Consider the following 121896-nt stretch of genomic DNA (forward strand, 5'->3'; position numbering starts at 1 on the left):
CAAATTATTGTGCACAACTTAAAATAGGAAGACAATAAAACATGTATATATATTTAATTACAAAATCAGGGTGGATAAAGGTATCAGTTTACCTTGAACACGATAGAAGCAAGTCCCTCTTTGGTATTCTGGTGTCTGAGGGATACCGAGATTCTACTGGGAATACACATTGCATGGCCGTATACGCCGCCCTCACGAGAGTCTTTCCTCTACTTCTGTTGTGTCTTCATTTCCTCGCAAGGTAAGCGCGTATTTCTAAAGGTAAACCAATACATTTATTCACCATGAACACGGGTTCGTAATCAGAAACCTGGTAAAAAGTTACCACCGACGCACTGGCAATTCGTCCCTAGGAAAAAAAACAGGGATTAGGACAACAGGGCTAAAGTTGTTCTCGGAAGGACACCGCAGACTTGACATTTTCTGGAACTCCGCAAAGCACAACGAAAGACACCCCACCATGAATTAAAGCCGGCTAGTTTCGTTTGATCAAAAGTTTGATATCTGATATTGAATTTTAGTTTTTCGAAGGGGCATCGGAAGAATGGTGACAAGAAGCTGTTGGGTGAACGAACCAGTCATTGACTTCACCCCGTGGGCCATGAATAAGATTGAATGGTGTAGACAAAAATCGAGACGAGACCATTTCAAAACATTGTTGTCTCGTCAGGCTGTTTCTATAGTGTGCGCATGTACGGCGGAAGACTGGAGATTGGAGGAAGGGTAAGGTTTACTACATTTTTTTAATACTGCTTCCATAGAACCGCTGGGAATACCTGATAACGTCTGACTAATCTCATATTAATCAATGTGCAGAAACTACGATACAGTCATTTAAAACTGTCGACTTAGACAAAATCGCAACGAAACAGAGGTCAGTGTTCGCTTCTCAGTAGGCCTACGCGCAGGCGGGCCGAAGACGATTTCCTCAGGACGGAGAAGTGAGAAGACAGTTTGTTGGCGCTATTCAACAAGCATAGCCGAGGGGCAAAAAAACAAACCATTGTTTTGCATGATATGGTGAAACATGCTATAGGAATTGATGGAAAGTATGCGCCGTTTCTAGCCAACGGCCAAAATATTGACCCAGGTTCTGCATGGTCCGGGACCAAGATTACACGTCAGCCAAAGGAATGCGGAATATATCGATTGTCTTATTTTGATTATGGAAGTATGTTATGTATCAGGAATAGCATATTCTCATACTTGGGAGGTAAAAACACCGTCCTCTGCTTGGAAGCAACTATAAGAGTTCTCGGCAATTCAATAATGAATCACTTTGCCGCTTAAATCCGTCGCACTTTGCCGCTTAAATCCGTCGACACATTCCGCTCTGTTCGTGAAACTATTTCGCAAATCGTAAAAAGCGAGATTGTGAAATACCTCCCACAACCCGCGGCCAATCTGGAAAGCATCTCATGTGTACTGATCTGTGATTACTTTATCACCATAACGACGACGACAAGGAAGAAACGCGTGAGAAGAAGATTGGACCGCAGATGACCTTTAAAGGCCATCAGTTTGTTCGCTTCGAGGAATTATTTCCTCCTACAACAGCGACGTTTATCATTTAAACGAGTAAACCCGGGAGGGGGGCCGCGCTGCTTTGTCTTCACAATAAGTGTCCCAAGAACTTCTGTCCCTGCAGGATTGTTCGATCAGAAATGACATTTAACTATCAACGGTTATTAAGACTCTCCCACGCATTTCTAAGCAGTTCAAACATGACTGTCACGGATACGACATTGCTGAATATACGCAATCAGTCCTTGACATTTCGATATCGCTTGCCGGATAACTTTCCTTATATCAATTTCAATCAGGAAATGGACAAGGACCATGCCACGACTGATTAACTATCGAGAATAAACCAATATGAAAAATTTCATTTTCTTCGCGGACTTTTTCGTGTCGTGGGGCTGCGAGGTTGTTGGACATATCCCTGCACGAATGTGGTGATTGGCAATATCGACAAATTTAGTCGACTGCTATATGTAAATCTGTGACGAAAGGGGCGAAGCCAATACCACTTCGTCCGGAGTGTAGCTTTGCCTAAGGGTGGTAGACACTGATAAAAATTCATATATAAGATTACGACCGAATATTGGTGAAGAAAATGAAACCTTCCCAGCAATTTCTCACTGATTCATTATTACCACCCTCGCAAAAACGGCAACAGGGATACCAGGAATAGCCTACCTTTAACACACAACAGCGGTGAAAGCGTTCTCTAAACCCACAAGATGTATCATCAACAGATAGGTGATTGGGAAGCAGCATCCCTAAATCAGGTTAACCTTTCGGCTAACATCGATAATTGAGATCGGAGCATCTTGATATACAGGAATTGTCGCCCACGTAATACGCTCAACACTGATACGGTTTACCACAAGGGAGGGAGATGTGACCTCTGATATTTCGCAAGGTCACGGAACTCAAACGGTCATTGTTTTTAATCTGAAATAATTCGCAAGATGAAAATCGCGACGTTAATTTCCGCCGCCGGCAACAAATCAGTCTCGATATCGGAGTTTAGTTGACTTGCGGTGGATTCCCGTATTCTTTAAGGTGGTTTCCATGGAAACGATTAGCTAGCTTTCACGCTTGATGAATTTTTGAGAAATCTACCGGTAACCCATGCACGAGGGCAAAAATTATCATGCAATACCGCCTTTTACGCCGAAAACCATTGCGACACTTGATGATAAAATTCACTTTATAGTTTGATATACCTCATGCTCTCTCCACAACTTTTTTGAGAGAGATGAAATTGCGAGAAGAGAAAATAACACCTGTAGGACAAAATTACGGTGCAATGATTTTCAGATGCATATGGTTTACAATCAGATATCTTTTACCACTTGTGTTAGTGCTGATTGGCGTTGGCGGAGTGCAGAACCAATGCATGTACATGTCTGATGACAGCGAATGTTTTGTACGAACATTCTATTTAGTCATAATGCGAGTTGCGACACTTTCGTGATTACATTCAACCACTGAATCACTGGGTCCATGGTAGACTCCCGAGGCACTCATTAGCCATTCTAATCCTAGTCTTCCTCAGTTAGGGACACGGCTGTTCCATCGTGTCCGGAGTGTAGGTACTCTGCTGCCCTGGGCAGATCAATCATACAGTAATTAGGTGCTTGCTTCATTTTGCGGAGTCATTAATTAATTATTAATAATTAATCACAACAATAGTTATAAATAAATAAAGGGGAGAATGCGTGCTATGGAGAACAGAATATGAAATTACATATTCTGCTCGGCTAAGCAATATCATATTGCGATCATACTTCGTGGTTCGTGTAGGTCTGCAAGATATCGACCGCGTCGATCAGTCCATGCAAGAACTATCAGGGTTGGTGAACTGACAGAATTTTCGGAATCGGTGTAACGGGAATCAGTGTCCATCCAGGAAAAGGTCCAAAATCTATAATCGAGGTTATAATGCTATCAACAATGTATTTAAGGAAATGTAATTTACTTTCAGCTTCTGATCAGTTGAGATATGGCACTATGGGGGGGGGGGGGGGGGCAAAGAAAATGGATTTTACTTAATGCCAGATGTCAACCGCTTTGAGATGTAGCTCAGTTTCTGGACAGACTTATAACATTGAACTTAGATACCTTAGCGAAAGCCATTCATAGTTCGCTAAGCACGAATAACCAATGGACTTTATTGCATCAATCACAGCACCCCATGCGTCCCTATTGACAGGTTCCCGCCGATTTTATTCCGATCATCTGATCAACGCATGCAGCAAACCGTCAATTCAAGCAGACGATCACAACATTGTGACGTCATTCCGCCAATGAATCAATAATATACGGTATGTAATTGTTTTGAAATGTCACGGGCATTGTTCATCCAGTGGGAATACACGGTTTGAGCGTTCTCATCAGCATCTCATCACAGCTGGATTGGCTAGGATCAGGGCAGACGATAGCGTCCGCTCATACAATGGACGTCATCAGGAAAACGTAAACAGCCATCACTACACTCCGGACGCAGTGTAGTTGATCACCTTGTCCCTTCCCCTAACATGAGAAAGTATGAATTGGATGAGGGAATGTACTTCCTGGGGAGTCTTATCAGCACCATATTGGAGAAGGACAAAAAGGCGTTATTTATGCAAGAACTGAACATAATTCAAAAGTGTACATTTTTACTTTCGATCATTTTATACTGATATATTACCTCATTCAACCACCTTTAAAAGGGGGGGGGCTTTATTGCATATCTAGGTGGAATTGACATGATAGCGCATCAAAGTGCAGTTGTACTTTGACGATGCGTTTTGTACGTCATAAAGCAGTGGTGGATAGTGGGCTACTTTAACAGATCGATTGGCCAATGTGTGACAATACACTATTCAAACCACAATATCATACTGAACAAATAGAGACCTAATGGTTTCTAGAGAGGCCGATTAAGCTTTGCGTTAATGCACCTTTAAGTGGTATATCATGGTTTGTAATGCCCTAAGCTTCAAAGAATGCGATTGGATCCCCGGGGTTGGATCATGACGTCAAACTTGTACGGATCATTTTAATCTTGGGAAAGGCACATTTGGAGGGACTGTGGCCAGCATAGTCCATCTTTCAAGACTGCCCAAACCGACTATAGGAAACAGATTGCTTTTTTTCAAAGTTGCGCTGAACCAGAGTACAATATTCTCCATGATGGACCCGATATTCTAGACTTTGCATTGTCACGGACCCACAGACATGTATATACACACCGAGAAAACTCGCCGCGGTTTCTTGCTAATGATATACGTGTACAAGACGTTATCTCGTTCGACATCAATTCTAATGAGATGGCCTGATCAATGAGATGAGTTCCCTTGCCTGACAGACGGGAAGTCATTGGCGATATGGAGGGAGCCTCCATTATGGCGGGGAACGACAGGAGTTTCGGACATGATCTCCAGGTCAGCCTTGTCTGACAAATACACGTTGGCCTAAAATACACCAAAAGTTATCATTTGTACATATATGAAACGTTTTCTTCAATGTATATACCCGCAATAACAACTTTGCAGCAACGTTGCGGCAGCAAAAGCAATAATTTCGGAACCTGCCGTGTCCCGCTCAGCTCCGACACGCGGCTGCAGATATCGTCGTGACGCGTTAGCGGCTTGCGGTTCTCGGTGGTTGGAAATTATGTGTTGTGATCTTCTTTCTGTGCACTGTAACAATGCATAAATAGGACATGATGGCGATGGCGGCCCTGGACTGCCTATTAGAGGGTTAATGTCCGCCAATATCTGCAATAGCCTACACACCGTACGAGGTATCGTACTGGCCTCGCCCCTCCCTCGAAATTGAAGATAATTATGATGTCGAAGTCGGGTTGCATATCTCGAACCTATAGCGTACTAGGGCAGACACTGTTGTGGAATTAGTCTTCCCGCATCTCAACCTTTATGAGAAATTATCACGCCAGCCTGGTCGTCAAGGAGAGCTTTAGTGCATTCTGGAGGCAGATAATAGACGCATCGACATAATGTCGTGATATTCTTGACGAATTAATGGAAATGTATTCCCGATCATTCTTTGGCAAAGCTGCACTAAGATATTTGACTTGCTAATATCCGCGAACACGTCACATCCTGACGACAGTCACGCATGGTGCACTAACTTACGCACATGAGAAAAAATAGTTGTATGAACATGACCACTATATTAAACGTAAAGGTCTATCAAGTACATGTATGTATGGCCGGGTTTTTTCCGTGGGCATAAAATATGCAACCCACAAAACGTCAGAAGGTTTACTGAGTTTCTGAATACGGTTTTTCATGTCTATAAGAATCATTTCGAACTCCTTTTCTTTTGAAAAATCAATTTTTTAAAGTGTCATTCAAGGTTCAGACGCTTTGTATTTTATTTTAAGAGTGCATGGAACCATCAGTGGCATCATCACACGATCCGGACGTAAAAATGTCAACAGTTGATTTTGAGTTACGCCATCAGTTCTATGAATAAGTTTGTTAGCGCCAAGGGACCAAAAGGGCACTGCGCGACCCTTCTATAGCCTGGTATATCGTTACGTAATTACCTCACGCGATAGCTGTGCGAAAAACAAAGTTATTGATCTCATAGTTGTATTATTATCGAGGTAATAATTGGAACTTAGTCTAGCTGATCAACAGTGAGGCCCAAATGTGTTCAGCAGTACTCCTTTTGTTAAGGGAGACAGCCTAGATTAATGTTCTCCACGTGACCAATACTAATAGATGGTTGTAACAGTGAATCCCAGTCAAATGTCAAGTCTGCATATACAAAAAAAATGTGTGACCGACGATTACATGAGTTATATTGAATGAAATTATTTTCAGAAATTGAACCAAACCAATTTCATTAAAGTGTAACATCAACCGTTACGTCACTTATAACGACTTTAAAAACCTCAATATTTAATTCAATCAAATTGATAATTCAAAAGTGGTAACATCTGTGTTTGAAGAGTGTAGATGCAAAACGGTCCATACAAATCCTACTCATGGAGGGTTTTGCATCCGAAGCCCTTCACTTGGAACTGTTACAACATAAAAACTGTCAAATAACTGCTGACGCATACATACATTCAACTGGTGTCTGACGCCGCCAACAGTCAAACCCTTAATTGATATTCCCGATGCATTTGGGACCCATTACTCGACACAGATCCAGACAAAATGAGTAATAACATAGAGTAGTTAATGCAGTTGGTCGCTTTTTATCTCTCCTACCTTCATCGTTCTGGGAAATCCACTGAATCAGAGACGAGTCAGGGAATCAGGTCCGCTGGAATCTTGCCATGATGAGGTATCGATGTCGATATCCGATATTTGGCAATCGACTTGGTGACGTGACCCACAGTCTATAGTTGATGCGTCATGAGACAAGGAGCTGCGTCCTTTCGGTGACGACAGAAACCAGTCAGCCCAACTCCTCCCCAGCGAAGGGTGTATTTCGTAGTCCCCCTGAGCAACACACTGAAATCCCTCGATATCATGAACGTATGGACGAATTTAACAGAACTATATATATACACATTTACTAACACGGTAAAGCAGTTTGTGTCCTTGCGAATTTTCGTAACTTTACCGATGACACTCGGGAATAAAATAATTATAGCACAGCACGCAGTATAAAGTTACAAGCAGAATCTCATTTCAATAGATCACAGGTTCTCAGTGATTCACGTTGGCCCCCAACCGTTGCAGAATCTTCAAATCAGCAAGACAACAGAGCCTAGGCAGTGTTACATAATACTCACTACTGGTTCGCAGCGTTGATCCGGGAAGCAAGAAAAAACCACATGGCGCTAGCGTCAGCGTCAGCGGCGTCATGACGGCGTCCATGTTACGGAGGTGACACGTTTGTCAACTGTGAGAGAATTCATCATAGATGTCCAGAATCTCGACTACATCTTTGGAAGACGGACGCTCCTCGGCATCTGTTGCCCAGCACTGGGTATACAAGTCCCGGAAACAGACCTCGAAAGGGTCCTCCTCTTCACTGGAAGAACGCGGCAAGGCAATGGGCAAACCTGATGGTCGGAGGTTGTAGGCGACGACGCCAAAGATAACAACATGTTGGTTTTCAGTCCCGTAAGGATGCTCCCGGCTTGCCATCTGCCACAGCGTTATCCCGTAAGAGTAAACGTCCGCTTTACTTGTCGGAATCTCTCCTTTTAGAAGCTCCGGCGCCCTGTATGCAAAAGTACCCGTCAAAAGAGATCTATGGTTGTAATTCACTAAACCAGTATTTCGGTCAATTTTCAAACAGCAGCCAAAATCTCCTAACTTGCATTGGTCGTGGCTCGTAATCATGACGTTTGCCGGTTTTACATCAAGATGCACTAAATAGTTCTCGTGAGCGAACTTTAAACCTTTAGCTATTTGCAGGGCATATCTCAATCGTCTCTCTGCGTCCAGACCCTCAGTCGCTTCATTGAGGATCTGCTGCAGATTCAGTTCCCCGGCGTACTCCATGATAATCACAGTCTGTCCATCTAAATCATATGCGGCTAGAGTCTGCACAATATGGTCATGTTTCAGATGCAAGGCGTTGAGTTCAGCCCTATAGCTTTCCTTCCTGGCACGTTTGTTCTTAGAATTGAGGTGCATCTTTTTCACAGCAACGTCCCAGGTGCCCATGCGTCCTTGAAACACAGTCCCGAAGCCCCCATACCCTATAATCCGGTCTAGTTGTATCTCCTCCACGTTGATCCCACGGGTTGCGATGGACGGGACTGCCAGCAGTCCTGCAGCCACCTCTCCGCTGCCCCTGTCCCTGTCCCCAGAATCAGCCGTACTGGGGCTGCCAACGTAACTCTTATTCAGCATCTTCAGCTGCAGCAGTTTCTGAATATAAATGTGCAGCTTCAGTAGATTCTTCCTCGATTTCTTCTGCAGATTTCTGTAAATTTTCGCCACTGATCTCTTCCATTTCCATCTGCTTTGAGCTTTATTCGAAGGTGTGTCCTCCGCCAAAAAATCATCCAACTGACGAAGAATTTGATCGAGTATATTTAACAGAACCATTGTTATCCCTCCTTTGTTGTCCAAAGGGCGGTTATCCAATGCGTAAGCCAGTTTTCGGTCCGTGTCGTTTGTTTTTACGTCAAATGAAACTGAACCGGATTGTCACATCGTTTTCGTCGAGTCTAATACAGCTTGTGTTTGGTTGTACTTTATTGATCTGGGCTGTTGGGGGTGGATAGAGTCCATTGAATGCGCGGGGGAGAGAGCCGCTGCTTTAACCTAGCATATTCTACACAATCCTTCACTTACAATCCAATCGATTGATAGGGAAATTGACAAGGTTGTTCAAATTGCTTGATTCAACACGACTCTACATATTATAGGTGTTGTCATGGTCAGGGTGTCTCAGAAATATGCTTTCTCCATCAGACATTCGTATCCCTACCTCCGTCAGAAATGGACCTATCCTGTGGCCTTTGGTAACAGTCGGTGAAGAATTGATCAATATTCCATAAGATATGGCTGTGTTAAAAACAAGCTAAATTAATGACAGTGAGGAGAAATATTAGTAAATTCCACATGACGTTGACTCTAAAATGGTTAGAGCTGTAGTCCCTAAAAGCACGTGGGATTTGTCTCAACCAAGCTTTGGGATTATTTCTCAAAATAACCCCAACCGCCCTATGGGAGGATTGCTTACAGCGTTGTGACGTCATTGTGATATCTCCCTAAATTGATATCGTCATCGATGTCTCACCAAGACGTGTCCGCGGATGTATCATTTGCGTGGATTATTTTAAGTCGAAGACAAGATCGTGGTAATGTTTACATGATTGTAATTGAGAAGGCGATTGAAGAGACAGTCCTAGGCCCCGTGTACTGACTCCGTCCAGTTGGGCCAAAGGACACATTGTCTGTAACTGGATTCATGCTTGGTCAGTTTTGGTTATGAGTGTCTTTGTTGTCCCTGAATTGTCTTTCACTGGATCCATGCTTGGTCAGTTTTGGTTGTGACAGTGTCTTTGTTGTCCCTGAATTGTCTTTCACTGGATTCATGCCTGGTCAGTTTTGGTGGTGACAGTGTCTTTGTTGTCCCTGAATTGTCTTTCACTGGATTCATGCTTGGTCAGTATTGGTTGTGACAGTGACTTTGTTGTCCCTGAATTGTCTTTCACTGGATTAATGCCTGGTCAGTATTGGTTGTGACAGTGTATTTGTTGTCCCTGAATTGTCTTTCACTGGATTAATGCCTGGTCAGTATTGGTTGTGACAGTGTATTTGTTGTCCCTGAATTGTCTGTACCTGGATTCATGCCTGGTCAGTATTGGTTATAACTTTCTTAGATGTCCCTAAATTGTCCATGCTTTTGTGATGTACCGTAGCTAAAGCACTTTTCACAGAGAAATAACTTACAGATAACTTGATCCAAGGACCGAGGCACGAGACAAAATCAAAATCAAACAAAATCTAGGTCTATAAAATAGTTTTATTATACATGTATCTACAAGTAGGTTCACAGTTTGTACACACATGCATTTAAAATGAGTTACTAGTATTACAACCGCTGGTTTCATACCAGATTTAGATTCAAATTTTTTCATAAGAGAGAGGGCCAATTGACGTAAAATCTCTTTTCCTTTATAAAATGAACCCAAAGTGGAGAAGCACACGGCAAACGGTACCCCAATATCGGAACTTCTTACATAAAAGCAAAGATTCATATCACAATTAGCACTTCACCACCGTCAGCAGGACACTTTCTCTATTAAGGACACTATTTTGGTCCACAACCCATCTTTTTTATTCAATTTTGATATCAGAACACCTCACTAATACAGACAATATTATTTCCTTGAAGGGTGTCCTTCATGCAGAGGTGTTTCTTTATAAATTAAAGGACTACTATACTTCAAGTCTAAGAAGTACTTTTAACAAAGTATATGTATAAATTTATGACATCGACAAAACAATATATTCAAGAGAGGATCATTTATCATTCTGGTTTGTACAGGGTGTTCATGAAAAGATGTCAACTCACAAGAGCTGTCAATCATGGATTCTTATGGTCAACACAAGTAATCCTTCTGCCTTTAGTTTGATCAGGGCTGAAAGGGGATCTAAATCATTAAGATGTTAACACCCCTTACTAGCATTTCCTTGCACTTGACTTATGAAATAGCCCCTGTTCTCAATGAAACTCACTCAAAATACAGTACTAACAAATCAATTTCTTCATAACTGCTCCACATTTAAAAAAAACAAACCCTCAAGGATATACTCATTAACATCCTTGATCCCCTAGGTGAAGTTTCTTTAAAATTTACCTCGTAAGAGTTAGGTAATAAGGTTGACCTTCGCCTCTTATTGGAGGAACAGGGCACATGGGAAATCATTTTCAAAGCCTGAAAAAATATACCTCTGTACTTTGGTAGTATATTTGAATGGTGGGAAAACATATTTTAACCCGAGAGGAAAAGTGGAAAAAAGAGACAGCTTTTTTGAACACCCTGTATACCATTAGGGCCGTTTAGACGACAGGCGAAAAGACCGCATTCGGATCGAATCTGGATGAATCCGGATTAAAACCACCCAAGGCGATGGTACCTTTTTAGTCCGGATGCAACCACATTGATCCGGATCTTTTTGCGTTTACACGACGAAAAATTAATCCGGATTCGGGACGCATCCGGATTTTTTCGCGTCGTCTAAACGGCCCTAGTGTGCACATAAAGCTCTGATAAAATGTCATGAAGTCTTAACAAACATAAATAATCTTAAACAGAGACCAGCTCTTGCTTTGATCTTATTTACATAAGATTTGATGATAGAAAGAAAGAAACACCCAATGATATACCAGTTAACTGGAGTATCACATCATACAATGGCCCCAAAAAGGGTGGATTTTCGACAGCCCTGACTATTACCCTATTTTCAACAACTGGTCACAGAGTAAAAGTTGACATCATTTTACCCATCAGATCATGTGAAACTCAATTATAAGTAGTTTCTCCTACATGCTACATATGAAGCCAATCTGGTATTCATGATTAGTTTTACACAACCAAGCCAAACAAGTTCAATATGAAATCAATATGTGAAATCAGTGATTTCACAGTAATTGGCAAACCTTTAAAAGAATATTTACAACGGAGATACAGTTACACAGCAGCTTCGTGGATTACTACAGTCCAAATCACAATTAACATCCCTTCTGCTTTGCGCCAGTTCCACGTGATATATAAGGGATGTTAACAGTGATTTGGACTGTATCACTCGTATCAAGAATTGATAAAGAGTAGTCTTTTCGAATTCTTGCTCTTAATGGATGGAATCAATTTTTTGGATTAAAACACTTCTCAAACTTTGAAATGGACAGTGTGTATAGCTTTAAAATTATTCTAAAATCTTGTACACTCTATCAACAAACACAGTATTCTGATACTGTGTCAACATGTTTAAGCCAGTTGAGAAGCCTATGGACAAAAGCTTGATTTTACCTGTAATTGGTCAAAGATGCCATCACCTCGACTGGCTTAATCCTGTTAACACAGTAGAATACTAGACACCAGAATGGATGGATCTAACTTCAATGCAAAATGAATTCCCCCTGCTGGACGATGCTAACAGCATCATAAAATACTACATGTATTTGGTTAAAATGGCAGGATTGCTTATACTGTCATGACTATCTTGAGATGGACGCACTTTTACTGATTAATAGAAGGTGTAAATTTCTGGACATAAAAATTCACCGATTTTTACTGCAACCATATATGTCTATACGTTTACTGTATACTAAAAGCCTTGAAGCTCATTGCATACAATTTGCAGCAATTAGACGATACCTCCTTTCATCTTTAATGAGCATTTCTGAATTGATGATTCTGCAATGTATGCAGTTTGTGAATTGTGAGTAAAGCAACCGCCTGATTCAGGCCTAAAGTCAATACAATGCCCTGAGCACACACTACATATCGTGAACAGTCCTTCTTTCTGCATCTTGAAAGGGAAGGGTTCTATTCGTAAAGCCGATGCTCTCATTTGCTTGGCCTAAGCCAAGCCTCCTCATCATCACCGAGGGTAGTCCCAGAAGGCGGTCTGAAAAGTAACACAGGAAATCATTAACACAAAGTAACTTTACAAGACAGTGAGCAAACAGATAGTGAGCAAGAATCTTCCAACTCTTTCGAGTTTTCTGAGTCAAGACTGGCCAGGGTCAGGATAGTACCAAAGACACTCACCAGACGGTGCTCGCTAACTGTTTATACTGATATCAAGACATAGCCAATCAAGCGTACTTCAAAAACCACATGAAGCCATACAAATCAGACAAAAATATTATACCTGTTCAATAGCGTTTATTCCGTCTGGACAGGAGGAGGGGTTAAGGGGAAGAGAGGAGGAGTTAAAGCAAGAGAAAATGGAACAATTCTTGGAGCGACAGGACAATTCGCTGCCATCCCCCCAAAAAGGTCCTAAACCTCATTTTGATTGATGAAATAAGTGATATTTTTCATCAGAGCAAAAACCTTGCAGTGAATTTTTAACTTGATCCAGAATTAAAATTATGTCCACTTTAGTGGTGTAGACACCACCAGCAAGGGATTATTCTTTTAGCGTTTGACTGATGAAACTTTCATTTTGTTCGTTTTAAGGAGTGTGGCAGTGCGACGTCTGCTTCTGTTCCTGGCGTACCTGTTGTGTTGTTGTTTCGAGATAAACCTATCAATGATGTCATCAGGATCTTGGAGTGAAACGTCGTCGGCTGAAACATCGGAGAAAACAAGCGTCAAAATCAAGCTCACGAAATGACATCAAGAAAAGTGACGCAACCTGTTTTAGTTAGTATACTGCCCAAGGTTCAAGCCAGGCAGACTTTTTGAGGTCCCACTATTTGCAGAGACATACAGCCAAACTTCAAAGAAAACAAAGTTTAACATTGATTACTCTTACATGTGCTTTTCATAATGCAAATTTTAATGACAAGAAGGACCTTAAAACTCTCAAGTCTGTTTGTACTAAAATTCGAAAGAGAACACCAATAAAGTGATATCAAGAAAAATTGCCATGAAGGTGCATCAGGCCAGGACATGGGTGGTTTTCATCACTCAAGAGATTTACTCATGGTTTCCCACTATTGCCATCTATAGCCACAACAACAAACTACAAAAGTCTAACATTCTCTGTTCAGTTTTACATAAATGGCCCTGAGCAAAAGTTCTTGAGCGATGAGTTTTCAAAAGGAGATTTTATGCACTGAAGGTGTTATGATTAAAACTACTTGAAATTGAAGCCTAAACTCATTCAATAAAGTGAAGCATTTAATATTAATGACTTGGTGCATAAATGAAGAAAAAAAATTGATTATAAGCTACAAGTGATAATAATATGGTGTTTTGAATGCAATCTTGGATTACCTTGAATCGGTTTTGCTGGATTGTGAGAAAATGTAGACAAAGTGAACATTTCCATGAAATCGATACTGGTACATTAATTTTGTCTATCCCACCTGAGACCTTGATGAAAGATTTTTTGGTTTCAAACCCAAATATGATCTTAATCTGATCTTTTTTCGCTGAAAAGGAATCGTACTTGGGTATGGGAGGAAATTCCGATCATTAGTTATTCAAGCCTAACTATCTATCTAGACCAGCAGTACTTTAGCTACAACTTGTCGGTAAAGCTTACCAATACAGGAGGCTGTGATCTAGAGGAAAAGAGTAATGAGGGCGGGATCTAGAGGAGAGGAATGAGGATAGGATCTATACACCTTTCCAGAAATGGGGCGCTGAGTGTCCGAAATAGTGATGTCATAAGGGGAAACTAGGCCTTATGGTGGAGGGACAAAGGAGATAGTCATGGTTGACCAACACACTTGAATGCCTTTAATGACGGACAAGGGGGAAAAAGTTAGTTCCAATGCAAGCCACCAATTTCGGGAAGCATGTATAGAGCAGGATATAGGCAAAGTTGATGGCCAAGGTTTTAGTATCAGAGATGGTGAAGGGATTGAGTAGATACCACAAAGCTAGGACGGAAAGGACTGAGCCTGATATTTCTAGAACAGATGAGAGATGACCTTGAAGAAACTTGAATGAATCCAGATGCAGATTATCCCTACTTTATGAAGAACTGGAACTGAACTGCTGATGCATCCCTGTCCCAACTTGTCTGGGAGGTTATCAGTTGGTGGTCTTGCTAATCCGACTGTGAATATTTTGGAATCCCATGTCTACTTGTTCTATAGTTATTCGCCGGGAGAACATTGTTGTTATTTGCTGCTTAATACAAGCTAGTTATACCGCTAGGATCCTACACTTTGCTTCATACTGCCCCATCATCGGTGCGGGAAGTCAGTATGCCGTGTCATTATCTGCAGCTAAGCTAGGCGTTATGTCTGTAGGACTCTAGGTGTCTTGTTAGAGCGCCGGATGCCAATCTTCAGTGTCGTTATTGCACCTGAGCTTGTTACGTTGCAGATCCTAATCGAGGCTGTCGAGCATATGACTTGTCAATCAGCAGGAAGGCATGAAGGGTAGGGTAATGCTACAAGTGACTAAAACATACCACCGTGCCCTAATCGACTATCAGGGGTCTGAACCCTCCGTGGTGTTTTCCCTTTGAGGTAAGGACTGGCCATAGTTGCTGGGTGTGAGCGGTCTTGTGACTTACTATAAGAGTGCCTTGGAGGTACAGGAGGAGGTGGGCTTGGGGTGAAACGCCTTGGGGTCCGTTTCGACCGCGGAGGAGGCAGTCTTGGAGGAGGTGTTGATGCAAATGATTCAGGCGACCTCTCGCGTGGAGGTCTCGGAGGTACTTTAGGTGGCCTAGGTGGTGCGCCATTGACAGTTGCGTGTTTAGTAACAGGGGTTGACACCCTTCCTTTCCTTGGGGTAGGTTGCGTCTTCGCAGGTCGTGGTCTCCGAATCGGTGAAGTTTCTTCAATGGATGATGACCTTGGTCTGGATGTTCCCCTATTGACCATTCCTTCCTGAACTGGTGATGGTGATGGTTTCTTTTTAGGAGACGTTGGGGGACTGCTCTTATTTCCATCACCTGTTTATTAGGAAAATGTAGGAAGTGTGATGGGAAATCTTGTGTAGTATTTGTAGAAACGGAAAATTCGTATCGAATTGTGTCGTTTTGGAATAAGAGGTCTTTGACAGGGTTGACAGTAGGAAAGGTTTTCTAGCGCTGCTGGAGATGTCTACATGGCATGCAACTCGGTCACTATAAAACATGTAAATGTCCTGCTCTAAGATTTCTCAATGGCAATAATTCAGATTTGGGGAAGTTATTTGACATGTGCATTCTTGTCTAAGAAATGCGCATAGCACGATTTATCACACACAGACTTGGGTCATGGATTCGAGGCTTGGCCATTGCCACTCAGTACTTTCAACTGGCCTAAAATAGCCCTGTTTAAACAGAGGTTTAAAGTCGTAATGAATTAAAAACCAAGGTCCCATGAACAGACAACATCCAGTTAAAGTGACACACCCTCTGGCCTCAACATTTGACTGTCACCCCCTAGGTATACATCTTCGCCAAGGATAATCTACCCGACCATGCTGATGGATTAAAGACCTAATGAAATGAAATGGTAGGAAAGCCTCAGGAGTCTCTACTGCAAACAGACAAGTGTAGCTAGCCTAGCTGGTGCATCATGGTTAGATCCCATGCAGTGTTAAATCAAAATCAAAGTTAACTTTTCGTGTAATTAAGCTGACATCTTTACGGCCTAACCAGGGGGAGGGGGGTCACAGGGCTGCTGATGATGTCATTTTCAGATGTCCATATCGAAAAAAATCATAAACCAAAGTCACTACCAGCTTTCCTCTCTCCCTGAAAATTATGTTTAATTCGCTGACCTACTTGTATCCAGTGAAAAAATCTGAAAAAAACATTCCTGTAGAATCCCCTTTCAAACGTGCCACAGCGACACCTAGGATAAAATCACATGACACCTACCAGCTATGGCGTTGAGTCTTTTCAAACGATCGTCATTCTTCTTCCTGATGCGTTCCGGGTCCAGACTTGTTGTGGAGCCGAGCGATGTTGTGTCTGGCTGTGTTCGACTCTGAAAAGACCAATGATCATATCATGCGGTATAAAGATGTAGAGTGGAGTGGGGTATCCTAGTCAATAAAAGAGCTGTATTTCTCATCAACGGTTACATTATGAACCTGTTTTGACAATTCATTCGAGTTCAGGCAAAAAAGATGTGAATAGCAATTGCAACCAACAATTGCAGACCTACCCCGGAAGGCTTTGGCGATTCTCTGTGTCTTCGCCGCTCTCGCGCTGACGGGACTCGACTGCCAACAGATGAGCTACGTTCGTAATCATGGGGGTTGATGGGAAGGCCGTCCATATCTGGAACACAAACGGGATGTCAGTCGCAGAATATCAGCAATCGTCAATAGATTTATCATCATAGCCAAAATTATATTGGTGGACAAACCCTAGTAACTGCCCAGCTTAGAAAGAACAGAAGCATTTCAAAGAGATCCTTCAGACCCTGCTAGTTTTGAACAATCAAGATCATCGTAGTACCAGACCCTTACTTTAAGTAAATTCCCTTGATGTAAAGATTAGTATATGTACAGGAAAATGTGCAGGCATATGCAACTGGCCTTCAAAGTTTCGACCTGGTCTAAATCAGGTCCGTGCCTAAAAAGAGTATGGCCCCATGCCCCTTGATCTGATGAGCCTGAGTGAGATGACCAGGTCCAGTTGATATTTAATTTTGGTGGTACATGGTGCAGTAGATCAGTTAATAATAACACCTCTTCGTATTTTCCACATTGACAACTGATACCTGTGCACAACTTGATTACTCAGACAGCAAAACCAGAGTCTACAGACAATACTAATGGTGCCTTGATGAAGTAAGTGAGAAAAACAACAGAAACAAGGCTAAACAGTTACAAGTCAAAGATTTATACCACAACAGGCTGAGATAACAGTAAACTCTGACCAACTCCACCACTTTCAATAGCACAGTCACTGAAACTGACACCGCAGCACATACATAATGCCTGGTAAGTTTAGCATGCACCTACCAGTCCTCCAAACTACCCCATTTAGCCCTGGCACCAAACAAATAACAGAAGAGGGTTAATAACGAAATTTAAACAATACCACGGATATATTCATGCATTTGGAGATCTGTTAATGTTAGTTCCAGTTGGGTGCAACAATTCAAGTTTGATTCCTTTCTAAGGATTGTTTCATGCTTATCCACATCCATGCCATCATTCAGAAACAACAAACAAAACCATGAAAGAATTCTAGCAATTAACTGCACAATTCCTGCTCCATAATCTGATGGACCCTAGCCTAGGTGTTGTTAGAATAAGGAAGGACGGTATTTGAGAAAAGGAAGTATGGTTATTAAGAAATGGGAGGGAAATTAAACAAGAGTTGGGTGTTAGAATAAAGAATAATTCCACGTGCTATCACAAAGATTGGCAGAGAAAACAGTGAAAATGAAATATGAATATATGTCGATTAATTATTTAGCTTTTAAGATCCAACACATTAAAACTCACATACAAAAAGTTAGATTTTTTTTGGACTAGGAGGCACACAGGTTTTTACTTTGAAGGGGCACACATGTAACTTACAAGCAAAAGGGTGTGACGCCCCTGTATACCCTAAAAGAAGATTATGATCACGATTTTTTCAAATATGATCCACAATGATAGACTTTCATATTCAAGTTAAGCATGTTTAGGTCAGAGAACCTCAGCTATTTAGGGTAAGGGTTGCATCTAGGCTGATCCCAGACCCACAAACGAACAAGTCATTTGCATCGCACGGCGGATTACTTTGTACACAGATAGAATCAATTTAGACTATGCTCTGGAATAAGAGACTTTTGGCCACCAAGATAGACTTCATGCAGATGTTGCCCCTGGAAAATCCCATGGAGAAAGTTGAGCCAACAGTCCCATGTTCATGGACAAGTATGGACACTATTGTTTTGGACAACTAGCACAGCCTTGGCATCAGTGAAGTCCCTCACAGTTTCGTTTTTTTCAAGAGAGATGGAAAACTTGCCGATTCTGGACCCAAGTTTCATTTAAAGTTCCCAGCCCCCGAACCACTAAACAGGAACTCTGAGACTTTATATTGGCAAGATTTTTCTCATCTCAAGCATAATTTTGCGTCAATAACTTGGTTAGACTAATATTGTGTTGTTAAAACATTTCAGAATCAAAACGAACCTATGAAAGCACTGTCTGACTGGAGTTGTGACTTTGAGCCCATGTCACCCATTGGAGGGATCCTGCTAAGATCGTCAACAAATGCATCGTCGAACGGTTCTGTCGAAAGCGAGAAAAATTAGAAATTATTCAATGAAGTTGAAAATATTGCTTTATACTCTAAAATATATATCAAACTAGAATAGATTATGTTTGACTTTTAATGGAGGCAGCAGCTGGAGTGATTTAGATCAGTCATTTAGTAAATTATTGAGCCAGATTTATTCTTTCATCATGCACATGCTGTTCCTAAACAACTGTAAGTGACGAGCACACTCATGCATGCAATGCTAATGCTTAGTGTTCTCTTAATATAAATGGGCAAATGCAAGCTAATATATAAACTTATAGCAGTTAGAGCCATGAATAATCTTATACAGTAAAACAATGCTGGAAATCCACTCTGTATAAGGGAATTCCCCTTTTACATCAAGCTTTGCACAGAGCGGTAGTCAAATCCTAAGGTCTACTGGGGCACTCTGACACTCCGAGTTGGCAGCGCATGATCTTTCTGATGTTGCCCCTGGCACACTCAGTGCCTGTGGTTTCCAACTGACTGTCCAAGCGGCTTTACATGCGACTGCACAAGACTATAATATGACTCTAACTAACATGCGCGCAAGATTAAAAATTGAATCGGCGAAATAACATTCAAACATGGTGCCACAAAAACAACAGTGTAACACTGAAACACGATTCATGCGCAAGGTATAAAGTAAATGACTCTGAAAAAACTCCTGATGCAAAAATAAATGCATCTGATGCAATCTTGGACCAATACCAAATGAAATGTAAGAAATTTGATATCAATTTTCAACTGAATTATAACCACACAACAGCAAATGACACTGGTTGGTTACCTTCTTGTTCCTCTATCTCACACTCTGAAACAGGTATATCTTAGGTCAACCCTTGCTTAGCCATCAGTCAACTGACCCCATTTCAGTTCTATCTTGAAGGAAACACAACTCTCCCTAAATGAGCGATGTTTGTGCTGATACATGGGATGTAGCCATAACAATAGGACAATTGTAATCGGAAAGCAGCCACCATATTTATCATTGCTTTTTTTCTCATCATGGTAAAAGAGAAAGACAGAAAGGATTACAAGTTTGGTTATATTTTCTAAACAGGCGTCAAAAGTCACCAAAGGGAATGGCCTAAGGTAGACGTAAGCCATAGTACAGATAGTACTAGGAGATTTGGCAGAAGGGGGACTGCTGGAAATCACACAGGCAGGAGAAGACCAAACCCAGATCAAACGTCAGGACTTTGTTTGTTTTCTTGAATGAATGACAAGAGTTTAAATTTTCTCACTTCGTCTCATTTTATTCAGCTGGTCTTCCTGCTCCCTGAGTAAGGCTAACTGTTGGGCTTCTAGCGTGAAACCGGACGTCGGCTGATCGGGGAAATCGTTACGGAAGTTCTGGCGTGAGGGTGTTCCTGGAAGAAACTGTTACGTGAAAACAAACACACCGAAAGCACTAGTGCAAGATGCAAACACTACTTGATGCAGTAGACTCTGTGCTCGTAATGTGAAAATTGGATAAAACACTCTCTAGAGTGAATATTTTCTTACACAACAACTTGTGGCACTGAACTTTATGTCAAGCCAACAACAACAAAGCTAGAATATTTACCAACTCGTTCAAAACGAATTAAAGAACAGACACAACCTTTGACTTCAAGCTGAGTGCTATACAATGTACTTCACAGGCAACAAATATTTCAGCATAACCATTACGTTTTGGCACAGTCAACAAGTACATCAGCATAACCATTACGTTTTGGCACAGGCGACAAGTACATCAGCATATAACCGTTACGTTTTGGAAAAACCGTTTTACTTCATTTTTTCTCCACCTGGACTTACTCTTATTCTTGTATTTTTGAAACTCATCCAAAACTTCTGGATGGACCTCATCCCCGGCGAGATGAGGCCGTCGTACCGCCGCTGGCACACGGTTCTTTATCGCCGCATCGAAAATGTCGAAGTCTATTTTACGATTTAGTGCGTTGGGGACGTTAATATCCCTAGGGCTTCTGAAATAAGAAACGAAAAAAGCATGTTAAGTCAGTAGGACCTCTCCATTAAGAAACTCTTGAGACTGAAAAATACTGTCCTTGATAGGGAGGTTTCCTGATTGGAGAGGTGTCCTAATTACAGAGGTCAGATAATTTGGGACCCGAATGAGTCTCCTTACCAGAGAGAGTGTCCTATTAGCTAGCCTGACCATGATTCTAAACTTACATTGGGTGCTGAAGTGTGCTTGGTACTAGAGGTGGTTGAGATGACATGGCGGGTATTGGTTTCGCCAGTCTCGGGTCAAACACATCAACTTGATATTTGTCCTTCACGAGGCTCGATTCTACTCGATTTCGCTCATTTTGCAACTGCTTTCTCATTTTGTCAAGCTCCGTTAAAATGGTAGCGCCTGAAAAGAAGGATAATATGAAAATGAAAGGTAAAACAGACTTTCTTTCCAACAGTTAATACACAAAGACATTGCTTTGAGTCTTTTGTGATGTAAAAAATGATGGATTCCATACTTACTGCCAGCTCTGTCTCTGTCCATCCTTGATGACTGAAAAGGAGAAAATGGAAATGATAAAATGAGGATTTTCAGTCAAGTCTGCGGGAAAAGTGACTGAGGATTTCTGCCCCGATTTCGTGTCATTTAAGTAATTCAAATGAGGTTTCAGAGTTCTAACACACACTTTTTGAAAGAAGATGCACCAGAAAATGAAATATATGAATTCAAAATGAACATGTTTGAATTTTGATAAAATTTAAAACACGATATCTCCAAATATTTAACCAATAAACACAGAAAGTGCCCAAGTGCAAAATAGTTATCTTGTTAGCAGGAATCAGAAATTACTGAAAACCAAACTAAAACATAAGAATTTGTTAAGTTCGTCAGTTATGTGATATCAGAAACTTGATGTGAAAATGAAGTCTGCTCTAAATGGCCCACGATAGTTAACCTGCAGACGACATCATCACTGCTGCCTTGGACAGCAAAAAATAGCACTGGATGGCAAAGTGATGATGTCACGTCAGTTTTAAACAGCACTGTGCTCTATGACGTCATATACTAAACAAATGATGCCATGTGTGTCAGTGGTGTTGTACTGACCACACATTATCATTGTGCATTTCATGATCACGTGTTTGCTGCCATGTGATCTCAATATTGGTGACGAAGAAAAAGTTATAAGTAACACTGTTTTCATGGTAGGCTGTATAATTTGGTCCAAGGACCCAAAACTAGCTTTGTGAGCTGGCATCAGTACTTCGATACCAGTACTTAGTGTCAGGTCCTCAGACCAATTACGAAGTCTACCATGAAAACATAAAAAGAAATCCAAAAAGTTTTCAGCACACGTGATTACAAAGCTTTATATACCAATCTTTCAGTTGATAATATGGACTGGGGGGTCTGGGTGGTTTTCCTGGCGGAAGGAAGTGGTGGCTCGGGACTCTAGAAAGCAAATGGTTTCAATATTTACAGAAGTTATTTAAGATCTGTAGCAAAACAGACTTTGGCATGACCATTCCTCTATCATGCCTAACACCGTAACTTGCACCACCGTCAGTGATGATGTCAAACTTTTGTTAGAATTTCCCGGAGCTACCTCCCTGGTTAGACAAGACCAGGTGGGTTATGTACTAAAGTTGTGGTCCCAAAGATTTTAACCTTCCCCTCCCTACTGATTATAGCTACAAGCAAACCCAATGGTGTTAATGGTATAAGAATGGCATGAGCATTTTGAGAAATATAAAATGACTGACCGATGGACTATATTGCTACAAGACAAGCAGAATAAACTGTTGATGTTGACTGAGACAACAAATGGTGTGGCTAGGGAAAGATTATCCAACTCAATTGGTTCATGCAGCCGTTGAGCACCAAGGTGAATTTCCTCTTTTTCATCGATGTATAACCTATTGTGAACTATCATCTTGGTGTTAAATTCTAGAACAGTGGCCCTTAACAATGATGGTGAATGATTGCATCATATTAAGTGAAAAAGTATTTTCGGTGAGTTTTCGTGATGAATTGAGCAATCTCTCACCTCATTTAAACCTAGTCATATGTTTTGCTTAAAGATTTTTCAATATGATGATTAAGAATTTCTATATATAACATCAAAGGAACAACTCCCAAACTGCCAATGAAAAATCTAAGGTAAAAATTGTATTCAAACTTTAACACCTGTCACCTGTGTGGTCCTCAAGTTTGATTCCCGGTATACTAATGTGATAGATTGGGTGACTCTTTTTGACAATGTTCCTAAAAATCATTGACAGACCCAAAAACTGTCCTAAAATAAACTTTTGAGTCTATCGCACAATAAACTTTCCACCAAAAGTATTGAGGAAGTTGACACCCTCCACTACCTACAACTTACCTGGTCTTTCCTTAGTGATGGGACAGGGGGAGAGTTGGATCTCTGCTGCTGCAAGATAGAAAATACACAATCAGGCAAAGGGAAGGAACAAGATGGTTTTCAATTTTACCTTGAAAAGGCCCATGGAGAACGCACGTCGCTCAACTGGCTTCAACCTTTTGAGACAGTTGAATTTGACAGCATTTTCAAACAGGACATAACCTGACTCAATTCTTCTAATTTCCAGTTCTACGTCTATTCTTGCAAATAAACATAGAAGATTCAATTCAGACACCATAAGGCATTGTAAAGGGAATACACTTTCAAAATGGCCACCAAAATGACCAATGTAGTTGTCTGTGTGTGCAGCATGCTTCATGCAGCTATTGACTATTCAACAATTTGTGTTGGGAAGTGCAATAAACAAGGGAGAAGTCAGTGTCAGCAACAATAACGACATGCATTTATTCAAAGTAAAGGAAATATAACAAAGGAAATAGTTCGAAATATCCTTTGATGATAGAATCTCTGTGAAAGATACAGAGCCATAAAATAAGATTCATGCTGTAAAAGAATAAAGCGATGAGAAAGGTAGGAAAATGGTTCAAAATGAAGGCATGCAGTAAATAAGAAGGAAACTCATCCAAAAATAAAAAGGGGTCGAACAACAAGTGATTTTTATATCTAAATGTGAAACCTTTGGTTTGACTGGTGACTGTGGTGGTTTTTCGACTGGTTTGATAGGCTTCTCTTGTTCAGGTTGTACTTTCGTTGATTGACTGACAGGTGTCGGCTCCTTGTTCAAAGTCGGTATTGGTGGCGAAGAGGAATTCTGTTTGCGTCATGGGAAGAACGATTAATGAACACATGTCTCTCATCAAAAACACATTACTTCTAACTCGATTATGGATCTTGTGATGTCAATGGCGGAACAGCATGAAAAGCAGTGAGTGTAGCACCAGGTTAAGTACGGCCATGCATGCTAAATTACTACTGCCAGACAGATGTAACAGGAATAAAATATTTTGATAAAATTATTCTGACGTCATAGTCTAGGTACCATAAAATGGTGTCAAAATGAGTTCGGGTTTCAAATGGAGCCCAATACACCACTCTGAGTCTTAATCTCTGTTATTTATATTCTGCTGTGTGATCTTTCCATAGCCAAAAACCATGCCAGTACCCACCTCCATACGAGCCAGCCTATCCTCCTCCTGGTTCCTCCGCAACTCCTCCATCCTCTTCTCTTCCTCCTCCTTCCTCTGCCGTTCCAAATCCAACCTCTTGTTTTCAGCGGCATTCTTTATCTCTTCATTCGCTCGTCTAGCCTAAGGGAGGAGAAAAATCGCAATTGAGATGACCATTTTTTCTTAGTGGCAGACTAAGTCTGACATGGGTCCTCTCTGTCCGACATCCTACAACTGGCCCCCCACAAGGCAGCCAGCTTGGTTGAAACATGACATTTTTCCCAATGTCACTCCACCATCAAGTCCCGACAATCATGCACAGGGGCCGTGTCGAGGTCAACGAGGCCTACTATCTAAGGAATATCACGTACGTGCAGGGGGTCTTATCAATGCAATTTAGAGAAGTGCCTCACACTCAGATTAAATGTCTCAGGCAAAGGATTATGGCAAGTATAATGCGGGCTGCTAAAACTGACCATTTAATAAGATCATCAACATGACAGGAAAGGATCACTTTAATATTAGTATTTCCTACCTCTTCATCCTTCTGCCTCTGCTTCTGTAGCTCTGCCTCATACTCATCCTTCATCCTCTGCTGCTGTGCCTCGATCTTCCTCTGCTCCCTCTCCTCTTCCTCCTTCTCTAACCTCCTCCTCTCCTCCTCACGACGTTTCTGCTCCTCGATCTGTAGCCGCAGTTCCTCCTTGTACTTCTCCGTCACGTCCTTCTCAGCGTTCGTCTAGACAAAAAGACGAAAATGATTCTTAAAATGTTAACACCTTCACAGCCAGTCAACACCTCCATCACCCTCAAGCTCTTTCAAGAGAAAAAATATCTTCGGTGAACTTCATTGTCTTTCACAAAAGGGTATTGAAAAAGGGTCATAACATCATTATATTAGAAGACCTCCTCACCTTGGGAGCACCAAATATACCATGTCCACCTCTTGCATGGGTAGGTTCGCCATCCGGACCTCGAGGGGTCAGATAATTGGGTTCGTTATTACGGACCGATCGTGGTGTCGATGCGATTTGACCCCCGCCGCCTAGTTCCTGAGTAGTGCCGCCAAGCTGCGGGCCTCCTCCTCCTTGATGAGATCTCAAGTCAGCTGCAAATTGAAAACGTTTCCAGTTAGACACATATAAACGGAATTTTCCAAACAGTCTTGACAATTTTTTTCAAGCTACATCATATCATCCATTTTTCATCGGTGTAGAGTGAGGCAAGTTGGGCAAGAGTCAAGCCTGGAGTCGTACACCGACAATTGGGATTGAACCAAGGACCTACTGCCACTAGCAAGAGATCTGTGACCCAACCTACATGACCACTGCCGCTCAAATATGTTTTATCTAACACACCCTCTCAGAACATGCGGGAACAAGACAAGACTTACCAACAATATTTCCCGTCGCGTCTTTGAGAGGAGCCCCGCCACCGCCGCGACCAAAAGGGTTATAATTCCGGATCTCTTCCTCCAACTTCCGCTCATACCTGAAACAGAACAAAAACTCTTGCTGCATTATAATTTTTAACATGTCTATCGTTTAGAAAGCTACGGGCCAATGTCATCACAGTAGCACACATGAACCCCTGGGTCTTCTGCGCTTGTTTCAAGAGCGTTTTGTTTCATGTCCCTAGCTACAGTTCAGAGTCTCACCAAGGTTTTGGGCAAAATGGCGACTCTTGGTGAGGCAACCAATTCCGACAATGAAATATTTGCACTTTAAAGACAATAAACTTGAATCGTGGTTCACCTACTAGCCTACATAAGCTGATTTAAGGGGAGTTACTATTAAGTTTCGCCTATGGTTGACTGGCCGGTGTAAAACCGTTTTAGTGTTTGGTCAGGGAGAGGAAGGGTGTTGGTTCTACAATGTGCAGGCATATGATGCCCACTCAAACTGAATGCTTTTCACGTAGTGGACTGTACGAAGTTGTAACTAGCTGCAGACATCCTGACAACTACTTCAGCTGCATGGCCAGAAAATTGAAAAAAACTTATTGTGACGATTGTGCCATGACAGAAAGTATGATACGTACGCGTCTTTCTCTGCTTTTTCTCGCAACTTTTTCATTTTCTGTTCTTGCATCTAGAAATAACAGAGAATACGTCAAGTTATTTCAATAATTACAAACACTCACAGACATTATGTTAATAATTCATGCCAAAATTTCAACAATATTTGAGATAGTTTTCCATCAGTCTCCTAAAAGCACTTGAAAATGGGTGAAAACGACACAAGTGACATTGCAACACACCAAAACCCCTGAAGGAGTTATCAATAAATTCTAGAACTTTACCTACGAAACGTTTCAAAATGCCATTTGATTCATATTACCAGTCTAGTATCGAAGTACACGTATTCATTTCTCTCTTTTTCCACATTTCATTTCACAACCAAACTTTCCCTACCTGTCTCTCTAACTCCCTCTGATATTCTGCTGCCTTTGTTCGCTTCTCGTTCAGTTGATCTCTATCGTCCACCGTTGGGATCGCCGCCGAGACCATATCTGAGTCGTATTTCCCCTTACGAGGTGTCGTCCTCGTTGTTTCGCCGCTGTAAGTTTCACACAAATATGAGACAGATTGACTTCTTCATCAAGACATCTGGATACCGAAACTTCATTTTAAAGCATCCTACAAGGTTTTTTGTGTTATTTGTTATTTTAAAGGCCCAAATGATTTAGGAAGGTATAGGTATTAGGTCATTTAATTGACTGATTAATCAAATTTATTTTGGATACATTAGCTGTGGCTAATTCATCCTTTAACAAGTAAGAGCTTATGTACATGGTAATCCTATTATTTTTGTCATTTGGTGTGTCTCAAGACAGCAAGGTCTTCTTACCTGTCATCGAATGTGACCCTTGGTACTCTATCACTTGCATAGAGCGGGGGAACCGCAGGGTGACCACCACCTCCACCTCCACCTGAAATAAGTTTAAAATAACACTTTTCATAGACGCAACTTCTTCATCAGCGTTTTGAATTTCAGAGCCGCATGCTTGACTGTCTGCCTAGTTTCAGTAATGAAGTCAGCTATCGCACAGAGTTCTGCCAGAAAGCCCCAGAGTTTCATCGTTACTGTCACACCCTATGGCCAGAATCCCTCTCTGTTCTTCAACAAGAGTCACGTATGAAATAACCATTCAAATCTGGAAGTTACTTCACAAAATCCTCAGTCAGTCCCAAGGGTGTCCTTATTAGAGAGGTTCTACTGTAGTACCTAAACCAACACATACCTAATGGAATGAGAGCTGGAGTGCCTGAAAACTGCAGTGCTGTGTGCAAAGAAAGCAAACAGAAATGAGGTTTAGACAAGCATGCAAGAGGTCAAAGGTCAGAATATGCGATTAGAGAAGACAGGTCACACAATCCTCAAGGAGGAAAAATGCATCTAGTATGTCTAAGATATCAGAGCCATCCAAGCCGAGTATTCATTGTGAAATAGCCTCTCGTTACATTCTAAAGGTTTTGGCTACATCTATCACACATTCTCCACATGAACTAGGTTAGTGAGACAAAAACAAAACCCAATCCAGATAGATAATATGTAACCATAGTAACCAAAGATGAAATCCACTCCTGGTCCCGGTGTTCGAAATCTGACAGTTACCGTAATAGCATTTTTCATCCAACAGGAATGTGTAGTATCCAACAAGACTAAAACAGAACTGAACACCACAAAGAGTACCGTTCACCAAACAAAATTAGAGGAGAAGAAAGCGTGTAGTCAAATAAGAACAAGGTTACAAACAAAGTGATACCAAAATGTATCTGTTTTTGGTGGCGACAGGAAAGATTTGTAAGTAGCTTATTGAAAATGTAGTAAGTTCCAGAAAATGGAGAGAAAAGAATCCTGTATCACGAATAAAAACCAACACCACAGCAACACAAAACATGCAGGATTTGTTAATTACCAGTGGTTCTTGTGGGTTCCAGGGACAGGGGGTCAACCATGCCGTAATAATGATAACTCTCGTCACCTGGCGTGTTGTAGGGTCCCAATGACGGCTGGTTCTGGAGATAGCTGAAACAAGAAGGGATGGTTCGTTCATAGACGGACGTACATCAAGTTTGTATTAAGGGGTCATCTCATAAGAGTTTGATGCCACAGGGAGGAGGCGGTCACCCATTTTCCTTCAAAACTTTTGTCCTTCTTTAAAGGTCTGGCATCATCCAAACAAAATGTAGATGAAAAATATCAATCTTTTTGGCATTTTTTGTTGGTTCACACTCAAGGCATCAAGCAATTTTGAGATGGTCCCTAGCAAACCACACAGGGCAGCAGATTATGACTGCTGTACCAACAAAGAAGCAGATGTATATGCAAATGTAGAATGACTTGATGTTTGAAGATTTTGAACAAAATCAATGCTTGAGAATTGAGACATTCCCGAGAATTGCCGAGGAGGTGATTTGGAGGAGTTGGTCCAAATTTTTTCTCTCCATGTTAATACAGGTTAATCATAAAACAAAGTACATGCAGTTGGTACATTCTGAAAGATGATTCTGAGATGCAATAATGCACATATTTAGCAGGGTCATCCTTTAATGGTTTGAGTGAAACAAAATATATAGCAGGGTCATTCTTTAATGGTTTGAGTGAAACAAGATGTTAGTACATGTGCAACAGTTAAGAGTCAGTAGAACCAGAATATATAAGATTTGCATTCATTTATGTTTTCCGTGAAATGAATATGATGACTTTGTGCCATGAAACCACCTGGAAATAACTTGTTTAGTGTTATTGTGCAACAAACGCATGCCAACACGGTGCAATCAGACGTTACCTATTATCACGATTCTCACGGGGATCGGGCCTTCTTTCACGCTCGGGTCTGTTGAGGAAATGTTCAAATGAAAGCTCACATCCACAAAAACACTGTTAATGCTAATGAAAGTGTGTGACCGACTTCTAAATATGAGTGATACACTAATGCCAAAAACTGGTTCTCTGCCAATTGCTGTCGCAGAGATATGATGTTACTTGTTGTTGGAGACAGGGATGGTCACTTCAGAGATGTCTGCCGACAATGATGCAAAACATGTGACCGGTTATGCTGCGGTGTCGCGCTTTCTTGTTACATTTTCAACTTTTTAGTTTCAACTTTATACATTCACATGGACTTTTCAGATTGCTTATCATATGACAGGAATTGACGAGACTTACGCAGAAGGAATGGGGGCAGTGTTGTAGGATGGCTGTGTTTCACGTCTGATCCCCCTGGGGCTGGAATAGAGAAGACAAGAGTTATTGGACATGTTCATGGAGAAACTGAAGCAAGCCTAGTCGGTAAAATATTCAATTTGATGTTTTCAAAGAAATTTTGTAATCTGTCTTTTTAAACAGTTCCAAATGTGTTTATTTGTTTGATGAGGAACCAGTATAATAATAAATGAGCGGTGCAAAGGCAACAAAAAAAATATAAACATATAAATAAATTTTTTAAAAAATTAAAAAATTAAAATATTCAATTTTTTAATTTTTTAATTTTTTAATTTATATTCATTATTTAAATATTCAATTTGATGTTTTCAAAGTAGTTTTGCAAGTTGTTTTTTAAACAGTTTCTAATGTGTTTATTTGTTTGATGAAGAACCAGCATAATAATAAATGAGCAGTGCAAAGGCAACACCCAACTGATGTCGCCCAAGTTAGCTATACAGCCTGAAAAAAATTGACGATCGAACATTTAAAAAATAACTTTTCTAGTTTTTTTAAGCATATTACTAGCTTCTGCTTAAACTTTTCCCAAAGACTATCACAGTTATGGTTAATAGCACAGGCAAGTTTTATCACAGTGTTAACAAGAAAACCTCACGGCAACCAAGTTAAAGGTAGCCTATAGATGTAGCCATCACGGGAGGGGCAGGTTTTGTGTGAATACTGAAAGAAACACGAGGATGGACATAGTATCTATCTTCTTGCAGGATGTCATTGGGGCTAATATTCAACTGGTTGTCCACTGTCATTTGATTCATTGGCAGCCTAATAGCCAGACAGGGTAATTTTCTGACTATGGAAAAATACTACGCAATCCATCATGTCTATGTCTATAGTAGTGATTCCAAATTAGATACCAACATTTCACTGTGTGACTGGCAAGGGATTTGGTTTGATAAACGTATGAATCGAAAAGTAGAGACGATATTAACAAGCATCAGAAGGATAATTGTAAGAGTAGCAGTAGATGGGGTTCAGGATTAAGATTCAGAAGGACTACCACAGTTTCTATAAGGTTAATGGTAGGAAGTTTTAAAGAAGGATAGGCACACACGACATTTAATACCACTGCACCACAGGTCAGACACGGACTCATGTTTTATACTATTTGTTGGATGCATTCTAACTAACACAAACCTTATGGGGTTCAGGTTACCAAGTGTGGTCGACCGCCCCTGGTTGCGGTGTGGAATATCGACCTCGCCCGTGGCATTTACCCGCAGCTCATTGTAACGTTCCCTGTGCACAACAATCACACGCGATAAGTCAGGGTTGAGATAAAGCAGACGATTCACAACAATGATGATTGTTTTTTTTCGCAGCCCCAAACCCATGACACCACAGAATCCCAATTTCTCACTTATACTTGAGATTTTGGTTGGAGTGACATTTCAAGATTTCAATTCAAACTTCAATACAGAAGAACTGTTACATGATTTATCAAGCATTGAATACACAGGCAAAGTACACCGATGTCTGCTGTCCATCTGAATGACGTCTGCCTAACATTTTGCCAGCTATCTGCCAAAAGTCTGCAAATTTTGCCTGTATATTCCTTGTACACATGCTGTGGTCTTCATAGTAGATTCCATTGCAATTTCCCTGACGATTTCAAACTAAGAGCATAGCTCAATTTACTTTCCCACCAAAAAGCTAACACGTAAGGGACCATCTCAAAATTGTTAGATGTCATGAGAAACGAAATACTCAGATCTGGGGGTAAGGGGTCATTCATTTCCCTGCCAAATCTTTTTCAAAGTTCTGGCAACATCTAAAATTAATTGTTGATGCAGACATCAGTCTGTTTTCATCATTCAGAAAGAGATGAAAAATGTCATCTCTCATGGCATCAAGCGATTTTGAGATGCTCCTCAGGTGTTCCTTAAGAGCAGTGCATGCAAGAAAACTACAGCGTGCAAAGAGAGAACGACAAAAACTTGAAAATAAATCAAAATGGCATCTCTGCAAGTTCTTAGACAGGTCGAGTAGAGATCCAAGTGGCTGGGGAATAGAGAAGCTACTTCTAGTGAAAGAAAATAGTTCACTCGCAAGAAATCCACAGATATATTCTGTCGTTGTATTGCATTGCTCATCAATCACACTAGTATTATTTCAATTTCGAGAAGTTTAGATTGAACTGTCCTCAATTATGTCCAATGCCTTTTTCTTTATTCATATATAAAATATATAAAAACACGATTATCAAAATAAGATTAACCTTTTTTTATTCTGCGCCGACTCCTGCATTTGCTGTTCCAGTTCACGTCGATACTGTTCCTTCCGTCTCGCGATGGACTCTGGGGGTTCATTACCTATAATTGTAAAGAAGCATTATCATGAGAATGTCAGATAATCATAATCAGCATCAGGCCACAAACAAGTGCATAGGCAAAGTCATAGTGAGCCGATTTCGGTCCAAAATGACTATCCGTATTTTCTTGATACACAGCACATGCACGACGGCAACAACATCTACAATGAGACTCTTAAATGTTGCTGCCTCCTACCTGATGATTCCTCTGAGAAAGGGGTAAAAGAATACAAGGATAAAAGATTGTTTTTGAGGTAAGTATCGTAATATGACAAGCACAGGTGGACTTAGGGGCAGTTGTCAACAGATGTGACAGAACAAAAGACTCCGAAGTGTACATGAAGTTGGTATCCCTTACCAAGTTTAGTGGGCAATCTTCATGAAGCTGGCTTGAAAATGCAAATAAATTTGGGTCCTTCCTATTTTACCTTTTGAAACATTCACATTATGATTTCAAAATGCTGTCAAGATATTTTTGATAGACAGCAAGACAATGGCCTGGCCATGCAAGCTTTGTGCTTGCAGAGCAGTGGGAAGAAGTCCATGCAGTTACCTAGAGGAAGTGCTCCTCCACCTCCAACATCTAGCGGTGCAGACGTGACCCTCTGGCGCCTGTCGTTGAAGTTCGTCACCGGCCTAACTGCTAGTTCCACATTCCCTGCCGTAGGTATCCGTTGGCGATTGTCACCTAAGTTACGATCCTGAATCAAGAGAGAACATAATCAGGTCATTGTTGAAATGGAACCAGGATTAGTTGTATATATCAATTAAATTATTCAGAGGGCTTTTAAAGCTTTAGAGAAGAAAAACACTGCACAGTTGCAACTTTAACAAGGAATATTGACAACAAAGTTGTGCTACATGTAAAGAAACATAAGTTTTGTTACACTGGGTTATGAGTTGGGGATCACTCAACATGGTCAAAGGGGCAATCGCCAGCGAGACGCTTACGATGCAACTGCAACATGTACCAAGTGAATATGATGTGAAGAATGCAATGGTATAGTGCTCGGGTTTAGAACCAGGAGGTTGGAGTTCGATTTACAATTAATTAACTAAAGACACTTTGCCCTTTTGGCAGAGAACTTGACCGTGGTCTTGTGCACATGCAGCCAAAGGTATTGAAGTCAGATGACGAATTCTTTGTGCGAGTGCAAAATAGGACTGAAATTCATTGAGAAGAGCTGTTGTTGGGTCACAGGTCGGTTATAGTAGGAAAATTTCACACAAGTTATCAAAAAATTTTATTAGTTTTATTTTACCCTCTGTTGAGGTGGCTGTCGAGATTTCTGTAAATAAAATCGAGGATTTGAATTTCTCATAGTTTTTGGACTTGGTCAGAAAAGCTAAAATTAGGACGAATCAAATGGACAAGGACAACACGATGGATGGACAATACATCAAATTGAGAAATAGAAAACTGCTGTGCCATGGATGAAGCTAAATTTGATAATAAATGCCATCGTTGCCAATCCTACCTGGCCAATACGATCAAGACGAGGATCGAGACCAAAATCCTCGACACCGTAACTTTGTTTTAGTCTCGTTAGCTGCTCGTTAAGTTGAAATAAAATGATTTGTTTACGAAAACTTGTCGGAAACTCTTGGGAGAAAACTTAGTGATTCATCATTTGCAGTCTTAAGTTTCAGTGATCAAATAAGTTATCTATGCTTGGGCATGCATTGTTTTGAAACAATATGAAAAGTTAGTAATTCATCATTTTCAGTTTGCAAAGTTTCAGTGATTAGACAAGTCTATGCTGGATCATGCTGTGTTTTGAAATAATATGTGCAATAAACAGTGCTACTATGCTACATGCAAACAACTTCAAAACATGAAGCATTTTGATGCGGGAAGGGAAAACTCCAAATCTGTCAACAACATGCTTGGGTCCTAAACTGAGAATAAAGACCACACCAGAGAACCAAAATCCTAAACTCTGGGTATTATGAGGTTTTCGAGCATCTCCTATAACAGAGCTCAGAGTCTGTTGAGTTGCAGAAGACATAAGTATTCAACAACCACATGTAAACATTTGTCAAATTGAAAAATGAGTTTTACCCATTCTTGAAACTCTTGATCAGGGTCATAGCGACTTTTAGGCGGTCCACGCGTCCCTTCGAGCCAATCCCGGTCGTCTAATATGCCCCGACCCGTTGGCTGCCGTAAATCATTCCTAAACCTCACTTTCCTGTGAGATGAGAACATGTAGGTTAGTACTGTATAGGGATAGGTGGGAGCGAGGTTGAAAGTGCAACATAGCGGCATGGCTTCAAGGCAGAAGTGAACATCGAGCAGACGAGTGCATTCCTCTTTGTGGCACTCTGTCAAACAGTTCAAGAACCTTCTACTGTATATCACATCAGCCCAAGGTTGTCATCTTTTTGCTTCAGGCAAAAAAGTAAGTCCTCTGTTTCTGGAATCATGGTCAACCAGAACAAAAGACTTAGGGCCGAATTTACGAAGGGTGTTTGAGAGTTAGACGCGTGTAAATTCTACATAATCAGTTTCAGGGCCTAATGCGGTTTTCATGAAGAAACCCTGCAAGGCTCTGACTCTGTCTATTCAGACATTAAACGCTGTTTTAAGCTAAACACCCTTTGTAAATTCGGCCCTTATTGTTTGGCCTTACAACCATTGAATTTATTTCCAAGATTGTGAATGCATACCATACCATCAAGGTCAAAAGGTGTTCTCTTTCCAAGTGAAATGTACAAGACAGGTCGTCATCGTCAACAGAGCAACAGGGTTCATTTGTTAGAATGCTGGACAAGCACAAAGCACATGACAGGGAATATCAAGAATCAATAAAGACGAGTCTTTATTACTCTTGGGAACATGTAAGGAAGCCAGAGCCAGAAAGAGGAACCAAGTAGGCCTATAATTTGAACAAAATACCAACAAGGACAATTGGATGGATGAGCACCAACAGGAGCACCACAGGGGAAGATTATCTTGACCACCAACATTTTTACAGTTCATCTACATGTATACTTCCATATTTAAAGGAAGTATAAAACCATGAGAGTTGGTATGGGGAAGATTATACAGGCCATATAGATTCTAAGGAATCTGGAAAACAAGTAATCTGCAGGAAACTGAAGGAATTGACTCCATGTAGCATCTTTTGAAAATCGGAATGTAGGCCACATGCATTCAACATGTTCAATGATTGGGCTGCAACTATTTTACTACAGCAAGCAATGCCAGACAGAGACAGTTCAAAATGCTGATACACATGATGCTGAAACCAATATCTAAGCGGTCATCTACATGTAACAGCGCTAGCCAAGGTCTTATAACCTGTATGATATATGTAACAAAGGGAATGAAGCTCTAGGAGAAAACAGCAGAGCAAATGCCACAAACAGACAAAAACGGGAGAGAAAAATTTGAAACTCGGAAAGAGAACTACCATGAAGCCATGCTTGCTATGTTGTTGAGGCGGAACATTCAGATATACCGGAAAGAAACATTACCCAACGATATAACTCAAGGTCAAAATCGCCCTCCCGTAGTCGCATTCGGTCGCGATCAAGTCTGAATCTACTTTGCCTTCAAAGTTTAAATAGATCAAAGTTTATTATGACTTTGTAGTCTAATATTCGTCATGTCTGGTTTCAGCAGACGGGCTTGCTGAATAGGAGTAACATCCTTGTGATTTTACGTGGGCAAGGAACTCAAACTAACAGGGTTTGATACCAATATATTGACGTAAGGTCATTGTGACAATAACTTAACGTCATCATAGGACGAAGCCGATTTCATCACAGCTCAATTTTAATCAACGATAACATTGATTTTAATCACAATCAAATTTGTTTGTAAATCATGTGAGACTTACTTCTCTTCGACCTCCCTATCGAGCTGGTCTAACCTCTCTTCCTGTGAAACACAAAAAGAACCAGACACATTACTCATTTGTCTAACCCATGAATAGGGCAGGGGGTGGAATGGAGATTTCCGTGGACAGAATAAAAGTGATATCTTATAACATAATTTTCAATGAGATCTTGGGAGTTTTGCATTGAAATGGTTTGGTATCCAGATGCAGGGTACTGTCAGCTTTATTTTGCATATAGCATAATTATCTCTTTTCTTTTAATAGCTTTTAGCAGTCATTGTATACAAACTCTACATGATCTCTAAGAAAGAGGTTCTCTTTGTAACAGAGGATCAAAATAAGTTTTCTATCTCATTCTTTGGGCAAAAAACTTTGACAGAAATTTTGAAGAAGTAAAAAGATATTATTAAAACATAGCGGTCTATGAGACAAAAGACCTATTCTAGTCTGAATCTTATGTGCAGATGCTATTTAAAAGGTGAACTGGGTATAAGAGGACATGCATCTTGGCACAGGAAAGTGAGGCAGTGTAGCGATGAATCCACACAGGTACGGTTTCGAATAAATCTAAAGGTAAAATACATGCAAGAGGTGATTACTTTTGATGTGCGACCTAACCTAGCCTTACCTCGAAGCTCTTATTCAAGTGTCCGTCGCTGTACGATGATCGCATCGGACGCCCGTAGACGACTTCCGGGTCGTCATGTCGCCTGGAAACAAGACGTCATACTAGGGTAGAGAAAAGCCTGAAGTCAATCTATTCACCCCTCTACGCTGGGTTAGAGAACCGAGAAATTATCATGGTATATGAGTGTGTCTTTTGCCCTTTTAGTCCGATTCCAATCATGGCATGAAAGAAATATAAGGCAAGCCTAAGCACCACTTATCATCAGACGTTATTAGGCTTGAGTACATACCGATAATCGCGTTCCTGTTTCCGCTTTTCGTCAAGAATTTCTTCGTATGTCGGCGTCCCCCAGCCTTTCCTCGGTTTGCCCTGAAATATTAAGCTTCCAAGTGAACATGATGCCGAGAATCACATATAGAGAAAAATGCTCCACTGGTTGTCCTGATGATAGCAAACAAATTGCCAGTACGCATAAACCGATTTTGTCCCTGCACCACAGAGTAATCCCGAGGTAAATTTACTTCAATTTAGTGCATATGATGTCATACTGATACTGTCAAATTGGAAGGCCTGATTAAGATAAACTTCTGAGTGACTTGGGGAACTTATTCTCCAGGGTAATATTTCAGGGTCCAAGACGACAGGGGACAAGGCACTTTAATAGAAACTAACCCGTTTCTTCTCTAAAAACTCATTATACTCCTTATTTCTCGTTTCCTCCGCTCGCCTCTAAAAACAAGGTGATAAAAGAAAACAAAATAAGTGCGACATCAAACAAACAACGTGAGAAGTGTTTCAACATGCATTGAGCAACCCAAAAACATGCAACATTCAAAACCCACGCATTTACCCTTACATAATAATCTCTGTTCATGGGACCCTGTCAAAGTTTGTTTAAAAAATATCACTGTCAACAAGTTTTTTCTATAACACTATCAGTGAGATTGGACATGAACAAAATTTGTCCTTGTGGAGAACAGCGAAACTGGGACAATCAGCAGTAAATATCTATCCAATGAACAGATTGAACCTGCTCGTGTGTTTTCAAATCTGATGACAGTAACCATGCGTCACAATATACATCGTAAAGCAAGCATTTTCACCCCATTTGCGCATACCTTAGCAGAGCTGCGGTCTCTTAGAGGAAGTGACATCTCTTCGTCCTCATTAGGCCTTGGCTATAAAAAGATATGAAATGGCCAGGGCCATTGTGCTCACCTCATGTGGAGGAAAGATGGATAAAGAGCATGGTCTTGTGTCATGTAGTGTTAGGTTTGATGTAGGTCCAAGCAATTACAATTTCCCCAAAATGGCCAATTTACAGTACATTCGACCTCTGTGACCTTGAAAAGTAGGTCAAATCAAAGAAGACCTGGGTGACACATTGAATGGTTGTTAGAATTAGATGTACCTATGATATAAAATTGGTGCCAATCGGGCAAGTCATTACTAGGAATAATGGCATTTTGAAGAATTTAGGATTTGGCCCCCTCCCTGGAGGCCAAACGGCAAATCAGATCGCACCAAACTTCGGTACCTGAGATCACCTGACCAAGGGGTACATGTGTACTTAATTTGTGATCAATAGTCATTGCAGTTAAGAAACGTGCCATTGTTACGGCCTGACGGCGAATTTACGCCATTTGACCTCTGTGACCTTGACAAGAAGGTCAAATTAAAAACCTGTGTGACATATACTGTATGGTGGTTAGATGTACCCATGATATCAAATTGGTGGCAATCGGGCAAGAAGTTAAGGAATAATCACATTTTTAAGGTTTTTGGATTTTGCCCCCTGGTGGTCAAGTGGTGAATCATATTGGACCAAACTTTGGTCCCTGAGATCAGCTGACTAAGGGGTAAATGTGTACCAAATTTGGTATCAATAGTCATTGCAGTTTAGAAACGTGCCATCGTTACATCCTAACGGCCAATTTACACCATTTGACCTCTGTGACCTTGAAAAGGAGGTCAAATCAAAAACCCGGAGGATATATGATGCACCTTTGCTAGAAGTACCTACCATAATTTTTTCAAAATTTCCCGACTACTATTGAGGGAGATATTGCATATTTTCACTTTTAACGTTTGGCCCCCTGGTGGCCAAACCATGAAACGAATCGGACCGAAACTTGGTCTCCCAGGTGTCATTACATAAGGGTACATGTGTACCAAGTTTCAACTCAATAGCTCTAACAGTTACGAAACGTGCCCTGCTAACGGACGACGGACGACGACGACGACGACGACGACGACGACGACGACGACGACGACGACGACGACGACGACGACGACGACGACGACGACGACGGACGACGGACGCCACGGTATGGGATAAGCTCACCTCTGCTAAGAGGTGAGCTAAAAAGCGACTTCTAGAAATTGTTAATACTTCTTTGAAAGCATAATATGAGCCACTAAACAGAAAATGCATTGGCTCTCCTGAAAAGAGCCTGGGAGCTCTTCTAGAGGGGCAGGGTGCTGCACCATTCTACATTCATCTAGACAGAACACTACAGGAGTCAGTGAAGAGCCCCATTATGAATGTTATGATACTTCACCGCTTGACAACAATTCTACCATAATACTCTTGTGGTTTACTATTATGAATAAATAATAAAACACAACTTGAGACAACTCACAATTTATCCACAAGTTAGCCAATGTCATCCAAAAACTACCCAGAAATGTGTCGAATCCATAACTAATATCAGCCTATAACTGTATATATTCCACAGGGGAAACACTGCACTGTTTATAAGCTACCATGCCCATGGCACTACCCAACGCACACATTAAATTTGTCATACATTATTCCCCCAACATGATTAACTGTATCAAATGAAAAGCCGAGAAGAAGTGAGAAAGTAGGCCTACATGTCGTGGAATACATTAAAGGAAATATAAACCTTGAGTACACTTATGTGGTGACTTAGTTTGTAAAGAAAGCAACCGTAGAAAGAATAACAGGTTACTGATTTATCGACGTGCAAATGAGAGTTAGTCAATTGGATAAACTAAATAACTTTGTCATTAACCGAGTAAATTTTTCAAATTCTCGAATGGCCAACATAGTACCCTTGGTGGTGGAGCTCTGTTCTGGGGAACAAAATGAGGTTGTGGTGTAGCCTCTGTCCAGTGCGACCTCATGTCATGGATGGACACCGCACGAATGAGCGCTGTTCTGGAGAGAGGCAAATTTGAGGCAGGACGTCTAAAGGGCTGCTCTCCTCATGCAGGAAAGCAACAGAGCGCGCAGAGAAACAAGCAGGATATTTTATGATACATACAGCAAATTATATGATAATTTACAGCAAATAGATATGGTAATGGTAGCCTTAACAATCTAGATCGAGAGAAAATGCATGGCACAGGGTGAAGCAGCATGCTAGCAACAACAATGAACTGACTGATGTAGGAATGATGAAAGGGGACCAATGCAGTCAGAAGAAAGTTCTTCCCAACAAGGCACTTATAGCAATTTGACATGTTTGAGTCTAACTATCTTTTGTTACATTGGTCCCCATTCACTAGAAAGATGTGAAATATAAACTGAACAGAAAAGGTGAGTTTACAAGGCAACGAGCATGCAGAAATGTCTCAATCAGAGTCGAGACTCACCCTGGACGGACTAGGGGGCCTGCGCGACCGATCATCACGATAACTGTCCTCTAATCGACCTCGAAACCGATCCATAGGTCTCTCAGTGTCATCGTATCGATCCCTCCATTCATCCCTGTGCCTGTCTCTCGGGTCATCATTGTATCTGTCCCTATACCTACCGTCCTGTGGTTCAAAAGATGGAAGTCCACGTAAGTTTCGTTTGTGATGAACATTACTGTGCAGTAACATGACTTTATAAACTGTAAGCTGGACATCTTCACAGTTTGATTCATTGATTTGTATCTTCATTAACATTCCCTTAAAAAGGACTTTATTTTGACATATTGCTAACTGTCTTCCAGACTATTTACCACTCACATGTACAGAGGGTATTCAAGAAATCACTGAATGAAACAGAATTTAACACTTCAAGAAAAATCTTCAGGTTACAGCTTTAATGGTATTTTTCACAGAATGAATGTGAAATTGTGACGGATGTCGTATAAATGTTTTTGAGAAAACTCTGGAAATCAGTAGTCAAAATAACCCATGCTTGTGATAACCATTGATACATGTATGATAAGCCCACCATTCTGGTCAGTTGGCTTATAACATCATTTTCAGAACACACCTTCCCTTGATAATCATGTCGCAATACCAAAATAAGAGATTTGAGCTGTTTTGATATCAATCAAAAAACAAATATTTTCTTACTTCTGATGGTCTTGTCTTCGAAAATATCAGTGGTTAGTATAAAAGTAGTTGGAAAACGTGAAATGAAATGAAATTCAATGTCAAAGTACAAAACCGTAAAAGATTACATAACTCGTGAATTGAACAACCAGAAAATTAAGACAGGTAAATATGTAATAGAAACATCAGCCAATGCTTGAACACATGCCATGCAACTCACCCTACGAGGGGGCGGGGCACCACGGCCATAAAAACGTCCGTCATCGTCCAGACTACCTCGACCTCTAGGCCTAGACCTCTCGTAGGTATCTCTATCATCGTACCTATCCTGATGTCTACTTCCCTAGCAGAAGATAACAGGGGGACCTGAGTTACTTGTTATACGCATTAGAATTTAAGCTGAAGGCTGACAGTTATTTTTTGGAGGGAAAGGAATGAGTTTTCAGGTCTCTCATTCAGTAGTTATTGTATTGAGACTTTTTTGATTATTTCTGTTCAAATCGGCCAGAAAATTGAGTAATGGGTTCAGTCAATGCCCCTTCAAACTCAATGGGATATGCTTGATGATTTGGAGATTTATTTACACGATGTTAGGATTCAGTTATTTATTTCTATTCCAAACCTACCCTCGGTGGTGCCCTCCTGTCATCGAAATCATCCTCGTCCCTACGTCGCCTTGGAGGCTCGTCATAATCGCGCTGCCTGTCATACTCCTCAAGGCGGCGTTCCCTCTCCCTGCGATCTGGCTCCCTGGGTCGTTCAGAGAGAGCTGGTCGGGAATTGTCCGGTTTGGGGTCGGCCTGAATTGAACAAACAGTACTCACTCAATGCAATGTTCAATATCACTGTTAGTGAACCCTAGGGCCAATTTCACCTTCCTTTACACCAGCTGTTTCTTAACCTGTTCAATCTATTTGCAATATGAATTGCCACTTAAATGACCAATTTGGGACCAACAAATGCAGTAGATAGAATGTCCTTGATAGAGACGGGTCTGCTAAAGGTCGTCCCACTGTAATTTGTGATGAGAATCCTGTTCAATAACAACATAAATTAATGGCTAACCTGGCGACTGGTGCCTCCACCTTTACTTTTGTCAAATCGGTGGCGTTCTTTTTCTTTTTGGCGTTCTAAGAACTCATTATATTCACGATTCCTCTCCGCAACCTTTCTTTGCTGAAATTAAAAGGCAGTTAAAATCAAACACTTGTCATAAAAAATTCATCCACAATTAAAATAAATAATTCTGCTCTGGCCTGGTAGTGTATTGAAATCGCCTTAATTTACCTTTTATATCATGTTGGTCATAAACTCTTATAGTTGTCAGGAAGAACGAAAAATGCTCAAATCAGGTTTTTTTAGAGAGGTTAAATGTACAAACCTTGGCAGAATTCCTGTCCACGATACCTGGCATGGCGGCTCCTCCATCATTATTATCCAAACCATTGCGGCCTTTTTCACGTAATCTTTGCTATTAAATAGAGGCACACAGTTAGAAAGCCAAGCTAAGAAAAATTAGGCAGTGAAAGTTGGCACAGAAGAAGAAAAAAAGCACACTACTCCAACAATGACCTGAAGTTCGTCTCTGTCCGTCTTATTCTGTCATCTGGTGGATGGCAAAAAGATTTAAAAAAATAGGGCAGCACAACCCTGTGGACAGGCACTTCATTTTGTTTTGGTATGGAGCGCAATACTGTTAAACTGACGCACTATCAGTTTTTGCCATCCCTGTCAACATGTTGGCATATATATTCACCCTTTATTAGAAGTAGCGGAATAACAAATGTGGAGAACTGGCACAGCAAAAGGAAAACTTTTTACAGGAGAAGAATTTAGTAGGAGTTTGTTATATTAATGTATTTGACCTGTGACCAAAAATTCTGCCGATTGCCTTTTTAAACATTTTCCAGTGGTACTTTTTTCATCCGCAGTTATTTCCGGCACAGATCAAACCAAAATATATCTACACGCAGAGGTTGTGTTATGAAAGCAGGATATATTACACGCATGATTCTTGCACAACCTATTACCTGTTCTTTTCTGTAAACGTTGTTATCCATTTCCGGGGATGGGGCTCTTGGGGGAGGCTGGATCGGATCTCCTCTCTAGGCGAGTATAGTAAGGCAAGGGTAGGCATTATGATGAGGAATATTACAAGCACGTGAATAGTCCATGAGGATGTGAAATGGAAGAAGCAACTACAGCAAGGTTTGAATTTGACATTAAAAAGTCTGCAGATTGATTGATATTAAAAAGTTTGAAGATGTGTAGGCCTACAATGGTTTGGAGATGACGGCCATCAGAGCACACTTCACGAGCCCAAAATGGAAAAGACTGAACACGGATGAAAATCGGGTGACACATTGTTACATCCCACCAAGTACGCAAAGAGAAACCAACCAATTAAAGTTTTCATCCAAGAGGGAACATTCAGCTACGAGACGATAGGACATTTCAATACCCTTCCTCAGCTTCTGGTATTAACTATTACATGTTCCTTCACGTGCAGGGTACTACAAGCAGTGAGAACACTTGATTTCTTATTATGAATTTTTTAACGAGACTTCGTGGGAAATACAGTGGGCTGCCCCAGAGGAATCACCTCTCTTGGCAACGTACAATGTAATGTACATCATGTCGCCATTGCAGGAAGATAAATAATTCATCAACATGATCAAAATCAGAAAAACTGTGTGCCGTCTTGGGCAAGCCACTTGTACTCCTGTTGCACAAAGCAGATGGACACCAGTTTTTAAAAGTAAGGCCATAATACTACATGTATAACCCTTTCAAGGTGCTTTTAATTACTTTTATACGGAACATAGTGTTTCACCAAAAGCTTTAGGAACCAGTAGAGAAAAGAATGAATCAAACCCTTATTGTTTTTGACAATTAACGATGTTAAGTGTAATGATGTTGAACACCAAACATGCAAACAAATAACTGTTAGTGTTACTTTCACCAAGAACATTGGGTGTCAATTGTCATGTGTACGTTTATCTCAATCCATATCAACCCTGTTACATGGTTACTATAATTTGAATAAAACAAATCAACATGGTATTGGTTACACTGCATTACGAAACGAATTTTGAGACTTCACAACATGCACCAATGAATGAACATCCACTCCACACTGCACTCCAAGTAGGCTATCGGGAGCTCGTTGATTTGGCAGTATTTGGTGGGAGCAAATCCCTCTTGAACAACCTTGTTAAGGGTTGACTGTAGGCACTATCAATTTGACTAGAACTCCAAACAATTAGAACTCCTTCAAAATGAAGTTAATGCAAATATAAAGGGTTTGAGTCTGTTCTTTGTTTTCAAGAGAACAGCCTCCCATGTTTAAGATGTGCATTCACTCCACTTTGAAGGACTTCTAAATGCTTTAGGATTTCAAGTTCCAGCCAAAATGTTGGTACAAATCGTAACCCTGAATACATGCAGTTGGTAATATGCTCCAAATCTGCTTAGAATATCAATGCAATTGCAAGGGGAATGGTGTGGAGTCCTTAAAACATGCTAGGATTACAGCAAGCAGTGATCAGGTACCTTGTATTGTTGGCCGCTGCTATGAGCTTTGTCCAAGGAATACTCTTTTGGTGGTTGATAAATGCCAGGCCCAGGGCCATTTTGGTTTCTTACATCCTGAATTAGGGACAAGCAGGGTAAAACTGTGACTATCTTATCGAGGCTCTAACTAACAACTGGGTGAAATCTAAAGGATTTTGGGAACTACAAGCTAGGGAATCCTAGACCTACTCTAGCATAATATCATTAAATTTGTGATAAAGACTTCAGTTTGGTATCAAACCAAACTTCAAAGAAGCGAGAAACAGATTCTGTTTTAGATCAACACCAATGAATTCACAGCATATGCATTCACAAGTTAAAAGTTGATGGTCAGCACCCTATCTGAGATATCAGTAATGTCAGCACCTCATTTTGTAAATTGTCATAAGTTTATGGTCAGGATTTCTAGAATACTTTGGCTAAGTAAAACCAAAGACATTGAATTACAACAAACCAATATCAGTCCCAATGTCAACATACCCTTTGTAAAAGACTATTATATTCTCGATTCCTCTCTTCTCGTAGCTTTTTACGCCGTTCACTCTCAGTGGTCGGCTCCATCTTGGCTACAAGTGGAACTTCGGGCGTCTGCCCCCGAGGAGGGATGTTCTCTTTATAGCCATTACGCCTTGTGTCTTGATTCTAGAATGAAAAGGGCGGGACAAAATATACATATTGAACCTCTCTTGGGTGAAATCTATCCCTGCATTTCACGGAAGTAGTTACTGGCAACTCCAGCTTGATTTCTGTTTGGCAAACCTTTTATTTACTCTAAGCATGACACTGTTCAGACTATTAGACCACTTAGGAAATATACCTGAAAACAACAACTATGAAATACATCTTCATTCTTAGTTACTTGAAAAATATGTCACTACAAATATTGACTTCACTTTTTGCTAGAGTTCATAAAGCACCTCCAGATGAAGACATCATATCACATCATATATGAGGGACAAATTTGGGTGATTAAACAGTGATCCATCTTGATACATCAAGGGTTAACATTCTAGATAAACTCAAACCCCCCAGCCACTAGTCATGCAAACCTCGTCAGCTTTAACATGCAATTGTTAACATGATGAGTCTGGGAGACCTTAACTTTAAAGCGCAGCAAAAACGAGCGATTTTAATTGTAGCCACCTGCAATACATCACAACAAAGATTTCAATGCAATTTGCAAAGCACCACACAGAAAAACTTGTTAGGCAGTTTGATTTTAGCACCTGTAAGATCACAACTACATGTAGTTCCATCAGCGTCACAACAAATAGCTCTGAACTTTTCATGCACTTGGAGTTGCATCTTGCATAAAAACAATAAAACATTATAGCCGCAATGAACAGCAATGAAACAAAGCCTGAAACTTGAAGAGCTTTGAACAGGAAACAAGGTGTCAACTACAACAAGATAAGATGAGCTCAGCCAATGCATGCAGACGAGAACTGAAAATCACCAAACGCTGTTAGCATATTATTGACCCGCTCTGGCAAAAAATAGACACTTGGGGGTTAAAGACAGATATTGAGGTAGTGACTTGGGCCAATTGAGCAGAAAATTACCTATAAAATGATATATGACACATGTTAACAACTTGATTGATTGAGATATGGACTTCATTCAGCCTTCATTCATTTGAACACATCATTCGATAAATTTATGTTTTGAGAAAAATGGTATCCTTAATAAAGAGGCTCCGTTGTAAGTGACAAGTGCCAACTATTGCCAGAGCGGTCACATTTAACACATGCAGAAGGCCGCCCTTCCTCTACCTGCTCCCTCAAGTGGTTCTGCAGATCCTGTTTACGCTCCTCGACAAACTGTTGCCTTATGTACTCATACTCGCCCAATCCGAGCGCAAGACCTTGCTCAGGTTCTTCGTTAAATCGAACTCGGTCCTAGAGGGTGGACAAATCATAAGGATAAGGAGTCAAACCTAAACGGGAGGGGAGGACGTCGTGTGGTTTCCCTTGCTGTATTTACATGTACATGTACATGTACATCATTTCCAGAAGAAAACTGTTCCAAATTTTTCTAATTTTGATTGACACTAACTAACTTTCGGCAAATTCAAAACTGGATATTCAAAATACATATCTGTATAAGAACTACATCTGTGTACATGACAGTTATAAAGTCAAACATAGTTTAAGTCACACATCGTTAATCATAATTAGCAAGCTTTCAACATGCATGCACGAATTGAGGCTGATTTTAAGTGGCAAAGCAATTGGCATCAATATGTAAAGCAGAGAAAACCAGAACTGGAAACCCTTTAAAACAAACATTTTTTGAAAACTTCTGAACAGGAGTGTGAGTTACCAAGCCAGGAGAAGAAACCAAAGTTGCAACACATGGCAAAGTCCTTCTATTCAAATTTAGAAGCTGTAAACATTCCTTCAAATGCTTTCCATCTTAAGCTCTGCCAGTACATTGGAAATAGCCAACAGTACTGAACTTGTCCACAGAATGCTTCATGTATAAGCCATGACAGGAATGTATTTGCAATGATATGAGGCAATTTTGGATTAGTAGAGAACCCATGCCATCAAAACATCTACCTTGTCAACCGAGTCACTTCTATCCCATCTCTTCCTTTCACGTCTTCTGTCAGCCTGATAAAAAATATGTCATGAAGTGCCTTTCACAATAGGGTATTGGCATCCCAATAGGCAGCGCTGATTGTCACTAGGGTATTTGCGTCAAAATGATGTTAAAACTAAGATAGAATTGACAATGTAATAGCCTACAACCCTAAGAGTAATATCTATCAGCATCTTCCCAGACTGTTTTGAACACATCAAGCCGACATGTTTAAAACAGTGCAGCCAAGTTCAAAATTTGAATAGAAAACAATCAAGGGTCAACATTACCCCCACTTTACCAACACATGCAAATTATGTTTATTGTTGGCACTCAAAAGTTCAGTTCAGTTAGGTTCAAGGCACATTTTTAAAACAGTCATGAAGCTTCTGTACAAAACAGACATTCATGTATAGTTCTCAACTTTCTCCTAACGTCAAGTCTGACACAAACAATCCCTTGCCTAAAGAAAACGAAAACCTAGTAAGTAGCAAATTTAATACCATAATAATTACACACCTGCCTTCCATCTAAATTTTGTCTTTCATTGGCTATCTTTGCCTTCTGCTGACGAATAAAGTCTTCAATGTCATCGCCCATTCTCACCTTCAAGTAAAAGAAAAAAATAATGAGTGATCAGCAGTATAATAAACGAAGGATATTCTCCAGATACATTCCTTTTGAAAAGGGTGTGGATTTGTTTCTAAATAAACTATCTTCTTCTTTTTCCGATCCTCCGACTTAGCTTCCCTTTTTATGGACATTTTACAGTGTTTTACCTCTCATCCTACTTCACCATTAAGGGCGTGTGAATAAAACTTACGTAACGTTCACATGTGTAACCGTCACCATAGATAACCTATTGCTGTCATTGTGACTATCTTCAATGACAATGTTATGTACATTTACACTACGGTGACATGGTCCTTCACGATAGCAACAGATAAAACTGCTGCTCAGGGCCAAATTGTGCGGTTGTATACCACCGTTTTCTATTGTATGTGAACTTAAATCACTAATCTTTAGTAACAATAGCTTTGATTAAAAATCAACCAATTCAAAAAGGTGTTAATTACCAGTTAATTGCGGTTAATTTTGACATCAATATAGGAATGTTTATCAATGGCTGACAAATCGAGACCGAGGCTCAAAGAATTAGAAGCGAAAAACTAACGATGTGTAAACTGTTGATGAAATTGCTGATGAAAATGTTGATGTGGGTCCTCTAACTTTGGTGGCTTGACATTTGTTTGTTTTTAAATATATTTTTTAAAAATACGCTTATAATCTATAAGTACTAGGACCCATCAACAAAATCTAAAAGCCGATCAGCGCACCTCGAAAACCTAAAAAAATGGCCTCCACTCTTTGATCAAAATCACCCATTCATATAAAGTATTTTCTATTTTCTATTTTACCACCTCACTAGATGACTCTAAAGTATAATATAGCGCATTTTGATTGAAAAATATTTAAAAAACAAACAAATATCAAGCCACCAAAGTTAGAGGACCCCATCAACATTTTCATCACTCATCAGCAATTTCATCAACAGTTTACACCTTCCCTCTAAAAATAGAATGATCACGTGATCTTCCTGGAAACAAAGGTCTCACTAGCCGGTGCGGAGGCCAGGCCTACCTGCCTCCAAAATGACGCGACGTCATTTCATGCATACCCCAATTTCCAGCGGCTGTAGACTTGGTATAGTAGCACCTTACTCTCACACAACATATACATTTCTGAACAGCTTGTCTCTTGTAAAATACATCTGGCCAAGTTTCAACGTCGTCTAGACTTACAGTCATGCACAGACTGATGATGTAGCACTATGCATGAGACACCCTGTATGTTAACGCAAATTTGAAAAATGGTATTTTCCTCAAATAATCGTCAAAGCTACCCCTTCACAAAAAACATCGGACATTTATATTTGAACAAGTAGCAATAGGGATAGGGTAGGCCTATCTGTATCCTTGGTAATCACTCGAGATTGAAGAACTAGTTTTTTGGCCGACCTGATCATCACTGGCTAGTGAGACCAAAACTAGCATGGACAAGTGTCTTGAATTTGAACAAATCTCATCAAAAATAAACGATCTGCTATCACCATATGGCTTTGAATGTTATCCCTGTCTTGTAGAATGGTACAATGAGATGGTTCAGAATGCGTTTAGACTAGAATATGCTGCAGATACCTTATTATTTGTGATATTAAGTACACCATCAATGTTTGAAAAATCCATCTTGCCTTTTATTGAAGAAACCAAGGTGAAAGGGGTCAGGCATGTCAGGGATCCCGTTGATGATTGTATTCGCCATCATGTACAGCGGGTGAAGCAGGTCAGTGATGGTGATTGTTTGAAGTTTACAAGTTACACAACGGCAGGCATGATTTTATCTGTGGGCCTAAAGCCAACAAACAGTTCAGTCAGTGGACAATTTTGGCAAAGATAAACCAGAACCCAATTGAAACAAATGTGCCCCCCTGTAACACGACGCCAACTTCAGACAATGCTATAAGCCACTGTGACCCTTCGTTCCAGTTGAAACACATGACTGGTCAGCACCCAAACAAAGTATATATCCAAAGGAGTTCCAGTTGAGTTGCTTTTGGTTTTGTAAAAAAGCTATAGATTCATTGTTCTAGGGTTGTGTTTTCTGATGTGATAGAATTTCCTGACTTTCTCTTTTAGTGTCTAGCTGACTATGACATCGAAGAAATGTACGACTTTGAAATGGACAGTAACAGAAAGCCAAAGATATTGGTCCAGACAGCTGCTCATGTGGCCGGAGCAGCATATTATTATCAAAGAAAAGACGTTGCCAACGACCCTTGGGGTAAAACTAAGGTAAGGCTCCTAGTCCTACTGGCTCAGTGACTGTGGAGCCTGAAAACCTTGACATTTTCACGGGTATTTTATATTCCCCTGACTTTTGCCAATGCATACTTAAAAAGCCCACAAATTTCCGCTGTAATCCATAAGCCTTTTGATTTGGCGACAAACGCGATATTTAGTCCACTGCCAATTGAAAATGGGCTTAGTCTCCATGTAATTCTGAGTGTGATTTTGATGCAAAATTTCGACATTTTCCCCTCGGGAAATGTGGTGCTGAGTCTCCATAGTGTTGCAGTGGACACTACCTGTATATACGTGACCTTAGAGTAACTAGTCTGGTTACTCTAAGATATACATGTATATACGTGACCTTAGAGTAACTAGTCTGGTTGCTCTAAGATGTGACCCATAACAGCAAAACCAGGGACATGTTGCTCTAAGTTTGGCCGGCTGAGACGGACTGGTTGCTCATTTCACTGTTGCCTGCTTTTTGTGAAATCTGAGTCATTATCTCCTGGTGTCATTTGGGCTCATCTCCTGTGGACATGCCCCTGGTTTTGCTGTGATGGGTCACAAATGCTATTACACTACCTGAAGGAACAATCCAAATCATGTCAGCCATTCTAAAGTTAATGGATTCACTATCCTAACCCTTGCTCAGTTTTTCTGTTTCTTTTTCAGAATATATATGGTGTTAGTTATCATCCTAAGTTTGGAGGCTGGTTTGCCATGAGAGGAGTCGTTGCCTTCAAAAATTTTAGTTTTCCTGATCTCCCCAAGAGGACTCCACCTGAAGTGCTAAAAACTGATGCAGAAAAGATTGATCTTCTTGAAAAGTTCAATAATAACTGGCAGGACTGGACAGAGGCTGGATTCAGGGATGTTATACCAGTTGAGGCCAAATATTCTGATGAACAAATCCGATATTTTGACACAAAACCGAAGGATCGGTTCAAAATGCTTGGTATTGAACGAGAGAACAGTGCCAATGATGACCTTTTGGTTGGTCATGGTTAGCTTTATTAATTCTCTTCTTTTGTGAATTTCGAACTGCTAATAGTTCGCTATCAATGTAGGGAATGGTTTAAACATTGTAAGGTTAACTGGACATGCTATTTCCATTGATTGTTCAATGATGTTGAATGTAGCACAGTATTTTTATTTGTTTGCAGGTTGCCAATGCATATTTAGATCTCACATTTTACAGTAGGGCTCAATCAGGTCTCAGGCAATGAGGGGTAGTCGGTCCAGCACTAGTATCTTAGTATACAGCGCATTTCAGTATGTACTACATGTTTAGTTGTTGTTCAATACATGTACACAAAATATGTCTAACGTATATATCTCTTCAATAATGTAACAATATATGTCATTTCTGTTCATTTCATTTTAGTCTTTTGATTAAACCACTTTGATTTAACGCATTAGGACGCGCGACAAGCATTCAACCTCCAATTTAGGTCTGCCGGGCTGCTGCTGCAGAGCCACTGAAAGGCTCATCGGAGCTGATATTGCGGATCTATGGCAGGTATTGGGTTGTGTGGGAAACATTGCCTTGTGGACACCCTTTAATGGAGATAATATGGTGTCGCTAGCAGATGCCTGGTTGTGAAAGCAACTAGGCTTTGAAGACGCCCTTCAGTGGTCAAAATAAACTGTCTCGCTGATGTCAGGTTGGGACAGAAACTGGGCCTTGTGTGGATGTTCTTCAGTGGTCATAATAGGCTGTGTCTCTAGCTAGTGCCAGGTTGTGACAGAAGCTGGGCCTAGTGTGGATGCTCCATAATGGTTTGAAAAGCCTCTAGCTGATATCGGGTTTTGACAGAAACTAGACCATGTGTGGACGCTCTTCAGTGGTAAGAATAGGCTGTGACGTGTCTCTAGCTGACGCCAGGTTGAGACGAGACACAAGGCCTTGTGCGGATGCTCTTCAATGGTCAGAATAGGGCTGTCTCTAGCTGACGTCAGGTTGAGACAGAAACTAGGCCTTGTAAAGACAATCTTCAAAGGTCTGAATAGGATGTGTCTCCAGCTGATGACGTCAGGTTGAGACAGAAACAAGACCTTGCATGGACGCTCCTCAGTAGTCAGAATAGGGCTGTCTCTAGCTGGTGCCAGGTTGAGACGGAAGCTGTGCCATGTGTGGACGCTCTTCAGTGGTAAGAATAGGCTGTGACGTGTCTCTAGCTGACGTCAGGTTGAGACAGACACAAGGCCTTGTGTGGACGCTCCTCCATGGTCAGAATAGGGCTGTCTCTAGTAGCTGGTGCCAGGTTGAGACAGAAACTAGGCCTTGTGAAGACAATCTTCAAAGGTCAGAATAGGATGTGTCTCCAGCCGATGTCGTCAGGTTGAGACAGAAACAAGACCTTGCGTGGATGCTCTTCAATGGTCAGAATAGGGCTCTCTCTAGCTGGTGGCATTTTGAGACAGAAACTAGGCCTTGTGAATACAATCTTCAAAGGTCAGAATAGGATGTGTCTCCAGCTGATGTCGTCAGGTTGAGACAGAAACAAGGCCTTGTGTGGATGCTCTTCAATGGTCAGAATAGGGCTCTCTCTAGCTGGTGCCAGGTTGAGACAGAAGCTGTGCCATGTGTGGACGCTCTTCAGTGGTAAGAATAGGCTGTGACGTGTCTCTAGCTGACGTCAGGTTGAGACAGACACAAGGCCTTGTGAAGACAATCTTCAAAGGTCAGAATAGGATGTGTCTCCAGCTGATGTCGTCAGGTTGAGACAGAAACAAGACCTTGCTTGGACGCTCCTCAGTGGTTTGAATGTGGCTATCTCTAGTAGCTGGTGCCATGTTGAGACGGAAGCTGTGCCATGTGTGGACACTTTTCTGTGGTAAGAATAGGCTGTGACGTGTCTCTATAGCTGACGTCAGGTTGAGACAGACACAAGGCCTTGTGTGGATGCTCTCCAATGGTCAGAATAGGGCTGTCTCTAGTAGCTGGTGCCAGGTTGAGACAGAAGCTGTGCCATGTGTGGACACTTTTCTGTGGTAAGAATAGGCTGTGACGTGTCTCTAGCTGACGGCAGGTTGAGACAGACACAAGGCCTTGTGAAGACAATCTTCAAAGGTCAGAATAGTATGTGTCTCCAGCTGATGTCGTCAGGTTGAGACAGAAACAAGACCTTGCTTGGACGCTCCTCAGTGGTTTGAATGTGGCTGTCTCTAGTAGCTGGTGCCAGGTTGAGACAGAAGCTGTGCCATGTGTGGACATCTCTGTGGTAAGAATAGGCTGTGACGTGTCTCTAGCTGAAGTCAGGTTGAGACAGACACAAGGCCTTGTGTGGACGCTCCTCAATGGTCAGAATAGGGCTGTCTCTAGTAGCTGGTGCCAGGTTGGGACAGAAGCTGTGCCATGTGTGGACACTTTTCTCTGGTAAGAATAGGCTGTGACGTGTCTCTAGCTGACGTCAGGTTGAGACAGACACAAGGCCTTGTGTGGACGCTCTTCAATGGTCAGAATAGGGCTCTCTCTAGCTGGTGCCAGGTTGAGACAGAAACTAGGCCTTGTGAAGATAATCTTCAAAGGTCAGAATAGGATGTGTCTCCAGCTGATGTCGTCAGGTTGAGACAGAAACAAGACCATGCGTGGATGCTCTTCAATGGTCAGAATAGGGCTCTCTCTAGCTGGTGCCAGGTTGAGACAGAAACTAGGCCTTGTGAAGATAATCTTCAAAGGTCAGAATAGGATGTGTCTCCAGCTGATGTCGTCAGGTTGAGACAGAAACAAGACCTTGCTTGGACGCTCCTCAGTGGTTTGAATGGGGCTGTCTCTAGTATCTGTTGCCAGGTTGAGACAGAAGCTGTGCCATGTGTGGACGCTCTTCGGTTGTAAGAAGAGGCTGTGACGTGTCTCTATAGCTGACGTCAGGTTGAGACAGAAGCTGTGTCATGCGTGGACACTCTTCGGTGGTAAGAATGGGCAGTGTCTCTAGCTGATGTCAGGTTGAGACAGAAACTGGGCCTTGTGTGGACGCTCTACAGTTTAGTATACAATTTTCGTCCTCACCGTGTTTTTTATCTAGTGAGACAAATGCGACGGACGCCGGAACGATTCGAAGGTTGCCAGCTCGATTACCCTGATCGGATGCTAGAACCGCGGTTGAAGACGGATGATAGAGGTAGTATTTGCTGATTATGGCCATTTTGCACAATCACCGGTCGTGCTTCATTTGAATTAGACATACTAGGTTGTATTGTTTTCATAACTAATTAATCGCACAACGATTGGAGCTTCATTTGAAGAACGGCGGTAGCCTTAGTCATAATGTCGCCGCTCGGTCGTTATGGGATCAGTTAGAAAGACAATTTTGAACAAACCCCACAAAATTTCTCCTCCAATCTGAAAAATGGAATCACGACTTTGCCGCTAAAAACGATTAGATGTGACATGACGATATAATCATGTGATTTTATGGCAATTTTGAATGGATGGGCGTTTGGGTCGTACCATCTACTAAAAAAATCCGTTTAAAGTTTTCATAACATCACTTGACCCAATTATTTTGTAAACGTTTTATAACATCACTCGGGCCAATATTTCAATATCATAATCATACTTGGGTAAAATAAGAAGAACAAACATCCCATTTACGCCCGACGTCTGTGCCCGGACTATCACCAGATCACCGCTGACCGTAAGTTGTGCTGCGTGTACGTTAGAAACCGTGAGTTGTGCTGCGTACGTCAAAAAGTGAGGATTATCCGCAGAAAGCGACTATCCAAAACGGAGTATATATCGAGATGGAGTCCAAATGTCCCTACAAACAAGGCTTTGGTGATGTTGAGGACTGCCCAGGCACGCGACCGGTGATTGTCTCGAACCCGTCGAAATGTTGTTGGCAACGGTCGTACAGATCATTCCCGTGCTTGGTTCTCTTCTCGTTCCTGCTTCTCGTGGCGTCTGTGGGTGTGCTGTTATTCATAGTCACGGGATTGCCGACAAATCCGCGACGGCTGGTCATAGAAGTCGCCAAAGACGGTGCAAATGAGCGCGATACGGCTTCCATTGGCGAAAACGTCGGTGGTTCGGACGTTTTGCACGACGTCATGAGTTTGGTCGAAGGAAACCTAAGGGAAGGCGGGACCGTCTTGGTAAAGAACGAAACTAACAGGACCTTAGCCAGATTACTGCAGCTACTGAAGGCGAGGGTCAGCCGTGGGACGCTGGGTTCTACGAAGCGACGAGGAGGCGACGAGGAGTCGGGGAACAACATTGATAATATCAACGTGGTCTCAATCAATATCATCAACAGCCACAACAATAACAACAACGATAACAATGACGATGATACCGAAGATAGCAACAACAATGTCAAATATGCGAAAAACACGACGCACATGGATGGGAACAATGTCGTTAATGTTGAGAGAAGCTTTGACGGCAACAAAGTTGGGAACGATAATAATAACTTGAATAACAATACTGGTAACAACATCATCATCGGTTGGCCGAAAAGCGACTCGAATTCAACCGCTGCGCCGGAGACGACAACTACGGCGATGACTGGTGCGAATTAGAATAATCGACGCCGGACTGCATGTGACAGGGATCCATTACCTCAAACATTGTAATGGGAAAACTTTTACGGAATCTATCATCAGTTGGCTAAGAGCAAAAATATGTAACTCCATTGTATCTTTAAAATCATGCCGAACTACCGGCGTTGTGAGTACATCCATCCTTCAAAGGAAATGAGGAGACTTCAGGATTGACATTCACCGCCGGTAATTAAGATGGTCATCGGGAAGTTATAACACGGGATTTTTTATCGTTGATAAATACTAATATATATACCCGATAGGCTGTTATTATCAACCTTATACTTGAAGGACTTTGCAGATTTATACGTCTTTTGCATGGTTCGACCAAAACAGGTGACTGAATAATACATTATGGCCGATTGCAGGGACATATGGCTGCATTTTGGATCAAAGAATTAAGTCACAACCAACCAGCGACAGTCATTGTCTCTGAAAATGCCCTTAATTTTAAGAGGTTGGTACCTTTTTTCCGATCCTGTTTCTGTGGTTACATATTTTCGTTCTTGTGAATTAATGATTCATCGCGTTATCTGCATGGCTTCTTCCGTAGGACTTTTTGTAAAAAAATTCAACACTTCAGCACCCAAGCAGGTTTAACCCCTTCAGTACCGTTAGCATTGCTTTCTTTCTGGTGTATCGTTTTGTCCCGATTATTAAGGATGTATATGCTTGGAAAGTTCTCCTAAACCATAACAGCTGTGGAACCTCACACCAAGCAGTGGAACCCCCCTTAGCAGACACCTCTCAATTAAGACACCCCCTCTATAAGGGACACTAGTTTTGGTCCCAAATTGGTTGTATCCCTTCAATTTGACCTCTCTAATCAGAACATCTCTGTAGGGTGTCCTTAACAGAGAGGTTCTGCTACATTGTCTTTTGAACATACCACAATGGACATTTGAGGAGGGCTATAGACTTGAGGAAGGCTATAGACTTGAGGAAGGGGCAGATGGTCCATTTCACGTCAATTCCATCAGTCCTGAAAAGGACTGGCTGTGCCTATATGTAGAATAACAGAAAGAACACCATGCTTATTTTTCTAATATGTTTAATGAAATAAATGTCAAATATAATACAGTATTGGTTTTGCCTCATGATTCATAAGGACATACATTTTAAAACTAACATCTTCATTCATTTAGCACCAACAGGACCACCACTAAAGGCCAGGCCAAATTAAAGAATAGTTTTAAAGGGTTTGCTAAAATTCATCCCTATTGTCTCCATCTGAAATAAACCTGAATTTGACCAAAATCACAAAATGGTCACAATTTGCTTTTCACTTGTAGAATATATTGGTGGAAACATTCTTTAAACGCAAAGACCTAAACAAAAATTTAAAATAGCTTGTTTTTGCGAGGTAGGCTGCATTAGGGAGAATGTGGCCGGTTTTTCAAATAGTGAATTATCTCCGACATGCTTATTTTACACTCAGTGAATAGCCCTGAGGGAGTTGAGTATAGGCAGATGAGAAGTCTGCATAATTTATCAGCATAATTAGACACTGGGTGATATGAACAAAAACTAGCAAATGCTTTTACTGAAATTTTGTACAGAAATGCCTAGTGTAAATGTACGTGGAGTTTTAGAAAAAAGCATTTGCTAGTTTTTATTCATATTACCCACTGCTTCAGTTCATCATGATTTTGGGGAGTGAATTTCATGTCTGTTGTTCTCTAATTAATGCTGCAGGTTTTGTTAACTCATCTTCTCAGCACATCATAACGCCAATTGGTTTTTGTTATATACTATATAAGATAACTGTAGCGGGGAAATAGCTGTACCACCTTACCTTACACGTAGTTGAGTAACACTGGAAACACTATGTACACAAATGATTTAAGCCACAAGGGACAGAGTCGATAAGATACAAATATTATCACTACCTATTGGCAAGAAAACAAGGAGAAATCGGGCAAGAATCAGATTGGTACACATAAAATTCGGAAGAAATCAGATATGTTGTGCCGAGTTTTCATGTAACACAAAATGAAAGAGAGTAAAACGAACAGCTATGCTTGATTTACAATGACAGTACTGCCCAGAATGAACCAACCATGCTGTGTGCATCCCAAGGAAGGCCTGTATCATTCCAGAAAATCTGTTACTAAAACAGGTTTTACATTTTGGTGGTAGCTACACCCTTCTAATATTCGCTAGTGTTTGTGATATGCACATTTATGACACTGAACGAAGACCTCGGGGATAGCCATGTTCATTCAAAATGATCATAATCCATAAATGTTGTTAAAAACTTAATTTGTTTTATTAGGTAACACTTACTAAGAAAGAGACCAGCCCTTTCCAGGATGATAAAAGTAAGACAATCTATTCACATTCAAAGTCAAAACCAATATGTGACCCATCACAGCAAAACCAGGCGCATGTCGCTCTGAGCTTGACAGGTTGAGACGGACTCTCTGTTCATTTCTCTATTGTTTGCCTTTTGTGAAATATGAGCACATCAATGACTTCCATTATCTCCTGGTGTCATTTAGGTTCATCTTCTGTGCGACAAGCGCCTGGTTTTGCTGTGACGGGTCACATATTCCATCATTGGGACCTTCATTTTTGTTATATTAAAAATACTCAAATATCAGTTTCAAATCAACATCAACTCAGTCATTTGGTTGACAATAGAAGATAATGTTACAATGTCTACTAGTAATCCGCTGTCCATTTACAAAATTTTAAAGACCAGCTTTGTTTGTTCAAAACTTTCAAATTTCAAATTAATTTTCATTTTGCATTGATATTAATTTTAACCACTTGAACGCGGGATACTTTTTGTGCCAAAACATCACCCCTGCCATCTATATGCAGACAGAAACACTGCAGACATTTAGCAAAACAATACCAAGCCATAACCTTGTCGGTATGTGCCGTCAATTGTACAGTAGATACCATGTACCATCTAAGCTTCACAGCTCAAAGAAATAGTGCATAAGAACCTATTAAGCCATTTAAATAAGCTTTTACACAGTTGTGACTATCAAATATCACTGAACACTTAAAAATAACCAGAAATTCAATTCAACACTTGAATAGCCAGGAAGAGTATTTGAAATTGTGGCGTAAACCTTTCCATTTTAAACAAAACCTTTTTTTGTCCAGGAAATATGTTGAAGAGATGCAACAATTAAGCAATTCCATTTTCGAACAACACCGAAAGCCAACAATTTTGTTTATCACAGTTATCTTTGACATAAAAAATTTCGACTGTTTTAGTCAAGAAACATTTTAGATGACACTTCATGGAGTACAGCAATAGACACTTTCACGATCCATCTTTCTTTCGTCTGTGATGGAACAGTGATTTGTTTCTTTTGTGCTGATGGCATCGGCAATACTGGTGCATACTTGTTCTAAAGTATTTCACTAATCTAGGATACCGAAATAATATCAAATTAACATAATCGATCTCTGTATCTTCAGAGCTGCTCAGACATTTTACTCCGTATGGATAAAGCAATTATAACTTTCCATACAAACATGTACCATGCATTACTTAATTTGTCAAACTTCTAGATAATTTTTACAAAATGCTGCCACGCGCGGTACTATAATGGGAGTACAAGCTGATAGAAATGTGTCAACAATGCAGAGTAAGACCTTACTTCTGACATACAAGGCTTCTTGAGCAGCAGTCAATCTAACTTGGGAACTAGTGGCTACCTACATGTACACCGACACCCCCCCGCCCTCCCCTGCCCTCCCCTGCCCTCCCCGCCCTCCCCTGCCCTCCCCGCCCTCCCCTGCCCTCCCCTTGGCACAGTGCTATTCTTTTCCCAGCTTAGAATCAAATTTAGTTAACAATAATCATGTACTGGTGCGTCTTGAAGCCTTCTGAGTGCGTCTGACAAAACTAGCTAGCCTATCTGAATTAAACATGTTAAAGTGTGGGCTACTACATTATCATATCATAAAACAAATTCATATTTCTAATATATCTACCTACTTCAACTGCTCATATGCTGCCATAAATCAAGTATTTGTATCATCTCGATCATTAATACATTCATATGTTTCTGTTCATGCAGAAACCTAACATACACCAAGCTTAGCCAACCCCGAGAATCAAAATCCAGAACTACGGGAATTATTTGCCAAATCCAGGTTCCGAGACATCTATTAATGAATTTTGAGGCGCAATGCCCACAGTTCAGAATTGTAATTCTCCAGGGTTGGAACAGTTCTTGAAATGCCCAAAAAACATTTTACTGTAAACATTGAAATGTTCGCAAAACTAAAAATTGGCAAAATCGGTAGCTGACAAAATCTAATGGTTAGTGTATTAGAGATGAAATTTTAGCACTTTTTAGGTTTGCACTAGACGTACAATGCGTTTGCCAAAATAAAACGCTCACGAAAACTTCACGGTTTACAATATATATATACAAACGCTTGAATACTAGTATATACCTGAAATAAAATCTTTAAAATTGCGTCTTCAAAATCACCTTGAATTCTGGATATGTGACATCGCATTATAGACAAAAATCATTCCCATTTCTGAGACAAATGAACAATAACGATATTCACTGACAACTAGGGTCGTTCTCAAAAGGTGAATCCTGGACGACACAAAATTTCTACACTTCTATGCATAACCATGAAAAGCATTTGAAAAATGTGTCTGATATAGCTCTTGAGGAGTACTATATAACAACCAGACCATTATTGTTAGTTTTGATTCCATCAGGTTTGTCATTATAAGAAACAAAAGGCTGCAAAATAAAACATTGGTACTGTAAAACCAGGAAAATTTGCGACCGTTTACTTCGCAGCTGAACCAACTCAGCAGACACCGGCATGCATGGCATTATTTGTAACATAACCTGCCGAATTAACAACATTCTTTTCTTCTTCATCGTCACAAGAATCGCAAGAATCGTCAACAATACAGTGTACATCCTCCGGGTTGGTTTCAAGGTCTCCACTAGGTGGCTCTGAAGTACCCACAAGCACTGAACTATCCATGTACCCATTCGTTTGCGGACTCGACGGCAAATTTTGAGGAGTTATCTTCGTGGATTGGTCCGAAGATGACGGTGGAGGACTTTTTACTGGATCCTGAATATCAGGAGAATTCGGTCTGCTGAGTTCACTGTCAAGTGTCAAAGGCAAGGTAGCGCAAGATGGAGAATCACTGTTACATTTGCCAACCTCGGCGCTGCCAGGCTCATCGGCTGGTACTGATTGCACATAGTCTGAAACATTTGAATTTGAATTATTTGTGTTGAATGAATGCGCCGGCACAGGGATAAGTGCCGGAGGTTCTGAACAATTGGTAACGTAGCCATTTTGAGTTTTGTGATTCGGTAGTCCACCGTTACAGTTTGGCCTGGAATGCACTGTGTTTGGATTTGTTGATTCAGATTGATTTGGAACATATGATGAGTCGGCATTTTTTATGTAACCTGGATTTGAAACGTCTTGTGCAGATGGCACCGCTGGATTCTGGAACTGTTCGGGCCTCTGCACGTATCCGCCATTCATTTGCATGCCCTGAAGAGATGACGGGAATCCCCCACCAGAGTGATGCCCAGAGTCTGATAACGTCGCACTCGAGTCGTCCTCACTGTCGTATTCACCAGGAATACCCAAACAACCGTTAGGACGCCGCGGGAAGTTCACCGGCTCCTGACCCAACACAACAGGGTCGGGATGCTGAACGTACCCATTCACAGTGACAGGAGGCACCTGCGGATTTGTCAACCCGAAATTACCAACCCCGTTTGTATTTTCATGATTCACAACCGGCCGAGGTGGTGAATCAGGTGCTTGTACATAGACGGGCGGACACACTGCCACTGCGGTTGGGTTTGGACCTCCTGGTCGAGTGAATTGTGGAAGAGGGCCAAAGCCATTGTCATTTGCATTATTCGGGCGCAGATTTAAAATAGGGAGCTCTGGACTACCTGATATATTTTCATTGGATCTTTGCGGGCTAACACTTGGACTGATTGTGCAATATCCGCCAGGTCCTTGCTCAATTGGTGTTAATGTCCGCGTTGGTGTGCTCCGCGGTGACGGGTCAAATCTTTGCACATAGCCCCCAGGGCCGAGAACTGGTTCATGATGTGAAACTTTCGCGTAGGAATCTTCGTCATCTGAATCATCCGATGACGAAGACGAGGGTCCAAAATCATGATCAGGGAGTACGAATATTGGCGGCAAGGCAGATTTCTTGTCCTGTTCGTCCGCAGATTCCCCCGAAGATGACTTGGGTTTAAAGTAACCCTCGTCATCGAGCTCACCAACAATGTTCGGCACAAGATACCCCTCGGAGTCTGTTTCCCCAGGACCGGAGGAAACACGCGGCTCATTCGTCGTTAGTTTACAATAATCCTCATCAGATTCTCCACCAGTGGCTCCATCTATATCACTCGCTGGTGAAGCACTTTTCTTGAAGTCACACTTATCTGCACCTTTAAACTTAACGGCACGTGTTTGGGGTTCCGGCCTCACTTCCCAGTTAGGCCTTGGTTCTGGCCTGGGTAGAATATGGGCCGGTGCAGTTTGAGGGCGGGAGTAAACCCTCGGCCCCGGCCGCTGATTGTTTACGACATAACGTCCCCGTCCATCTGTGATATCAACAAAGACTTCCCCATTTGGATCATTGTTTATGGTAGAATAATGATTATCCGGATAGTTCCCTCTCTTTCCATCCTCATCAGCTTCCGAGACGGGCTGCAGATCAGGTGGGTGAGAGATCGGATTCAAAGAGCGTGGAGATCCACCCAAGTAGATTTCATCAGAGTCGGACTCGCTAGGTAGGTACGTGACATCGGTCATGCCAGACTGGCCAGACCCTCCACTCTCGTGGCTCATCAAGCGTCGCGGATGTACGATCGCCCTCTGGAAAGATGGAAGAAGACAATCAGTCAGTTTTGCAATATGTCCAAAAAGTGAAAAACCGCTTCCACTTTCCTATCAGGGGAAATGACTGGTTTATCGAATGCAGCATCACCTCACCACATCCTATCACAAGACTCGAGTACCGATCATAAATGGCAACATTTGTCAGTTTCCTGGACTCCTTACCGGTTTTCCATTTGGTATCAATCGGTTGAGTTCTCTGCTGCTATGGTCACCATCGTTGCTGCTGCTCTCCGATTCTGAACGCTCACAATGGGGCTTATCATCCCGAGTCATGTCAAAATATTCGTCAGACATACCATTTTCTTCCAGATACTGAAATAGAGTTGACCATATTAAAGAGAGACTCTATTTAAATTGTAATAATGTGAAGGGCTGATGCGGGGTATTAAGAACTTCATATCAAGTTCACTATCTGTCGCGAATGAAAAGGTATTCAAATAAATCTGTAGGTTCTGAATTGGATGTCTACATACCTGTGCCTGTTTGACGGCTGGGGTTCTCAGAATCTTTAGCTGTTTATTCTTAGAAGTTACTCTCTTGTAATACCTGCAAAGACAACCGAATCGTCAAGAAAAAAAATTTTCGACGAAAGTTTAGAGTTTAACCTCCACAAAACAAAATTGACCGCAATAAACAATATGGGTATCAGATCATGTATCCAATCGTTATTTTAAGATTTATGGCAATTTTGGTGTTTTATCTTTGGTCCAATAATGGCAGAACTACAGTAAGACCTCTTTATCACGGACACCCTTTGGGACAGACAAACGCTCTCCATAATTGAAAGGTTAAATTCAATGAAATGACCAATTCAGTCCCAAATGCAGTGTCCTCGATAGGGAGGGTGTCCTGATTAGAGAGGTGTGACATATCGGTCACATATACCTACCGATACAGTCCAAAGATCAACAGGAACAACAGTAACAAAATGACGAAGATGATGCCAATTGCCCAAAGAGGAAATACAAAAGGCCGTGGAGGTTTCGTTTCCAGTTTGACTCCGGGCGTATGCTGGCAATAAGAACCATCTCGGCAGACGGCCGTCAGACTCATGTTGTAGAAGGTACTGTCCTGGAGGTTTGGGATAATGTAATCATACGTCACGCGCGGGGCAGAGATCTTCTCGGTTGTATTTACACCTGCAAAACATATATCATATGTAAGGCATAAGCGACAATCTCTTGCTAAAGTAGGCACTTTGGGACAAAGATAGATCATGGGTGATATGAATAAAGACTAGCAAATGCTTTTATCTAAAACTCCATGTACATTTACACTAGGCCTTTCTGTACAAAATTGAAGTAAAAGCATTTGCTAGTCTTTATTCATATCACCCATTGAGTCACTGGCATGGACTGATTGTATGACATATGTCTTCATAATGGATCCTCCGTAAAGAATTCACAGTATCACTTGCCCAACTTTGTCGGAAAAATTACATTACCTCCATCTTTGAATTCCCCCTTGGCCGTCACCTCAAGGACAGTGACAATTATATACACAATCTGCCGGTGACCGGGTTTACATATCTGTGGCAGTAGGTCAACCTTCAAGCTATTATGTTCTTGGGCTAGTGGTTCGAACTGTAATGCCGGAATGACTGGTTTCTCTGAAGACAAGGAGGCGAAAGGATTTAATAAGAATGATAATAATAGCACCTTTCACTGTATTATCTGCTTTCTCAAAGTGCTTTACGATCGCAAACAATATTACCCAGCCTATCCAGTAACCTTTCTGGAGAACCAAGGGCAGCTACAATCTAGTGCACACAAGGACATTTCAAGAAAGCTGAGATTTACGAAGTTGCGCCAGTCGTATATCAAACCTGGACATTCTCCTCCACTGTTTTGCCACTGCTATCCAGATTTGATTAGTATCATTCACCAAAACTCCTTTGAGGTCTTTGAAACAACACCATGGCAGACGACAGAATGATATTTCCAGATTTTGTATCAGGTTATGCATGCACATGAATGAGTTCATTGGAGTTCTTATTCATGTGCATGTGTAAAACCGGATACAAAATCTGAAAATTTTGATCCAACTTCTGCCAAATGAGAAACTGATTCAAAGAACTAAAGGAGTATATCATACGGGGTGTTTCAAAATTCTAGACTTGACTTTTTACTTTTTACTTACCCCCGTCGACTTCATAAAGACATGTAAGGAATTGTTTCGACATGCCAGCGCTCTCTCCCGACTTTTCTGCTGCAACAGCGAACTCGTAACTCTGCAAACTTGACCCGCTGTGCTCGATGCTTACTTCAGCCGAATTCTGGGTCCCGTTCAGAACGAACCAGTTTATCCCACCCTGGAAAAAGTTGATATTTTATGCAGCGGTCAATGTAACCCTGAACCCCCTCTATCTGGTGTCACAACAAATTGCGACTCGTCACAGCAAAACGAGACACATATCCCACAGAAGTTGAACCTAAGTGACATCAGGAGATAATGGAAGAAATTTATGTACTGAGATTTCACAGCAGGCAAACAATAGTAAAATAAATAACCACTCCATCTCAACCTGTCAAGCTCATAGAGACATGCACCTGGTTTTGCTGTGACGGGTCACAGTTTAGTCTCAAGTTTGAAATTTTCCGATTCAATTACAAATTTCAAATATTAAACAAACGGCATAGACCTTTGAGCTAATTACCTCAGTAACATCCTGCAGCATATGTCTATAGTAAAGTACGAACGCGTCTGGTGCCTCGCCGTCGTAATTCCATTCGTACAATATGACAGCTTTGTTGTTAGATTTGTTTTGGATCTCACCAACGAGATTCTCTGGTGCTTTGGACCCTACAAGAGAAATACAGGAAAACTCATAAACCATATCAACTGCTATGTTCGCTGCAAGGAAACTCACACTTTGTACACTTGGTTGGCTGCCCTAACCAGGTAGAGAAATCTCAACTTTATGGCTCATTCAAAGGATTATTAAAGTTACTTGCTAAAGGTCACAAGGGCCTGGTATTGAGCCCTCGGGAATAACCCCACTTCACCACCGTGCAATTTTCTTACCCGAGGTATATATAGGAATGGTCATCCTACTTGTAGGAATGCGTGGTCCTCTCCCCACAGACGTTGTCCCAGCAATCACAACAGAGAAAGCCGTCGTCCGTGGCACATTATTCAGCTCACATTTCCTGTCTTTGTCATATGAACAAGCTCTCTCATACTCGTATCTCTTGACGCGCCCTGTTTGGTCATTCTTGAATGTCGCAAACATGCCACTGATGACACCATGGGTGTTTTTTTCAGGGATATCCTGTAAAGTACAAACATCATCTGTTATTTTCACATTTGATGGATGTTTTTTTCGATGAAGTTTTTGGTCCATTTAAGCATAAGCCTCCTGGCATGAGTGGTGGCACAGTGGAAGTGCATTCGACATGTGATCAGGAGGTCTAGGGTTCAAGCTCGGCCAGTAGAACCTCTCTATTAAGGACTCACTTGGGACTAACAAATGCTGTCCTTAATAGCAAGGTTTAGAGAGGTCAAAATGAATGAGGACAACCAATTTGGGACAAATACAAGTGTCCTTAATAGAGAGGTTTCTGCTAAAGGAGGTTCCAGGGTACTCTCAACTGGTCTGAAATGATCTACTAGCAGAGTTTGTGCACTCCTTTGTTGAATGGGGTCTTGATCAGGCTGGGGAATGAATGTGACACGCTTTGAGACTCCGCCACAGTATAGAGAGAAAAAAACTTACTTTGTAGTAAATAATCAGCGAGCGGCAATTGTCAGGACAGAGGTTGTTTTGATATGAGCTCGGACGTGTTTCGGGGTTGCGAGCTGGGACTGAAAAAATGAAGTTTAAATTCACTGTAAAGCGCAGGCCTTTAGAGGAATAACTTATAAATATCACTCGTGATGCTACAATTTTAACAAGAATCATTTCTGACTCATTTTATTTTTATACTTTACATCTAAACGATATTTGTGTGTGTTTTATTTATGATTTTCCGAACTCAGGATGCAAAATTACAATTCACAGTGGTGGCTTTGCTACACAAACTTACCATCAGGAAGTGTTCTTTTATAGCCTGTTGTGAAGTTACTCCAATATGGTCCCACTTCTGGCCGAACTTTCACCTTTACAGTATAATTTGCATATGGTATCAGTTCATGAAATTCAACCGATTTCTCATCCCTTGTATCGTTTATCACAAATTTCATCTGAAAATAACAAGTAGAAAAAAAGGGTAAACATGTATCCTGGAGTGATTCTCAGTAATATTAATTGACTAGAATCTCATTCTCTGTTGAATGCTCTTGGTCTTGAGTTTATACGACCAATATTAGGCAAGTTATGGGCAACCATGGACACATAAGTCGACTCCTGAATGTATCAACCGTCAGGAGGGTGAAACGTGTTCAAGGGTTCAAGAATTGATGCACACAAAAGTTATTCTCAAAGCACAAGCTGCAACTTATGTTGCAGGACAACTGCAATTTTTATTGCCACTACCTGCCATGAATGTTGAAACTTAGGCACAGGACCGCAATTTTTTACGCTCGTGGTAACCAGGTTGCAATTTTTGTAGCAAATTTCGAACCGGGCTTGATCCCTGCCATTTTCGTTTTACAACACAAATTGCTAGAGTCCTGCAACGAATACTGCAGCCAGGCATTATTGATCCTTACCATTGGTTCTGTATCAAACTTCGACTGCAGGGATATGTTGTAAAATAGAGGAATAAGACCTTCCAAGTAAATGGGTCCACTGAAGGTGACTTTCATGGACCGACTGTCCAGGGCTCTCATCGTGACTTCATCTACAGGGTTAGGTAGGACTGCAAGACAAGAGAAATACTTAAGGCAAGGAATCGCACCCCAATATTGAGATCTTTCAATTGGATGAGGTTTACAGCAATGAACACATCAAATCAGTCGTGGGGTCCCTTAATAGATCGTTGCTCCTAAAAACTCATCAAACCGTTCCTTTTTCCAGATTACCTGCGAATTCACAAGCAAAAAAAAAAAGTGCTTGAGCGATATCATGTACGAATATAATAGTCTTGCCATGTCCTGACATTGTGCTCAAGATAAAAGGACAATGAATACTCACTTAAACTCCTGTTGGCGAAATCGACTATTAATGTCTCCTGAGTTTCACCAAAGTCGTTTTTTGCCGATATGCTGATGTTCATTATTTCGAATCTGTTAAACGTATTGCTGCCTTCTTTGTTGTGCCAAGTACATGTACACTTGGTTTCATTGGGACAGCTCTTCCATCCGCTGGAACAGAAATAACCCGATTGCGTAAGCTTGTGTGCGCTTGACGCATTTAAAACATTCCCTCAATGATGACGCTTACTGAAAGGCGCGGCGCATTACCCTGTGATTTTATCCCACAACTCCATCATCATTTTGCTCGTTTTATTAGGATGACGCGTTTGAGAACATTCTGAATACAAACTTGTTGTTTTCATCGTCATTTTGTCCGTCCTGTGCACGCAGCTTAAGGGCCACAAATAGTTTAACAAACGACGAAAATGCAAAAAAAGTTCCGGGAAATTTAAGGGATTTAAAATCATATTCAATCCATTGTCATGAAAAATTCGTGCATCACAGTAAACATCTCTCTTACCCTGATGTGCCCTCAATATATTCAAATTTCCACCCTGTATACTTGGAGTCATCCTCGCACCATCTGCAGACCGCACTATCCCAGTTTGGCATCACGCAATGCAAGTATTCTGCTCGCTGCAGTTCTGAAAAGGAAGGAGAGATGCTGGGCTGTCAGAGTGGCACAGTGGTTAGATTGATATTTGATATTTACATCACCCATGTCACATCTGAGGTCGTTAATGCTTATCTTCAAGTGAAAGAGGGCCGCTCCCTTCGACAATCTAACTTCCCTTTTGGGTGACAGTTTCCTCCTACACAACTTTACAAATTATATTTAACTTACTTCCGACCTTCACACTTAAATAGGCGAGGAATTTCGTTTTGGGTGAATTCGAAGTATTCGCGTTAGTAATATAGCACATATAGGACTTGGATCCAGCATCCTTTGCCACATCTTCCCTGAACTGCAAAGTTGTGGCGTTCAAAATCGTTGTTGGAACTTTCTTGTTGTCTTTTGTAATGTACATGTATGTTGAATTGCAAATGAAGCCGCTTGAACCCAAATCTTTCACGAAATCGTGGTTGCAGTCAATCTGACAGGTTAAGACTAGTGGGTCGCCAAACAATACTTTCGGCCGATCAGCCTGGAAATCTGAAAGAACAACAGATGAAATATCGTTAAGTTCATGTTTTTTCTTCTTTTGAAAAATGCCCTGGTGTAGTTTACGATGTCTTATTAATCTCTTCCACAGGATATCTCATCTTACCTATAGTTAGTATGTTTCATAATATTACAAGAAAAATGATCCAATAGTTTGGCATAAATAGCATTTCTCGAGAAGTATCTTTATATCCTTCCCATTACTGTCCACTTAATTAGTTGCTGGCAATTAGCCAATATGTCATCAAATCCGATTTGAAATCATGATAATTTTAATTGGCTGTCTCATTAACTGAAGCATAAATAAAGGCGTTTCGGAAAAGGGCCATCAGAAAGAGGCCTTTGTAAAAGTCTGGCATTGTTTTTATATTAGGTCATCATAACCAACAGGGCAAGGGCCAGTTTGTCATTTCCTCTGCCTTCTTATTTGGAGTACCCCAATATGACACTGAAGTAGGACTGGGCAGGGCACAATCGCTGATGTCAACTTTGCACAAACGTGAGTTTGGCCCGACTTAAATGATGTGACTATTATCGAATGTCTCTGCGACAGAAATTGTCTGCGGTAGGGGGCCTACATTTAACAAATATGTCCAAGTGAGTTGCTTCCGATTACTGATGCAAACCAGATCTTAACCAAATGCAAAATCTGGAAATTTCATTGCGGGTTCTGCCGATCTCGTCAAAGGAGTATTGCGTTACTAAACACCCGGCATAACATGAGCATTACAGGGCATGACTGAATCAAATGCTTAGACTACTGTATTAGAGTTAAATCTATAATTTTTGCCAGTTACTCCTATTTAGAACTATGAAATGAGAACAGGAATTAGACAGATAGAAAAAACCACAACACTACTTATACTGGTGGTGGTGACCTATAAACAAGCCGATGTACATGTTTAAAATGTATGATGTGATGGATCAGACCTGCTGCGATTGTTCAAGCGGACGAGGCAGTATTTTGGGACCAATAAACTTCCGATCACATGTCAAATTGAGTGTTTGGTTACGTCACAGATTATGTCAGACACATAATGATCTTAGACGTCAAGCAATGCTCAATTTCTCACGTGGTCAAAAGCTTATTGGTCCTAGAAACGGGATCTTTTGAGCTTGCAATCGCTGTCGTCGACCTTGAACATGCTGAACAAAAGCAGCAAATCCCGTGTTGAAACGACAAAGACAAGGAACCCAACCATATCACAGGTGATTGAAACCATTCTGGGGAACTGTTCCAGCAAAACCAGTCGCATGTCACTCTGAGCTTGGCAGGTTGAGATGGACTGTTTGTTTATTTCACTATTGTCTGCCTTTTGTGAAATCGGACGACATCAATTTCTTCTATTATCTCCGGGTGTCATCCAGGCTCATCTTATGTGTGACATGCGACTGCTTTTGCTAGAACGGGTCACATAGTCTGTTTATACCTTGAGAGTACATGTCAGCGCAAGTGTAGGTTGGATGTCCCTCAACGGAGATGATAGCTTTTCTACATGATGACCTTGTCAGCCTAGGCCTTCTACATGAGCCCAAGGTCGCCAGCACCGTGAGGCAGGAAATAAGTATGAAAGACCTGCGTGAGTTACCACTTGCCGCCATGCTTGAAAGTGAAAGTAGCATCCCAAACAGCACAATATGATCGTAAATGATAATCCAGAAATACGGAAGTTGTCAAACATCGTCCAAAATGGACGCCATGATTACGAAATTTATCTCGACATATGCAATATACAGAGTTCTTGTAAACAATACAGTAAACACATGAGATAGGCCTGATTGCGAAGGCCTATTCACTGTCCTACGACCTCAGCACTAATGACTGCTGATGGCTGGATCTGGCCTATTTTGTAGTCTAACTTCCTGGATGTCAAGGCACATAATTGTCATCATAAGACATGACACTGAAATTCTAATTAGACATGAAGCTCAACAGACTCCTCACTGCCACTATCCCTGCATCTGTTCGACAGATTTTGCCAAAACAAAGGTGGGAACCACTGAAAAAGTTCGAGAAGTCACGCGTGAAAATAGAACCAGGATAAGCTCTGCACTATCAAAACAGATGGAAAACATGTGAAGCCAGTTCATTGCCTAAACTCATAACCATTCATAACTGGTCTCCTCATGTGCGAAATCAGCAAATGCTGGTCAATTTCCTCAGAATGATTTTGATATCCTGTAAAATAGGAAAACAATCCAAATTTCCAATGAAGAAATCCACTGAGCTCTTGTCACTGTGCCGGTCAATGTCCAAGAGAGTGAACAGATTTTGCATAAAATGTTACTCATAACATAATCAGCAGTGTATATGTATAATGACTTTCTTTGGCCCAACACTGGCCATATCCTCCATGCCGATAACCCCAATATGTTGTATTTTCTTGTTATCTGAAGGTCAAGACATTGAATAATCAGCCAACATGAGTAAGTACTATGGCACCTCTTGAGCCGACACCTCTCTTCGCAGGACACCCTAGTATCAGGGATACCGACTTTGGTCCCAAATCGGTTATCTTCATTAGATTTGACCATGGTAATCAGGACACCTCTCTAATAAGGATAAGATTTGTCAGTCTTGAGGGGGTCCTTCAAAGAGAGGTTCTATATTATACTGTTAAACCCAAATTATCAACAACTAGTTTCATTTCATAAGTTCAGGGATGCCAATGAAGGCAAAAAAGCCCGCAATTTCCTTGTTCCTTTTACCTTCTCCTTGCACAAAAACTCCTTCAAGTGACGTCTAAAATACTTATTTTTAGTCAAATTTGGACAATTCAAAGATCCTCAGAGAGTTGAGACAGAGATCTTCCCGTTCAAGCTATCAATTTTAACATGTAGCAAGAAAGAAAAGTCTGAAATATGCCTACAATTGGAAGCTTGACATCCCTGATAAGTTTCTCAGTCATCCTTCAGATCCAGAGAGATTTCTTCGAGCAGCTGGATCTCTTGCCGCAGAATTAAAACCGGCAAAACATGAGACCAGCACAAGTGTTTTTTCCTAAAATGCAGTTGTCTTCCCGGGAACAAGGAAGCAGACCCTGGAATAAGCTATTAGACAATGTTAGACAAGGCCAGGGCATGGCATACGATGACCTAATTCGGCTACATATGGGCCAACCATGACGATAGTACTATTCGGTCCTCAAAAGTAGTGTGGGTATCACTGTGGTTTCTGAGCTTGAACACCAAGAGCCACCTAGGATAACGGCAGAAGAAAGGACACTCGGAAATCACGCGAGAAAAGGTCAGTACGAACTTCTACATGTTATTTTTTGAGACTAGTTCAACTCCAGCTTACCCTTGAACGAGATGGAGAGGTTGTCACATGACAATTCAGACAAACTGATCAGTTTTTACCACTTTCACGCAAAAAATACACCTTCTCACCATTGCTTTCACATTGCTTCCCACAATGAGCAGTGATAGTTTCAAACTGGCTTGATTTGATCACTGTCTGATTCTTGCCAATCATCTTCTGATGACAGTGTGTGGTCAAGCAAATTTGGAGTGAATCAATTAGTGTAAAATGCCAGTATAGATAGTTCCATAAACCAACACCAGAGGCAGTATGACGAAAAGCCTAACTGCATGATATTTGGCAATCAATGAACTGCCAAGATTGGTTGTTCCATGTGTCATAATTCTTGATGATTTCCCAACTGTAATGGATGCACTTATAAGCTTTTTTATCGCTTTGTATGATATGATCTAGCCTATTGGGGGAAGCCTGACTGAAAATTCTAAAACACTTTTACCACAGTTTACTATACACCAAAACAACGTTCCCATTTATATTGGTATGTCTACACCTCTTCCCGTCTAAAAGTACAGTGCTTGACTGATAACACCTTTTAACACCAGAGGAGCCATCAGTCGCTTACGTATGGTATCATCACAAGTTATACATGCTTCCCGAAATTGGTGGCTTGCATTGGAGCTAACTTTTCCGTCCGTCATTAAAGGCATTCAAGTGTGTTGGTCAACCATGACTATCTCCTTTGTCCCTCCACCATAAGGCCTAGTTTCCCCTTATGACATCACTATTTTGGACACTCGGCGCCCCATTTCTGGAAAGGTGTATAGTGGCAATGCATCCCACCTTGACACACAAGGCTCTGAGATTGCACAGCCCTTATAAAATAGACTGTTGTAAATTTGGGGATTAGCCTCTTTTGGTAAGAGGACTGTACTCCAGCAATGTACAAATGCAACTTCATAAAATGTATGTTTGCCACAACAGTTAGGCACCAATTTGGTTCATTGACCTAGATACTCCATTTTGGCCAGAGGGAGAGGCCATCGCAAGCTTTCTTATTTTACTCACTGGGGTCTTGAGCTTGCCCTTGCAAAGATAGGAACTAGCCTAGGAGCCCTGGTTTTGCGTCACATTCAAAGAATGAAACAATTTAGGACCGAGTGTCTTGCTCAAGGACACAAAGATGACAAAGCGGTGTCTGTTCCAAGAGTCAAACCCACAACCTCCTGATTATGAGTGTACCGCTGGAACCACCACACCACCAGTCTCCACAACTACATTCTGAACTAGTCCCCATTTAAACGATATGTTGATCATGTTTTTCAATCTGCCACATACGAAGCTACCTCAGCGACTTGACAAAGAAATTATCGAGAAAAACAAAGATAACGAAAAAAGTGACAGAAATCATAATCTATGGCATGTGCAAAGTATCAAAACAAGATCATGTTTCACTTGGCCATGCGTAGAAAATGTGTCACTGAGACAATCTTTGTGGTCTGGTTGTAAACTGCTTTGAGAGCAGTATTTCTCACTGTCATCACTAGAGGGACACCTGGCCCATTGGGTTACCGAGTGAGGCCCATTGTCACATACTGGCGCATCTAGGTAATCAACATGCTCCTCCTCCTTGCATGGTGTAGTTGGGAAGCAACTGAGGCCGGCTGCCAAGCTTTTTCCAGGGAATTACACCATACACCACCTTCAATTGATACTCATACAGGGTAATGAGATATGGTCTACGTGATTGTTAGAAGTTGACATTAAGTGACATAAACCATTACCTAATGTTTTTTTCTCTTTAACTATCAACTTCGTTGTCATAAGTGTTCGATTGGGTAACATTTTTTAGTCAATCGCCCAAGTGCAGTAGCAATACCACACTTGAGTCAAAACAGCCACCAATCTCTGTAAGTTTGCTGCTGATAGAAATGTTACCAACCCAGAGATAGGCACCAGGATATTTTGTCCTCATCATGGTCGCTGGCGTCAGTCGTCGACACCAGGTCATACAAGAACAGCTTATGATGTTTCAGCCCACATGAAGAAGTGTCAAACTATAATCTTCAATTGAACAATTTTCCGCTGACATGAATTCGTATTTATTTCGGTATCCTGCATTGAATGAAGCCTGTCAGGGATACATCAAGCTGTCTTTCCACTTGATAAATTGGTTTGCTCTATATGATGGGCAAATCACCCTTCCGAGATGATCCCATAGGGCGATATCCAATATCGATTATTTCTATTGGGACTATCAGAAGCAACGAGGATGCCAACATTCCAACCTGTGAGTTATGCAGCGCCCCGCAGTGAATGTATCTTGTTAGAGTACATAGAATTGTCTTTCAACTTGGTGCATTTGGATCCTGTATATGATGGGCAAATCACCGTATTGAGATGATCCCATCAGGAGATTGAATATTGAAAAGGCAATGGGTTTAGGATGTCAAATCGTAACATTTAAGTAATAGTCATACAGTGCCCAACAGTGAATGGTACATAGTCAGTCAGGGTACATAGAATGGCCTTTCCAGTTGATGGATTTGCTTACTCTATATGATCGTCAAATCACCCTACTGAGATGATCCCATTGGGTGATTCAGTATCGATTATTGGGGCGATCAGAAGCAATGGGTTTAGGATGTCTCAGTTTATAGCCCAACATTTGAAAGTAATGGTTATATACAGCACCCCATCACCGCTTGTTACGAGCCTAATATGAACTTTTGCAAAACCGGGAGCGTAAATTTGTCAACATAATGAGCTTCCAAATAGTGTTCGTGGCCAGAGTACCCTGGGTCGTTTTAAAACTGCACTAAAAATTCATATTTTTAAGAAATTCTTTTGAATCCTTTGCACGTTTTTTTTTTTTTTAGTAATGACTTTTATTCTATCATGTATTAATGTTATGTTTTATTATAAATTGTAAAGCGCTTAGAAGTTTTAACAACGTTAAGCGCTATAAAAATGTTTTTAATAATAAAAAAATAATAATAACAACCCAAGAATAGTTCCAAGTCATAACCCTCCCTTTCCAACCACGCTTGCAATATCGAGGGAAATAAATGACACCACATATTACGGCTATTACTAGTATTAGTATTACTGCATTGTAAGCAATATTGATATTACTGATGAAAATTTATAGATATGAGCAGAGACGCCAAGATGTCTCAAACATCCCTTATTACATGATGGATAGCAGCAAACATCTATCTTTCCGCAAGCTTATGTGCTGAATACATAACTAATTTCAAACCAACACAGCTATGTCTACTGTTTGCCATAATCTGCAGTCATGATGTGATCAAGCAACAGTTCTGGTCAAAAGTGACCCTCATCTGGGATTCTGCTGTCGTGGGCCAACCATCAACCCATCTATACGTACCACGGCATCAACCACAGCAGTGAAATAAAGTTAAAATACCTCAGACAGTTGGCGCTGATTTCAGTTTTTAACTGGAGATTAAAACAGGAGGCTAGGACACGCTTTCGTGTGTGACTGCATGGTGATACCAGCAGTACATCATTAGCTGCACTAATAGACAGCTGATACCAATATTTCCAATCCAATAACTCAGAACCATTCGGTACTGCAGCACACACCAAACCCAACAAAACATGATTGATATCAATAACCACTCGTAAACATAGAACTGAGTGGCATTTATCGATAATTCGGTCAAACCGTTCGAATATGAGGCAATTTGAGATTGTCATTTTTGTCCATACGTTATTCGTATTAATCCAATTTTGGTTCAATGAGACATGAAGTGGTATAAACTGCTCCTGGTGGCAGGCTTGTTAAAAGTAATGAGGAAAAGCTACCGCTAGCAATAAGACCAGAAAGTGTCACTTAGACATAAATTCTGTAAAGAACCACAGACTAAAGGCTCATGCTTTGCATGTCTTTGGATGTAAAGTTTATCAACGTTAAGACAAATTTGATGGCCAAGAGAGCCCAAAAGGTTCGAACTCCCAGGACAAACAAGAGATATGGTCACACGAATAGCCCTAGTTGGTTGAAGAGACAACAAATATATTTCTTTCCATCTGCTAGTAATAAAGAAGACCCAATATCTCAAGAAACTGTACCTAGATCCGATTATGCAAGCTTCAATTTGATCAATTTGTATAGGAGCGAAATTAAATTGAGTGGTTTGGGAGCCTATCAAAACAGGGCCGTCAGATTCGATTCAAAATAGAACTGAAAAGTGATTTGTTCGTGCCCCATGTCTCAACTAACGATAAACCAGTTAAATGTACTCTAGGTGGTTTATCCCAAGTACTAAAACAGGCCATCGATAAAAACCTACTAATTGTATACCAAGGGATTTTGGCACAAAGCTCGATTGGAAATCTGGTAAATGGTATATAAATCCAGCCAACCTAATAATGTTATGGCAACAGCATGGATTATACCCACAGTAGCAAAGCCCCATTTGATCTTTCTGAGAACGTATGTATATTTTTCAATCAATTTTCAATACAAACTTGCTAGGTTCGACTGAATTTATATCAGGGTGATGTCAATTCTCTACACTGATATGAATATCAGAACATCAATCATCAATTCAGACTTAAATCATCACAAAACTTTTCAAAGTAGAAAACTGGAACTCGAGTTTGGTGAAACCAAAGATGGAGTTGGACAAAAACTTGCCTCCCGAGACAATGTCAGCAAGCTAATCTCACGGCTATCGCAGTGACAAGACAGCTGCAAAATTAGTTAGAACACAAACGAGCTGATCATTGCAAGCCTATCAGCGTTGTATCATGATTCCATGCGATGCGAAAGACACCTTGACACAATGACACTCCAGCCATCCAGATCAGATGATCAGATCATTGATGACCACAACCTTGTCCTGGTATAGGTAATCACATTCCTATCCACAGAAATGAAATCTATCTGATCCAGTGAAAAATCTGAACTGATACATTTGTTTTGAATAATCCGGGGCAATTTCACTCTATGATTCAGAAACCAGTCCGCTCCAAATGAGAATGACGCTAATTTCAATTGGTATACACCATGATAAACAGAGAGATGAACAGAATGCCGGATATGCTCAGATGGCGAAGTAATCACTCTATGCTACTGTCGCGAACCATCCTAACCCACAAGTTCCTGTGATATCGATGACAGGAGGCCATTTTCCTGATGACGACAGTATGTGTAATGCACCCGTCTCCTGATTCAACGAAACAGAAATTTGTATATTGAAGGGGTGATAGCACACAGGGCATAAGTGCACTTGAAAATAAAAGTTGTTGACAACTATTGACACAAGTTCTTATGAAAGATGAAGACACTATCTATCTCCTCTACACTCCTGCACAGACGTATAATTACGTCGTTCTTAAGATAGATGAAGACACCATCGATCTCCACGACCGCCAAGACGTATAATTACGTCGTTGCGTGGCTGCCAACACAGGATGCCATTTTGGACCCGCAACACCATGATTCGTGGCCTAGATCACAGGGGCATGAAGATATACCCAAATCACAATCGATCAGTCCCAAATTATCTGATACACAGAATTGGAAATATAACACACAAACATATCACTCTGTCATATCCAGGGTTATAGTGCGTTTCGTGTTGCAGATCAATTGGTCTTGATCTGTTGATTCGGATATCATCACGCGCATATGCACATCCTCATGGTGTAATGGAGGTCAGTACTGGCAGATAGAATATCCTTTCATCTGATTGGAGATTGGGGCTCTTGGTACCAAGTTGATTTTTTTTCAAAATTGCATTTTGTTGCGTCTGATGCCACATGCCATTTGGTGATGTGTTTTCCAACACAATAAGCGCTAAAACTACTTGAAAGTGTGCTACACAGCAGGAGTCTATTTTTGGTGTTTAAATAATTGATATTAATTAATATTATGACAGTCTTATTTACCGAGCTATCATAACCAATGAAACATGCCCGAAGATTGTCCTCCGCAAAATTAATGGTCTCCAGCGGCTAATGAACAAACAGACGCTATTCAGCTGTGTGTTTTGACCAGTTTCCACTGAATAATATGCGCAAATGATCAGTTTTTGATGTGAAAATTTGTGCGGGACGGAACGGTGCCTTTTACGGTAATTTAGAACATGGAAGCATTTTGCCATAACAGACAATTTTGCACCTGCAGCTTATGAACTGCTGTCAACATTCAAAGACATCAAATGAAGCTAGAAGTTAGAAGATTTTTCATTTCCAACTAATTCAAAATAGTGTCATGATAACTTTTTAGTATAACTTAAAATAACTGTATAACTTTACCGGGATATAAAGAGAGAATATAGAATAGATTGAATAAATGACGAATAATTTACTAACCTGCATATACTGCTGACACGCTCCATGATGATGCCGCAATGACCAGACACACCGAAAAGATGTAAACTCCAAGTGCCATCTTTTTCACCAAGGGAATGTCAAATCAGTGTCTGTTTTGATGTTGTCACGGCCTGTCCAACCCAATAGCAGCCAGACCTCCTCCCAACATGACGCTGTCCCTGTTTCTGTCTTTGGGATGGTAGCTCTTCAGCGGCGGAATCGATCAGTCTGATATCCCGTGCGGTGCCTCACATAAACCTATCAATTCTTCACTTGGCGTCTCATATCGTGGGCGCAGTTCATTAATTCTTGTGGAGTAAGTGATGCGTCGTCCCAAATGATCTGCAAACGAACACCGAACACCGAATTAATAGATTTCTACAGATTGAAGGGAATTCTACCGATGGTGCGTGCCCAACAAGTGCACTCCGTTCCCTGAAAATAAAATCTCACACACTTTATATTTATTCAACGAATGGTTCTATTGTCCTATCATAATTCCCAACCAGCAATGAATAATATATAGGGAATGACGTCGCCCTCTGGGTCTTTAAAGCACCTCTCACTGTCATGATGCAGAAAAAAGAATTTTACAACCAACGCTATCCCATTTTGTAACATTCCCGCCTTAGGTTTTTACGTTACAGTTTTTCTGGCTGATTCTAATGGCGGCAAATATATGCAATATCAAACATGTCTATCTAAGCCTCACTATCACATCACACTGGATCCCTCTGGATAAACACTTGCCTAAAATCTCTCAGTTCTGACTGTTTTAATGGCCACTAATACCAGGCTTACACAGACACCCGAAATTATGACGCTCTCCAGGGGGTTCAATAATGCTAAAAGTATCACCACAGTTCCCATCCAATTTCCACCATATATTATATGAGTCCCAATTCCTCATCATAACCCAGTGACTGGGTCCCACTGGATACCCGGGCAATATTTTTTAGACCTACATTAGTGTTGCCCAATATAGACAAACACTGGATCTGTACTGGCAACACTAGATCTATATTGGGCAACACTGGATCTGTACTGGCAACACTAGATCTATATTGGGCAACACTGGATCTGTACTGGCAACACTAGATCTATATTGGGCAACACTGGATCTGTACTGGCAACACTAGATCTATATTGGGCAACACTGGATCTGTACTGGCAACACTAGAACTATATTGGGCAACACTGGATCTATACTGGGCAACACTATGTCTTGGGTAAGACAGGATCTACATTCAGAAACAAAGGGTCTGTAATGGCGAATGATTGGGCATCACTGGATCCACAATTGGCAAGCCTGGGTCTTTGGGCAACGGCAGCTTTTTTAAAGCAACTCTGTTGGAATCCTTCCGAGTCTATTTTCATACGCAGTCGACAGCATATTAGTGGAAGATTGAGATGTACTCTGGTGAGATCAATAATATTTCTGACGTAAGTATCTGGATAGTTCCCATCCAATATCAGGGATGTCTGCCTACAAGCTTCACTGGCTCCTATCTTGACCATTGGGTACAGGCAATGAATACAAAATACTAATCCCGGAGAAATGCCAGGTTTGGGTTACTTGGTCTGGCAGTATTATTTTTCGGAGAGTGGTGACATATACACTGCAATCTTTATCAATATATGAAATGTTCTGACATGTTGATATGCATGATACCATTGGTATCAGAAGGGCAGTATTGAGTTGGTGGGATGGAGGAGGACACATCCAGATGACACAGGAAAATGGTCCTATTGCCCCGTCCCGCAGTCATCCATTTGATCATGTCTTCAAAAAATAGCGCGCGAGAGAGAGAGAGAGAGAGAGAGAGAGAGAGAGAGTCAACAAAAGGTATTCTAGTACACAACCACCCCAAACCACCACCGATTTAATCTACCAAGTATTTACAGTCTGTATTGTATCCTAATGGCTCCATGACAAAACAATCTAAAACTGTCCCCGCTGACCAATACATTTCTATCTGCGGCTATTTATCACGCATTCGAAAGCCTTTGGGACCTTTTATTTTGCTAGCTTGCATGTCTGACTGGTCTTCATATAGATACAGCTCAACTGATTGACGGTTGGTGCTATTTAGCGGAATGGTTGTGAGTGGGCAGATTATCCCTTCAAAATATTTGTTCTTCTTCTGTTTCATTAGTTAATCATTTTCCTGAAAAGGTTTCATGTTTTTCCTATTTCGTTTTAAAAAACGCTTTGATTGTAGAAAAACACATTACTCGTGCAGGAAATCTTTTGCGCATCCCCAAGGTCAGACATTAATACGTCACCCAGATAGCACGACACTTTATGTCATTGCCAGTGACGTCGTACTATCGGGGTTATCCAATGACTTCATGGTGCCATTCCTCACCTTCATGCAGTGCATTGACAGTGCATCGACCTGCCCAGAGATGATCACTGCACGTAGGGCTCACTCGATCACGCTGCTTCACCTTTCATCAACCTACCTCGAGTCATCTGTCATGCCCTCAGGGAGTAACATTGTCAATTACCGTACACCAAACCTACGGACTCGGGCTAAGTAAGATAACAACCAGAAATGGTCACCCACAAATTGATAAATTGGCTGGGGAGAGGCCAGCAAAGTTGATCAGCTGTGCACTCAATCACTGTCTTATCTAATATTGGCAGTATGGTAAACAAGATCAATGTTTTCAACACATTTTAAAGGTTGTGTTACCTTTCCTGACCTTACGCCCGGCACTTTCAAACCTTCCCACAATGCAACCAACTACAATCTACAAAACCATTACCTGTTTTCCAGCAGACAAGAGATCGCAGGTTGTGGCAACAAAAAATCACAATAGAGAGGTTCTACTGTATGTGCACATGTGACGAAGATGAAATGACCGCTGATACATTATGTAGAGGATTGATCGGCTTGTGTCCGAGTAGTTAACGTAACCCGATCCGAATCATTCAGGCGAGATTGGTCAAATCATACACAAACGAGAATACAGTCAACAGCGATCAATATCTCGTCGGAGAAAATATGGCTCTGCGGGAATTCTCGTCAATTCTTTCAACATAGCTCAAAGATGCTGCTAGAATAGCACAAATTTCATGCATGTTTGGTTCCCATAGAAGCAGAAAGGGATCAAACAAACCTGTGAATTTCTGACAGAAACAATACCTTTAGCTTCATAACAACACTTGACCCACAACCATGTAGCCATAAAAATCCTTTGGATTTGCAATGCATTTAGAAGCACGCCTACACAATAATTCAGCTATACTCCTTTGATGAGATGGTCCCATACCCCTAATGTTGCCATATTTGCTGCCGATGTATTCAGTAGTCTTTGGCATGATTTGACCGGAGCTTTATTCTAATCTACGCACAGTTGGAGACATCAAAGTATTTGGCTCCGAGACTAGCAGAATCATCAAAACAATTTGTTGATTGTACCATCTATGATGTGTTTAATTGGCATTCACGTGTCCAATTAGCTTGGGAGAGCAGAGGCAATACAAATGCAACAACTAAATAATGCGCTCAGACTTCCATTACAGCCAATCGAAGACATAAATGGGCAGTATTTAGACAAGTTAGTGTAACCAGTCAGGAAATTCATTGACATGAAAGCAACTGATCTTTCTGTACTTTGATATAATGATAACAATAAAGCAACTCCTACGAACTAACCACACAGCCTTAGACTACTTTGAAATAGGTTTTTGCCGACATTGTCAGAAAAGATTATTCTCATAGTAAAGACTAGCCATTTTTCTTGAATGGCGATATAAAGGGATACCTGGCCACAGTGGCGCATACTGATCAAAGAAGCATCGGGATTGATGCAGACCTCCAGGAAATTATGGCCCAAGATAGATGGTAGAGAAAAATCATAATGACCTAAACGGAAGGCAATGTCATCACAAGAACTCTATATCAAAGATTTTATTAGGTTTTCCCCTGGCTGCTTGCCACATGCTTGTTTTCGCTCAAAGCCAACATAAATCCCATTGGGCAAAAACTACACGGTGTTCTATCATATGCTGGGGATTTAAGGATGCAATCCTACTATCATGTAAGGCAACGCTATTGGTACATGAACTTCTGACTTAGTCCTGAGGGGAGGTTTCTTGCCCTTGGGTCTCTCACAAATCTTATAGAACCTACATGTACATACTGAGCAGTATTGGTACATGAACTTCTGACTTTGTCCCAAGGGAGATTTCTAGCCCTTGGGTTTATTCAATATCACATAAAAACAACATCCCACTCAAATCGCATACAAGACTGGAATAATGGGGAGGGCATCCAGTTGTCGTAACCTAAATGTCACGGGTTCAACCCCTGTCGGAACCATGAACTGATTCTGTGTGTCCCTGAGCAAGATAAATGAGCATTTACTTTCCCCAACTTATCAAAAGTACAGCTGAAGACTCCAGACCCTTAGTGGGCGCTGGGGTATGTTCAGCCAATTGCATCAACTGTACCTTTTCTATAGGCCATTTTTTGTGCTTTTAGAGCCCAGACATTAAAATGAAATGGCCAGGGCCATTGTGCTCACCTCATGTGGAGGAAAGATGGATAAAGAGCATGGTATTTTGTCATGTAGTGTTAGGTTTGATGTAGGTCCGAGCAATTATAATTTCCCCAAAATGGCCAATTTACATAACATTCGACCTCTGTGACCTTGAAAAGTAGGTCAAATCAAAGAAGACCCGGGTGACACATTGAATGGTTGTTAGAATTAGATGTACCTATGATATAAAATTGGTGCCAATCGGGCAAGTCATTACTAGGAATAATGGCATTTTGAAGAATTTAGGATTTGGCCCCCTCCCTGGAGGCCAAACGGCAAATCAGATCGCACCAAACTTCGGTACCTGAGATCACCTGACCAAGGGGTACATGTGTACTTAATTTTTGATCAATAGTCATTGCAGTTAAGAAACGTGCCATAGTTACGGCCTTACAGCGAATTTACGCCATTTGACCTTTGTGACCTTGACAAGAAGGTCAAATTAAAAACCTGTGTGACATATACTGTATGGTGGTTAGATGTACCCATGATATCAAATTGGTGGCAATCGGGCAAGAAGTTAAGGAATAATCACATTTTTAAGGTTTTTGGATTTTGCCCCCTGGTGGTCAAGTGGTGAATCATATTGGACCAAACTTCGGTCCCTGAGATCACCTGACTAAGGGGTAAATGTGTACCAAATTTGGTATCAATAGTCATTGCAGTTTAGAAACGTGCCATCGTTACATCCTAACGGCCAATATACACCATTTGACCTCTGTGACCTTGAAAAGGAGGTCAAATCAAAAACCCGGAGGATATATGATGCACCTTTGCTAGAAGTACCTACCATATTTTTTTCAAAATTTCCCGACTACTATTAAGGGAGATATTGCATATGTTCACTTTTAACGTTTGGCCCCCTGGTGGCCAAACCATGAAACGAATCGGACCGAAACTTGGTCTCCAAGGTGTCATTACATAAGGGTACATGTGCACCAGGTTTTAACTCAATAGCTCTAACAGTTACGAAACGTGCCCTGCTAACGGACGACGGACGACGACGACGACGACGACGACGACGACGACGACGACGACGACGACGACGGACGACGGACGACGGACGCCACGGTATGGGATAAGCTCACCTCTGCTAAGAGGTGAGCTAAAAAAGAAAATTTGGGAAGGATGTAGAACTAGTGATATATTGCATAGCTTTCCTTTACAAAGTAGCCCACATATGTTCCAGGCTCAAGATCGACCCTAAGTTTAGCGGTTTTTGACAGTTTGATATTACGCAGGAAGACCTGTCTAGTGTAGAATGTAAATACATAATTGCATCAGGATACGGGATTGCGGCTTTTCTCCAGCCAAAAATGATTACAACACTTCCACAAGCATAACTAAGTACTAGCTACCAAATGCTTCTTGACTCAAATAATTCTTCTCGACAGCTCTCCAGATTTAACCCTTAGATGCCCAGGAGAGTATGGGATACACCATAAAATACTTCCACAATATACTGGATACGCCGTGAAGGAAAAAACGTGTTTTCAACCAGTAGCGATCAACCTGGTGACAGTGCTTTGACTCTTGAGTGGGGTGGGCATACGTGCTGATGTTAGTTGCTTTTACACGAGGACGGTTCTAGCCCTCCTCACCTCGAGCCACTTGAAGCCGCATCACCTGTAACTGGCTTTGCGCTGTCTACACGGAGACGGATCAAATTGCCGGCCCCAGGTCAGTTCAGGCCACTTAAACCACTAACCCGTCGCATGGGGGCACGTGTTTTCATGAACTGCTATATACCGCACTATTCGATTTTAGTACCGTGCGCAAAGTGACTCGAGGCCAGATCGGTTCTACACGAGAGATTAAGCGTCTTGAAGTGGCTCCAACCCGCCTCAAGTGACTCGAGACTGCAGTGCTAACGCGCCTCGGGTCAGGTCACTTGGAGACGGTTCTGATTTCGTTCTACACGGTAAAAATTATCCTGACCCGCCTCGAGCTGGCTCGAAGCCGGTTCCAACTGTCCTCGTGTAGAAAGGCCTACATGGATGTCATATCTGTCTTGGTGGGCTAGGCAGCACCACCAGGGAAATTCTTGACAACTGTCAGTAGAGGTCATGCAGGTTGGAGTGGAAGTAACTAACAACCAGGAAACTGGGTAGGAAATGATAATATCCTCATCTGAAGAGAGAATGTTTTCCTTATTATTTGACACTTCCCTGGATGCCTCCGAGTAGGTCAAGCGTGTCTTAGTTGCCACCATGTCATTATAAACCTATTAGCAACTGGCCCAGGAAAAATACAGCATCCTGTCAACGTTGGTTCAACTTTGGGCTGGGTGGATTAGTTTCCAAGCTTCTCACTAGATGGCAGGATGGAAAATGAGAAGATTACATCATGCTGCTTCTTTCAATTTGATTTGGAAGTGTAAATGAATGCACTGTTACAAAATTACGGGCGTGACCAATTTTCTTGGGCCCATCTGGTGAGAAGATCAAGAACAAATCTTAACTTCAGGCAGGGATTGTGCTACACTTACAGATTTTCAGGATGTTGCCTGTTGACTGCAAAGACCAGCCCATAGAATATGAATATTATCAGGGAGAAGTAGAGAGCAAACAATGGTGGCCACTCACAAATAGCAATTTAGTGATTACCGGTAGATATATTGTGATGACGCAAATTGATATTGATTTGTCTCATTTACTGGGTCATGGTTCAGGGCTAAAACTGGTCTACAGTAGAACCTCTCTTAGCAGACACCTTTGTATTAGCAGGATACCCAGGGATACCAATTTCGGGCCCAAATTGGTAATTTTTTTCAACCTGAGAACTGAAATCAGGGGCAGCCTGGCACCATCTCGAGAACTTAAGGAGTAAGAAGAGGTACGAAAATGTTTCACTTCAAATGTCGTCATTGGAAAATGCACCTATTGACAGAAATAACTGGAAGCAATTAAATCTGAGAAGGATGTTCTCATGAACGTTTAGGATCAATGAAATAAAGGGATCTATAGTATTGTGGGTCTAAATGATTCCACAGAATACATGCCTAGCAAATTACTTTCAGCGCATAAATATTTAAGGTCACTTCTATTCGATCGAGACCAATAAATTATCCTGGGCTAAAAGAACCGCCCCACATAGATAAGACTGGCTCATGCATCAGCCGTAGTCAAACTTGGTTATGAATTTTGTGTTGTGTGTTGCCATGCAGACACAAAATCAGACCCTTATCATCTGGGTTTCTGCCGGGCTTTTTACCCAGTATCCAGCTATTAGCGACAATAACACGCTATCCCTCGGAAAAGGACCTGGATTAAAATTTATGATAGGTCAAAGTTGGCTATCCTCGACCCTGGGGAAGGGAATACTGATGAAAAGGGCACAACCCACTTTTAGACCGTCTGACCACGTCTACCCAAATCTTTCGTAACATTGCACAACTTGAGTCATTCCGGCGGTCGTTATATCTGACACACCCGGAGGGTTAACCTGTTCTCTGCCTTTGTCCCATTGTGAGTTGATGGATATAAAAAGCTCATCTTTCCATAGGTGCACATCTTACAGAAAACGTTTCTTCTTTATTATAAGCAGACCTTTTTCTTTACGATTCATTTCATTTATCATAGTTTGGTATATCACCGATGACTAAATGCCTGACCCAGTTAATGACAAAATGAATGAAGGATGTCGCAATACTTTGAATGGATAGGGAAAAGAAAGATTTTCATTCAGTATGATCCATCTGTCGTGACAGTCCGGTTTGCTTGTCCAGATTCCGAGAATGGCAAAAAAGTGTGCAGAAAAACATAAAATTCTGCAAAACAATTTGAAAATTTGCTTTTGACAAAACATTTGGCAATTCTTAGCCGAAACTGAAGGCCCTAGCAGCCTGAATTTTGACCCACATGACTGAAGTCAACTGAACTTCAACTGGTATTACTGATGTCACAGATGCTGGAGCCTTAAGCTCAACAGACATGACTGCTGTCACAAAAGCCTGTGCTACAACTGACATAACTGATGTCACAGAAGCCTGAACTTCAACTGTGATGTCACAGATGCTGAAGCCTGAACTTCAACTGACATGACTGATGTCACAGAAGCCTGAACTTCAACTGGTATGACTGATGTCACAGATGCTGAAGCCTGAACTTCAACTGACATGACTGATGTCATGGATGCTGAAGCCTAAACTTCAACTGACATGACTGATGTCACGGATGCTGAAGCCTGAACTTCAACTGACATGACTGATGTCACGGATGCTGAAGCCTGAACTTCAACTGACATGACTGATGTCACGGATGCTGAAGCCTGAACTTCAACTGACATGACTGCATGCCACGGATGCTGAAGCCGGAGCCTAAACTTCAACTGATGACCAAGTTCATTGATGAAGAAGCTAATCAGTGTCAATGAGGCCGACATAATAAGAATTAAATGTCAAGCGATGTGTTCACTGAGAATAATTCGAAAGGCGAGAGTGCGCTAGCTCTCTATTACGAGAAAAGCTTACCAGTATTTTAACCGGCCACCCCAGGTGTACCAATTCCAGGAACAATTCAGGCCGATTTGATTTAAGTTCCTCTATTACTTCGACACCATGAAATAGAATTCATCGGAATTTGATCAAACACGCCTGATTAAAGAGATGGATATTGACGAGCTAGTATTAAACTAGTCTGTTCAAAGAAATCATAGCCATACAATGCAAATATATAGTTTGTCAAGCCATATTATTCGGTGTTCAACCGAAAAAACGTTTATGTATACTTCAAATGACAAAAAAGCATACTGAAGATATGTGTTTTTGGCTCAACATACTGTCGTGTAACTTGACCCAATATTTTTTTAAAAAGTAAGTCGTCTACTGCTCTACCAAAATGAATATTGACTCTCATGACATTTCACCATATCACAAAAGGATCAGTATTCCAATGAAAACATAAGAAGATCAAAATACAAGTCTCCTTTGCCTAGTGTGGGCATGCTTTTTCTGAGGCCCTCCCCCTTATTCTGCAAGACCTGACCTTTATCCATGACTTACTGACCATTTCAACTTGATTCACATGTAGAGTTACTTATTTCTATTTTTATACACGAATTCTAAAACCTCTTTCAATATTAATCACCTGACATGTGTCATGCGAGACTAAAGCAATGCATGTTGTTGGCGCCTTGCGAGACTAAGGCTAAACTATGCAGTATTACGACAGGGTGGGGGCATTGGCCTACTGTCTATCGCCGCCGACCAGAACTCTTCCACTATGCCTACTGCTGAACACAGTGCCCGGAAACATTATTTTGCTCGGAATCTAAAAATAGGACTGAACAAATCTAACCCAAAATCACATTTCACAAAATTCCAGCAATATTCTGACTTAATACAGCTTGTAAACATCAAAGTGCACCACGCATAGCATTTGAGTTGACCACTATTCCTGATGCACCCACTCTGACTTCTTTTGAGATGCCCCCTCCAACCGTCTGGAAGGCAATCAACCTTTATAATATAACCTAAGAAAATATCAGTCAATGATTCTGCAGTTTGAGTGGGACAATCCAAAATAACTGAATCATCATTGACATTGCCTCTTGAATTCCATTAAAGTTCAGTTATGAGTAAATGGGGTAGCTTACACACTGTCCTAGTTAGTATTCAAGCTACTTTACTGGGATAGATGCAGTTCAGTAAAACGTATTCATCTGAACATATTCAAGTGGAGTTAGTCAGGTTTTTGAAGAGGGGCAGGCATACTAATTGGACCATTTGATAAAGACTTACCCTGGTGTAGGCCCAAGTATAAAATAGGACACAGTACTGGCAGGCTACTGAACTGGTAGGTAATGGTAGAGATGGGGAGGAAAGGCATAGGGTATAAGTAGGCCTATGGAAAGCCTAGACCTCAAAGCAGGTCTAAAAAGTTAAAAGCTCTATCTTGTTTTTGAATCAAATAGGGAGAGCTTTTTAACTATGGTATCAGAAGGGTAGGCCTATTTCAAACCAGATGTTTCATAAAAGACTGTGACTACAAAAATCTTTTTTTAGTAGGCTCGGCTTTTCATCTTTTTCATTTCCATGGTCTGTTTGAAAGGTGTGCCAAACTCCCCCCTTAAGCATGTCCCAAGTCAAAGAACATCAGAAGGGGCTAACAACTCCCCTTCCCACTGGAGTTGGCCTTGAAACGGCCTGAGGAAGAGCCAATGTTCTCTTATCAAACCAGGCAGCATCTCGGGTAAACAAAGAATGCCAGGAATCCGATTTCTACTGCAACCTATACAGGCTCCGGGCTACATAGTCCATACTCATCAATGATAAATCATAGAAGAGGGGCCCTGCATTACTAAATCGTTCAAGCCAGTACTTAACACATGGAGCGGGAGCCCGCACTTCAGAAATACAAGGCCAATCAGCATACTTTTGTTTGATTTATTAGATCATTCTCTCGAGGCTGCATATGTTGTACAATTTTCTGGTACTGGTAGCACAATATTCCATCAGCGGTGCAAGGACAGTTGTTGTCAACTCATGCCAAAGAATGTGTCCTTGTCTGAAGGCAATGCTCTTACAAACTTTACCATCCACTGGAGAGATCCTGTAAATCAGATTGATAGAAAAGTTTGCCCTGAGGTAATGGTGTTTCTGGGTAGTGATTACCTGGGCATCTCATGTTTATCTCAAACCAATCCACATACTCCTGCACTATTAAGCCACTTAAAAATGAGAGCCTAACAAACATAAATCACAAACCAGACGATGGCAGATTTCTCAACAATCTCAAGGCTTGAAATAACCTTTTGTTGGTGGAAACGTTATTTTCTTAACTCTTTGACCACCACAACCCAAAATAGCCAGCTGTTCACCCTGAGCACCGACAATTTGCTTTTCCCATTTTCATATCAAAAAATAAAATATCTCCTAAAAATAAAAGAGCAATACCAACCATCTCCAACATCGCAAACAATATCTTCAGGCTGGCCGAAAATTTCGGTAAAATGCTCCATTTAGACAGTATTGCTTTAGTATCACGTTCAGTTTCATTGTCAGATTAATATTGGGCAATTATTGTGTTATATAATTGAAATGATTGGTAGGTCCTAATCTGTTGGTTGCAAACATGACACTATATTATTGACTCAAAGAGTTAAAATAACACCCCATCGTGTCTATTGTCTAATAAGATAAGTTACAATAAGTATCCACCAGGAAAATTATGGTTGAGTGCTCAAAGTACGCCAAGCTAAGCCCACACAGTCACAAACACCCACAACAGACTCCTAGGGTGCCCGTCCCCCCCATTCTCCATTTAAAAAAATCGCAATTGACAACGATTTTGGTGAACTGACCCTAAAACCTCCAGGGCACCCTCTTCCAATGACACCCTCCCTTTCTCAAGTCTGCTGGATATGCCCATGCAGTGGTACAGGAAGGCAGAATAAGCGCCACCTGTACGCCTATACCCAACTGACCAGCACAATATCTAGCATGTTATCTTCGCTTTTTAGATAATTTTTCGTCGAAATCGTCTCAAAGGGCTCGTATTGAGAGTCAAGCCTGATAGGCTACGTTGACCAAACTGCTGGCTACCACTAACCAGAACCTACCTGGGCGGGCGCCGGTGCCAGCGCTATCAATCATAAAATAATAGGGCATCGAGGACGACAAGGTGGCATGGTACTACTGCCATGGTAGCTAGGCCTGCCTCTCATGTGAGGCCGAGGGGGGAACTGGAATCCCCTTCCTCATTTGCTCGTCATCTGACAATTTCTCCACCAGTTTCTGTGTAAAACCTTCCTGCTATGACGTATGCACAACACCCTGTATGCGACTACGTTTGCAATGCACTACTACATACAGAAAAGCACTGTATTGCATAGCATTGCAGGAAGCACTTTAAACTAAAGAGACTTCAAAACAATGTCATTAAGTTGCGATCACCACTGAAAACAACAAAAGAGATTGGACATTCGAATACTATAATTAAAATAGATTTCAAGTACCTTATTAGTTGCTGAGAAATCCTAATGAGGCCACCAGAAACTCGGTGGGAACTTCCTTGAAACTTCGAGACTCATGAACTGTACTCCATTTAATTGACACCATTGCGCATGCGTAATTGATTGAAAGCGGGTATCACAATAACCCAGATAGGATATCTTTGCATTTCCTCCATAAACTGGGCGTCATGTTGTTGACTTTTTTCTGTGCAAGAAATGGCTGAAAACATTTCTCCTGCAGATAAAGATAATCTACTCAGGTAAAAACCTGAACGAAACAGAGGCTGATTTGTATTTAGGGCTTTTGGCAGATTTTTGTGACATCCGCTTTTATCATTTCCTGGAAACACTCCATTCAAAGGCAAAGGTGTGTGATGCAAATAGCTTCAAATGAATGGGGAGAATTATGATAATTGGGGTGGGGGTGGGAAAGGAATGTTTCTAATAGGTCCTTTTTGTGATCTATGATCTTCATTGATAAGCAAAACTCCTATTCTGTTCATCCATATTTGTCCAGGGGATTTCATATGAGTCCCAGTAACCATGTCATTTCATTGATACTCTCTAGAGACAGCTAGATTTCCGTGTACCTTTGTGCCACATTTGATCAAAATGGACACAATTTTAGCACGGAAAAAACTGCATCAAATGAAAACAACCTATACACCACAGAGATTAAAACAGCTAATAAAGTAATGTTTACAGTTCAGATTTATTCCAGGGTACTTGACACTACATACTCTTACACAGCCACAAAATAATTCCATCTGATATGTCACAAACCCAAATGAGTCCAGCGTTATATTTATATACATCATCATATGTACACCATCACGCCTTGACACTCCAGACATGAACCTAATAAAGTTAAGTGCCTTGGTGAGACTTTGAACCCTGTCAGAAGACATGACTTGCCCATTTCTAGCTCAGTGCCACCTTTTGTGTGGTAATGATTATACTGATTATGGGCTGCCAGAAATAAACAATAGACTCGCCACGACAATTCTTTGTAGCTGGTCAGAATTGAGGGACTTTTACTTTGGCCACTGATACCCAAGATATTGAATAATTCCAGGTAAAAATTATTACAATTAAAATGTTAGTCCAAAACACTAATCGAGAAAAATGGCCTCAAGCTAGAAATTGGCAAATTCTATCTTGGCAATGCTGAGGTAAAGTGACAAGCACTCAGAATCAAAGAATTTAAATGTATAAATACTGACGTAAGTACATCAACAAAAACCACAACAATATGTACACCTGGTACTTATTTCCTTGAAATTTATCCTTTTTTTCATGTGAACCTACATTTATCTTGCGAACAGAGCGCCAATGTAACTTATGGTTTAACAACACCAAGAACACATTCTAAATAAAGCTAGAATATTTTTATCAACATTCTCAAAGGACTTGGTAAGTTCTTTACAATCACAATTTTAACTTTGACAGCAAAATGCCCCGAAATATTTCAACATGAAATCCATATCCGACAAAAGTACCCCCAACCCCCTGTAGGTGGCGGACCAATATCACGGAGGCAATTTTTTTCATATATCTTGTTAACCCAAGCAATTTTGATCAAAACTTGCTAAATACTAAAAATAAAGAACTCAAAAGCACCTACAAAATGTCATGTGGTTATGGACCCATAGTATTAACTTGTTAACTCTCTTGCAAATGTGGCAGGACATCACACTCAAATCCACAGATCTTGTTGCCAAATTAAAAAGGATGGCCCATACTGACCAGGCCAATGAGGGAATTTATGTCGCTGCGGACTGAGTGGTGCTACCGTAAAAATCCAGTGAAAATGTTGATTTACCGGCCCCATGTCTACTTCAGACTAGAAAAGACCAGTATTGCATCAGACCGCCAGAACAATTTGCCACCAGCGACACTCACTGAAGGCCCTCATTAGGAGGGGTCGAATAGAGCCACCAGCAATCTAAAATGCGGCCAGAAAGAGGGGGACACTGTATCCATATAAAACCATCAGTTCATCAATTATATCATTCTGAACTTCCAGTGGTAAAGATGCAATTATAGCAGGTCTCTGGATAGTCCACACTATCGTAAGCTATACAGGGTTTTTTTTACTCTTCTTCAGCTACAATCATGATTTTATATCAATTTTCCCAGAGTACTCCTTACTTCTCTTCTCATCAAGTTTCCTCGAAGACATGCTACAGATGCAGAAAGTTAACAAGAATGATAAATACATTTGTGCGCTTTGGACCAACCTGATTATGACAACTATGAACCATAACTATAATAAATTATCCACGTGTTTATAATCATAACATTGCAAAATTATTAAGCTGCTAAAAACTCTAACTGAAATTCCCCTACTTTCCTCCTCGGCTAATTTCATCCATTGAGGCAGTTTCAAGCTCGATTGCAGCGCCATCGCATACCACATCTTGTAACCGGTGAGCAAAAACAAGCGAGTAACTGTCGTCCGCATTAAGACTGATTTTACATGAGGTGTCAGAATTGTTCAGTAATATTGGGAGACGAAGTCCATTCAAGTCTTATACAATCCAAAATGCATTTCATTGCCTCTCAGAGTCTCCCCTCCATGCAACGTTGGACTACCCTAACCTTCCTCGATAAAGTTCTCTTCGATTCCAACAGGAAAACTACCTGAGTCCATTCTCACCAAAATAAATGCACCTGGTGGTTTCAGTATTGAACAAAATTGTGCGCACAACATTCAACGAACCTGTCTGTCAATAAATGACCACTGCATGAAGTGAGATGAGATTTTCAGCAAAAATTTAAATCTTCCAAAGAAATTCTGCCTTCAAGTGGGGGTCAATGGCCTTTGCCTGGAAACTGAAAAGTACGGTCACGATTAAGATTACAGTGCTATTCAAGCTTGATTCAGGAAGAGCAGTAGACCGCAAGGAGATTTTGCCGAAGTCGCTTTAGTCGGGAATCATGAGGATGGCTTTTTATAACGAGCCATCAGGACTGGTATCCCTCCAAGTCCAAGGCAGACGTGGCAACGGAGACGTTAACCAGGTGCTGAAAATACATCTCGACTTCATGCAGGTAGCAGACGGTTATTTGTAAGGATTTAAAGAAGAACATAGAGAGCACTGTCTCAAAATGGTACCCACAGGTCTCATAACTATATCTTCAGATGAAACATGCTAAATGTTAACGTCGCAATAACTCGAAACCTGTGGATAACATCGGACTTAAAATACTGTAGAACCTCATGGTGCGGACACCCTCTCTATAAGGGACAGTGGTTCTGGTCCCTAATGGATTGTTTCTTTACAATTTGATCTCCATATTCAGAATACCTCTATATTAAGGCCAGCTCTTGTCAGTCCGAAGGGTGTCCTTGATAGAGAGGTTCTACTGTACCAGCACTAACATTACAACTTGTAACTGCATCTGTACAGCAATGTACAGCAACCTAATCAACCTCAGCACATTCTGGCAAAATAATTACAGAAATACCTCTAAATAAATAAATAAACAAAATCATCTCACGAAAAAAACAAACTCTTGTCACATATCAGTATAATTAATCTGTTCAACAAAGAAATAAGTGAGCTACAAGTCAATTATAATGTTACATACATCTGATTATGTACCCTTAACTCATTTTTGTATCGAGGAAAGAATTCCATTGATCTCTAATCCATTATTTACCGATTAGTCACAAATGATTAACAACTAATAAATTCTCTTAAACCAACCATAGAAATTCATACAAAATTTGGAGAATTAAAGAAAAGTTCACCAAAATTCTAATCTTGCTCAAATAAAAAAACCTATTTCTTCAACCGGTTACATAGTCGGAAGCAGTGTTCATTGCTGGAGTTCAGTCTGACGTCTCGATATTTTGAATCTATTTCAAGGCGGCAATTCGGGAGATTCAAACAGCTGAGCAGAGTACCACATATGCAATAAAAGTTTATAGAAATTTCACAATAAAAGGGTTGAAGGTAGAGTCTGCAAACAGATTTTGGCACGAATTGAGGAAATTTTCCCTGCGGAAAAGACTCTGCATCAGGGACTGACAACTCATTCTTTAGGATGTTGGTGTTAAGTCCAAAAGCTACAGAAAGCAATACCTCTTAGTCTTAGTTGAGGTAACACTGTTGTTTGTCGCTAATGCAATTCGGCCCCCGGCCCCTGAGCATTTATACTGAACTCCCCCACAAACAATTTTAAAACAAATCATGACCTTAGACAAACACTTACGTATAATTTTTTAATAGGCCTATTATGATAATAATATATTATATAATTTTAAATTTGTTCCAGTTAATACTAATCCATTTGTTTACTAAATACTACAGTACAATTTGTTTTAGCTTGAGGGGAACCAGAGACTAAGGGGAAGAATAATTTACACATTTAAATATTTACAGCTGCTCCCAATCTAAATTTTACGAAAAAAATTAATCAATAATTCGTTTTTTGTTTAACCCCAATATGTATGCCACGTAAATTTTTGTGTGTTGCCAATAAAAAGTACATTTTTGGACAACTGATGTTGCGTCTTTTCAAATACAAAGGATTTGCCAAAAATTTTTAATTTGGAAAAAAAGTTTCAGGCCATGAAAATTATTTCCCCGAATAAATTTTAACCCGAAATCGTTAAAACAGCACCACGCAACAAAATCATACTCAAAAACAAAATTGTACAAAGAAATTGGCGAGATTCAACCTTTAAAAAAAACCAGCCTCAAGTCCAAACACCCAATATTATCACAAATATATTTTTGTCGTCGTTCAAAAACCATTCCGTCAAATTCTCACCAACAGTTTAATAATAAATCCCTGAATTTATATTGGCAACTTTTTAAAAAGTACGAATCCCTAATCTAATGTCCGAGAACAAGCATTAAAAGAATCCTAGTTTTAGATTTACTCACGGACTAAACAACACAACTGCAGAAACACTATTTCAAAATTGCAATCTTTCACTTTTCAGGAAAATCATTATATGAAAACGCACATATGGACTATTTTTGGGTGGGTTAACCTTGGCATGGACTTTCATGAGCAGCAGTATCATATATTGTTTGTTTTTCAAAATTTTGTAAAGTTATTCAAGCAAATGAAAATAACGACCAATTTAACAACTGACTGGTCGAATCATTTTCACATGACATGGTCAGCAAATAGCATGACATTTTCCCCTGATCTGTTGTTTAATAAAGTTTCCCCTTTTCACCAAATTGGAAACAATTTCCATGAAGGATTAACTAAATAGATCAGATCAACATGGGTCAATATCAACAGATATGTACTAGTTTGAGAATCATGACAATACAATAGTATATAACTCTACTACTCAATGCCTTGACAGTAATTAATAAATTAATTGACAAAATGCATCACCGTACCAACTGCCATGGTGTAGTCACCATTAAAATCGGAAGAATTTCATTCCAAAACGTGAGATATTGATTTTGCCATTTTGAGAAAATCTCTGCAGAGTTAATAATTTACTGCATTGGAAAACTTTGGATTTGTTTTATTTATCATAAAAGGTTAACTGTTGGACGAAATGCTCTCAAACTGAAATCAACAGAACAGAATTGTCATTATAATGTAATAGTGAGGTATTGTTTTTAACCCCAAAACGTTGGATATGGCACTTATCACATTTTGCAATGCAACTCTTCAATTCCACTCAACTTCACTCATGCCCTGGCTTTTGCAGTCAAACTTAAAACCATCTTTCAAATTCTCGATAATCCAACAGAAAAAAATGCCTTTGCATGTTTCTTCAACAAGCACATTCATTGACAATACTCGTCAAATTCAAAAATAGTTCTGTAGAATCCTCCCGTTCGGTACTAATTTCAGAACCAGCAACAATATATGTCATACTTAAACCAAAACTGGCAGAACACGCCATTTCATACCAAAGTGTTTCTTCACCTATCACATTCTACAAAAGGAAACACCGAAGGAAATTCAAACATCGAATTATTATAAACATGATCAGCACTACACACAAGTTGTCTTATTGATGTCAGAGTCTCGAATATAGCCGTTACAAAGTGTGTTATTAGTTAGGTCAGTATGAGATAACCCAGTGTCCAAGTCTAATGGAAGCACAGCCGCACCTCCCATATTCAGACCCAATGCCTTCAGGTCTATTGAACAATCCTCCACCGAGAAATCAGACTGGGAACTCGAATCGGACAGATCGTCACGGATACTATCCCGTTGTCCCGGTAGCGCGTTGTTCAAAATCGGTAAATCCACATAGCCGTTTTTTCCCGCCATTGGCTGAATGTCTTTCCGAGGCATATAGTTGCCATGTGGCCCCAAAGCACTTAAATCGACCATGTCTGGTGATATTCCTAACTTCGAATATGGACTTATGCTGTCAGAGCACGTGTCGTCCTCACTAACATCCCCTCCGAAGGTGTCTCTTAAATTCACCACACCCCCATTGACATCTCTGCCCACAAGTGTATCAGGTCTCTGCACATAACCACCAGTCAGTATCTGCACAGGCCGCGGCTCATTTTTTAGTTCCACACTAGCATCAGGTAATGAAGGACTAGTTTTGGGGTCGGAGCCCAAAGATAAATTACTATCACTGTTAGTGTCGGCTAAACTATTACCACAACTGTCATCAAATGCCTTTTTCTGCCTAGTACCCTTGCCAGCATCTACATCTCCCATCACTAATGTCTTGACAGGTAAAACTGCGGCCATCACTTTCCCACGGAACTCGCTCAAACTGCCCGCCTTATGAATGTTCTTATCGTCCATGACAACGTTATTGTTTAAAGCAGAGTCGTCCTGCGGTATATTCCGCACGGCCAGTTTCGAATACGACTCCTCGAAACTCGAACTAGAACACACCGAGCCTAAGCTCGAGAAATCCTTGTTTTTCTTCAAAGGATTGTCCTTCAACTTCCGTCGCTCTGCCTCCTTTTTAGCAATTTCTGCCTGCTGCTTCGCTTTGGCTTTTCCTTCCGAGTCGTCAGTGCCGTAACCTAAATCAGGCAGATAATTCCGCTGTAACTGCCGGATAGCCGGTAGAGGACTAGGTGTTGTTAGGGTCTCGAGACTGTTAGTCGATGTGCCCCGACTTGATGAATGCACCGGCTTAAAATCCACAGACTCTTCACTATGCGCCAAAGAACGTGGCAAATTTGGGTTCTCGAACTGAACAAGCCCAACGGTGAAAACATTGTTTTGAGGTGGTCCGGGACCGTAGGCTTGAATATCGCGGAGGACATCCGGGACATCAGGGTTAGCAAGGCCGACGACGCAATAACCCTGACTAGTGGGCAGTTGCGTGACCATCAGATCTCTAGAATCATCAGCGGAGCGTCTGCTGCAACCACTCCCGTGATACTGGTCCTCTCCCTCCTCGGAGACGGCTTCTAAAGAATTGTTGACGCTGTCGGTCCCCGCCTCACTCAGGTTAAAGCTGTCCTTGGTTGTGTTCGACACCATGCTCCCAGTGCCACTATCGCGGCTCAACTGACGATGAGTATCCAAAGTCGTCTGCAACAACAACAACAACAACGATTTCATTCATTTTTGTCGCGTTCAATGTGGGTCACAGCAATATAGCAAATCAACCCCCATCATGCTCATTAGGGGTGTGATCTGTATAAGTTATGCCAGAAGTACATGACCGCACTGTTGGTTGTGCTTGTGCTTACACCAAATACTTTTCAAAGCTAAAACCAAAAATATATAAGGCAGCAAGTTTGCTAAATATGTTTTCGCTTATACCCTTGTCAACATTCCATTCCCGACAGTATTTTCAGCATTACCTTTTTGACTGGAGAGAGTATAGGACTGTTCTCGCTGTCAGAATTTTCTGCTTCTTCCCCCTCTGCATCGATCACAAACTCCTCAACATCCTCATGTCGGTAGTCGAATGAGGCCTGTGGAAGAAAGATGTCTTTAATACCAATCCTAATGGCCTAGTGGGAAGGATGGTGTCCGCCTTGCGAGCGGAAGTCGTCATAGGAAGCTCGTTCTGTTGTGGCTTGCTGGTTAGCGATCGGCTCGTTAAATACAGGGTACTAACTGCCTTCTCGCCAGGCCCCCGGCATCAGAGATAGGAGTTTGGAAGCAAAGAATATCTAATAAGCCAAATCTGGCTGGCCTAGCTGATGATGAGGTTGTACCGTTGTGTTGTTAATTTTAATGACATCACGCCAGACACTTTGCCACAATAAGCTAAAAGAGCCAGCAAATGATGTCACAATGATAGTATAGATGACACAAGACGTGATATTTTTCTGACCCTCTGATGATCCCTGAAGAGGTACGGGGCAGCATGAGCTTTCTTTTCATTCGATGGGCCACTTCCTCATTGGTATAAAATATCTTAAACATTTGGTAATGGGGTTTAGCTTATTTTGGAATCTCCAGATCTCCTCTAGAGCTTCTTGAGCTACTTACAATTAGTCCATTGCCCCTGGGTACGTTAATACTGATGGGAGTGTCCACGAGCTTCCTGTAATATCTGCAAAGACATCAAATGTTTTATTGTAAGGAGGGCCATGATCAGATGAGTTTTGGCACAATGACTAACTTGAGCATTAAAATGAGCTTATCTTTGGATTCTGGTTGTGACTTTTGTCTTCACCAATTTGGAATGAATGGAAGAGGGGGTCTCATTATGACAGCCCACAAATATAAACTTATGTGGAATGTTAAGAACTCCTTCCTGTCTAAGGGGGAAGACAGACAGGAGGTCAATTCAAGTTGCCAATAGGGGTCTCTCCCATTTGACAATACACAGAAACTGTTTACACCCGAAAAAGAATACCCTATAAGCTAGGTCAAACACAGCCCAGCCCTCTAACTGCATATCAGTCATACGAAAAATTTGTCCACCTAGCTCCTTCTTATAGTCAACCTTTAAAGCTTCATCGATAAAACGTGGCAAAACATTTCTGGGTCTGCGAATACTCACCTACAGGAGCAGAAGATGACAAATATGATAACCAGCACAGTAACAGCAACCACAATTCCGATGATGATCATGGTAATAGGATTTTCAGCTGAAAGAAGAAGCAGTGATATGAGAGACACAAAGAGATATCAGTCAATCCAGGTCCATAGCCTCTTATCAGACTTCCCGCCACGGGTCCTTCCAAGCACAGTTAGGCAAAATGTGACCGAGGAGCTTAAAAAATAATACTAACGAGTTTGAATTGTCGCGCCAATTAACTGCTGGCTCTGTTTGCTTGATGAACGTCCAACAGCAATCAGTGTGATGCCGTACTGAGTACCCAACTTGAGGTTGGGGATCGTGAAAGAAGTCTCCTTCGCTGAGACAAAGTGGGTGACGTTCTTTCCTGAAAAGACATAACACGAATTCAACAACTTGTCAAGATGGTCCGTCGATTCAGATATCAAAATCCCAAAATTCAACTGGCAGATTTTGCTGTGAAATGGCTCTGGTCAACGATGGCATCACGAGGCGACTCTTGGCTACAATTAGAAATCAACTCACCTGTGGGCTGGTTGTCATCTGTCAGCTCCATGACGATGATATCATAATGGATAACCATGCCGTTCTTCGTGCACGGCATCGATTCCCATTTCACCTTCAGGCTCTTCTCTTCCTGGACTTCTGGCTCCATAATTTCAAGCTCGGGCGCATTGAGGAGAGCTGAAACAAAAGGACGGATAATCATAGAAATGATTTTACCATATGGCTCCATATCTTGTCCGGGACAAATCAAAACGCTTCGACAACTTCGACTGGCTCATTGTGACTATGTCATTATCGCGGCTGCTCACCGCCACGACTTTTGGTTCATGTATCCTGGAGTTTGTAGCGAACTAGGTAAGCGCATCCATATCCTCGGTGACTTGGATGATAACATAGATGTGCTCTAACTTGCTCCAAAATGATTCAACTTACGTTTGTTATAATCATAGAGACAGGTCACCCAATCCAACATTCCCTGGCTGAACAGGCCAATGCTTACTGCCATAGAAAAGCTATAGTCACTGATACTTAATTCGTCATTGATGATAGTCAGGTTATAATTGTCTGTGGCTGCATCAAACTTCTCCCACTGTAGTCCACCCTGAAGGAGAAACAAATATTGCATTAGATAATTTTGAATAAAGTTGGTCGTCCTCCTGAAAAGGTCAGAGAGCAAGTCCAGCTTTGTGCCAAGGTGTAGCCACAAATCTTTTCTTCTTCGCATTCGATGTACTGATAAGACCACCGCAGAACAAGACATATGCTTCTTATAGTGGTGTGTTGTTCCCATCTTGATCCAAGGAGCTTTGTTTCCACTGATGCACCGCTTGGCCATGTGGCCAGTCTCTCGGTGTCCGAGGTAATGCCTCACAGAAAAGCAACTAATCAGAGCTGTATTTCCAACACTTCTAAATGATGTGCTTTCTTGCAACTTTCGCATATTTTCATGGTGCCCCATTAATGCAGAAAGAAAGTACGGGCTACGCAACAAAACCTGATACACTCACCGTACAATTGACATTATTGCAATACCGATAGAACAGGGTGTATGTAGCATTTGGTGATACAGTGCTATTATCCCAGGTGAAGTAAATGGATGTTGTGTTGGCAGTATCATTCGAGGTCGTCTGATATATTTCAGCATGAAAATCTTCAGGGGGAGCAGGACCTGTAAGAAAAGAGGAACAGTTTTGATCTGGTGGGAAGCGAGGTTGCACAGAGGAAGAGTGTGACTTGTGATTGAAAGCTCATGGGTTCGAGACTCGGGCAGTGTCACTCTAGTGGGCTGGGGAATGAACGTGAAACACCCTGAGATGGGAGCACAAAGTCCGCCCAAAACCTTCCGGCAAATAGCTTCAGGTTTGGGTCTCCATTTTAGCTCAGCTTCCCGGTCACAATTTTAGACCTGATGGAGCGGTGTAACTTTCTTTTAAAGTGTACACAGAAGGAAAGAAAAAGAAAAACTGTGTATTGATGAAATATGTTAACAAAAGGGGCTCGACTGAAAGCACTTTGGCATCCTAAAGAATCTTAGTGGAAGGAGAGAACCAAGTGGCTCAGGCATGTTGGGTCGGGGGTGGGCACAATTACTGATGAACCATTACTGAAGAACCCCTTACTTGCCACAGTTGATAACTTCAAATTGAAACGTTATTGAAATCTACAAACCTTCTTGAACAGGTAAGATATGGAAGACAGACGTCGGTACGATAGGCCCGTATCCCATCATCGTCTTTGCCTCAATTGTTATGCTGTAGTCCTGGTCAGGCAGCAGGTTATTGAGGTAGCACTCGCGTCGCTGGTGGTTACACGCCTCGGTGAAGCTATGGAAGCTGTAGCCGGACTCCTTCTTCTGGAAGGACGCCTCGACATCAGAAATGGCACCGTGCGCATATTGCGGAGGAATATCCTAGAATGATCAATTCATGATTTTAAAATATTGACTTTTTGTTATCAATTGGAATCACATTCAAAACCTGGGCCTTTCATTATTCTTCCAAATACTGCTTAGACTTAACTGAAAGAGATTTTAACCACTTAAAACTTCTAGCGGATTTGGTGAATTGTATTTTTGCGGATTGAGTGAAAAATATAATCAAGGTCAAACTCAAATACCAAGCAGCAACAATCACAGCGGCCTTCCATGAGCCCGAAGTGGCACCGCTGGATATCAAACCCTCAATATTCTGATCATATTCTGCAACCCAAACCCCTTCCGAAAACCAGACAATGTTGTTGGGCTACAATTTTTACCATACCTCCATGAAAGTATTGAATAATACAAATTTGTCTCTCACATTTGAAACCTGCAGAAACCCCAAGAGCGGTAGTGCAGTTTTTTTATAACGATAAGCCAACTTGCCTGATAGTAAAGTACTGCCGTGGTAATTTTTGTACCATCTCTAGCGGTACGGGTCTCCCACGTAAAGCCGCCTGTTGTCGTTTCAGGATTACGCCCCGGAACTGAAAGCAAGAATATAGGACTTTTACCCAATGGCTACGGCAATGGTCATCAGAGCAGGTCAACACCAGGAGTGCAACACCACAACTGGATACTGATAATGGCCACCAGTGAAGGGTCTTGCAGTGTTTGCAACGGACCACAGCTTACTCTTCCATCAGACAGACGTAAAGAGCCAGTGTTTTTTGCCCCCATGGCCTGGGACTCGAACCCGGGACCTGCCACTTGTTAGGCAGACCTAGTGGTAGGCAAGGGTTTGATGGAATGTTAGCGACACCCAAGGTTGGTGTCCTCGGTGAAGCTAAGTTATTTATACTGACAAAAATTTCGGTCATGTACTTTTTCAACAGAACTGCAGGGGCATCTATGAGACATTTCTATCTCGAATATGAATAACTTACTATACGTGTCTGTCATTGCTGAAACAAATGTATAATTGCTCCAAAATAGACCATTTTCTTCAGGCTTGCTTCGTACCCTGAACGTGTAGCCCGTGTAAGGCACCAAATCTTTGACGACGAGCTTACAAGTCCGGCATTTTTCCACAACATACATGGTCTAGAAAGGAAAATGAGACTATCATTATTTTGAAGTGCAATAGGAAACAATGAAGACAAATCCCTGAATTGGCCTCGTTTTTCACCATTCTCATCGACCAGGTAATAATGTGTGTGTTAAGTGCTTTGAGACATGAAAATCACTCAATAAAATCTCACTATCATACTTATTATCATTATTACTAAACCAAGCTGATGAATCTATTTGGATGCATGGAGTTAAAACTAAAAACAGGTCTTACATTGAGGATTTTGTATCGGGACATGCCTTGTACTTGGTAGATCAAAGGCAAGAACTTCGGCTCCAGGTTCTTGGGGTTGACCCACTGTAAGGTCAGGGAGGAATTGGTTGCCTCAACCACGTCCAAATCTCGCACCTGACCAGGAACAACTGAAATTGAACACACATTTTCAAGTCGGGATTATCAGGTTAGGAGGGAGCTCGACTGGTGCTTTGACGGAAATGGGAAGACACTTGTACAGACTCTCTAGGACATTGTACAATCCTAGGTAAGATAAAAGAACTCTGAGGTCCCTGACAATTTTCAAACCCATCTCAACAAGTTTAATCACAGAAGACACTGGACGCCCTAATACCAATTTTAATGCAACGAATACTTTGCAATTATCAAATTGAAAGCAGGAAATAATCATCTGTTACAGGAATTTTTCCACCTCATGTACCTGACTCAACCAGTAAGGATAATTTCTATCAGGATGCAACACGCTTTTGTAGGAAATAGCATATTAACACAGTGGTTACTGAAGATTTTTAATAGCTTTCCACCAAGGCTTTTAGAAGTTATGTTAGCATGGGTCATGTTGGTGTGGCAGTGAAAATTACAAATACACCCAAACACATCTGTACGTTAGAAATCTACGCTGTATTTTTAACAGAGCTGCGAGCCAGGGCTAAGCCCCAAATAGTGGAGTCTAAAATGGGATGTTAGCAAAAAAGCACGTTTTTGATGGTGTTAAGAACATTTCCTCTCCAATCCAATTGAAATAGTTGATAAAATAGCCATACAATTTATACCGTTTATCTTGATCTCAAAGTCGTAATTACCCATCACCCACTACATCCAGGACAATTTTACATTCCCCTCACCACATAAAGTAGAAGGGTAGGCCAATCAGAATATCATTATCTATAAAGACATACATCTACTGTCTGTAAAACTTAGAGAACCTATGCACCATCCTTGCAGTTGCAGTTAAGTTAAGGGGATGTTATGTCCCAGGGCCAACAGGTGACAACATTTTAAACGTGATCCAAATGCAGAGTCGTTTATCCCAGTTTATCCTCCCAATGAGGTGGGTCGATGGTAGCCCCAGTAGTTTCTATTTCCTTCTGAATGTTGTTTCAAATTTTGGGCTAGGAATGGAAGGAATGGTAGGAAAGTGGTCAGACAGAGGATTTTTTGAAAATTTGTTAGCCTTGCAACAGGACACGACGTGAGGCTAACATCTGAGATAATGCACAAACCTCCACTCACTGGCACAATGAAACCATCCTCCAAACCAAATTCCAAAAGAGTGTCTTTTCAAATAGAATCTGATACTGGCCCATTAAAGACAAAAGAAAGATTTCTCCAAGAAATGTAGGGATGATTAGTTCGGGAAATTCGTAATGTTCACAGCCAAAAACCAAAAGTTAAGATAAAGTATTACATGAAAACACAATGGGGAAGCTGCAATTTGCCACCGATAGGAAACACTGCGAGTCTTCGCAATACTTCACGGGACGACTTACGAAACTGGGCATCAACGTGTCATCCTTTCGACGTCATTTTTTTTACAAACCACTGGAGGTTAGACATCCTCATTCATCTTGATGCCGCGATACAGACCACCAAAATGGATGCCATCTCCTCCAAAGGTAAGCAAAAGTACAAATGCTCCGAAAACTGACTGTGGATTGCAGATTCCCCATTAGAATCGTAATTGTTTTATACCTAGCGCCCGAGATGCTTTGACGTGTATTTTACCCGTCACCGTCCTCAGCAACGAATAAGCTGTTAGAGTAAACGAATAATCGGCCGCCTTATGAAAATCGTTGTTGATTTCAAAAGAGCAGGAATCGAAGTCCCCTTCTGGCGAGGTCAAATTGGTACTGATGTAACTACAATGAAATGGGACACACTGAAGGTTAAGTGAGGGAGAAGGATGCGAGTGTCTGGTCGCACCGAACCAGGGACACATTTGGAGACAATGGTACAGCTGGGAAGGGCAGCGTGGCTAGCTCGTTGATCTGTTAAAACTATCAATCTGACAAGCATAAGAATTAGAAAGCAGAATTTGTAACAAGCATTGAAGTCGTACAGGGACACGTTGCGAAGGCATGCCTCAGTCCACATATCAAGTTATGCAAAATGATGCAAAAACTTTGTTTTGTGTATATTGTCAGTACATGACGAAAATAGTGATGAGTTTTCCAGTGCAAAGACCTTGACCGACTACTAGCACACACAGTATTATCATGTATTTATTTCTGACCATTCATCACTATTGATAGGAGGCACACCAACAATATATTCCTGAAAAGTTTGAACGTGTAAAAAAATTGGATATGGTAATATGTATGATGGATATAATGCAACCAAACAAAACAAAGCAAAATACAAACACATGGGGAAGGGAATTAATGCCCAACCCATCAATTACTCTCCTCTGATCAGTGATCAATTTTTCAAAATGCACCATTTCGTTCCATTTTTGTCATGATAACAGATGTATACCTGTAGTCCACGACGATACACAGACAGGGAAGGTGAAGAGACAATGTCTTAAATGAATCGGGCGTGGCACAACAAAAACATCTAGATTTAGGGAGACTTTCCAGGATATAGGATTTTGCAGGGCATATGCAGGTTGATGTTATTTTTGAAAAGCAGAAAGGAAGATCGGTACATTTTCCACGTGAAAAACATGGTCGAGACCAGCAAGCCCAGCCAGGATTTTTTTCATGGGGAGAATGAAAAGAAAAGGATTTAAAAAAATTTTTTTTTAGAAAATGACCCCTCCTAAATCTTTTTTGGCTCCTGAAAACACTAATATCTACTCTTTGGTATCTTAAAATGCCACTCTAGACTTGGACATAAGTTTTAATCAGGATGATGGGGGAGGGGGATATACCCCCATGCCCCCGTCACCCGTTCCCCACGCAGGCAGAAACCCTGCAAGGGGAAAGCTGGGGTATGGATTGTTTACCTACTACAGCTTCCGCTTAAAAAGCAAGCGTCTACTAATTACGCAAACCTGGAAAGCTGTTTAGAATGTGTTTTCATCTACCGGTAGTTTAGACATGATTCTTTCATTCTGAAGCAAAAGTTATTTCATGTTTTTTCTGATACGCATTTTAGGCCATCGGAAAATGGTGCAAGGCATTAAAGGGTTAATGTACACATATTAGAGGTAAGGTTAAATTGTGCATCGTCATGACCAAAGCCACTAGTTTCTGGTACCTATGTCAGCGGTGTCGAATCGAAAATCTCTCCCATCTGTTCCGATTGAATTATTGGCAATGAGGTAGATGTGGAAAACGCGTTGGTCGAACTGGTTATTTTGCCACAGACAGTAGCAGGTGTTGGCCAAGATATTGAGGCTCGGGCACTGGCTACCTTTGCGGGCTAATTGGGGGATAGTAGTTTTATTTGGCCAAACATGATCGCTGGAATGAGGAAGTGTATAAAAACATAAAGTAACAAAACGAAAACGTGTAATAATCAATTGATAAACTCAAAATGTGCGGAAGAAATTAAGATATTAATCAACGTGTACGTGAGGACTTTCAGATGCAAAAGCTTCCCAGAGGAATTCTGAAAAAAGTGATATGGTGAGGCATAGTTGATGTTCGGATCTGAATGCAGAACTGTTACACTGCAAAACTACAAGATCCTGTGTAGTAAATTATGTATCAAGATTCAATTTTTATGAAAAACCATACAGTCACTGCAGAAACATTTTGTGGCTTTCACATCTGAACTCTTCAAATATTAAAACTATTCTCAAGCAAACTTCGAGTGAAAACAAATGGGATATAAACGGGACATGCAAACTCAATGAACATCTGTTAAGTGTAAAACATGCATCCTGGAAATTTAAAACGCATGCAAGTTTGAAACAGTAACATGACAAATTGGTGATATCGCCTGAACCCTGTACCCAGGCTGTAAAGACCGTCGAGCGTCATAAGTTTAAAGCCTATAATGGATGTCGCTGTTATATGTGGATATCATATGATGCCAGTTTACCCCCATAAACAAAAGTTCAGCTATTACGGCTACATTTACAAATGCCCTCTCCCCATTAAATGTGTACGTACTAAATGAACAACCCCTGTTAGCATAAGTCAGAACAAGTAAATAACAATGTAACTCAGAGCCAACACTTCTATATTGATCTTCAAACAAGATTCCTTCGAGAAATTGACCCAGCTGGCGGATTAAATGTACCATTATAAGGTATGTAGGTCAGACAATCGACAAGCCAAGGTCTGCACTGTCTGGCATGACCCAGATATTGCAGCCAGCTGTCAGCAAGCACTGAATTGATCGAGGGCCTACCTGCGTCAATCCTATTGATTGTTCCGACAATGTACACCGCAGTTGATACCTTGCCAAGAGACAACAACAATGCAGTTCATAGAAATCGCAATCGAATGCAGCTGAATTTTGAAACCCCCAAGTGAAATTTTCACAGTGCCTATGCACTGTGATATTTAGTGTTACAAGCGATGCCTCAAAAACTTGATGAAGAATGAGTTGACCAGCTCCTGACCTGGCTTCCCCATTTCAAACAACACCCACCCAGGATACCAGTAAGAAAACTAGATTTTGTGTCATTTTTTTCAAAGATGTCTCTCTCTTCGGAGGCCCTTACCTGCCAGACAATGGTACAGAGTAGTCGAAAAATCCCTCACTTTAATGTTAAAGGGGGACTATAGGGAGGAGGCAGGTGGCTAGATTAATGTTCAATAGCCCAATAGATATCTCTCCTATTTTGCTGTACATCAGCATTTCATGCTAGACACAGGTCAAACCAAGCCCAGCTCACTTAGTCATGTTCGTGTGCATATTTAGTCACCAGAGAATACCAATTGGACCCCCTGGTAGTTCCAGCCTAAAGTGTTGCATTTTCTCACCCCTCTTACTCTCAGACAATTTGTTTCATTTACTTGTAAGTGTTGCATTTTCTAACCCCTCACAACCCCCGACAATTTTTTTCCATTTACTTGTAAGTTTTCCCAAAAAGTGTTTGACTTGCACTCTGGAAACTGCGAAGAAAAACGTGAAAACCTACCACTGGTTTTTTGGACACTGCCTGAATTTTGAAGAAAAAAGCAATTTGGCAGGGAAATGGCTGACCCCTGCCCTGCAGCTAGATGAAAAAGTTATATCCCTCATTGCATCGAACAATTTTGAGATAATCCCTTACCCCTTCACACACCGTCCATAGCTTTCATGCCAGTGGAGTAGGTCGAGGACAGATTCAGCCCCCTTAATAACTGAAGAGTGACAAGGGTGTGATTAGAATTTTCTCGACAGGAAATAGATGCTTCCTTAGGTTTAAATTCAACTTATGTTTTTCCATACAAGAAGAACACTGGAAAGTTCTTCTGTTAATTACCACAGGCGCAGATTCGTACATTAATAGCCAATGGGGAAAGGTTTGACACCTTGTTTTTATAACTGGAAATAGTGTTTTCATATCGTTCAGGTGATTACCGAAGTTGAACTCAAAAATGTGACAAAAGTTCTTTCACTGTGACAACTTAAGAGGGTCGACTATGACACCAGCTGCTTATGGCTGTGTAACATTACATATTACAGTTTAGTGACAAGAGTTCAGCCCAGTACCTCTGGCCAGATCTGAAAAACACTTTTAATCTGATTATATGAAGATGAAACCTCAACTGAAGCATGAAACTTCACGGCCAAACTACACATATCTACATGGACCAAACCCCCTGTTCCAACGGGTTATCCATGCCCTAAAGGCTTCAATAGAGGAAGAAAAAAAGTACCGGAGAGTAGCTAACTTATCAGTACTGACTGTTAGCTCCAGTAGTATTTTGGGCGTTATAACGAAAGACCTTATGCAGATCTCATCTCAAAGTTTTTCTGAGGGGGTTTGGCCATAAATTGTGAGAAAGGCGCGTATCACATCTCTATCCAGTGGCTGCATTGAAATCTGTCAAGTTCCTTCAAGCTAAAAGTCAGAAAGACTGAGCAAAATATTAGAAAAATCCTACAAAAAGAGTTCTGAGCTACTGAAATTCGAAACAAGCTTTATATGCTACACATGTAAAATAGCATTCATAAGATAGAACAAATTTAGAGGTGACCTTGTATACTACATTTTCAAGGTAATAGTAATAGTAAACTTTAATTATCAAGTTGAATCATTAGTCTCATAATATTACAGTGAGATAAGAAAATGATTGACGACCACAACCTGATACAACCATTACTTGAAAAAGTTATCTTTTAGTTTTACCAAATAAAGAACTCCCACAATCACATAACGTTCTCACCATGTGAGGATTTAACCCTTCAGGTTGTGATGAAAGTTCTGCCCACTTTCTTACACTAATGAACAAATATACTTACTCCAAAATGTACGTAACATTCCAATAGACTTTAGTCGGTCCGAATTTATCGTATCTTGAGCAGTCCCATGAGCACTTCATGGAGTCCCAATTCGGAGACCGGCAGTCTAACCTTGTAGGAATCTTAGGAGGATCTGGAATGGGGAACAAAGAGTTGATATGTTGAACACAGACAACCTCATTCTACATGTTCATGGAAAAGAGATGGCATGCTGACGAAGAGTAAGATATCTACTAACCTTAACCATAAAGAATAATACTACCTCAAATTACGGCATTCTAAATGTTCACTTCTCTCAAAAAGCTAGAAGTTGGCTGCCATTGTCCACAGCAGGACCCCATGACCCCTTCCCCTGCATGGAACCTCTTTCTTGCCGGTCACATAGACCTGACCAGATGTTTTATCATCACGGCCTCTTGTCCAGATAGCAATGTCGCTCACTAGTTACTTACAACCAATGGAAACCCTCGTCGAGTCTAACCAAATGGATTTGGTCAAATCACTTTCACTCCTCCGTATATAACAATGGTACTTCCCCATATCCGACATCTGAACACTTGGGTTGTAATACTCCATTATCGTCGATGACAATGGCGTCAGGCGAACATTCCCATCATTCCTGACTAGAACGGATTGATCGGCTTTATTTCCGCGTTGGATGAATTTGATGAACACATTGGAGACGTTACAACTCACGTTCTCATCGAAGCGATTACAGAACATTGTGCAGTTCAAACGAAAAGGCTGACCAACCTCTAGAAAAGGATCCGACGGGGTGAGTTCTGAAAAAGTTTATAAAATTTTGAACTCAAGTGGCAACATTCTGTTACACAAATCTGGTCAGTTGTGATTTGTCTTGCAGGTGAACCATATTTTGAAAGATCCTAGAACCTAGTTAGCAAGCTTATATGTTTTGGGTGATACTTACTTCCCCAACCAATGGATTGGAGTTCACTCTCGACCCCCTTGCCGAAACTGACTACAAAGGCAAGGAGGAAAAAGGTTGGTAGTTTCATCATGTGCTGTCGTTCGTACACTCACAGGAGCAAACCACCACCTCAGGGGTGGTAGTCACATAACGCTCACGACCTGAAACGAAAAAGAGGTGAGAATTTAAGACACACTTTTATGTAAAACCGGCATGTGAGAACTTACAGACGTTTAGAAAATTCTTTGGAAGTATTCCAGAAAATGTATCGATGAGAAGCTAGAAGTAAAAAGAACATACTTGACCCCCTTGGCTATGTGGATCATAAATTAAAATTTTGGTGTGATACTCTCTGGAAGGGGTACGAGGTCAAGACTTTCAAAGATGTTTCATAATTGCATTTTCATGTTGTTGTCAAAAACAACCTTAATTACAGGGGGTCATTATCAACTCCGGCATAGGGGGTCTGACCCGCCGAGAAACAATGTGAGGGGGGCACAGTCAATAATCAGCTAAATGTCAGCCAAATCCAGGGGGTCACCAATCCACAACCTCTTGACTCCCTACTGCAAAGCAAGCTGAGCGATTGAAACGCTATATTGCCAGTGAGGTACATGACGTGTACATCATGAAAAAAAGTTATCATTTTGACAATGTTAGTGTCAGGCTGGTGGACATTTAAACAGCACGTGAACTTTCTTTGTCAAGGTTGGCCAACACAAACAGGGCGTTGACAATGCAAATAGCCAGCCACATGTACATGGACATATTTCGTATATTGACTGATCATCTAACTGCGCACTCCTGCATCTTCTGTGAATCCACCTCGCAGGTCCGAGGCTACTACACAAATGTCGACAAATTGAATGACCCGACCGTCTCATTGATTTCTTCTCCAGCGTTGAAGAGTTACGACCCCTGCTTACTCATAGCCTGTGATTTACGAACGAGGCAACAGGCCAAATCTAGGCGGTGGAATAAACACCGCATACACACACCACTGAGACTACCTTGTATTACCGGAATGAGACGACACAACATTTGAATAGTCATGAGGTTGGACGGAACCAGATTTCAATTAGGGAGAGCGTCGTTTTTAGCTGTGGGAATTGTACTTAAACTTGTATTTAAAAATTAGTCCTTGGGGTTTTTATCCAGAGATCAATCTGAACCAAAGAGTTCAAAGAATTTTTTAAAGAAAATTGATTCTGTACTGGCACTGCAGCAGACTCCATCATCACTGGATGATAAGATCAGGTTTAACTGATGCCACTTAACTTTTGTGATACTGGTATTGTAAGAATCAGTTATGTACCAAGAAAACAAGACATATCTTGATTGAATATTCAACTGAAAGTGTCAAAATGAATTAGATCGCTTTGATGGTTCTTGGGAAGCGATACAGACATAATCAAGCTCTGTACCAATTGCATTTCCTGTTTCATATGTTGAATTTTATAATCAACACAGATCAATTCAGGTTTTCAGCCAGGGTTTTAGAATATCTCGCTCAGACAGGATGCATGGGTAGGCAGCTTGGTGCCTCTGGGTAGCTTGGCGTCACCCTGGCAGCCCCTGGTTCAATTTGGCAGCCCTAAGTTGCTTCCATTGAAATGAAGGCCTAGTACTCCACCAGTTCCCATTTGAACACAAAATTACTTTTCTACTTGATGTTGTTCATGCATAACTTATCTGAGGCTAGATTAGCCTAGAGAGATGGTTGGCCTTCACCTGCATAAGTGGGAAACATTTCTATGTGTTTGCAGTTAATTCCACAAGGTGACTTTGTAGCCTGCACAGACCCTATAGGTCTAGGAGGGCTCTTCCTGAAAAAATATTTAAGTCATTCAGTTAAGTCAGGCACGACAATCATTGTTCTGCCCTCCAACATGGCTGATATGAAAGCACTCTATATTTGCTTAAGTCGGACCTATGTCAAGGCCATATCCCCCAGAATAGAAGACATTACCACAGAACTGCATAACTTTAAACACCATTTGTGGTTGATAAGATCACCAGTCCTGTTTCAGAAGGCCATACTCACAGAATAAGAATTCCTTCGGAAATAACTTTTTAATCCTAAAAAGAGATAAAATGGAGAAGAAATGAAAATCTGATGGCAAATATATTGCTCATTTACTGTCGTCATTGCAGGCAGTTTTGCCCCCAGGCAAGAGGTCTTTTTGTTGCACGTTGCACTGACAAAAAATTGCTTCTATGAGCTGTTCTTCACAACCACCTGCACAGACGCAAACTTTATTGAAGCCAACCTCGAATGTGATACAAATCCTTCACCTCAAATGCCCGTAACATTACTTACAAGAATGAGTCATAATCATATTCTTTGAGCGAGGGCAAGGTTTGAAAAGAGATTCAAGCAAGTAACAATCAACAGGTTGTCATTGGATCCACAGACCCACGCATGTGTTCTTGTCAAACATACATGTGAAAGAAGTAGAATGTATGTGTAGATTTTTAATTATGACAAGCCATTACTCCCGAAAAAAGGTGAAATCTTGTCCAAACTTTTAATTGAACTACTCAATGCTTACTTCCTTTGTTGATTTACACTAGAAGTGACTGTACATTCAACCACTCTTCGTACAACGGAATCTCCCTGATGACTACAAGTCAATGTACATGGTATGTAAGGCATACATGGCAATAGGTGACGAAATCACTTACAGTGCAAAGGTCTTCGTAGTCGAAGTCAAAGATGCCAAAAAATGAGCCTTCTCAGTACCGCAGTAGCATCAATGCCAGGTTTAGAATTTGAAACTTGAATAAGGATATTCCAATTTTGTACTCGGTCCAGTATGAATTTACTTGCTGTTTCTGCGGAGTACTTTCAAATCAAACAGGCCAGATATTGATATGTGATAAAATATACACCACTGAACCTAGACTTTGGGCCTGGCTACTGGGAACTGTCCATCATTTATGTCTGTGTCAACATACCAAAATTAAAATATACAATACTGTAGGCATAACCCAAAAGCACACAAATGATAAGTGTGTTGACAGGTTTACGCCTGGCCAATGGGCGCCTCCAACTGCCTATTTTACCTGTAAGTCAACAGGCCTACATGGAAAAGATGCCTCTCGGCTTGAAATTTCCAAGCACCCGAACCATTCTCCAGAGCGCCCCACCTCAAATCCCTGGATTCAGCGTTTACATCAGTTTGTGAAGTTTGGGTTCAGGGGTGTATCCAAAGAAAATATGCGGGAAAAACCTGTAGGTATGCTAGCCCATACGACACCTAGGGATTCACACAGATCCAAGGCTAAGACGCCTCCCGACCAGCCCATATCCATCAACACAGTAATACCACATACTGTGTAGACGCTATCTAGCCGGTTGAGGGGCGGGGCACCTGCACGAAAGGCCTATTAGTATCACGTGTAGTAGGCCTGTGTGAAACAGACGCAGCAAAACTGGCTAAATAGTTGCTAAACAATATGTATGCATTGCATAGTATTACTCAGTATTGTGTACATATCAGACAAAAGTGCATTACGAAAACATTTTGGATATTAACAAAGGGGAACCAACTAGAGTGCCTTGTTCATCAAAACAGTAGGCCTAGCCAATGAAAACAGCTAAGAGCACTCGAAACCAACATTCCGGTACCCTAGAATCTATTGATCAATGAGAGAGAGTGTATACATACCAACGATCTATGAGTTTAATCATCAAATTCTCTCCAACGGACCATTAATACCACAACCAATCAATTCAAAACGAAATGTGCCGTTCGATGTGGTATCACGCAAGACGACCACATCCTGGTTTCTCACACGAAGCAGAGCCTATCGATATCATTCAAGTCAATGTGCGTGCACAACAAAAGCTAAACTAGCCTATCTATGCATTTAATAAATAGTATGTAGGTGACTGACAACAAGAATCGAACATTCACTGGTTCTCTTCTGTTGACACATGAATCAGACATCTCATAAACATCATCAAATCGTTGATAAGAGCTAAAACCTCAACATGTGTATACATGGTCTAGCTATTTGGCTTGACCATGTACAACAAAAGTTTAGCATTCATATCAGTGTACATACATTACATGTACGACCGGAATTATGCAATTGGCATCACCACCCCTTGTCACCTGGGACAGCCTAGATAAAATCAATTCAGCACTCATGACAGCTGGGGACCCTAAATGGGCATCATTCCAATGAATATTCTGCAGGACCTGAAAACGCAGCGCAATAACCACCTTTCCCAAAGGGCCAAGGCAATGTTGCTGTACTTTCCTCTTGCCAATGCCTACATATCAATATATGTCCCTGTTATGTCATCAATGATTATCATCAGAGCACCTGACATGCTTGACAACTTATATTTTTATACATTTTATGTCGATACTGCTGGCACTTGCCACAAGAACACTGTTTACCTCAGTAAATAATTGTTCACAACCAACCCCATATAAAATTTCAACCCCTTCAACGCAAAAGTTTCCCAATCCCGAATTTGTACAATACTTATTCAATTTACTGGGTATCGCTTACAACTTACACCTTTAAAAAAACATTACTTCAATACAATCTTTCATTTCCACTGCAAATAAGCGTACTGACCATTATTACAATACCACGCAAAGCGTGCAGAATACCAAATATCGGGAACTGGCTCGAATACACAGACCTAGCAGTGCATTGGATGTGTATAGCCCTCCGTTTTTATCTGCTTGGAGATTTGGTCGCATTGCATTGCATACGCTCACAATTCACTCAATGAAGGCAGAGAATAACATGAGTGACGTTGTTGGGCAAAGGTAGCAGCGTAGGTGGCTGAGACAGACTCATACAAGGACGATTCTGTGCCAAATCTTTTCAACATGAAGCAGACGAAGTTGTTAAATTTTATAAATTTGTTTACTTTTAAAACTGACATATTTTAATATGCAATTTGAGTAAAGTTTTTATTCACGTAACCAAATGATCATACTTGACATCGGGCCATCAGCACTGTTCTGTTTTAGTACTGAGCAATCCCTAGTTTCATATCTCCAAGTGGAGATGATTCGACTGTACAATGTATCAGAATGTTATCGAAATCCAAAATTTTATCATAACTCGGTCGAAAGTTTGGTTAACGATGATTTATAACAAATCTTTTCATGGAGTGACTTTATTTAGTTGTAAGGTAGGGCACATGAACTATTAGAACTTTACTAAATATGGTGTAAGCTTTATACAATGTATGCAGGTGATCAATTATGATCTAGCTATTGCAATATAATTCTTACCAGGTGTAAATGACAGATCTGTTTTTTTTCAATTTCAGAAGCCCGACAATGAACAACAGCGTGAGATAAATTCACGGTTATCACAAAATCTTCATTCTCGGTCTGTTTACTATCATTCAAAAGAAATGTCATGTCCCCCACAATACATGCAATAAATAAAATGAATAACAACACATGTTTAGAACTTCAGATTGATAAATCTTCTTCTTTTTTTGAAAAATGCTTGGACGGAAAGGTACATCTTTGTCAGACAGACTATACTAGAATGTGGAACAACGGTCACTGTGGTGCAAATTTTGATTCAAAGTATAGAACAGAATTTATTCATGCTGTGAACTTGTTGAACAAGTCAACTGCCGTCTGAGAAACAGTCATATCTAATATTCAAAAGGATCTATCGAAATGAAAGCCGGAGTGCATGAAATGCCCATCGCCAAGCAACAGGCCTTTCAATGATATTTATACTTTTACACCTCGTGATTTTTTAAAACCTTCTTTGGGGGACATGTTTTTTCTCTACTAATTTCGAGACATTCAGTCACAGCAAGCCATCAGAAGTTATACGAAATTGAAGCGCCTGAAATTTGAAATACGTCTCTAATATTGCTATTTCCACCGGAAAATGACCCAGTTTGGGGTCCGGGAATTACTTTCATCGCCATCGGCCTTAGGAGCAGAATTGAGCATTTGAGGTGCAAATCAGTCTTGAAGAAGAACAACAAAAATTAAAATGGGGAAATATTTTTCGGAAATGCACAAAACCTACCTGGCCTTGGAAACTATTTGTCATGTTTGTATCCTAAAATTCACATTCATCAAAAGGCAAATCCATGTCTCTGATCTCAGTCAGACAACATATTTACTTTGATCTCAGCAGTCAGCAAGTCAATGAGAGAACCTAGATCACCCAACAGGTTTTGCAGAGCGGGGAGGATGTTCCAAGGAATCTTTGTGTTTTACCTTCATTTTGTCAGATAAACTCAGATCAAGTTTTGAATTCAATCTTTTCACCGGAGTCACTATGCTTGAAGTTGGCCATGGATTATCTACAGACACACACAGAAATTTACATAATTCCAACACCTACTAATGTTGAAACAACCACGCAAATGATACAGTTTCCTCAAGGACAAGTTATCAACATAAAATTCAAGGGTTAGACCAATTTCGAAAAATATGCTTCCACATTTTTCCTGAATATGCAACCATGTTCAGTACCCAATGGCAACAGGCAATGACTGGACTTCTCTGATGCCAACACGTTTTTCCGACATTATTCCAAGAGCCCTTTCAAATATGAACATATTTTCTACTTGAACACAGGTGACAGATGGAAGCGTATAATTGCTACCAGGGCTTCCAATCCACATCATTCAAAAATCAATCGAAAGTTCATCCATCTAAGTTCTATTAATTATGTTAAGCACACTACAATATACAATGCCCTTGACCGTAATCCGTGGACTGAGGCTGACTGACCTATTGCACTTTTTACCTTTTTAGTTTTGGCCTTCTGGTGGCCAAGTCGAGAATCAGATAGGATCGAAATTCAGTGTCAGAGGTTACATGACGTAGGGAGTCATGTGTACCTTACTTCAAGTTCATAGCGGTTAAGAAATGTGCCATAGTTTCAGTGTTTCACTCAAATGGCCAATTTACGCCATTTGACCTGTCACCATGAAAATTAGGTCAATGTGATGTATCCTTGCTAGGAGAACCCACCATAAAAAAATTATCGAAAATGAGTCACTCATTAGAGAGATATCACACTTTTTAGGTTTCCACTTCTGGCCCCCTGGTGGCCAAGTTAAGAATCAAATCAGACCGAAATTCATTGTCAAAGTAGAGGTCACCTGACCTGGGGGATCCTGTGTACAGAGCTTCAAGATCATAGCTTTAGCGCAGTAGCGGTTTAGAAACGGGCCACTGTTTTTGAAACAGGATACAGACAACAACGACGACGATGACGACAACGGACGCGGGACACAGCGGTGTTGTTTTGATTTGACTCTCCTATGGGGGGCAAAAAACGGGATGTACACCTGAAGAGGGCCAAGTTGTAAAAGGCCCGACATTCTCAATTTCGATGTAGGTTTGTTTACGTCACTTGCGTACATTAGCTATGCATGCTGACACTGTAGTCATACAATGTGCATGATCTTGCGAGAACAACAACCACTGAAAAGGGTTGGAAACCCCCGTTTCGGAGCAGAACTCCTGCCAAATTAATAAGTCTCTACTATGATCAACGACATAAGATAAATCTTCAACTTACTATGTCTTCAATGAACGGTATTTCGACTCATTATGTCGCCGTAATTTCGCAATAACACCGCAGATATCGTTTAGAGATTGGCCTAAATTTCTCAATCGGCCATTTTGATAAATTGGAGCTAAAACGCATGCGCAGTAGAATTAGTAATTCTTGGAACTGTTCCCAAATTTAGCTTACGCGTTAACCCTTGACGCGGGAAATTTGAATATTGCCGATAAAGGAGTCACTGAGCTAAGGGCACTCAGACTTGGGCCTCGATCCTTCCTTTCGGCCTGGTCACATTATAGGTTCAGCATGTTTCAAAACATGTACTTGTGGCAGCATCTCCAATCTCATCAGGTCTGGTTGTAACAGCATCTCCGGTCAATCAGGTCTGGTTATGACATCATATGCTGTAGCCTATTATCAGATCTGGTTGTGGCAGCATGTTATGGTATGGTTGTTGCAGTATCTGCTGTCTCTTCAGGTCTGGTGTTCTGATTTCATTCAATCCCTTTATGAAAATGACCAGGTATTCACCATGTGAAAATGAGACACATTTTCCTAAGGGCGGAGACAAGGTCCACCCTATAGAAACATGGTGAACTACGTTTGGAACGAGAATTCACATCTAGATCAGACAGAGTAGGCCACGCATAGTGAAGGGGCATGGCACATCCAGCAAAGACTTGATACACCCTCTGGCAACATGGTGAGCTGTGAAGGGGAGGGCACATCCAGAAGAGATATGGTGCACTACTGTCTCATAAGCCGAAAGTCTTTGCTGCAGGTAACAATATAGAGCGACGGTAAAATACACAGGCTCGTTGCGGTGGAAAACAGAAATGTCCTCGTTTTTCATTTTCGCTCCGATGTCTTTGAACAGGGTGACAAGTTCATGTACCACAGGGCGGCCCAGAATTATTTCCCCTCACACTATGGATACACAATAGAATTCTATTGTGCAAAGGGAAAACCTTTCTTGGCCACCCTGTAGAGTTTCGTGAGTTTCCTCATCAGCCTCAGGTAGGCCAATGATTTTGACAGGACCCTAGCTGGCGCCATCTGAGCTAAAAAAGTGGAACTACGCGATTACTTAAAATCAAAAATTACCCCGTCTTGGGGTGGAAATTTTCCCCCTTGGGAAGCGGGGGACGAGTTATTCCATGAGCCCCAATCATGGTGCTGACGACCGTTATGATCGCAGCTTATCTTTATTCCAACTTACTTACATTCCAGGACCCTTACAGTGCAAATTCTCGCGGCATTACTATATTATTTGGGAAGGCATATGTCTTGTATGTCTCCCTGTCGAGACCATGGCTGATATGAATAAAGTCTAGCAAATGCTTTTACTTCAATTTTGTACAGAAAGGCCTAGTGTAATTGTACATGGAGTTTTAGATAAAAGCATTTGCTAGTCTTTATTCATATCAACCAATGTCACAACCAATCTGATGACAGTAGCTGTTACAATTCTGATTTTACGACGGCGAATCCAAGATCTTTTTCGTTAGACCCTTGTGCCTGTGGTATAGAAGAGGCGGTCAAGTACTTTGTACAAGCATGGTAAGATGATAGCTCAGCCTAAGGCATGTTACACTCTGGATCCGCCTCGTTCCAAAAGGAGACCAAATTAGGATGACGCGATGTCTATATGCCCGTTAATGAGCGCCGAACGGCGCTGCAGTCGCCCGTGTCGGTAAACTCTTGGAAGTCTTCCTGTCTTTTCGTGATCGGAACAACAATAGGTCCCTGATTGCGTGCCAGGACCAGCATCGCTAAAGCAGACGAAATTTCATTAGCAATTATCAAAGTTGTTATTAGGGATGCTTCGACCAGATTTATTGACTCCTTTGGTAAACACCGGTTTGCCAACGGGTTCCTTTTATGGAGAGGCAGGAACCATAAGTTACGCGAAGTTGCAGATAGGGGTCTCTCCTACATTGTATCTCGCAAAGGTGAATACTGGGGTGGTCTCCTTTGTTCCTTAAATCAGTTCCGTATAATTCCCCATCCTGGTATACATATATATGAATAAAGACTGTTTCTCGACTGCTAATTTTGTATTTTCTTTTTGAAATGCCATCTTCCACATGCCAGGTTATAATGTGGCGCACCTATCGGTGTTGGTACAAACAAGGAGGTTGAAACGTCCTTGGAACAACCATCACAACCGCCCCGATATGGTCTCCAACAGAGGTCCTTTAGATCAGGGGCAAAAATACACTAAGTGGTTACTATGTATGTAATAATACATTTTGGGTACTCTACAAGTAGGCCTATACAGGTAATCTTGACCTAGCGTCACGTCAAAGAAACACTTACCTTCAAGATTTGCAGCTTCCTTATTCCACAAAATGATCTCTAGTTGCTTATTCCAACACTGAACAGTTCACTGGAAGACACTTTCCAACTCCAGAACAACCTTCGCACATTCCCGACATCCACCTCGCACTCCCTGACTGCAATCTCTATCTGAGCAGTTCCTTCCACTGTCGTATACAAGTGGCATCCGCCGTCACACAGCGGAGGACTAGTTTTATACCCGACTGGTCCCTCCCTATCCCTGTCAACACCAAATCTGCCGTCACAGCCTACCATATACGGATGGCATTTGAGGATGTGAGGACTGGGGAGCGTGGGTTGGTGTCCTCTGAAGAAACACACCACTATTGTTCGCTGCGTGGTTTCCGCATCGATACAGCAATGCCGGTGATGACATTTAGAGCTTATTGCTGGCGGAGGTGACGATATCATATGAAGACGTTTTACTGAGATTCACCCTTTAAAGGCCATATTTATTTATGTTGATTGTTTCACGTAGCTCGCAGGTGATGCGTAACCTCACCCGGCAAACATGCTAACTTAAGTTTTCGTCAACTATTGTAAATACATCTCTGGAGTTAATAATCACTTGTCAAAGGATTAAATAAGTCAATACACGTAATACATTGTACAGCTATCTGTTGTGCAATATCAGACATATAAAAGACGAAAAGGACAACCCTTTCCCTTGAAATCGGGATTGCACAGGATTCCACTACACTCCGGACGCATGCAGTGGACTGGTCTCGTCTTGTCGCCATATAGAGGAAGGACGATCAGGATGACAAAATGGACTGCACAAGAGTCGGGATAGCGGAGCAATTACCTCTGGTATCTCCGTCATACAGTGGCACGCTGTAAACAATATGTAACGGATATCTGAAACTGGACAGAACAATAGCTTCCCCTGGGGAAATAGGGACATACTAGTAGATGAGGCATTCTTAATCGATATTTCATCTTTGTTACACCTCCATAATCACTATTTTTACATACACAGCCGCAAAAACTGAATATATGGAAAAAGTAAGACCCTCTCATACCAATCCTAATGTCGCCTCCTTCCTTGAAGGATAGATAATACCATAAAGGAATAAACATAAAGGTCTCACAGCTATACCTACATTATATCAGTGCCTATTAACTTTTTTACACGATTTCGTCGCGTTTACGATCACAATCACCTTGATAAAGCAAAATAAGACCCATTGTTTCAGCAAGTGGGTCATAAAGGCTAATAAAAAATATGGCTTAAACCACTCGTACCCCCTCCCCAAGTTCATCCGGAGGAAGCCGTAAATAAGACATTGGAGGTATGTATTATGAAATAGTTACTCCGATACGATATGATTTCTCGTAGGAGTTGTTTCTTCTAACTGAAACGCTGCTAGCCTTTTACAACCGAACACCCGTTAACACGGCAGTGCCTAAACAGTTACTCCTATACGATATGATTTCTCGTAGGAGTTGTTTCTTCTAACTGAAACGCTGCCAGCCTGAACACCCGTTAGCGCGGCAGTGCCTAAAGTATGTCAGGGAGGCTGATGACAAAAGGTGTTGACAAGATATTATGGTGGTAGGTGTCTAACGAGGGAGGGAATTCGTA

General features: G+C 41.1%; 5 protein-coding genes across 30 annotated transcripts; 1 reads left to right on the forward strand and 4 right to left on the reverse strand.

Annotated features, from left to right (window-relative positions):
* Positions 1-6919: 6919 nt before the first annotated feature.
* LOC135486683 (serine/threonine-protein kinase mos-like) lies at positions 6920-8644 on the reverse strand. The gene has a single exon (XM_064769695.1). It carries the CDS (start codon positions 8538-8540, stop codon positions 7377-7379), a length of 1164 nt encoding a protein of 387 aa, XP_064625765.1. The 5' UTR covers positions 8541-8644; the 3' UTR covers positions 6920-7376.
* Positions 8645-9948: 1304 nt separating this feature from the next.
* Positions 9949-47932, reverse strand: LOC135486687 (centrosome and spindle pole-associated protein 1-like). Of its 22 annotated transcripts, none has more exons than XM_064769720.1 (44): positions 47874-47932; positions 47317-47403; positions 46776-46829; positions 44695-44856; positions 44194-44289; positions 42672-42746; positions 42023-42112; positions 41707-41817; positions 41268-41441; positions 40862-40984; positions 39967-40131; positions 37464-37523; positions 37018-37074; positions 36635-36714; positions 36346-36427; positions 35718-35758; positions 33935-34064; positions 32426-32573; positions 31780-31873; positions 30699-30800; positions 29508-29567; positions 29128-29175; positions 28255-28364; positions 27577-27615; positions 27183-27264; positions 26747-26891; positions 26374-26423; positions 25727-25824; positions 25248-25441; positions 24869-25072; positions 24334-24474; positions 23844-23978; positions 23168-23215; positions 22548-22562; positions 21306-21336; positions 21003-21186; positions 20625-20794; positions 20069-20194; positions 18713-18811; positions 16741-16856; positions 16452-16560; positions 13898-13912; positions 13176-13245; positions 9949-12578 (listed from the first exon to the last, which is right to left on the reverse strand). In XM_064769720.1, the coding sequence occupies exons 2-44, from the start codon at positions 47395-47397 to the stop codon at positions 12518-12520; spliced, it is 4275 nt and encodes a 1424-aa protein (XP_064625790.1). In that variant the 5' UTR covers positions 47398-47403; positions 47874-47932; the 3' UTR covers positions 9949-12517. The 22 variants fall into 22 exon arrangements, with proteins under 22 accessions (XP_064625790.1, XP_064625780.1, XP_064625769.1 ...); XM_064769710.1 differs by lacking the exon at positions 13898-13912 and adding an exon at positions 15153-15536; XM_064769699.1 differs by lacking the exon at positions 13898-13912 and adding an exon at positions 15048-15536.
* An 889-nt stretch (positions 47933-48821) lies between these two features.
* Positions 48822-51024, forward strand: LOC135486604 (cyanocobalamin reductase / alkylcobalamin dealkylase-like). Its single transcript, XM_064769538.1, has 3 exons — positions 48822-49140; positions 49494-49649; positions 50319-51024. Exons 1-3 carry the CDS (start codon positions 48850-48852, stop codon positions 50652-50654), a joined length of 783 nt encoding a protein of 260 aa, XP_064625608.1. The 5' UTR covers positions 48822-48849; the 3' UTR covers positions 50655-51024.
* Positions 51025-58958: 7934 nt separating this feature from the next.
* Positions 58959-90524, reverse strand: LOC135486692 (uncharacterized). Of its 2 annotated transcripts, none has more exons than XM_064769729.1 (16): positions 90431-90524; positions 77924-78265; positions 67999-68307; positions 67675-67798; positions 67153-67322; positions 66729-66877; positions 66104-66260; positions 65794-65882; positions 65103-65349; positions 64735-64880; positions 64218-64389; positions 63523-63687; positions 62968-63217; positions 62552-62624; positions 62241-62390; positions 58959-62054 (listed from the first exon to the last, which is right to left on the reverse strand). In XM_064769729.1, the coding sequence occupies exons 2-16, from the start codon at positions 78000-78002 to the stop codon at positions 59991-59993; spliced, it is 4344 nt and encodes a 1447-aa protein (XP_064625799.1). In that variant the 5' UTR covers positions 78003-78265; positions 90431-90524; the 3' UTR covers positions 58959-59990. The 2 variants fall into 2 exon arrangements, with proteins under 2 accessions (XP_064625799.1, XP_064625800.1); XM_064769730.1 differs by lacking the exon at positions 90431-90524 and adding an exon at positions 87393-87432.
* A 596-nt stretch (positions 90525-91120) lies between these two features.
* LOC135486693 (uncharacterized) lies at positions 91121-118098 on the reverse strand. 4 transcript variants are annotated; one of them, XM_064769735.1, is made up of 18 exons: positions 117984-118098; positions 112486-112520; positions 110442-110602; positions 109966-110295; positions 109514-109646; positions 104858-105024; positions 103145-103293; positions 102747-102903; positions 102247-102347; positions 101553-101793; positions 100892-101052; positions 100317-100485; positions 99903-100061; positions 99592-99744; positions 99360-99447; positions 98843-98906; positions 98206-98319; positions 91121-97930 (listed from the first exon to the last, which is right to left on the reverse strand). In XM_064769735.1, exons 3-18 carry the CDS (start codon positions 110530-110532, stop codon positions 96410-96412), a joined length of 3798 nt encoding a protein of 1265 aa, XP_064625805.1. In that variant the 5' UTR covers positions 110533-110602; positions 112486-112520; positions 117984-118098; the 3' UTR covers positions 91121-96409. The 4 variants fall into 4 exon arrangements, with proteins under 4 accessions (XP_064625805.1, XP_064625801.1, XP_064625803.1 ...); XM_064769731.1 differs by lacking the exon at positions 104858-105024 and adding an exon at positions 106367-106572; XM_064769733.1 differs by lacking the exons at positions 104858-105024; positions 117984-118098 and adding exons at positions 106367-106572; positions 116475-116550.
* Positions 118099-121896: the final 3798 nt, after the last annotated feature.

The sequence above is a fragment of the Lineus longissimus genome, chromosome 4 (assembly GCF_910592395.1).
Source record: "Lineus longissimus chromosome 4, tnLinLong1.2, whole genome shotgun sequence".
NCBI lineage: Eukaryota > Metazoa > Nemertea > Pilidiophora > Heteronemertea > Lineidae > Lineus > Lineus longissimus.

Coding starts and splice junctions, on each gene's coding strand:
- LOC135486683 (XM_064769695.1), bottom strand. CDS start 8,540: ATGGTTCTGTTAAATATACTCGATCAAATTCTTCGTCAGTTGGATGAT.
- LOC135486687 (XM_064769699.1), bottom strand. CDS start 47,397: ATGGGCGATGACATTGAAGACTTTATTCGTCAGCAGAAGGCAAAGATA. Junction 26,424..26,746: donor AGAGGGAGTTAGAGAGACAG/GTAGGGAAAGTT, acceptor TGTTATTTCTAG/ATGCAAGAACAGAAAATGAA. Junction 25,442..25,726: donor CGCGACGGGAAATATTGTTG/GTAAGTCTTGTC, acceptor TTCAATTTGCAG/CTGACTTGAGATCTCATCAA.
- LOC135486604 (XM_064769538.1), top strand. CDS start 48,850: ATGGACAAGTGTCTTGAATTTGAACAAATCTCATCAAAAATAAACGAT. Junction 49,141..49,493: donor ATGTACAGCGGGTGAAGCAG/GTCAGTGATGGT, acceptor TTTCTCTTTTAG/TGTCTAGCTGACTATGACAT. Junction 49,650..50,318: donor ACCCTTGGGGTAAAACTAAG/GTAAGGCTCCTA, acceptor TTTCTTTTTCAG/AATATATATGGTGTTAGTTA.
- LOC135486692 (XM_064769729.1), bottom strand. CDS start 78,002: ATGGCACTTGGAGTTTACATCTTTTCGGTGTGTCTGGTCATTGCGGCA. Junction 66,878..67,152: donor TTTCGCCAACAGGAGTTTAA/GTGAGTATTCAT, acceptor CTTGTCTTGCAG/TCCTACCTAACCCTGTAGAT. Junction 62,391..62,551: donor CAGCCGTCAAACAGGCACAG/GTATGTAGACAT, acceptor ACTCTATTTCAG/TATCTGGAAGAAAATGGTAT.
- LOC135486693 (XM_064769731.1), bottom strand. CDS start 110,532: ATGATGAAACTACCAACCTTTTTCCTCCTTGCCTTTGTAGTCAGTTTC. Junction 102,904..103,144: donor CCCGATACAAAATCCTCAAT/GTAAGACCTGTT, acceptor TTTCCTTTCTAG/ACCATGTATGTTGTGGAAAA. Junction 97,931..98,205: donor TACTCTCTCCAGTCAAAAAG/GTAATGCTGAAA, acceptor TTGTTGTTGCAG/ACGACTTTGGATACTCATCG.